The 121896-nt window shown below is 38.2% G+C and overlaps 4 protein-coding genes and 1 long non-coding RNA gene across 18 annotated transcripts; all 5 read right to left on the bottom strand.

Moving 5' to 3' along the window:
- Positions 1–13018: 13018 nt before the first annotated feature.
- Positions 13019–14428, bottom strand: LOC148869738 (chaperone protein dnaJ 8, chloroplastic-like). Its single transcript, XM_088968522.1, has 3 exons — positions 13915–14428; positions 13632–13700; positions 13019–13490 (listed from the first exon to the last, which is right to left on the bottom strand). The coding sequence occupies exons 1-3, from the start codon at positions 14116–14118 to the stop codon at positions 13302–13304; spliced, it is 462 nt and encodes a 153-aa protein (XP_088824648.1). The 5' UTR covers positions 14119–14428; the 3' UTR covers positions 13019–13301.
- A 10453-nt stretch (positions 14429–24881) lies between these two features.
- Positions 24882–38731, bottom strand: LOC148869739 (uncharacterized). Its single transcript, XM_088971262.1, has 4 exons — positions 38503–38731; positions 37739–38402; positions 37191–37639; positions 24882–25914 (listed from the first exon to the last, which is right to left on the bottom strand). The coding sequence occupies exons 2-4, from the start codon at positions 37830–37832 to the stop codon at positions 25075–25077; spliced, it is 1383 nt and encodes a 460-aa protein (XP_088827388.1). The 5' UTR covers positions 37833–38402; positions 38503–38731; the 3' UTR covers positions 24882–25074.
- Positions 38732–51254: 12523 nt separating this feature from the next.
- LOC148869740 (putative protein phosphatase 2C 60) lies at positions 51255–85791 on the bottom strand. Of its 7 annotated transcripts, none has more exons than XM_088967594.1 (12): positions 85413–85791; positions 84628–84813; positions 84414–84542; positions 75852–75915; positions 66378–66486; positions 65663–65816; positions 61009–61134; positions 60013–60136; positions 59820–59896; positions 59257–59309; positions 52839–52893; positions 51255–51830 (listed from the first exon to the last, which is right to left on the bottom strand). In XM_088967594.1, the coding sequence occupies exons 3-12, from the start codon at positions 84528–84530 to the stop codon at positions 51627–51629; spliced, it is 1083 nt and encodes a 360-aa protein (XP_088823720.1). In that variant the 5' UTR covers positions 84531–84542; positions 84628–84813; positions 85413–85791; the 3' UTR covers positions 51255–51626. The 7 variants fall into 7 exon arrangements, with proteins under 7 accessions (XP_088823720.1, XP_088823724.1, XP_088823726.1 ...); XM_088967598.1 differs by having other exon boundaries at positions 84414–84536; positions 85413–85618; XM_088967600.1 differs by having other exon boundaries at positions 84414–84536; positions 84920–85420.
- Positions 68837–70101, bottom strand: LOC148869741 (uncharacterized). Its single transcript, XR_016106569.1, has 3 exons — positions 69194–70101; positions 69054–69114; positions 68837–68971 (listed from the first exon to the last, which is right to left on the bottom strand). It is a non-coding gene; the product is annotated as an uncharacterized LOC148869741 (long non-coding RNA).
- A 12032-nt stretch (positions 85792–97823) lies between the features above and the next one.
- LOC148869742 (putative protein phosphatase 2C 60) lies at positions 97824–120918 on the bottom strand. 8 transcript variants are annotated; one of them, XM_088968969.1, is made up of 13 exons: positions 120737–120918; positions 120429–120555; positions 119997–120203; positions 119776–119904; positions 116288–116351; positions 109051–109159; positions 108623–108776; positions 106837–106962; positions 106170–106293; positions 105976–106052; positions 103769–103821; positions 98799–98853; positions 97824–98199 (listed from the first exon to the last, which is right to left on the bottom strand). In XM_088968969.1, the coding sequence occupies exons 4-13, from the start codon at positions 119890–119892 to the stop codon at positions 97996–97998; spliced, it is 1083 nt and encodes a 360-aa protein (XP_088825095.1). In that variant the 5' UTR covers positions 119893–119904; positions 119997–120203; positions 120429–120555; positions 120737–120918; the 3' UTR covers positions 97824–97995. The 8 variants fall into 8 exon arrangements, with proteins under 8 accessions (XP_088825095.1, XP_088825096.1, XP_088825100.1 ...); XM_088968970.1 differs by having other exon boundaries at positions 119997–120164; positions 120737–120886; XM_088968974.1 differs by having other exon boundaries at positions 119776–119898; positions 119997–120164; positions 120737–120874.
- Positions 120919–121896: the final 978 nt, after the last annotated feature.

Raw genomic sequence — 121896 nt, forward strand, 5'->3', positions numbered from 1 at the left:
AACTCGTCTTCACTCCTGCTTTGAAGCTTTAGAATACCTTGTGGTTTATCGCTATAATTTCTCAGAAGAACTAAGTGCTTGACCCCTTGGCAAAAATGAACCGTGAAGTTCCTCTAGCTATCAGACTACGCTTGGGTCTTTATGCTCACATCTAAATCAAATTTTCCCACATCTTGCAGGAATTTCAAGATCTTTTAGGAGAGAAAACCAGCACATTGATTAATCCCTTCTCAAATTTTGAACTCTCCATTGCAGAAATATGTTTCTGGCGATTTTGAAGCAGCTGAAGGATATAAATGGTATTCTTTCAATTTTTTTTTTTTCTCTTTTTTTCACTTTTTTGCCTCGTAAGATCAGAATCTTATTGACTGAATGAAAGAACACTCGGAAAATACAACCATGATACACGTTAAATTCCCAATAGGAGGTTAAGATAGAAAGCAAAGGGAAGCCTGATTAAATTAGAACTTAGTTTTATATGTGGAACTGATCAGATGGGAACATTTTATCAGATTGTAGGATAAGAAGTTGATGTGTATAATTAGTGAGAATTGTGAAACCTAATAAATTGTTTTGATTGCAGGAATCTGATTTTATATCCAAGAGAAAATGAGAGAAAAAATAGGAAAGGTCATATCTCTCTCTACTTGGCATTCTCTGAGAAAAATTCTCTCCCTCTTGGTTGTGAGGTTAATGTGATATTCAGGTTATTTATATTTGACAAGTTTCTGGATGAATTCTTGATGGTACAAGGTAATCTCTTCTAGACTGTGGCTATGTATAACAATGCTTGTTTTGATGTTTTCATGAAAGAGCTATGATATCATCATCTTCCTTGTTAATCTTGAAGCCATGCATCTAGAAGAAAAACTTGTATTTTGTCCATTTTGCTGAGTTTATCCTCAGCCCAACCTAATATTCTCATAATTAGACTACAACCCAATTTTCAACTTGGTTTTCCAACCCAAGCTCGATCAAGTAATTGAAAGACCGAGTAGATGCAGAGATGAACGGCTGAGATCTTGGCGTACCAAACCTGCATACAAGGAGAAAAAGATTGCACAATATAGGATCCAAGACACCTATCTCTCAAACAAAATGCAAGAGAGAACTGTCAAATCTGGATGGGGCCGAAATTTGGAGGTTGCTTGACCTTCCAAGTAATCTTGAATTGCACACACTTTGCTATCTTTGTGATAGCCATATATAGGTCTTTCCTTCAACGTTCCCTTCCTTGTTTTGAGGAGGAAACTTAATCAATTTGAACATTTGGAGGGAAGACCAAGTTAAGGTCTATCCAGATCGAGACAAATGTCTCATACTGACCAAGGATCTAGCCACATGGTCATCCAGTCTAGATTGGGTCAAATGGATATCCATTGACCCAATAAGAACTGGAATTTGGATCCAGAATAATCCAACAATATTGGTATCTCTGCATAAAACATTTTCAAGTAAACAATCAAATAAATAACTTTTTATAGAAAATAAATAAATAGATAATAATTTGAGAAAAACAAGCGAATGATTGTATGTGAAAGTGTTGCATAGAGATAACCATAAAATAATCATCTTCCATCAACATGTGGCTTGTCATATTGTGACGGTTCAGCCACCATCAGCGCCATCAGCATGCCATCCAAGTGATTTGGGTTGGGTCCTTGTACTCTTTTTGTAAGGGGGGTATGCCAATGGCAATTATGTAAATAGTAGTATGCATGTACAGTATTTTGATGTATTATTCTGTCACTCCCCCAAAAGCTTAACGTACTCTTTGAGGGGAGGTAGGTAGTCGAGTGAGCTCATAAGCGTGTAAAGGTTAAGCACGAGATCCCCTCGACACTATACTGTGTGCTTGTGCTTACCACTGATTAATGCAATACAAGTGGCTTTTGTCTAATTTGTGTGCACTCTTGTTTCCTTTTGTGTGTTGTTGCTTGCTTTTGTAGGCTTTCTCGACCCCAATCGAGCGCCACACGGGGCCCCGTCGACTAGCTCCGTGACAATATGGCCATTGGATATTCCAACATGTTGAGGATTGAACAAGGGCCTATGGCCACTCTACCAACATCTCCCACTTGACCAGTTAGGCTCGAGATGAAGAAGTGCCAACCAATCCCATTGCTTTGATGTGCCTTTAGTCATTGGGTCGGCAATCATTTCTTTTGTAGGCACGTATTCTACCATGATCTATTCCATTGGTATACATGATATAAGTACCGGTACCGGATATCAATATGTTTCACTTCAAGGCATGCCATGGTGGCATAACTGAGTATCTTCATAGTTCTCATCAGTACATCAAGAACTTTCGTTGCTTTTGAACCCACAAATCTACAAGTAATGAACTCAGTATGCATGACAAATTTAGATACATAGCTTTCTTGCTCATCGATGAAACAATTGATCCTCCTGAGAGGAATGAGGGGAATCAGCACCTAATGGTGAATTTGCTATCATTTGGGTCACCTGCAAAAATAGCATGACACTAGTCCAACACTTCCAAGTAATATTAGTTCTAAGTGTTTTACTAGCTTTAAAAATCCAAGCACTCTTTTAATAGCTTTCCAATTGGCTCCTTAAATATCTACTTACAAGGCCAACAACACATTATATATTGGGTCTTATAATATATTGCATACATCAAGCCACCTATAGATTTAAGCACAAGATCTGCTTTTCATCTTTAGTTCTTCATTAATGGGAGCCATATCTAAATCTGATTATCTAGCAGATTCGAATCTCAACCCCATAGCATTCTTTGACATAAACTATCTCAAAATATTTCGGGAGTAATGCTCTTGTGAAAGAGCTAAATTTATGGCATTCTTATCCATTTTTCAAGCATCTTACATTATCAAATTGATTTTCAACGAATCATTCATTTCATTGATTGTGGACACATCATTACTAGCAATTAGGATGTGCTCTACACACAAGAGAAGAATAACAAATATACTCCCACTATTCAAAGAATAAGCACAAGGAATTATGAATAAACCATTTTTTTAATTGCATCACAAAATGTATGCTATCAAATCTTGGAGGATTATTTTAATCCATATGTAGTAAATCAAATAAGCTGAGTCGTATATGTTTCTTCATGAAGAAATACAGTTCTCACACAGAGAAAAAAATGAAGATATACAACCAATAACATCATGAAGTAAGCTTAGTAAATGATGAGGTAAATCTCTTCATAATCAATGCTTCTATTAGAGTATATCTTTCTTGATATGCAAAACTTGATTTGTAATTCTTTATATATAGATCCTTCAATATTCATTTATACCCTATAGGTTTTTGTTTTGATAAAATCAATTAATTCCCAAACATAAGGGATTGCTTATTTAGATGTAATAGTCCAATATTCCTAATGAAGGAAACATTTTTCTTTGAAGAGGTAAAGTATTGTATTAGACTCAAAAGTGTAAGGTCAAGTACTATGGGAATTTGTACAAGAACGACCAGAACTAGAACTTCCAATAAGGTTCGCCCTCCCTGAAATTTGCTTTCCAAGGATACAATTTCTTTTACTCTCCATTAATACAATAGCCCCATCAAAATTTGTAATTAACAAATATGTAACCTTTGATTTTTTCACTATATGAATAGTATATAAAGGTACACTCAATTCTATTGTAATCTAACTTACTTCTTTGTTGGGAAAAAAAAATTAAACAGGTTAGAGATATATTCTTCACTATTTCTCTTCAAGAGATTTTGTTTTTCTCCTTGGCTTTTATTTTATATTTTATCTAATCAGATTTTTCTTTAACCAAGTACACATATCCAAATCTAGAATAACCATTGATAAACACCATAGTATGTACCCTTTCCCTATGTGTTTTCACATTCAAATGGCCACATTTATCTGAAAAGATAAAGGCTAATGATTCTTTGATATCTTTCCTCCCAAAAAAAAAGGAGTTTAATTAATTTTCGCTAAGACATGGTTCACAAAATTAATAATGCATCCCCATTTTGGGCATTTAATTATTAGAACTCATTCTTTCTATTTTATCTTTACATGCAAGAGCGCCAATAGGTATTCTCAATTATATCACAAATACAATGAACATCTATTTTATTAATAGACAAAAAAGTTTACTCCCACTATCCTTGTCCATCCTAAACTAATATGGATAGTAATTTCCCTTTTAGTTTTGCTTTGTTTTTTAAGCTTTAGGAGCTTTACTTTTACTCCTGATTTTGCAATTCTAGGGAGTAAGAAAAAAGCTTCCATACGATCTAGGAATCGAAGAGTGATTTCAGGAAAAGAAAAAAAAAAAAAGTGAATATGTTTGACCAATTCAGGGATTATCTTCCAATTAGAATTGAATATCACTCAACAATAGTTCACAATATTATATAGTAATCAGATTTTTTTTATCAAGACGTGACTATTCAATGATTTAATTGACAAAGATGCCATTGTATATTTTTCACAAAAAACCAAGAAAGTGGATCATACATATTATGATTGAATGAGAAACCTTTTATTTCAACAACTAGTGAGAGAGACCAAAAAAATGTTGGGTCTCATCTGCCTAGTGGCTAATAAAATTTAATTGATTCAAAAAGTCCAAATATTAGTGTTTTTATGAAAACACAATAGTAAGTAGGTAGAATATCAATTAACTTCTTAAGAATCAAATGTTCAGATATAGTGGATTATCAATTGACTTCCCAACAATCAAATGTTCAAACAGCTATTGATCAACTTATTTTAAACCATTGTTGATCATCACCAGAAAATAGCAATATTATGAGGAAAGATCAGTAGTCAAAACAGCTCAACTCTGCATCTTCATGGTTCTTCAGTAATAAAATTTGTTTGGTCAGGTTGATTTGAACACTTAGACTACAGCCCAATTTTTTTTTTTTTTTTTTTTTTGTCACAAACATCTGCAAATGCAAAATCCCATTAATACATGCAAACATATACATAGAAAGCTTGAAATAGAGCAGAGATATATGCAAACATCCTGTTGAGGCCACTCAGTTGCCTTATTATAGTTGAATTCAGGAGGTTCTATTCTACCTGGATTTTTTTTTTTTTTTTTTTTTTGCAAAAAGAGCAACTAGCTATTCTTCCATTCCCTGAATTACATTATATATACACATGCCCTTCAAATCTTTACATCATTGCTTCTCCATATTTAATTTACATGGGCTTTCACCTTAGATGATCTGTTTAAGTAGTCAATACACTATGAAAATAGTCCAGAAGGTGAAGGTACATCTAATAGTGGAAGAAGTGACCATGATATGCTTGTCTATTTCTTAAAGTTAGTTCAGACTTTTCATGTCCAGGTATAGATTCAGTTCTTGAGCTCCTCAATCCATGGTGAGCTGAAGACCTCTGATGATTCCCCAAAGTTCACCATTTTGACTGCATGTTGCTGCATGATCCATTAGATGCTGCAATAAGGCCATACCTTTACCTGCATTGCATGATCCATTTAGTACATATTATTGTTATGTTCATTGCAAGTTGTTACATTTGCTTGGATCTTTAAATTAGTAGAAGAACCCACTTCCAAAAATTCTGCATGCTAGTTTGTCCACCACCTTTCTTGGATCTTGGGCTCCTGTTGAAAATTCTGTCTTTCTTGGCACAAGCAAAGAATTTGCTGGAATTTTCCCCACTAGTTTTTTGGATCGTTCTTTCAGAATATTCTATTTAATTTTATTCGCCATTCCTTTATAAATTCTGCATAGACATGTATTGAATGTGTTCTGAAGCAATACCAACTTGGGCTTGAAACCAGATGGCTCGAGCAAAGTCACATTTAGAAAATAGATATTTGGGTGTCTCTTTATCTTTGTTACATAGCACACAAATATTTTCATAATTTTCTCATGTCTCAACACTCTATCTTTTGTTTTGACACCACCTCCAAGTAGCTTCTCTGTAAATACATGGAATCCTAATGGAACCTTAGTTTGCCACATCCACCCTCAATCCTTGTAGGAACTAGAGTTACTAGATTTAGCTAATATAAATAAATGATTTATAAGATGATTTCACTGTGTAGCACCCAGAATAATTCCTCTTCCATAACACTATAGTTTGTCTTTCTGATCATTTTGAGTCAACAGGATCTGGGTAATATGGTTGAGAGGTTGTGACTGGAATATTTCTCTTAGCCTCTCTATTCTCCATCCATTTTTGTCATTGGGTAAATCTTTCACTTTCACCCCCATCAAACGAAGATAGATGTCTTGTCTGATCTGAGGAGTATTTCCCATGTGAGAACCCAAGGATCATGAAAACCATGTGTCTTAACAATTCCCATACCCCACTGTCTATCACATATCTTTCATCAATGTTTTTAAAATATCAACTGTACTTTCCTACTACATTGATTGATTCCCTATCATCTTTTCTTGAAAGATGCTACAATTTGTATAATATTTCTTCTTAATCATTTGAGGCCATAAAGATTCAGGATCTGCTATTAGACTCCGGACTTGTTTTCAAAATAATGTCTATCGAATTGCTGATTCTTTCAAAATCCTAAACCCCCTTTGTTTCTTGCTCACAACTTGTCACTTGTTTAACTTAATGCCAAATTGTTTTAGTGGAAAAAAATGTAGTTGACAAAGAGCCAGATGCTTTTGCCTATTCCTTTGGGTTTGAAATCTGAACTGAGGCTGATTTATGCCACATTTTATATGTATAATATAATAATGAATGTTGTGGTAGACATTAATAAAGATCACTACCCGATGTCCGTCAGCTATCTAGGGTCTTGGGAAAGGTAGATTGGAATCGGATATGGTCCTAACCTTTGGCCTTTTTTTGCCCCATGTACTTGTTCCCAGACTGAACCTGCACTCTCAGGCTTGCCAGCGTAAGAGACATTGTGGTAGACATTAATCTATAAGAAAAAAGAAATTATTGTACCAATGGAATTTGGCAAGATACTCGGCTTCCTAAGCTTTGTATGCTTCTCCTTTTTGTGTTTTTTGCCAGTCAAATAGTTTTTTAGGGGAAACTATAGAAGGGTATACTTGAATTTCAATTCCCTATGCCAACAAAGGAAAGTGCAAGAAACTCTTTGTATTAATTTTCCTTATTTCTTAAGTTAATGCCCACCAAGTCCGATGCCAACAAACTGTTTGGCATCGTTATCGTTTCCTGGAGCAACGGTGCCACATCAGTGCCACATCGAAAAAATGGTGTTCCAGGAAATGGTCATTTGTTTGGAATCATTTTTCCATAAAAAACAGTGCTCCAAGCCACGTTTCAGAAATCGGGAAGCCATGACTTGGAGCAATGCCAAATTTGGAGTTTCCTGGAGCTGCAGCTCGTTGCTCCCAACAGGGCAGTGATGTGGCACTGGATAATGGGTACTGGTGCTTAAAACATTTCCTGGAGCATTGGTACCAAACAAAAAAATTTGCTGCTGCTCCAGGAAACGTCCTATCTGGCAGCAACGATTCCAAGCAAAAATAAATGCTCCATTTTCTGAGAAAACGGTGCTTCCAACCACACATCAGAAAATGATGCTGCAGTCGATGCCAAACATATACATTGTGATTGAAACTTGACTGTCTAGAATCATGTTTTAAAGGGTAAATGATTAAATTAATAAAACAAAAGAAACAAGTACAACAATGAAGAAAAAACATTTCACCCTTTTTCCTCAACAAATATTTACAAGAAGTTGAATACAAGGAGGACCTAGCTTAGTAGGCACAAGTTTACATTGGAGGAATCTTTTTTGCTTATATTATTATTCACATTCCCTAATTGTAATTTGTAAGTGAAAATTCCAAAGTATCCAAATAAGTCATTTTCCACTTTTTTTACTTATAAGTTAAGTGTCATTGTGCCTAGATTCAAATTGCAAGCCAAGACGCTTTCATTCAATGACGACAGAATGGGGTTTCTCCCAATTCATTCCTCTAAATACATTCAACGACTCCTCTTGTGGATACCTAGTTGAGGACACTTGTTATTTTGGAACTGAAGTCTTCCTTTGCAAGGAAGATGATGCAATTTAAAGGGGAATGCCCTCCTGTGATTAGTGAACCATTGACTTATTCCCACACTTGGAAGGTGGAGAAATTTTCTGGGTTGAATCTTCAATATTATTTCTCTGAAGTGTTCACAGTTGGAAACCATAAATGGTAAGCCCTCCCTAGTTTTTAGCTAGTTAATTTTGTCTCTAATATTTCAAGTTTTTTTCATATCAATTATCAATAAATATTCTTTTTTTTTTGTGTGTGTGTGATATCAGGAAGGTGTTACTCTATCCAAATGGTAGTGCATCAATGCAACAGAGTCTTTCTTTATTCTTGACACATGCTGACAGAGCCATCCTTCACCCAGAACAGAAAGTTCAAATAGAGTTCATCTTACTAGTAAGGGACCAACTTGGTGGCAAACACGTTGAACGTAAAGGTGCTCTCTCTCTCTCTAGATCTCTTCTTTTGTGAAGGTGGTTTCATTATAGAAATGGTAATAAAAGCTGATAAGCCAGACAATGCAGCATGCAATTTAGCTGTTTTGCTAGTTTTTGCCAGAGAAAACATATTGTGTGATCCAAACACCTCGAAGATTTTGTTCAACTTCTGAAGCTTGTGCTGGCATTCCTTTTGTAGATACTCATGGGTTCAATATAAAGGAAGCAAGTTGGGGATGGTCTGGCTTTATGCCACTCAGTGTTCTCAAGGACCAATCAAGGGGCTTCTTGGTGAATGACGCATGCATCATTGAAGCACAAATAAATTTTCTTGGAGTTGTCAATGATTCATCCAAAGATCAAGTAATATAAATTAGGTTTTCTTATCTGACATTTGACATTTTTTTTCCATTTCCCTACTTGGACAAAGTTGGATTGAGAGACCTATTCAATAAGATCCTTTGTTTTCTTTTGACGTTTCGTTTATTCTTGTGCTTTTAGGCAGTTTTATGTTACTTCGATTAATTTGTGTGAAGCTATGATCTTTCTTTCACTGAAGAAATTTCCTATTTACCATAACAATATATAACAAATTAAACAATCTTTTAGCATGTAAAGTTTGGCTCCAAAATCAGCTGCTCTACTACAGAAAAGATCCATCGAAGTAGTGAGGCAAATTCTGGACAGGCTCACAGCCCTACTATTCCTTTTTTATTTGTTTGTGTGTGAATTTCGACTAGGTGGTTTAGTTGAGATCAATCCAGATTTGTTGGTTACTACCTATCAACTAATGCCCCGATTCTATTGCTGAAATTACCACTAGACATGTTCATGGGTTGGGCTTGGATTTGGCTTTTGTCAAACTTTGAATGAATCCAGTCTGAAATCCGAGCCCGACTCCCACATAGTGTAAGTCAGGCCTGAAGCCCGAAGACCATTACCTCAAAGTCATTTCCTTTCTTTTTCACTCTTTTCATCTCTTGGGTCATTTAAGGGTTGTCAGTGGGTCGGATTTGCCCGAAATAACCGGACTGACCAACTGATCATGTCACTTCTGGTTTTATGGTTTTGTCCTAATTAATAATTGGTTGGGTTGGGACCAGTTACGATCTTGCAGTTTCAAACCAATTCAGACCTGAAACATTTATATAGTCAAGATCTCTTTTCCTTTTATTTTTTTATATTTTGTTTTAAAGAGGAAATTTCATAATAGTATATTATGATTGAAAACATAAATTAGTGTTTAATTTCAATTTTATTACAGTTATATTATCAAAATGAACTTCTAAATTACAATTGGGTCCGGATTTTCCTAATTAATAATTGGTCTGGTTTTGGGTCCATTTTATTCTCCCCATTAATAATGAGAATGGGACTGCTGGTACACCTTGTACAAAATTAGACTCAAATTTAATCCTTGGTTTTGAATTAGATTTATACTCAAATTTAATTATTAAGATATTAAATTCGATTTAATTTTTAACTTTACCAACACGTTAATTGGCACCTTTAAATCTAATTTTAGGTAGTCAATAACCAGTTGAACTTCAAAGGTAGAATTTCGTTTCAATTGATTATTACTTTTATGAACCCCAGTAAGACCCAATTATCAATTGGAGTTCGACCTTATTTATGTTGAATGACTGTACGATTTGGTAACAAATCTTGTTGTTGCTGTGAAGGAGGCTGGTGTACCTTGATGAAGGTGAATAATTTAATTTGTGTTGAGGCTTGAAGTATTAAGTGCCCATTTGAGAGGGCTGAAGTACAGCAGCTTCTGGCTTTCCAAGGTAGGCTTTACACAAACGGCTTTTAACCTATATTTCATGAAAAATCCAGAGATCAAATGGACTGTCAACGGGTGCAATTTGAGCGTGCCCAGTCCGAGCTCGAATCGGGCCAACCTGGAATTTTACATGGGCTGGCCTTAGGCCTAAGAAGTCGGGTTTTTTTTTTTTTTTTTTTTTTTTTTCAGGTTTGGCTTGGGTCTAGTTCTTACTGAGCTTGGTTCAATTATATATATATAATTTTAGAATGGGTTCATTAACCAACCTGAACCTAACCCGAGTGCATCAAATTACAGGGTGAGCTAAATTTGGGTTGAAAAAATCGGACTCGAACCTTAAGTCCAAACTTTAAGACTAGGCATGGATCGACCATAAACCCAACCTAACCCACTCGACTTGCACCATTTTCTAGGCTGTATGCTTCAGTCTCTTTAGATAACTTATCCCGAACACCTCAAAACAGCTGAACCAGCTGAGTTGAACATTTAACTCAGCCCTCCCAAACGGGCTTAATGACTAGAGAAGTCAGATGCTATAATATACTTAAAATCAACCGAATACAGGGGCGTTATTGGTATATTATAAAAATTATAGGATAAAATCATCACCCTAAAGCCTATGCTTCATCATTCCACAAACAAATAGGCTGTGACTTGTGAGTTACTAAAACGCACATGGGGCATTTTTAAATTTGAAGTCTTTTCTCCAATCTACTTTCGGTGTCTATTTTGATTTCATTTTACCAGTGGTGTTTCTTTTCTGACAGATTCAAAAAATGCTCATCATTTTAGAGAGAGAAAAAACAATATCTTCGCCTTGCATCTAAAAAAAAAAATTCTTTGGCATAAAAGGGAGGAAATTATAGTTGAATATATCAGTGAGGAATTGTTCTATACCTTTCTCAATCAAATCAAATGTATTTACATGGGGATTCGATTATGAAACCAGCAAGACATCATATTCGAAAAATTTATGACCAAACAACCAGTATCCTAAATATGTTAACCAATTAGATATTGTTTATTAAAAGTCACAAATAGGCTTTGATTGATCAAAACTATTCTGGTATCATGTCTTTCTAGCATTAAAAATTTTCCCCTTTGCCAACTGAACGACAAAAACCCAGCAATTTCTTTTCTTAGTATATGTGAATATGTGATGGGGACCCATCGTGTGGGTGTTATTCATTAGATCTATTTAGTGAGTTAGTGATGGCAGGGTACACGTGCAGTACACTGATATTCATTATACAGAGAGCTTGATCTTAGCTCTTTGGTAGTTTTGGATTTCAGATTAACACCCCACAAAGTGTATCCTACTAACGCCCCACATGTACATCTCAACGTGCATTAAAAATATATTTGAAGAGATGTGAATTCCGTTTGAATCCATGCCTCTTCGAAGGGAGGGATGCCTAGTGACCAACTGATACTGTACTACTGGGTCCTGAGCAGACAAAAACCCAGAATGAATGGGACACAGTATGCCCTAAATTCCAAATACAAGGCAGTGTTGTACTGAAATGCTCACTGGGTCATGGTTTAAACTGTCGAAACCGTTGTTTAATCAGAACCCAGAAAGGTCACCGGGTCATTGGTTCAACTGTTCGGTTCAGTCCAGAATATTACAACACTGGTAAAAGGTGATTGGAAGAGGTGAGACCTGTATGGAAGGAATATGAACACAAACCAACCAACCTGCCATTAAATTAGATTCCCTATAGATAAACATTCTCATTGAACAAATGTTATATAATTGACATTTTCAGATGGGCACAAATCACAGACCTTAGGCCTTTAACCTTTTTATCTTTGAACCCTGTAGTGTACAAGCATTCTCACATCTCATCACCTACCCAATTCCACATCCTCTGTCTGTTTGGGAGAGATTTTGGCTTTATGAGGTGGGATCCACCTAAAAAAGCCTATAATCAACGTGTGGTAAAAAAATCTAGAGAACCAAATTTAATTGTCATACAGAGGGGGGGGTGTTTTGTACTGTGGACTGCTTGATTCTAAAATACATCACACTCATTAGGTGTTCTTTTTAGAGTATGGTATGTTTTAAAACCATCTGTGGTTGGTCTTGAAACACAAAATATCGAAATTTCTCATTTATACCAAAATCTCATGGATTGGTCCATTGATCACCTTATGGAGTGTGGTGTGATTCAAATCATGTGGTTTCAACTACATCATAATGAGGCGTAGTAGATCAAAACGCACCACACCTTATAGAGACCATACTACCAAATACTCCCTTGGATGGCTATTCATATACGCCTCATCTAATAGCTTTTTCGAAATTGTTCAAAATATTTTTTTTAACATCTGCCGTGTATCAAGAACATCTCCATATAAATAAAAAGTGATATTCTTAATGCGCAACTGTAATGTCGTAAGACATATGGGAACAATTTATGAGTAGCAGATCTGAACCCATTGGGCTTTTGCTCGCAATGGCCACCCTAGACACCACATGGCGCCTGGCCATGATGAGATTAGACCCTTGGAGGTCACACTAAAGGATGTTTTATTCATTATTGGGCAGCCTGGTGTGGTATGGCCTTGACAAAAGCCATGAGTGACCACTGACCACGGCCCACATGAGGGTCTGGGATGGCTGGCTCCATCTTTATCAAAATAAAGTGACAAGAGGTAGCCCGGGACTCTGGGTGCAAACCTACATGTCCCTCTGACGAAGGAATTGCTGCTGCTGCTGGGACTTCTGAAATCTCTCAACGATTCCTTATATCCTTTATCAACCAAAAGCAAAAGCAGGATTTCCCTTTATCAATGTCTCACTCGGCCACACTTTTGAAGCACTGAAATAGGCCTGGGCCTGGGCCACAGAAGAGTTGTTACTCTCCAATGAAATTTTATTATTGGTATGATTTTTACAAGCAAAGCCTCCTGGCGCTGGTGGGCTTCTCTTAGGAAATTCAGAAAACACAGCTTCCATCTGAACTATGTACATTTTACAAAGGAGAATAATTTCCTTGTTTGAGAAATTTATTATGTACAAATTGTAAACGTCTCCGATTCGCCTTGATATGCCGAATGGACGCTCAAGATGTTGTCAATATGGGAGGGGTCAGCTAGATGTAGGGATTGATGTGGGAGGAGTAGTCACGAATCCCTGCACCCTCCCATCCCATCCACTCCTCCCACTGGTCCCAATCAGAATCGCACATTCCCCTCATCGGCTCCTCCACGTTGTCATATTCGTATGATGACACATAGCCGTCCGCCGAATCAGCTTCTCCCCTCAAATTGCTCATCACAATCTAAACACACAAGCATACAACTACATCAATCAATGGCCACTTCATTCTAAGCCGCATTATCCGAATAGGTGAGGATCACCAACGGTTCATATCTGTTAATCTAAAATCGGATCAGAGAGAGAAAGGGAGATGATTACGTACATCATAGGCTTCGTTAATCCGGTGAAACTGGACCCCACAGTTGCTTCCTCTGCACACGTCTGGATGATACTGAAGAAAGTTGCAAAAGTAATACAAAATCAAGAAAATTTCAAAATGAAAAAACGATCTTCATTAAAATTCCCAGAAGCAGCAGAATCAATCAAAAATTCAAAATCACTCCCCAGACTCAACCCAGAAAAAAAGAAAACTTTCTCAGGAACCCAGAAATTCATTCGATCAAGTCTCCGAAGAACCTTCTCAAAATCAATGAAGAAGGGCGAACCTGCAAAGCAAGCTTTCTGAAAGCTTTCTTGACCTCCGACTCAGAAGCCCCAGGCTGGATTCTGAGAGTTCTGTACTGCTCCGTCAAGCTTGCCGACACAACAGAGGAAGAACGACAGACCCTCCTCTTTGTCTTCCCGACGCAACCGCTCTGAATCCACGACGAGGACCCACAACCCACCAACCCAGCACCAGCAATAGCCATAGCCAACAAGAAACGAAATCGAATCAGATCACCAAACCCACCCACCAAACAAACACTCTGAAATCTCAATCCCTCCTCTCCAACTCGCTCTCTCAGATAAGAAAAGCAACCGCAGAAGGAAGAAGCTCCGAATAAATAATGAGTCGATCAAACGATACGCAAAGGCAAATGGGTCCCTCCACGGATTCCTTCGCTTTGATTTGGATTGATTGAGTCGCGTGGTCGCGCGCTTTGTTTGATTTCAATGCTTCAGATAAGAAGATTGCTTGCTTTCACAGGTCATCTATATCTCTCTCTGGGTCTGACGGCCTCTGCTATTTCTAACGGGGAAAGCGAAAGCTAGGGTTGGGAGTTGCTTTTTCCAAACGGCTCCGTCTCGAGAGTGGTGGACCCAGAGTGGTCGTATATATCGGTAGACGATACCGGTTTTCCGGTATTCTTTTATTTTCTTTCATGTTTTTCGGGTTAAAATATGGATAAGGTCGTTAACTGGATAATTGGATTGGGTTAAAATATGGATAAGGTCGTTTGGAAAATAAATTCTAAATAAGTGTTTATTTTAAAAATAAGAGTATTTTTTAAGCTCAAATTTTCAGTTTTTTTAAGTGTTTATATAATAAGTACTTATTTAATTTTTTTTCTTCCAAAATTATTCTTAATTGAATTCTAAAATACTGCTTATAAAATTATCCCTGATTGAATTTTATAAAAAGTGCTTTTAGTGCTCTCATAAAGGTGTTTTTATAAAAGTATTTTATAAGGATACATTTTGAAATTTTGAAAAAAAAATAAAGGACAAAGTAGTCACAAATACTTATTTTAGTGATTATTGAAGGAAAAGGCTATCAAATGCCCAATATGAAATTAGTACTTATTTATTAAAATAAACACTTGAAAAAATTGAATACCAAATACAAATAAATGTTTATTCGAATAAGCACTTATTCAATAAACTTTTATTTTTAACTTAAACATTCTCAAACATTATCAGTGTGTGCGATAATTTAAGTTGTAATTTCTCCTTTGTTAAAAGGGAAAAGAGGAAGGGAACATGGCGGGTCATAGATTAGCTAGGAAAGGTTTGTTTACAGAAGGCATGCCCCGTTGGATGGCTAATTGGTTGGACTCTCAGCCTTCGATCTAAATGTACTTCTTTTCTATCTCAGTTCAGTTCAATGAAGCTTAATCCTATGCTACCAAAAAAATAAAATAAATGTTGCCCAACACACACTCAGCCATTTTGTCTAAAAATCAAGAATATATAGGTAAAGAATTGAAAGCGATATTTGAATATTGCCAAACTCCTAAAACACCTACCATGTAACGCAATGGATGCAATCAAATTCGCCCAACTATTAAGGAAGATGACATTGAAGTGAACATGGTGGAGGTGGTTACCTCTATTGGAAATAATATAAAATTCAAGTGTGTCGAAGAAAGTGGAATGGGTTAAGGAAGAAAATTTGGCACAAGTCAATAAGGGCATTCAATTATGTACAACCTTATTTTTCCTTGTATATACTTGATTTATTCTTTCATTTCTTTTTGTTTCTAAAGATCTTCAAGACATGCATCTCCTTGTAATATATATATTAGTAGAGGGGGCTACTTTTAATTGTAGGTCTCTTAAGCAATCGAGGTGTCGAGTCGAGGTCTCCCTCAATAGTTGAGGTGCCAAATCGATGTCTCCTTCAACTGCTAAAGTGTCAAGTTACGGTTTCCCTAGCAGGCAAGGTGTCAAGCTAAGGTCTCCCTTAGTTGACAAGGTGCCAAGTTGAAGTCTTCCTTAGTTGTTGAGGTGCTGAGCCAAGATCTCCCTCAGTGACCAAGGTGCCAAGCCAAGGTCTCCTTTAGCTATTGAAGTGTTGAGTTGAGGTTTCCCTATCAGGCAAGGTGTCGATCTAAGGTCTCCCTTAGTTGACAAGGTGTCGAGCTAAGGTCTCCCTTAGTTGTCAGGGTGTCGAGTTGAGCTCAAAAGTTTGAGCTTGACTCAGCTTGAACTCAACTACCTTTGATTGCAGGTCCCCTATTTGTCGGGATGTCGAGCTGAGGTCTCCTTTAATTGGAGAGAGTGTCATTCTTGTAATTTATAAGGAGAGAGAGAGAGAGAGAGAGAGAGAGAGAGAAAACTGATAGGAGAGAGAGTGACATTCTTATAATTTGATAGAAAAAAAAAGAGAGAGAGAGAGGGAGAGAGTTTAGCATATAATTCCAACCTTTAACCCCCATATAAAACCCCATACAAAACAACAAACAAAGAAGATATTCTTTCTCATGCACATCAATAATATCTACTACTTTATAAAAATCTAATAAAAATATGTTGAATTACAGAACACATAGGGATGCGAAAACCAACAAATGCCATAATAAAGTCATGAATAAAGAAGATAAAATATGAGGAATTGAAAGGCTAAATTATTCTATGCAAGAAAATCAAATTGTTATTATGAAGAGATTTTTTTTTTTTTTGGTAAAGAGAAGAAAAGAAAATTAAACCATAAATTTGATAACTGAAAAGAACTAAATACTTCTACCAAGACAGAAAAAAGTGAAAGGATCGAAAAGAACTAAATTAAATACCGGACATCCTATTCAGATGAAACAAAGATATTTAATATTAACTCTCAAACTTTAAAAAGATAAAAATTAGGTGGCATACCCATAATAGAATGTGGTGAGAGATGGGAAGGGGAACACACAGATGTAGGAACTCAGAAAGAAAACTACGGAGAAAGGAGAAATTTGGGTATATGGCGGATGAGCTTGGTAGAAAGGATAAGCAACAAATAAAAAAAAAAATCATGAGGGAAGTAGCTTTCAATAGTATGGAGGGCATATTTTGAAGTGGACTGAGATAAGCATCAGATAGCTCATGTTGATTATTAGTAAAGAAAAGTACAAAATAAGAATATAATAAGACAAAGAAGTACTTACATGCAAGCATCAGCAAGCACTGTTTTCGAAACCGGACTGGATCAGAAAAATCAGGAATCGGTTCTGTTTTCCTCCAAAATCATTTTTTTTTTTAAATAGTTGATTTTGGTCAGCAGACTGTTGAACTGGTGGATTAATCGTTCAAACGATTTTGATTGCTTTTTAATTTTTTATTTTTTTTAAACTTTTTTTATTTTTTTTGTCAGAATGATCTGGTCATTCGGATCAAACAGTCAAACCATTTAACCGATAATCGGACCTCTGACCGATTCGGTTACCAGTTGATTTTTAAAAACCATGTTAGCAAGTGAGAAATTTTTCTTTGGAAAAATCCAAAAGAAAAATGGAGGGAAACGCCACGTAATTAGCTTAGCTAAGTAGCTAACAGCTCCAAGGAACCGTCTCTTTTATTATCTCTTTCTCCATATCCAAATCCGACTTATATAGGAATTTGGATTGGATGGAGCAACATCCGATTCATGGACCACCTTATGCATGGTGGGTTTAGCACAATTATTGAGAATTTCCATGAAAGTTGTAAGGATCAAAGCTGAATGTTTAATTTGCTTATGTTTATACTTTATAGAGAGGCTAACATGATGGAGAACTGATTAACCAATTAGGGTCACTCTATTCATATTACCCCTGGTTTGTTTAACCTATTTATTCTCTTTTACCCCACCCACACCCCTAAAAAAAAATCCAAAGCTAAACTTTAGCAAATAGAACAGAATGATAAAACGAAATTCAAATAACCAATCTCATAAAATTGGAATAAGGCTTGGATGATGATAATGGTGATAAAGTTTTGTGACAACCCCTGTATTTTATTTTTTTGAATTTAATCAATTTATGCCAAAAGTAATGAAACTGCAGAGGGACGACTGTACGGAGCTCTAAATTTCCCAAAACAAAACATGTATCGATAGAGTTAGCATCCGTTTGGTTTTGGCTGCATAAATTTGTTCCAACTTAGAATGGTGAAAACTTAAAAACAAAGCAAGAATTACTAAAATTCTCTTGAACCAAAAATTTTCCACCCCTTTTTATGTATAGAATCAAAATGGAGTTAAGATGTAACTCTATGAATAATGCCACCATCAGATAGTGAGAAAAATCATTTCATCTTTTTTGAGTTTTGAAATATGGACAGGTGGCAAATTATGGAACCCTATAAAGTATAAACAGTTCTCTGTCCTCCACCCAACAACCCTCATATTGTGGGATAGACCATATGATCCACGTATTATATTCCCTTAACCACCAAGCGGGGCCCATTGAATTATTTTGCCCTAATCTTCAAGGCGGGGCCCATGCAAGGATAAAGCCCTAGTATGTGTATCTCCACTAATGCGCTTATAACCCACTCGGCTACTCTTTTAATTGGACTTTAGCGAGGTACATATGTCATACGTGTCGGTTGTTGTTGTATTATTTAATTTCATTGCGTTCAGATTGAACTGACCACGACCATATTTTCAACAGATTTTTTTTTCTTCTAAAATATTTAAAATCAATAAATAAAAAGATAACCCAAGAAAATATAAGAGAAGAAGTCACACGTAGGAACTAAAGAATCTTCCACGTGGCAAATTGTATGGCGGGACAGAATGACTGAGTAGTGAATGAGTTGAGCGGGCAAATTGGAACGACTCGGTCCAGTTTGGACTCTGGACCCAAACCTATCCATTCAAAAGCAAGGGGTGCGTTGGACTTGAGCACGGTTTTGGACCAGGCCGAGTTGATTTTGACCAACCGGGGTTCTAAGTCAGCTGGGGAAATTTCAGATCCATCGTTAGGTTGGAGTTTGAAAATAGTTCCATTCGGCTCCTTTAAAGAAATTTCAAGGTCGCACTTTCAAATTAGAAGTCTCATAGAAATGTAGGATAAGAATCTAAAGAGAGAAAGAGAGAAATCAAGACCAGTAGATGATATGGGACCCAATGAACTCACCACCTGCAATATGTTTGAAAGATCAGGACTCAGCATTAGGTGGGCCCAATAGGGTAGATTAGCTGGGCCAAGCATGGACTAAAAGTTGTAAAAACCTCATCTTAACAGTAATGGAAAAGCCTTATTTGACAATAAGCACCTCACAAGTTATACCCAAATCAGATTGGGACCCATTCAATGGTGGGTCTGATCCTTGAAAAATGGGGCCTCCACCTCCAAAGTCCAAACCCAAGTGGATTCAAATTGATTCAGTCACGGAAAAGGTAAAAAGTGGATTGAAAAGTGATAAAGGTCACGAGTGTCAGATCAATATGGAGAGAGGGTTTACCACTAACCAGGCCAATAGTAGATAAGAGCAATTGGGCCATCAGTCCATGGTCCAGATAGTGACTGATGGACTGCTTATCCACATCTCTATGTTTATTGGCAATGTCACTAGTTTCTCCCTCGAGCCAGTATTTTCAAACGGGAAAAGTACGCTCGCAGAATTCTGAATTACAACCTCTCATATTCTACTATTAACCCCTTTTATAAACCACATCCTGCCTATAGATTTGGTATCAAGCCACAATCAGGATTTCTCTCTCCTGTAAAGAATTTTGAGTTAGGCTGATCAATCATTCTCCCTTTTAAACGTTATTGATGATATGGAGGGTTGAATCCAATGAACCGATGATTTGGACAGTTGAGTCTTAGGGAACTTAGATAGGAATTTGTATGGACAGTTGGAAACCACACAGAGTGTGCCTACAAATGCCCCCACAGCACATTTCAACTGTGTATTGAGAATATCTCCTCATGACAATTACGAGAAGATGTTCCTAATGTATACTGAGATGTGCATGTAGGGTATATACTATGTAGGGTGCCAATTTGAAGATTCTGAACAACCCAGATAGGTCCTGTGTGTACTTGCCCCTGATTAGTCTTGTAATCTGCAATACAAAGCGGTGCAAACAACGAATCCCAAGTGGGTCTTACGTCTTTGATGGATTGTGTCTTCACAATAAGTGAAGGTAGAAAGTCGGGATGATAAATCATCCCCATTTGATGATAAATCAAAATTAGGGTAGGTCAGATTAGAACAGTAAGGTAGAAAGTCGGGATCATTGATATAAAGCCTTGTAAATATTTTTCTAATCTGATTAGAGCATTATTTATCTCGATCTGTCTCAAATCCTTGTCCATTATTGTGGTGTTTGAAAACATCATTTAGATGATAACAGTGTCTTCAAATGTTAAGCAAAAGCAAATAATATTTAAAGAAAAACTCAAAGTGTTGTAACTTGTAAGAGTTTTTTTTTTTTTGAAGCCCGTAGGCAAAACTGTTGTAAGCGTTTGGTGAGTTTTAAAAATATAGTTAACCTGAAGTCAAAACACTTTTAAGCCCCAAAACAAAAAGATTAAAATATAATTGGAGTTTTAAAAGCATAAATCCTCAAATTTATCCAAACACAAGCCAAAATAGTGATGTCATCGAAGCCAGCTTTCAAACATTAGAATTACTTCATTTGTAAGGTAGGGTTTCTCTTCCTTGGGTTCCATTTGTTTCAATGATTGAGCAATGTTTTAAAAACTGACTTGAAACCGGAACCATTCTAGCCAATAGTTTCTAGCTCAATAATTCGACCACTTAGATCAATGGATTGTTGATCAATTCAACGATTTTTTGCCATGGACCAAGTCTGAGGTAAAACAAAACAGGTTGACCAGACGGCAACATGAAAATCATGTAGGAGGTACTATAATATAACCATTGAACTTCACAAATGCATTAGCCATGGAATAGTATTTTCCTTTAAAAAAAGAGTGGGAAATAATTGTTTGTTTCTTGGATCTCCCTAGTAGATGTCTATAGTGGGAAGGACCTTCAAGGAGGGAACCAATAGTATCACTCGAACAAAGATCTATTTTGTTCCATTTGAAAGGAAGAGAGTTGAGAGTCAAGTAAGTCCATGTCAGCAAGGATATCCATGGCACATAGACTTGTTCATGGGCCGGGTAGCCCAATGGCCTGGCCTGGCCCGGCCCACACCCCGGTCAGGTTTGGTCATGTATTAGGCCTGCGGGCCTGACCTCGGTCCTAACACAGTAAGCCCGACTGTGTTCGGGCCGGGCTCGGGATTTGTCAAAAAAGCCCACCCGGCCTGACTCAACATTATATATTTTATAAAATATATAATATGTATTTTATATATTATATAAAATATATATTTATAAATTAATATATATATTTTTTATTATTTTCTTTATAATATCTCTCTCTCTCTCTCTCTCTCTCTCTCTCTATTCAGCTGCTAACAGTATGGGCTAAATTTCGGGCTCGAGCCCAAGTTGTAGGTCCGATGGTCAGGCCGGGCTCGGGCTTGGACCTTAGAAAATTCTGTTAATACAGAGTGAAGCCTGGCCCGAACCAACACATGAACAGGTCTAATGGCACATACTTTCTTTGAGGAAGAAAATTCCCCTTTACAAAACAAGCAACTTCAATGACCAGAAGATATTTTAAGCAGCTCAGATCCTTGATTTCAAAATGAGAATGAAGAGAAAAATTAAGTGCTTGAATAAAATGTGTATCAATGCCATCAATGATTATGTCATCTATATAAACAAGAAGAACCATCCCTCTAGTAAAAGAGGAATATAGTCAGCAGTAGACTAGCAAAAAGCAATTTATTACTAGCAAAAAGCAGCAATAAATGGGAAATCATAGAAAATCAATTACCAGAAGCAAGGCCATAGATGAACTTGTGAATTTAATGCACCCCTTGTTTCACAAATCCTTAAGAGATTTTCATATAAATTTCTTCCTGCAAGTCACCATGTAAAAAGGTGTTGTTGATTGTTGGCATTGAGTTCAAAAAGATGCCAATCTTTAGCTACATTTGATTGCAGTGCAATTTTATTTGCACTAATACAAAATGTATAAGAGTGCAAATGAAAATATGCAAATTCTATTTTAATTTAATTTTGGATTTTACCTTATTTTGTTTCAGATCTTGATTTATTTCATTTGTACATCAATCAAATAAAATATGCTAAAATTTAAAATAAAAAAAAATACACTCAAATCAATTACATTACCATATTTTTGCATCAGTGCAAATTTATTTGCATTGCAACCAAACAATGGCCTTAATTGCAAACAAACATCTAGCAATAGTGAGTTTGGCAACAAGAGAGAAAGTATTGGTGTAACCCAAGCGTTCCAGTTGGGTACACACGTACCCTGACCTTGGCAATGAGGCGCACCTTGTAGCATTAATGAGACCTATCAAAATAGTACTTAAAGCTTAGTTTGGAAGCATTACAAATGCAAATATCTACAGTAAAAATACATATAAAATAATACAAAATATAAGGTTTTACACTCCACATATTTGCATTTATACTCCTTCCAAACTGAGCCTAAGTTTATAGACCCACTCGCACCCAATGGCTCTCTTCCTAGAGGGAGATCAACAATGGACCAGGTACCACTTTCCTCGGGTGCTTTAATTTGTATGCTATGCCAATAAGGATCTTTAGTAGCGGGGGTGGCCATAAGCCGAACTTTTCACGATTTTTTTAACAGTGGCTTAGTACAAGGCCCACTGAGGAGTACCGTTTGTTTGGGTCGGGCGTGTGCTCCATTTCGAAAGTTGAAATCAAGGTTTTTTAAACCTGATTCCAAAATGGAACCGCTTTTCACCCATTTAGGTAAATAGGCCAAACCCGTGATGTCATAAATTTAATAGAAATACAAAAAAAAATATGACAAAAAAAGCAAAAGAAACCCCGAATTATCACCAGTTGCTGGGTCAAGTGGTCTGACTCGCTGATTCTACCTTGGGTTGAAAAAGTGATTGGAAGTTGAAACAAACGCAGTCCTAAGGGTAGAAAAGAGTCTATATTTTGCTATATGCATGCTTGACATGTAATTGGACCTTCCCCTACTACTCACCACCTAATAAGTGGCCTGCTGCAAGATTAGAGTGTCATTGTTAGCTTGTGCTCATACAAGTTGCAATATCGCCTTCATCTTTAGGTGAAAGACCTTTCTTCCAGATCAATCATATAGCATGTCTGTATCTTTTTGTATCAAGAATTTAAGAGACCATGATGACTAGAACTTCAAACAATTTAAATTTGCTCTGGCTTCGTAGAGTCTGGACGAAATAAATAGATAACCAATTATGAACAAGGTGATATAAAATGAAGGGATATAAGATCAGGAATGAAATCATCTGTAGGAACCCATAAATAACCCTAATATGTGATAAAATGAGAGAAAGTAAACTTTTGTCACTTGTAGAGAAGACCATCAAAAGAACCAATTAGAAAAGTGATTTTTTGCAAGTCCAAAGGACTAAAAGGGCTAGTGATAGATTAAAAGGGACATGGGCAGATATAGTAGGAAATGATAGGGTTCAAACAGTTTTGGGTTTTGGGCCGAATATAACAGGGCATTTCTAGAACACTGTAGTATGCAAGTTATAGATATTAATAAAGGGTAATGGCAATCTAATAACATTGATCACAGAGAGGGTACAGAAGACTTTCAGAAACTTGATTGAAGGTTGCAGTGGAGATCCTCCTCATCAAGGAGCTAGGCTGCCGTAGGTTGGAAACAGTGGAGATCTTCCTCATCAAGGAGTAAGGCTGCAGTAGGTTAGAAAGATTCTGTTCTTGTTTGTTTGAGAGAGTTGTTTCTCCATTCTCCATACAAAAAGTTATTACTGTCATTTCTTCAAAATATAACAGTACATGGTGTGGCATATGATCAAATTGTGACAGAACACAGGGGAGTAATTAGTCAATTGTCAGAAAACTCGATGATACTTTAAGACAATAGTTATACAATAAGAATATAGTTCATCAATTAGCTAAATGGTAGGGATAATTCAAAAATTTTGCCCTTACATTACATTATTTACTTCTCTATGTTTGAAAAAGAATCAATTAAATAAATTTTCTTCTTGTGGTATTGGCTAGCCATACAATCTAACAGCATAGAGGAAGGAATACATCCAGACCAAGAAGTTGCCATTCAGCCCGATTAAAAAAAATATATATATAAAAGGAAACACACACACACTTATCTTTAATATCCTGAAATTGCCTTTATAGAATTTGCATAACCAACTTCAACTCTCAACTTTTTTAGGTGAAGCTTACCAGCTATCTTAAACTCAAAATGACTGCATATAAATCAGAGAACAAGGGAAAAACCGGGAAATATCTTCTGAGCAAAAGCAGCAATCAGCTGACCCATTTGGATTTGGCTAATAGTTGACTCAACAAATTTCCATTTTGTTGACTTTGCCTTCTATTTTTTTCTTTACAACAAAGACACACAACTTGAGGTTATTCATTGATAAATACTTTACACCATTTACTAGAATCCCGCCCTCTTTCAGAATTTGAAAGCTTAATTGTTAACTTGGCATTTTTGTAGATTTCAAATTATTTCAGTTGGGCTTGTCATTTTCAGTAAATAAATTATGAAATTGAAGTAAAAGAGGCTTGAATTTCAATTCTACATACTATCAAAATGCATATTCAATTTCTGTCATCACTCCATACTAACATCATTTTGAAGAACTTGAAATTAAGCAAAACGAGACAATTATATGTTTGATACGGCTAGAAATGAATCGAACCTTGTTCTAATTGCAACTCAATATTGAATAGTATAAACAAATTAAATATATGATCAAAATATTATATATTATTATTAAAATAAACTAGAAATGACTTTGATATTGTATTTCATGAACAATGGGGCTTGGGGTGAAACGACCCTGTAATTAAGACCAGAACGGGTAAAGTGGTCCAACCGTCCAGTTCGACCATGAGTTGAAAACAAAGATTCAAGCAAACATAGCCCCAAATAGCAGAAATAGAATAAACTATGGTTGAATTAAAATAAAAGAAAAGAAAAACTGAAGTTCAAATAAACTATAAAGTAATGAACAAGGTCAGAAGTCACCACAAGGTCCACAACAAAGTCCCCATTTCTTCTCTCCTCTAACATTTGTTTTCAAAACTAGAAACAAATTATTTGGTAATTTTCCTGCACCATCATTACTCATCCAGAAGATGGCCTGCCTCAGCTGATTCTGCCCCTAATTGCCTGTCAGTCACTTCAGCTTCTGCTGAATTTTCTCCTAGTTCCTCTGTTGCTTCAGCTTCCACCAACTCACTCAGTGCATTTTCAGTAACATCTTCAGCATCTTCCACTCCACCTACCTCCTCGACAACATTCTCCATTTCCTCTGTTATTTTGGCTGCCAATTCCCCATTTTCCGATTCTCCTTGAGTAGTATCTGGCATCGTGGTGGCATCTGGGTCAGCCCCACCATTTTGCTTCACTTGCTTCAGCCGAGCCATGTGCTTTTTCCCACTCTTGTGAGCAGCCATCACTCTTTCGCTATTTGCTCCTACATGACACATGTCGCACCACAGTTTGAATTTATTCTTCAAATCTTCTCTCTTTTGCTTTTTAGAAAGTGGTGCTTCTGCAGTTTTTTTCTTGGATTCTTTCTTTTGTTTCTTCTGCACCAACGTCACAACATTTTGCTTAGCATGCTGCTGCTTCCCTTCCTGTTGCTTACCTTGCTTCGGTTCCTCACTGAGAGCTGATAGCTTGGTGGGCTTGTCCATTTTCTTTGGCAATGGAGTAGAGCTACCAGTGTTCTTTACCGTCATTTTACTAGCTTTCATCTGTTCTTCCTTGGCCTTGTGTTTTTTCCCTCGGAGGTGATCTTCCAGGACTTGTTCACTTGTTGCACTAACTTGACACAAAGCACAGCTCCACTCCTGGGGTTTCTTCTTTGCACCTGTTATAGAAAGCTCACCAGTACCTGTTGCTACTGCTGTTTCTTTCCTCTTTGTTCCTGCAAGACTAGTGTTTCCGGGCTTAGCCTGCAATGGAAAATCAGAACATGTCCATCACTGAACTGAATGAATAATCATTATTCTGCTGGATGTTAAGGCCACACTGATGTTCAACATGTAACTGCATCCTTGATGAAGCAACACATTTTCACCTAGTCCAAGTTCGAGCAAGTGACAACTACAAGCAAAAAATATTTAGATGTTCCTTGAGATTTTCTCTCTAGAAAGTCCAGCCAACTTTTGTCACCTCAAAAGACCATATGGCTGATCTGAGGGATTTACCGCGTTACAAATCCTCTATTCCAGAAAAAAGGTGCCACCATCTTCTTTAGTCATAGACAACATATTTGGTTAGAATGAAATGCATGAAAACTTTAACAAAGAAATAGGAAAAATATTTCTTCCATGTCTAAAATAAGTAAAATAAAACCCCGGGGCAAATAGTCATCGAGTAAGTAGCACTCCAAGATGCTGTTTTCATCAAGTTGTGTACCATCTACCAATTGTGCTTTTTCCCTTATATGTCTTAAACACAATATACAACATACTGCAGCATCTACTGTACCATCTACCAATTGTGCTTTCTCCTTTGAATGTTACAAATACAATATAAAGCTTACTGCAGCCTTATACTTAAAATGGAACTTAAAGGCTGATAATCATTGAATAAAATAGATGTTTTCCACAGATAATATGCCATCTAATACAAAGTCATTGGTATATAAGCAGACTATTTAACTTTAAAAGAGGCATTGCTGTTGCAGAAATCTGCAAACAAAATAATAGTACATTATGAAGGCAAACACTAAAATTAGGTCTTGCACATGCAAATCCAAGAAACCTCAAGAATACAAACAACAATACACCCATCCCAACAACAAACTAGAGACTCGATGTTAAAATTTAAGCAGAAGATGCCATAATAACTGGTTGAGGGTAGAAATTTTCCACTGAGCAGGTAACTTCTCAAAAAATACATTCCTTCCTCAAAGAAATACTATTCTCAAGGAATATCAAAAAATGAGGCTACTATCTACTAATGGAAGGTATAAATACATGCTATGGCTTTTTCAGACGTAGTAAGGTAGAGCTGACTGACTACACATAATGCAATTTAGTAGTTCTAGAGTTGATTATCTTGCCTTTCACAAATTGGGTAGGGGATCATATCCATAACCATATAAAATATAAATCAGTAAGTTCCTATGTGATGACACAATGCCAGGCCTTGGTTACTAAACATCTTGTCTTACCATTCAAATACACCATTAGAAACATCATGGAATCCATTTGAGTGATTTGCATTTCCTTTCTGATCCAGGTTAGACTCCGGATAATGAACCCCTATGTCTGGTGCAGTGTTTTAAAAGGCATGGAAGGCGTATGCCTGGAGGCGTGCCTCCAGGTGAGGTGCTCCCAAAACGCCCTGAGGCGTATGCCAGAGGTCCTGAGTCGCTGACACCTCTGAGGCATACGCGTCAGGTGTATGCCTCTTGCGCTTTTTTCACAAGGCATGCTAGAGGCGTACGCCTCATGCGCCTCATGCACATCTGATATAAAAAGACAAAAAAAAAGAAAAATAGGAAAGGAAAAGAAAGGGAAGGGAAAGAAAAAGAAAGAGAAGAAAAAAAGAGAAAAGGAAAGAGAAAAAAGATGAGGGGAAAAAAAGTGGCTTGCCCCCTGTCCCCCCTTTCAACTAATGCTATGCATCTTTATTCTTCTTAATATAGAAGATTTTTATTAAAAATAAAAAAACAGATCCCCCTTCCTTTTCATCCTCCTCCTAACCCCCCTCCTCTTAAGGAGGCTTACGCTTCCTTGTGTTCGGGAGGCTTACGCCTCTTGCGTTTTGAACTACACCTCACGCCTCTAGGTAGTGGAACGCCTCGCATCACGCCTCCGCGTTTTAAAACATTGGTCTGGTGATCATAGTCTTCCCAGGACAGATCCGTCCTTACAACTCAGATATATGCTGACTTTTTTCAGTAAGCCTCTTATTAGGTTAAAGGGCAAAAGTAGTAAGCCTCCTGAAAGAATTGGAAGTATGAGAAATCCAGACACTGTAAATACAAACAACAGCCGTAACTAAGAATAATTTTAAGGAACAAGAAAATATATTGCAACAACAAACTTCTGAACATAAGTGCAGATTCTACAGCATTTTCCTTTCAACAAACCAGACAGAACTTTAATCTGAAATCTTGGAGATAACTTTGCAACCCCCTTCAGCGTTTTTGACAATCACAACATGGCCAAGTAAATGGGTGAGAAAAGTAGTCTTGCAAAAACAAATTGCCCATCATGTAAACCAAGCTATTTTCCAAAAATAAAAACTGAAGTCAGTCACAGAAATTCTGAAAGCATTTTTTTAACATAAAGGGATCATTTCATTAGATTCAGAAACTGCAGCGCATTAAGCCCCTATGCCAGTATATACAGCTTTACATCTTCAGCCCTTTTACATGCTACATAAGCTATGGCAAGCTTCAGTTGATTCAAAAAGCTCAAATCCACGAATCTTATCTCTTAGTATTATTCTGAAAGTTGTAATGATGTTGTAAATTGAAGAGAAAGTTGAATCAAATCACATTCTGAATAGATTATTTCTGACTTTCAAAAATCCTTCAGAAAATAATATATATTATAAAAAAAAAGAAACGATACACCATTTTTTAATTCATATCTACCATTTGTGTACTTAATACAATAGAATTTACCACCTGTACACTAGAAACTTAATATGATATAATTAAGTTTGACATAAAAGTCAATTAACCCATATTCACCTACATTGAACAGCCTTCTAGTAAGGGATTTAAAATGAATGTCCCTTGAGAAAATAAGTAAAAGAGACAAAGGAATGAAGTACAAAGTAGAGATCTATGCCTCAATTGAACTGATTTGAAAAACATGCATGAATCATATAAAATATAAGATTCAGGCAGTAATAGTAAGATCTTTTCTAACAAAATGATCCTAAAATAAGATTCAAATTGAAACCTTTTGATATTCATGATTCAAATTGTCAATTGCATCATAAATCATGAGATTTTGACAACCATGCCAGGAAAAAGCTATGGCTGCAACTTGGGCTGAGCCAACCCAAACCTAGCACCTTAAAAAAAAAAATTGGGTTGGGTTCAATGTCAGTCATTCAAATATGAGAAAAATCTGGGAAATGTCAGAAATGTGTAAAACAATAGACATGTGAAAACATTGTAAAATATAAGGAAATACACTGATACTGTATGGTGATAAGAAAAGAACACACTTTTTAAACTATCATATTGTTCAGTACAATCAAAAAGAGCCAAGAAACAAAGGTTTAAAGTCAAAAACATGTGATAAAGTTGCTGGATAGACAGTTAAAACTACATAATAGAGTAAGTTTAAATGAAACTTAAGACTCTCTGAATGTGCAAACGATTCTAATAGATTAACCAAATAATCTTTTTTTCTGGTAAATGTTCAGATTTCATTTTATTGTTGTGATTATTATTCTTTTAAAACTGATGGGGAATCTAGCTACTACATCATGGTCTCTTGTAAGGCTGCTAAAACTGTTTGGGAGTGGGTTTTCTCCCGTTTTGGGTGTTCTTGGTATCCTTCGGAGACTGTCCAAGGTTTGTTTTCTCCTTCTTTTTCAGTTGGCCTAAGAAGCGAGGGAAGACTATGTGGAGGTGTATTAGGGCAGCGGTATGCTGGTCTTTGTGGGAAGAAACTCACGCATTTTTTCTGACAAGAACATTGGAAGAATTGTTAGATCGAATCCTTTTAAGAGTTGTCCACTGGCTAAAATCTTTGGAGTTGTTTTCAGATTTTCCTGTGGATGACTTGCTAAGAAACTGGAAAGAAATTGCTTTCATTGCTAGATGCAAGAGGACTCTTTGTCCGTTTTGTTCCCTTCCCCCCTCGGGCTTTATAAAGCTGAATTTTTTATGGCAGCAGTGTAAGGAATCCAGGGCCCTCTGGAATTGGAGGAGTCTTCAGGAATGAGGAAGGAATTGTTACTACCTTATTCTCTGGCCCTATTGGAGAAGGTGACTCTCTTAGGGCTAAGATCCTTGCAACGCTTGAAGGAATTCGAAGAGAAAAGGAATTAAATATCAGTTGTTTGATTTTGGAAGGTGATTCGAAGGTGGTGGTTAGTTGGTTGAAGACCAATGGTTTGTGGAACTTTAACAATGAAAAAAAACAGTTCTTATGGCTGGGCAAGGACATTGAGATTCAGTACAGCTGGGTGAAGAGGAGTGCCAACTCATTTGCAGATGGGTTGGCCAAGCAAGGAGTGAATAGGGAGTCTGTTTTTGGGGCTAGTTTTTAATCTTTTTCTTTGCATTCCCTTTGTTTTCTGTTTTTGGGGAGCTAAGTTATTTTATCTCCCCCTTTGTATCCTTATTTCCTCTCTTCTTTTAATTTAATGAAGATGGTGTTATTGATTAAAAAAAAAATATTATTCTTTTAAAACTGCAATTGCACTGCTTTATATCTTTTTATTTTTATGCTAGTGCTTTTCTTTATACATGAGAAGCTAGGGATATTTTTGGCATTGTACATATGGAGAGGGTGGTAGAAAAACTTTTTATTTGTCCATTCTTTTCTTCCTTCCCTCTCTTCTCTTCCATCTTTTTTCTTCTTTTTTTTTTTTTTGTTGATCAATAACCACAGAATTCATTAATAATGGAAAAAAGTTACAGGGAAGAGGAGCTAAAAATTCTTAACTCCCCAGAAAAGAAATACATCTGACTTAAACACACAGAAACTTACAACTGAGCCCAGAACCCAGAATAACTAAAAACTCCTTGGCTAGCCAATCCATCAGCAAAAGAATTAGCATTTCTTTTAACCCAAGTACATTGGACTTCCATATCCTTAATCATCCATTTGAATTTTCTTTTCACATTGCTGTAGCTCCATATCTTGGAAGTGTCTTCTTTTAACCAATCCACAACAACTGCAGAATCTCCTTCTATAATCAGTTTCTTAGCATTAATTTCTTTAGCCCTTTGCACCCCTTCCAACACTGCTAACACCTCAGCCCTCAAGGAGTTTCCCACTCCAATTGGGCTAGAGAACAAAGCTATTACATGACCTCTCTCATCTCTAAGAACCCCCCCAATACCCGAAGGCCCTGGACTCCCCACACTACTGCCATCAAAATTTAGTTTGATAAAACTAGGAGGAGGAGGGTTCCAATTGAAATTCAAAGCCTTCTTCCTTGAGACTGGGCTAGCAACTTCTTTCCACTTAGCAAATCATTTGTTGAAAAATCTGTGAACTCATTCATTGTCTTCAGCCAATGTATTACCCTTATATGAATCAACTCTACCATATTTTCCAGGCCTCTCTCCTTTTCCGAAAGGATCCTTGCATTTCTTTCCTCCCACAATGTCCAACAAACAGCAGCTCTCACGCATCTCCACATAATTCTTGATCTTTTTGCTAAGCATTCAATAGAGGAAGAGGAAAACAAGCTTTGCAGACTAGTTGGAGATGTCCACCTGCACCCGAATAAAGAAGCAAACCAATCCCAAATATTTTTTGCCAAAACACAAGATATTAGTAAGTGGTACCCAGACTCACCAGCAGCTTTGCATAAAACACACCACCAATGTGGAGATAAACAGCTATTGGGTCTTTTTCTTTGAAGTAGATCACCTGTGTTGATTCTTTCAAGGAAAACTTCCCAATAGAAACTCCCAACCCTCGGTGGTATAGGCTTACACTACACTTCCTTGACAGGGAATGACAATCCAATAGGGATTTCTAGTTGTATCAAGGCTTTAAAGGAGGCATAAGTAAAGGATCCGAAGGGAGACAAAGTCCAAATCCTACTATCTGTCTTTGTAGGGATTTCTGGTTGTATCAAGGCTTTAAAGGAGGCATAAGTAAGGGATCCGAAGGGAGACAAAGTCCAAATCCTACTATCTGTCTTTGTAGGCTCTAGAAAAATCCCATCAAGAATGGACAAAAGAATTGAAATATTATCCAATTCTGTGTCCCTGAGTGCTCTTCTCAAACCCAAGTTCCATGCAAACCCGGAATTTGAATTTGAGGAAACAAGGAAATTGGTAATTGGTTCATTTTTTAGGGTGGAAATTGCAAATAAAGCCGGAAATTGGTCTTTCAAAGGGGTCTCCCCAACCCAAACATGTTCCCAGAACTTTATGAGATTACCCGAGTGCAAATCATACCTGATCCAAGGAGAGAAAAGAGGAAAAAATCTCGGATCGATTTCCATGGTGATGCTCTTGTAGCCATAGCCAGAATCCTCTCTGCAAGCCCGTGAATACTACAAATTATCTAAGTAGACATTTTCTCCCTCTCCAATGAAAACCTCCACAGACATTTCCCTAGCAAAGCCAAATTCCTCTTTCTTATATTCCCAATGCCTAGCCCTCCATCATGCTTACTCCTGCACACCATCTCCCATCTAACCCTATGATCCGTTTTTTCATCCCCTGACTCCCACAGGAAGTCCCTCATTAATTTTTCCAACTTACTAGCCACCCCTACAAGCACCTTAAAGACTGAAATGTAATAAATGAGCAGATAAGCTAGGGTAGACCTGATTAAGGTGATTCTTCCTCCAAGAGATAAGTAGTTTTTCTTCTAAGAAGCAAGTCTCTTTTCAAACCTCTCCACTATTGGAATCCAAAAGCTTCCTTTTTGAGAACTATCTCCTAGAGGAAGATCAAGATAACTCGAAGGCCAACTCGATACTCCACAAACCAAAATATTTGCACACTCAAGGATCTCACTTTCCCCCATATTCACACCTACAACACAACTTTTATCAAAATTTACTTTCAAGTTCGACATTTGCTCAAATAGTTGTACTGTAAGTTTCACATTCCTAATCCAATTCATGTCCCCCCCTCACAAAATAAAATCGTATCATCTGCAAACTGCAAGTGTGTGAGTGGTATACTCTCCCTACCAACTCTCCATCCCTTGATTAGCCCTCTAGAATCTACCTCAGAGATTAGGGGAAGAAATCTCTAGCTGTTTACTTCTCTAAAGTCATTGTGGTAAGAGATAGATCATCATTATCTAGAAGGTTGTTCAATGGGAAAGTCTCAAAGATGTTGCTACTACCAGAAATTGATAGATTGAAAGTGTTTGAGCTCCTAGCTAGATACCACTCAAAATATGGTATAATGAGACAAAGTAGGTTTACTCTCTCACAAGCTTATTCCTTGGGTCATGGAGAAGAAAGCATGAGACATACAATGATTAAGTCTCCTAGAATTGATGCTTCAGCCATTGTGAATACCAAAGCTCAAATGGTAGGAGACGAGGAGTAGTAATGATAGTAAGAAGGATCATCACCACCGTATGAGGTCAGCTACATGAATCCTGTTTCACCAATCCATTCTATTTAAGGCCATATCCACTATTAAACTACTAGTGCTTAAATTTGGTGTGCCTAATAGCAAGGACACTTGTTGATAACTTCATCCTATTTGAATATCGTCTTGTCTTAGAAATAAGAAGGGGATGCTAATGTTTCTATTACTGAAGATTTTATTATCTCTACCTTTAACCCCTGATTTACCATTCCTCAAGAAACTTGCAACCAGGGGTGAATTCGAGCCGAGCCGAGCCGAATACTACCAGGCTCAAGCTCGGCTCGAGTCAAAAATTCATAAGCTCAATCTCGACTCGGCTCGAGCTTGATTTTGAGAAAAAATATTTTATAAATATAAAAAATTATATATATATATATATTTTTTTTTTATTTGATATTTAAAGATTAAGAATTATAATAATTAATAATTATAATATGTTTATTATATATATATATATATATTAAATATCAAATATATATATTCAAGCTGACTCACGAGTCAAGCTCTAGTAGGCTCGAGCTCAGCTCGTTTAATAATCGAGCTAGTGAATCGAGCTCGAGCTTAGTTGAGTCGAGCCGATCTTTTCATGAGTCGATCTCGAGCAGCTCGTGAAAAGCTCAGCTCATTGCAACCCCTACTTGCAATCAAGGTTTAAAGCATCAATGTAATACTCCCAATAAAGTGTATCGTATAGAGTGTATCGTATCCATATCCATGAACATGGATATGGGATACGTCACAATTGGGTATATATCCCTCGAGTCGTGTGCATCGGCACAATACACCTCTATATCGAGTCGCATCACACCGTATTGATGGATACAATCTGATATGCATAGAACTATGTATTGACCACTTTTGGATTGTTTTTGAACTTTAATAAAAATTGAAAATTATAATTATAAAAAATGAAATAGAATTATAATTATAAAACTGAAATAAATAATTTAAGATTTAATTTTCTCAAAAATTTAGTAAGAACTAAACGTTATAAAAATAATTTATTTTATCAATCTTAAATGATTTATATGTTTTATTTTACAGATAAATTATATGTTAAAAATGGAAGCATATTTATTATTTGAAAAAATAGTTATTGTTTATATAAAAATACTAAATAAATAGATTTTTCCAAAATTTAATAAAATTTGAAAATTATAAGTCATAATTATTGTATGATGTGTACATGTTTTGGAGTTCCAATATTGTTGATTGCAATGTTCCTCTTCACATAACCTATTAAATTGTGCATTTCTCATGTGTTTATACCTTATTCACAAACAATTCAGCTTTAGATTTAGTGCCACTAATGTATTGATGTGATTTGTATGCATTTCCTAGCATATTCAAGTGTTTCAATATCTTTCGTCCATAGGAATGGCAACGGGGCGGGGCGGAGTGGGGCGGGGCGGGGCGGGGCGGGGTCTTGCATGCCCTATCACTTGATCCCAAATTAAAATACCCCACCCATATGAGAAAAGGTGCCTGTTCCCTTGTACTAGATGATTCAAAAGGCTAGGATGCTATAGAGGAACTTCCAACACTATCGTCTAGCTGACTAAGGTATTGACTATGCATTTCCACCTTTGCCATTGGCTATTGCACGAAAGGATCTAAGTATCGGTATCGAGTATCATATCGGACAGCTTAGAAACAGATACACGTTGGAAACACATGGATATGGATGAAAAAAGAAGGCAATTTGACCCATCCCCTGGGGCTCCATACCACCTTGCCTTGGTTGGGGTGGGTTTTTTTATCACTAATCGGGATTCGGGGAAACCCAAAACTTGGGGGGCTAGGGACTAGGTGGGGATGGTATTTGTTCACCCCACCTAGCCTTGACCCTAAATCTACCCTTCCATAGTGTTATTATTAATATTATATTATATAATATAGTTCTAGGTAGGTTTCAAAAAAAAAACTTGCAAGTAGGAATGATTGGGGCAGAGCAAGTTGAAATTTGAGAACCCCCGTTTCCCCATTCCCCATGGGGTTGAGGATGGGGTTAGGAAATTTAGAGTTCTATTGTTGATGGTTCTCTTGCCCCTTTATTTGACAAAGGAAATTTAGAGTTCTATTGCATTGTCTTCTGTTCTTCATGTTCTCAAGTACTAACTTTAGAGTTTTGATTTCTATTAGTTGTGATGGGTGCAGAAAGGCATTCATAGTCTGAAAACCTTTTTTACATTAACCAAGTTTTATTGCAAAAGTTTGCATCCATTTTTTGAATGCAGACTTTACACTCATTTTGAATGCAAATATGTCTTATTCAAGATTGTTGTCACTTTCAATACACAAGTGCATTATTACACACCTGCAAAACAGAACCAGGGTGCATAAATGCATTTGATCTGGCATTTGCACTCTACCCAAACAGAGCCAAGGTGCAAATGGGCTGAGTAGAGATTCTGGTTACTTTTGCTTCAGGTTTGATTTTGTTTTGTTTGTTTGCAAGGCTCAGTTGGGAAAGAGTACAAATACAAATATGTATGGTACAAATACATACAAAATAATACAGAATACAAGGTTTTACACTCTAAATAATTGTATTTGTACTCCTCCCACACTGAGCCTAAAGCTCAGTTTAGAAGGAGTACAAATACAAATATGTACAGTACAAATACATACAAAATACAAGGTTTTGCACTCTACATATTTGTATTTGTACTCCTTCCAAACTGAGCCTAAGGAGTAATAGCAGAAGTAAAAAGATGTGGTCCCCACTTTACATAAAAGAGGACAAAAGCAGAAGGTTTTTAATTGGGATTATAGCTGATAAAGGCAACTTTTGGGCCCTAATATCAATAAAAATAAACTTTTTAATATGATTTCTAAAATAAGATAACTTTTTATAAAGTATATCAAGAAAGGGCAAAAAAACTGTTCATTTTCTTCCTCCAAACCACTTCCGCCTTCAGTGCTGTGTGGGAGGGAGAGAGAGAAAAAGAAGAAGATGAAACAATTTTTGTACACTTATATTCCCTTCAGTACTTCCTCCAAACCACTTCCGCCTTCAGTACTTGTCTAGTTTGTTCTAGTGGTTGGCTGTTAGTTATATTCTTTAAAGGCTGACATGGCCTTTTCTTGTACACTTATATTCCCTTTATTTGTGTCTAAACAATTTTTGCCCTTTCTTGATATATTTAATAAAAAGTTTATCTTATTTTATAAATTATATTAAAAAGTTAATTTTTATTGATATTAGGGCCCAAAAGTTGCCCTTATCAGTTACAATCCCTTTTTTATTTGAAGGTGTAGAAGTAGAAGTGAAGTGATGCGGTCCCCACTTTATATGAAAGTGAAGGAAAGCAGAAGAAAGGCTGTTTGTTTGAAGGAGTTAAATGATGCAGTCCCCACTTTATATGAAATTGAAGGAAAACAGAAGAAAGGCTGTTTGTTTGAAGGTGTAAAATGATGCAGTCCCAACCTTATATAAGAGGAAATTAAGGTAGAAGAAGGTTATGTAACTCTGCATCAGGTGAGAATGCAAATAATAGTTACAAACCAACATATGCAAATATGAATCGGCTCAGATTTGCACCGCAAAGTGCAAACAAATAGAGCTAGCATTGCTAATGAGCATATATTCAAGGTGTTTTGCATGCAAATAAGCAAATTTTTAACAAATTTTCTAAAATCTCTTTTGGGTAGGGAAGAACGCCTTGCATAACATCCAATACAGAAACCAAAGCACATAAGTATTCGAGGAAACAGTAGAAGCAGAAAAGAGCTTCAATACGTACTCAGCTACTGTGCATGGACTCGTGCTATACCCCGAAACTAAACACTACAATCCAACATTTTCAGAGAAAAAGAACAATACTCTGTGTCCAGCCATAAACTTAGAAATAAATCAACAGAAGTACATAATTCAATGAATTCTTGAGCATAAAACCAAAACTAATAGTACCCACATAAACTGTCGAGAATAAACAAAAAGGCACTCACCAAGAACACAACTTTCCCCTTGCTAATTTCAGTCGCTTCGGGATGGCGCTGAAATGGCAATGGCTCGACGACCCCAGTTTCTTGCTTACCCGAACAAGACAATCTATCCTCACGCCTACTACCCTCTGGAGTCATCACCCCAATTTCCCGGCTACCTGGAAAAGACAACCTCTCCTCAAACCTACTGCCTCTCAGATGATGTATGAATGAAACCCTTGGCTCGGACAGCACAGAAAAAAACCCTTCCGCCCTACTTAGCGCCGCCAACTCCCTCTCCATTTGCAATTCCCTCCTGACCTCTGCTTCAAGAACCCGCCTCTGCTCCAATTCTGCGGAGAGAATCTCCTCTCTAATCCTATCCTTCTCAATCTCTCGCTGAATCGATTCTTGTACGTCAACCGAATTCCTCACGAAACCATTACCTCTGATATCGCCGCTTATGTACCCGGCTGAAGAGAGAGGAAGAGAGAGGATCAAGAGGAGTAAAGCTTCGAAACAAGAACCAAAATCATCATGAAGAAAGAGGGAGAGGGTTTGCTTGAACGTACCACGCAATGCTTGTTCGGTGAAGTAGCTACTAGTAGTTGCAGAAGAAAAGAACGTCGAAGGCGCGCCGTTGTATCGTCGAAACCGGAAATCCATGGGGAATGCGGAGCACTGGAGGTACTGACTTGTGAACTGATTAGGGTTTAAGGAATGGAGATTTGGGCTTTCGGGGAGAGAAGGAAACCCTGACGCTCAGAGGTTGGGAGTTGAAAGAAAAGAAAACGGCCGATCGGTTGAAACTTGAAAGGGGAAGAAGGTGTACGACAATCTCCGCATGGTCGTCCACTCGTCGACTCGTCGACTCGTCGTTGAAAGGCAATAGGGTTCGCATATGCCCCCCCACCCCACCTACTTGCCCCCCAAAAACGTCCAACAAAACTGGAACGCGACGCGTGCGAAATTCATTTCACGCCGTGAAATGTTCCTCCGTGACCCGCTCCCTTCGTGACCCCTTCATGACCCGCTCACCAGATATTAATCCGGTCGAGTTCTGCCGGCCGATGCCAACGGTCATACCGGCAGGAGGTAAATACTCTGTAAGTTTTTCTCCTTTCTTATAAATTGTTTTTTCTCATTCGTTTTCTAACATTCACAAATCTGAACCCGCTGGAATGGGAGCCCCCTGATGACGTTTCAAATCCTTGACACCCCTGAAATTCCAAAACCCTGCAAAATTCCAAACTCTCTAGTGATAAGCAATTAAAATTCATAATGGTAAACAATTAAAATTCCTAATGGTAAATAGTAGTTTGGAAGGAAACATAACTGCCATGCTTGGAACTATTGGTGTGTTTCAACACTTTGACTCTAAGAGGATATGGCTGACAATTTGTGTTGATGCATCATGGAGCAATCTGCGTCAGATTACGTTCGGGAGCAGGACTATAAAGAGAGAAGCCAAAGGTCTGAGTTCTTTCAGCAGTCGGTCCTATCAACCATTTTCTAAAATCCTCTCCAACTTGAGTGGGTTATCATAAAAAGTACGAAAGAAATGTAGTGATATCTTCCTTGTTTATTGCTCATGTATGCATTTAGGTAGCAGCTATGTCTGGAAGAGGGATTTTGGTAATAACCAAAGACCAGCAGTATTTCTACTGTTGTAGCAAGGCAATGTATATTTATCTGTATATCTGTAGTAGCAGGAGTCATAGTGTTGTGTAGCAAGTACTCAGTAGATATATGCTCTCATCAGCATTGATACTCCTTTAAATATTTGCTTTCCATTGTTGTTACACGATCTCTGCAGATATAGCTTCTAGGTCTAAGGCTGCATTTGGCATTTCTTGTTTTAAGGACTCCTTTTTTACAAAGAACCTTTAATATTTCATGAGAGAATGCATGACAATCATTACAAAGGGAATTATGATCAAATTCATTTGTCGCAACTGATCTCTCAGCTTCAGCAGCGTCCTCTTCTTTTGCTCCCTCCGCTGCCTCTGCTCCACCACTGGATCAGAAGCTGGTACTGGTGGTGCAGCAGCAACAATATAATCTTGTCTTCTTTTCTTTCTCTTGTAGACGAAGCCGTCGTCATTGCACAGCTCCCACTCCTCCTCCTCCCAGGCTGTTCCAGCCATAGCCAAGTCCCTCAAGTCAAAACTCAAATTCCGGGGGTGTCAAGGGTTTGAAACGGCGTCAAGGGGCTCCCACTCCGGCGGCTCAAATCTGTGAATGTTAGAAAACGAATGAGAAAAAACATATATATATATATATATATATATATATATATATATATAAAAGAAATGAGAAAAACTTATAGAGTACTTACCTCCTATTGGTATGGCCGTCAGCGTTGGCCAACGAAACTCGACCGAGTTAATCTCCGGTGAGTGGATTACGAAAGGGGGCCTGATGAAGTAAGATTTGGCCCGACCTCGTAACCGCTTAACATGTGGCAAAAGCAACAGCTTGGCACGACAGTATGCCCAAGGCGCGAGCTCCAAAAGGAGGAACCAACATTCCGAACTCCCCACAAGGAGCCCAAACTCTCCCTTTGACCCCGGGCCTTACGAGCACAAAGGGCAACAACCTGAACTGGCCCGCCCTAGGGCAGTTCGGGCCACACCCCTATCCGAACTCAAGACTTCACCTCGCACACCACTCCAGCACTTCGTCTCTAGGCCGCCGAAATGAACAACCGTACCTAACACTAAAAGAGTCCGTACCCTGAGGCGGCGCACTTGACTGACTTAGGATCTGACGCTTGATAGCCGCACTTCAACGGCAACCTCCAGTCACAGAGACGGCTCCGACAAAGAGAGCAATGGCGGTTGCCTGCCCCAACAAAGGTGATGACACCCGAATTGGCAAAAGTGCAGAGGTAATGATACCCGACCTGACAGGAGCTTGGGAGTGAGTGCGCGAAGTGGTTATAAAAGGCTCTCTTCCCCCCAAGAATGAGATACGTGATAACTTTGCGCTATTTGGTTTTGATCTTGCCTTTGAGAGAATACTAACTTGAGCTTCGGAGCAATCTCACCGAGTTCCTCCCCGGAGATTCCTCACCTTCTTCTCCGTTTTAGGCACCTGTTGCACCAGTCAGAGGCAAGGTCGTTGACAGCTAGGACCGACCGGATTGCGCTCCATCAATTGGCATTGTCTGTGGGAAACGCTTCTAAAAGCCTCCCTCTAAAACTCTTATACACCCTTTTTTCCAAGAAACCCCAACACTCATGGCTTCTTCCAGCATTGCCGGACGTAGCATGGAGATGAACACCCTCGGGGAACAACGTCAAGTCCCCGTGGTGTGCATCAGACAGTTCACCATCCCCCTTCTGATGGATGGGATCCCTAGCCTAAATGCGCCACGAACAGTGGCTCTAGTGAACCTTCCCGTTGTGAATGCCCCCCTTCCTCTACCTATCGAGACAACCTTTACCGAACCAACTGTTGTCCCCCTGGCAACTAACCAGAGCCAGTTTGATGACCTATTGCAGTGCATGCGGGCAATGCAAGTCCAAATGCAGCAGTTCCAGCAACACCAAGTACTGCACCACCTCTCTCAGTATCATTATCAGTATCATTGCCTCCTCTGAACCAACCACATCTTCCACCTCGGCACCCTGCTCCAAAGCCGATTAAGCCCTCCCCTCAGGGTGGACGCCATCACCGAGGAGAAGCCTCCCAACTTCAGAACCCCCCAAGAGCCAGGCCTCATCCCCGAGCCGAAGGGAAAGAAAAACCACCCCCGCCTCGTAGCTCGCCGGCGGGTCAGAAACCTCGCCCGCCAAGTCAGTACCTCGGCACTCCAAGTCTGAGCTCCTGCCCATAGAGAACCGATTCAGCATCCTAGCGGCGGACTACCAACATTCCGAGCCCATCGAGCTCGGCAACACAAAGGCCAGTAGCGCCAGTACCAGGCCCACTCATCAACGAAGACGCTGGCGAAGTCGCTGAACTGCCACCCGTGTCCTGCCCGAGCTTAGAGGTAAAGAAGAGACAAGCTCGGACGAGGTAAAAGCTGCCCCTATTCTCTTAGTTCATTCCCCCCTCTCATCAAAACTCCTTGTAGTCCCCATGCCCAGAGACTTCAAACTCCCCCTTTAGACAAGTATGATGGGTCCTTCGACCCCAACGACCACGCCGATGCCTTCCAGTCCCAAATGCACTGGTAAGGGCCAGTGAATCATGCATGTGCGTGGCCTTCACCACCATCTTCAGAGGAGTGGACCGCACCTGGTACAGGAACCTGGCCCCAAGGTCAATAAGAAGCTGGACCCAGTTCGTGCAGGTCTTCACCGCACACTTCGTTACCAGCAAGCGGTGCCCCAGAACCGAGGAAAGCATCTTCAGAGTAGTCCAGAGGGAAGGAGAGTCCATCCAGGGCTACATCAAGCGGTTCATTGACGCGTGCTTGCAGATACCGCAACTAGACCCCGCGGTGCAGCTCACGGCGACCAAGAGAGGAGTAACACACAAGGAGTTCAAATAACACATGGTAGCTAGCCAACCCGCGACCATAGCCGAATTCCTCAAGCTTGCAGATAAGTTCATAAGATCAGAGGAAGAGATCAACCAAAGGATCGAAAGCGGGATTGAGAAAAGGAAGAGGGAAAGCGAGCCCTCCAACCCAGATGATAGAAGAAAAAACCTGGCCCAGGAGACGAAGCCGAGCCAGCCGTTCCGAGCTCCCTTAGTAGCTCGGATGGACTACACACCCTTAAACATGAGGTGGGTTGAGATCTTGATGACAATCAAAGATGCCCCATACGTAAAATGGCCACCTAGCCTAAAAGGGAACCCAAACGAGAGAAACAAAAACTTATACTACAATTTCCATAGAGATCACAATCATAGTACCGAACAGTGTAATAATCTCTGGGATGAGATAGAGGGACTCATTCATCGCGAGTACTTGAGAAATTTTGTACATAATAATAATAATAATAATAATAATAATAATAATAATAATAATAATAATAAGACAGGTCGGCAAGGGGAGCATGGTAGGGACGCCCCCGAATCTAGCAGCAGGCCGGTCGAACCGTCGCAAAGACAGCCTCCTGTAGAGAGGCCAGTTCGGGGAACCATCCACGTGATAATGGGAGGTTCGGTGGTAGCAGGTTGCACTTCGGCAGCGGCCCGGAAGTCAGTTCACGAAGCTGCCTGAGAAGAACAGAACCCTCCGAAGAGGCTGAAGACGGAGAAGCTGATTTTCTTCACGGAAGACGATGCGTGAGGGGTCCACTACCCACACGATGATGCACTTGTCATAAAACTAAGGATCAGTGACTTCGAAGTCAGGCGCGTACTTGTCAATTCGGGCAGCTCGGCGGACATTCTCTTCAAGTCGGCATTTGACCATCTTAAGTTGCAAAGAAGCGAGTTGAAGCCCGTGAACACTTCTCTGGTGGGCTTTAGAAGAGAAGAAGTCAGGCCCCTCGGGAAAATAACAGTACCTGTGGAAGTCGACACATGGCCTTGTGCGGTCAGACTCAACCACAATTTCCTGGTGGTCGCGACCCCCTCCCCATACAATGCCATAATAGGGCGGCCAATCACGCATGTCCTACGGGCAGTGGTCTCCACCTACTACTTGGCAATGAAGTTCCCTACAAACTTCGGTGTGGGGGTAGCACGGGGCAACCAGCTTGAGTCCCGCAAGTGTTATATTGTCGCCCTGAAGGGAAAAACCAAGGTGGCCGACGACCTCGAACTGGAGCGGCCTACGGAGCAAGGCGAAGAATGAGCTGTGCCCACAGAAGAAACGGTCGCAATCCCAACTTCAACTACGGACCCAGCACGGACGCTACAGATCAGTGCTTCCGTCCAGGAACCTCTACGATCCGAATTGGTAAGTTTCTTACTTCAAATTTTAGATATTTTTGCATGGTCTGCGCCCAATATGCCCGACATTGACCCCAACCTTATAACTCACAAACTTAATACCGACCATGTAGTTAGACCCATTAGACAGAAGAAACACAACTTAGCCCCAGAGCGCTCGAGGGCGGTCGATGAGGAGGTCAAAAAGCTCTTCGCAACAAACTTCATAAGGGAAGTTCATTACCCGAGCTGGGTAGCCAACCCATTACTGGTAAAAAAGGCAAACGGCAAGTGGTGCATGTGCGTCGACTACACCGACCTGAACCGATCTTGCTCGAAAGATTGCTTCCCCCTCCCTAAAATTGACCGCCTAGTGGATGCGACCTCGGGACATGAGTTGCTAAGCTTCTTGGACGCCTACTCAGGCTACAACCAAATCAAGATGGACAAGTCCGATGAGGAAAAAACCACCTTCATAACCGAGTCCGGCCTGTACTGCTACAAGGTCATGCCCTTCGGATTGAAGAATGTTGGGGTGACCTTCCAAAGACTTGTGAATAAGTTGTTTTAGCTCTTAATTGTCACGAAAATAAAATGTTATGTAGACGACATGGTCTTCAAGACACAATTTTCACAGGAATTAATACAAGAATTAGATTCTGTCTTCCAAATTCTGCGTCAATTTAGCATGAAACTGAACCCAAACAAGTGTGTCTTCGGTGTCACCTTCGGTAAGTTCCTAGGGTACATCGTCAACCGACGCAGTATTGAGGCCAACCCGGATAATATAAAGGCCATCCTAGATATGAGACCGCCACGAAAAGTAAAAGAGGTTCAGAGGCTAAATGACCGCATAGCCACTTTGAGCCGTTTCATGTCCAAGTCGGCAGACCGCTGCCTACCTTTCTTTAAAGCAATCAAAGGCAAAGGGTTCAAATGGACCCGAGACTGCCAACTCGCGTTCGACGAGCTAAAAAACTACCTTGCTAGTTTGCCAATCTTAACCAGGCCCGAGGAGGGCGAGGACTTAGAAATGTACCTCTCGGCAAGTGACGAGGTGGTCAGTTCGGTACTAATAAAAGAAGTAGATCGGGTCCAAAGACTCATCTATTATGTTAGTAAAATTCTGTAGGGAGCAGAGTTTCCGAGCTGCAATTATCAGTGCGTATGACAGTCTGAAATGGCATACGCACTGATAATTGCAGCTCGGAAACTCCGCCCATATTTCCAAGCTTAGACTGTCATCGTCTTGACTTACAAACCTCTGAGGCAAGTCTTACTCAAGCCCGAGGTTTCCGGTCGGCTAACGAAGTGGGCCATCGAGCTCAGCGAGTACGACCTCCAATATAAGCCACGAACTGCTATTAAAGCCCAAGCCTTAGCAGATTTCATCGTCGAGTGCACATTCAGCCTCGAAGTCCCTAGGCCGATTGAGTCCGAGATCCCTAGTTCGGGTGAGCCCGGAGCTCGCAAGCCAATAGAGTCTGAACCCGTGAAGTAGCAGCCAGGGTGGCATCTCTCCTAGTTAGGCCAAACGCGAATTGGGATGAGGAGCCCTGGATCCTTCATGTAGATGGCTCCTCAAACCAACAGGGCAGCGGGGTTGGAATAGTCTTGCGCGGCCCGGGTGGCACGAAATTGGAATACGCACTACGCTTCGAGTTCGCAGCATCCAACAACGAGGCGGAGTATGAGGCATTGATAGCCGGGCAGAACCTAGCGCAAAAGGTAAGAGCAAAACACATAGTTATCTGCATCGATTCCCAGCTTGTAGTCAACCAGGTTACGGGCGAATATGAAGCACGCGAGCTAACTATGATCGCCTACTTGGAAAAGTAAAGGAGGCTCTGCTCAACTTCTAGTCACACTTCATCAGGCAAATCTCGAGGTCAGAGAACACTGAGGCTGACGCCCTGTCCCGGTTAGCCAGCATCAGTCACAACGCCATGAGAACCGTGTACATAGAGGACTTACCTCGGCCTAGCATTCTCGGTGAGGCAGAGGAGGTCGCTCCCGTCCTTGAAGTAGAGCCGAGCTGGATCGACCCATTCACGAGCTTCCGGCTAGATGGAACCCTCCCTGCGGACCGCAATGCAGCCAGGAGGGTGCAGCGCCAAGCAGCCAAATATGTCATAATAGACTAACGGCTGTACCGACGGTCCTACACGCTCTCCTACCTGTGTTGCTTGCAACCTGCCGAAGCCGAGCTCGTACTCCACGACACTCATGAAGGGCTGTGCGGCGGACACTTGGGGGGCTGCGGCGGACACTTGGGGGGTAGAGCCCTCGCCCAAAAGGCACTTCAACAAGGGTACTACTAGCCAACGATGAAGGCACATGCCATTGAACTCGTCAAAAAATGCGACAAATGACAGAAGCATGCCAATATCCACCATCAGCCTGTTGCCAACTTCAAGTATCTCACCAGCCCATGGCCCTTTGCGCAATGGGGCATCGACCTCCTGGGGCCATTCCCGCCAGCAACAAGTGGGAGGAAGTTCCTAGTGGTGGCGGTAGATTACTTCACAAAGTGGATAGAAGCTGAACCTCTTGCAACAGTTACAACTTGAAACGTACATAATTTCTTTTGGAAGAACATAGTATGTCGCTTCGGGTTACCTCGGGTACTGATCTCCGACAATGGCAAGCAGTTTGAGGATATCAAGTTTTAGGAATGGTGCCAAGATATGGGGATACGGCATAACTTCACATCGGTCGCGCACCCGCAGACAAACGGTCAAACAGAAGTAATGAACAGAGCTATCCTCTGTGGAATGAAAGCACAACTAGACCGAGCTAAAGGGTTGTGGGCGGACGAGCTACCAAGTGTTCTATGGGCTCACTGAACTACGAAAAAAATCGTCATGGGAGAGACACCCTTTAACCTCACCTACGGCACTGAAGTGGTAATCCCGGCGGAGATCGAAATACCTACACTACGACTAGAAGTATACGACGATCAGACAAACGGAGATGAGTTACATACCAACCTCGACCTACCGGACGAGGTAAGAGACCTCATGTACATCCGGACCGTAGCTTACCAGCAAAGAGTAACTCAGTACTACAACGCCAGAGTAAAAAAGCGGAAATTCCGCGTCGACGACCTGGTCCTCCCTAAGATCATGGCACCCGAGTCCGACGTGGGCAAACTTGGACCAAATTGGGAAGGGCCCTACCGAGTAAAGAGAGCACTCGGAGGAGCATACGAGCTCGAAACTTTAGAGGGCAAACAAGTACCCCGAGCGTGAACGTCGTTAACTTGAGACGATACTACCTATAGATCACCAAGCGAAGTGGACTAAGATGCTACCAGAGCCTAAGGACTAGGATGCCGAGCTAACAAGGACCTCGGCATGGGCAAGCAAAGGCAAAAAATGCCAACCAAAAGCTCAGGCAAAGTGCTAACAACGAACTAATAGGGGCATCGACATATGGTCAGTTCGGCAATACGACCAGTTCGGAAGAAAGAGTGACCAACACTTAACCAAAAGAAAATCATTCCATTGCAAAATACTGTGTACATTTCCAAAAAAACAATAGAAGCGAGCTCACAAGCCCAGAGGTACTTCTTCACCATCAGAAAGCACTTCAACGATACCCGAAGGTCCTGTCTCATCCTTAGAATCTAGCTCACCATCAACAGCGTTGGCCATCTCCTGAGTAATGTGTGAATGGTTATGGTGCTAATATCGAGCTCAGGGTACATATTCCAGATCATCCATCAGCTTAATTTAAAGCCCCTTCTATACGAGCCCACCATCAGGTCATCAAAGCATGACGAGGCGATATATTCATCGACGGCCTTCTTCTTGGCATCCTCGATGCCATGAGAAAAGATCTATGTCCTCTCCCTAATATCCTCTTGAAGGTATTCAACCTGATGCTACAAGTCCAGCCTCAGGTCCGCCATATGCTTCACCACCACTCCCATGGCCTCGGTATCTCTCTGAGACCTCGCCAGCTTGGCCTGTGCAGCGCAAGAAGCCGCCTCAGCAGCTCGAGAAGCCACCTCGGCAGCCCATGCCTGCCTCGAGCTCCTTTATGCTTGGGCCGCCAAGGCATGGATAAAAGAATTCACCTACCAAAAAGAAAAATAACAAATGTCCAAAAGAGCAATAGCAAGAAAGATGATGACAAAGAGCCCAACAAGAAATCACTGACTTACAACCATGGCATGAGTGGCAACACGACAAGCTACCTGGTTCAAAGGAAGTTTGGTCCATGCCGCGACCTCCTTAGGGTAAACAGCCCCCCTACTTTTTTGAAGAGCGTGGTTCGGCGACAACACGCTCCTGAACTCGCCTTGGCCTCCCGAGCCTGAAGGCCCAACTCGCATATAAGAAGACTCAGTGTAAGGAGCCCCCGTATAAGCAGACTCAGTGTAAGGAGCCCCCGTATAAGTAGCCTCGACGTAAGGGGCCCCTGCTGCTTCTTGTACTGGAGGGGCCATCTTGGGCTCCCTGGGAGGATCCATCAGCGGATAGCCTGATACCTCGGGCTCTGCATCTCGGGGAAGCTTGGCACGAGTTCGTTTGGTGACTCGCTTGCTCCTCTTCATGACGTAAAACAGGTTCCCGCCACGAGTCTTCTCTGCGTCCATTGCACCTACAAATAGAGCTCGGCATCAGGAAAACAAAAGAACAGAGCAAAACAAAAGGCAAGTCTCTAAGGAACCTACCCGAACTCAAACCGGACTCGATGAGCTTGGCCTCCATTAGATAATGGTGGCATTTTAGCCCAAGCTGTGCCCATTCCCGGAGGCCCTTCGCCGTCTCCTTATCAAGCGTAACACCAGCATCATGGGCAACCATCCCCCACCAGGTTTGGAACAGCCACCCCAATGCACTTCGCACCCCGAAGTAGTCCCATTTCCACGCCAGAACCTTGTTGGGAAGATCGTGTAAAAGCTTAAACCCCGAGCAAGGAGACACGCATTGCATTCCAATTTTGTTGGACGTTTTTGGGGGGCAAATATGTGGAGGCAAATGCAAACCCGTCACAAGACACCAAGGAGTTTTATAGTGCGTGCAAATGTGTTTGTGGGACCGATAAAAGGGCTTTGATTTAACCATTGGATTGGAATCTTTATTTGATGTCTAAAATTAATGGTTGGTGATGAAGGGTTTTTTGGGTAGCACCCTATTTTTCGGACTACTTCCAGGTGGCCGATGACTCAGAGGCTGAAGTGGAGGATTTTTGTTGGATGAGGACTTGGATGCCAAGCTGGATAGGCCAAACTGGGGGTAGATTGGTTGCCGAGCTAGGTTGATTGCTGAGCTAGGTAGCTCTTTAGAGAAACTTGCAAGGAATCAATGTTAGAGGACCCAGGGTGGCTAACTCGGCGAGGTCGCTCCGATGATTAAGTTGGTACTCTCGTAGTAGATTACGAGCTAAAAAAGCATAAAGTATGAGAGCTAGAATGTGCTTACTCACCTCTCTCTTGTATCATTGGGGTTGGTGCCTTTATATAGGCATTGTTTGGTATGGGCCTCACGCACCGCATCTGAGATTTCTGAGATGTCGTGCCTAATCGGTTTGAGATCCTCGGAGGTAACCGTCATGCACGTTGACCATCCTCTGGAACATTCGATACGTGGGCCAACTTATGAGAAACATGGGAGTGTCGGGATATGCATGCCGAATTTGTCGGTGAGCACATATCGTAAGTCGCCGCCTAGTCCCTAGTCAAGTCGGCAAGCCCTCGAGGGATGTCGCTCCTCGTGTTGAGGTCACTTTGGTCAGTGATGAGGTGCTATAGGCTAACCCTGGACGAGATGCTGCAAGCCGACCTAAGTTGTGGTCGAGTTCACTAGGTCGGCGTAAAGGTAGGTTGCCAGGTTGATGGTGAAGGCAGGTTGCCAGGTTGGCGATAAAGGTAGATCGCCAGGTCGAGATAAAGATGAGCCCAATCTGGGACTCCAAATCATCACTTTGATGGTGTCTAGATATCATCTAGTTATTCTGAGATGCCAGGACCAAATCTACCCTCATCAGTCATGATAAACGTATTAATACCGATTGAGCGTGGCTCACCCGAAAATCACACCAACCTCTTCGAGACTTGATTCATGGGAACATATTTGATTAGATGTGCTGTAAGGATCAAATCCGATTTCCTGCACTGCAATGTCATGTTTACCTCATCCACCATGTAAGCAACTTAGCAAATTCAGGGGCGGTTGAATTATTTAAGCTAGATTACTTATTTGATTTCAGATATTAAATCAGTTTTTATTTGTAAATATTTATATTTTCATATTTTTTTGTTTGTTTTGATAAAAACTAAAAAGTGAATTAGAAAGGCTGATCATTATTAATACGGGTTTGATGTGAATACATTTTGAGAGTGAAGGGTACTACTACACCTCCAAAATCACTCTACAACTTGTTTTTCTTCAAAAATGGGTAAACAGTACAGGTAATCATTCTTGGCCTAGCCTAGATCTAGCCCAACCCAAAATATATATTCTATATATTGTAAAATATTATGTTATGTATTATGTATAATAAATTACATATATTTAATATTTTATATACGTACATATATATTTTTTACTTTATTTTATATAAAATTTTATATATACTATACATACTAGTGACGACCCGTGCTATGCATGGGATGCTGTGTTCTACTTTTTTATGCATAAAATAGTAGAAAATTTTATTTTCTTTTTAAGTTATTTGTTTTCAAATTTTCCTTTTATAATTATGAAAAGCACATAAACCAACTAATGGTGGCTCAGTTAATACCTTATCTAGTTAGTTGTATCAAAGGCCTGGGTTGGGAGAATTTGATAAATTCCCATTGTGTAGCTCTATAAAGCAAAAAAAAAAAAAAGTGTTTAGCATGAAATTAACAACTAAGTTAAAAAAACAATTTCAAAATTGAACTAATGAAGATAACCAAAAACTCGCATTAAGTTCCTTATTACTACATTTTATTATTGAATTAGAACGATCCGTTAAACAAATCTAAATTAAATTAAATTGATAAAAACAAAGGGAAAATGTGAACCTAAAGAAATAAGCAAAAAAGAGGGAACAAAATGTGGATTTTATGAGAGACAATAAAGACCCATGAAGTTTTTAATAATTTAATATAAAAATAAATATGTGCACATGTGTGAGAAAGGAGAGGAGGAGGAGGTACATGTTAATTCTATGGTGAGATGACCCTCACCTCCTTTCCTCTTTCTATTATATATAAAGATATATAGATTCATTAGTTTACACATGAGTCAACTCACGGAGCGAATAACTTGCTCTCTAGAATTATCCATCCTTATATAGATGAAGAGAAGACTTTTAATTCAGTAGTGTTATATTTCAAGTCATATATTGCTTAGGAATTTGAATCAAGACAATCATCATTATAAGGATGAATAATCATATATCAATGTTCATGCCTGAACTTTTGTGAGAATTAAATGATTAAAACTGAAAATTCTGGTTTTTTTTTTATCTTGTTATTTAAGTTTTAGGAAATTTCAGTTTAGCTAATTCAGTTTTTAGGTATTTTGGTTTATTGGTTTTGGGTTTGAGTATAAAAAATTCAATTAACCAAAAAAATAAAAAAAAACTTCACTGAATTCAATTAGCCAAAAAAAAAAAAAAAAAACCAAAACAAAACAAAAAAGTGAACCAAAAACTTTGGTTTTTCCTTAATTTGGTCTTGATTCGGTTCTTCCTCTTAAAATTTTGGCTTATTCAATTTGATTTTCAAATACCGTTGACACCCTTAATCTTGTGGGTAGGCATGTAGAAACAGTTTATGGGTAAGAGATCCGGAGTGCTCAAAGAAGGGCTTTGTCCCTTCATGTGGTTTTGAAAATATCACCACCATCCAAGCTTTATCTCAACAAGGGCTGAAGGGCATCAATCAGCCATGCTGGATTAGTTGTTGATTAAGGAACCGGATATTTAGGGACAAACCTTAGGAAAATGGGAGGAAATTTACGGATTGGAAGCAAGCTGGAGTGATGGGGTTGCAAGTTGGACAACTCATACATGATCTACATGTGTAGTGGGTAGGTTTATCATCTAGAAATTGTTGTACTCACACGTACAAACAGACAACAGACAAAAATTAATTGGTGTTTGAAATGACATTTCGATTTGGCTAATAGTTGTTGGCTCAACGAATTCTAAAGTTCAGTTACACATACTTCCCATCATTTACTAGAACCTATGATATGGTGGAAATATGGAATCATAATCAAACCCTACAAACAAACAAAACTAAACCGTGTATGAAGCAAAAGTAAACCAAGATTTTCACTCGGCCCGTTTGCACTCCTAATCGTTTACACCAGTGTAAAGCAGATGAATACTCCTTACAGTCCACACTCTTATTGTCCGTCATCATACTAAACATCTGTACACTTTATTCGAACAAACTAACGGTAGTTAGCCAGGTCAAATCCACAGATATCCACCAGACCAAATCTACATCTTCAAGGAAAGCTAATCTATGGGTTTCATGCTAAATCATTACATTTACGATACTATATGAGAATGCAAGTTGTTTCAAGTATGAAATCTGAAATGAGAATCGCCATATCCACAAGATCACCAGTGTACAGATAATATAGTCCACCCACTTCATGCATGGAATGACCATAACTACTGCTTTGATTCAGTCTCTGATTTTGGATCAACACCTGCTAGCTCAGATGGTGATGAACTCTCCGTAGACGCTTTGGATTCACCAGGTTTGTTGAACTGCACCAATATCATGGTCATGTTGTCACATCCCTCGCCACCAGCAGTTGATGGCGCCAAACATCTGTCAAGTACTCTTTCGCATACGGTTGAAAGCTTGCTTTCCTGCATTATTTATTATGGTTAATGTAAAAAATGATAAGCATATTAGACCACCCCTTGAATGTACCTCTACTACAAATTAAGTCAGGTTGTTGAATAATACCGTTGAAAGCTTGCTTTCTTGCATTATTTATTATGGTTAATGTCAAGAATGATAAGCATCATGGTTTTCAAAACCGGACCAGACCGGACAGTTGGACCGGAAAAACTGAGAACCAGTCAGGTGACCGGTTCCATTTTTCCCCAAAACTGGATTTTCTCCAAAAACCATTGATTTTGGTCAGCAACCGCTGACTCTGGCGGTTAACCGTTCAAACCATTCGAACGGTTTTGACCATTTTTTATTTTTTTGTCAAAACGGGCTGTTCGAACAGTCAGACCGTTCGACCCAGGAACCGGACCCCTGACCGGTTCATTCTCCAGGTCGGTTTTAGAAACCTTGATAAGCATATTAGACCACCCCTTGCATGTACCTCTACTACAAATCAAGTCAGGTTGTTGAATAAGAAGATCATCTAGATCAATGGTCCTCGCTATGCAAATTCATGGTCTTTTATGTGAAACAATGACCCCAGCACGTCAACATCCAAAACTAATACTAGTTGGCTGACTACAACATCAGGAAATTCAAGATACAGAAAAAACCATATAGTTTACACATACTATAAGATAGTTCCTAACAAAGTTTAGTTCATAATAAAAAGCAAACAGGAAGAGCTTGATTTGCATGAAAAATTCTAGAAATCAAATGTAAGTAAAACATTAAAACTAGAGATGGTAATTTTAAAGTTTCTCTAAACTAGAAGTCCCAGCATGCAAGAAACACCCAAATTCAACAAGATGTCCAATAAAACCAGTTTTAAGAAAATGGAATGTTCTTTGCCACATATAGGGTGTTTATTCTCAGAAGTAAACTTCTTTTTACAACAATGATCAATGCAAAGGAAGGAGTTTGTATAGATAGCATAATTATTAGCTTAGTTGTCAACTTTGAAGGGCTAGTCAACTTACAGAGTTTAACTGTTCATGAACAAAATCTACGAGTTGCTGGCTTGACATGCAATCCCTGGAAATAGGAACACCAACAATAATCAGATATTTGAAAAACAAGATCCACGTACCAAGGTGTTTAACCGAATTATTAAGTGCATAATTAAGTAGTTCTTAATAATAATAAAAAAAACAGGTGAACACCAAAAGAAGAAAACAAGAGACAATCAATTTTGTTCTTCTAGTGCTTGTGCTCTATGAACTGTAACTTCTGCATTCTGATTCTTAAGGATGTGCTGTAGAGATAGAAAGCCTTTCAAGTGGATAAAGATCGAACCCCATGATTTGTGAAAGTGTAAAGCCCCTCCAGTGAAAGAGGTCTTCTGTGTTGAAAGAGAACAGAACCTTGGAACTCAGAAGCCTTCCTTTTTCTTACATGAATGTTCTTCTATTCTCAATTCTGTTGCTTGTCAAAGAATAGAGTCAATCTACAAAAGAGGAGACATTTCCTTTTCATCTCACCCAACTGATGCATCCTTTGCAGGTCCCATGGTGAAGACTGTTTCCATTACTAATTTCCAGTTCTGTTACTTCAGAGTTGTGGGATTGGCTCTTTTTGTTGTTTGGGTGCAGGTGTAACATGCCAACAGAAGTAAGCTTGCTTTTCGATCCTTCTACCTTTGCATGGCATCAAAGAAGAGGGAGGTTGATGTGGAGATGTGCAAGAGCAGCATTGATCTGGACAGTTTGGGAAGAAAGTAATGCCAGTGTGTTTCAAGAAGAGAGAAATCTACAAGAGCTAAAGGGTTGTATCTTGAATAGGGCTGTCCAGTGGTTGAAATCTCTTCAGAGCTATTCCACCTTTTCTTCTTTAGTGATCTTTGGAGGAATTGCACTTCAGTCACAAGCTGTACCTCCCTAAAGCCTAGAGTAAGTGTAAGCTGGGTACCCCCCCCCCCTTTCCTACAGGTGTCTTGAAGCCGAATTTTGACGAAGTAGTCAAGGTAATCCAGGTCCTTCTGGGTTGGGAGGGGTTCTCAGGAACATGGCTGGAAATGTGATATTATACTTGGGTCCCTTGGGAGCTGGGGATTCCATTAGGACAGAGTTGTTGGCTGCAATTCAAGGTGTACAGTTTGCAAACCAGATAGGTCTGGCAAAGTTGTTAATTGAGGGAGACTCCAAGGAGGTAGTGGGTTGGCTACAGGATCCAGAATCTGTAGTGTGGTGTTATAAGTACGTTAAAGAGGTTGAAACGGCTAACAGGGGTTTTGCTTGTAAGAATACAATGGGCTGGGAGATCAGCCAATGCTTTGGCAGATTATTTACCAAGGGTCTGTCCATTAATTGTCTACTTTAGGCAGTTCTACTTTAGCATTTCAGTAGGTTGTTTAAGGTTTCCTAACCCGAGCTACTATTGCATTTGTCAATTGCCTCAAACAAAGCTAAGATGTTGTTTATGATCCACAAAGGAGACTCCTAAGTATTTTCTAACGTCTAAAATGTTGTTATGAACCCACTCCGAAATGCTTCTTACCTTTGCCTAATTCTTCCTCTCCTAGGCTTCAACCTCATTACCCCACAACAAGGGGGTTGCTAATGATGTAATTGTCTCTGTTCACCAAAATGACCTGAATCACCATTTCATCTTCTATGGGGCCTTCCACCACCCCAAGAGGCAATACAGAGATGGCTTCTTCGGCCCTCTATAACTCTAGACTCTCCCTAAATGAACCACCCACCTTCCTTTGCCTAGGTGTAACATACCCAAGTTGAGCTGGTTGGAGAGAGGACAAAGGTCTTGCCAAGATTAGGGATCCCATAAGATGGAGTCTGAGTTGGATCTACCCTCCCCAAATTTGATCGCCTTTCACCTCCCTTTGGCAAGCCTTCAACCTAGATCTATTTGGAAGCTTGGTCTTATTGGTCATTTGCACTCCCTTAGACAAAGCCATTGATGAATTACCTTTGATGATCTTCAATCCTCAATGATGCAAGAATATACCCTACTCAAGTTTGGGCCGAATGGATATTCTTTTGATCCGCTTCGGTTTTCAGTTGAACTTGGCTCACCCATCAATCTACATCCCAACCTAGACTTGTCTATGGTGGTTGTTACATTTTTCCAAGAATGACTACAATAAGTCCTTCCTTACTGTTCTTAGGGGTATAAGACAGGGTGACCCCCTATCCCCCTTTCTGTTCTTGTTGCTGATGTGCTGGGGAGATTGATTCACAGAGTAGACTCTAGGGGCCTCATTAGAGGATGGAGGGTTGGTAGGGAGGACATCCCACTTACTCACTTACAGTTTACTGATGATACGATCTTGTTCTGTGAAGGAGGTAATGTGAGGTTCATAAGGAATTTGAAGTTAGTGATTCAACTTTTTGAACAAATGTCAAACTTGAAAGTGAATTTTGGGAAAAGTTGTGCAGTGGGTATGAATATGGAGGAGGGAGAGATCAGGGAGAGTGCAGAAGTGCTTGGGTGTGAAGTTTTAGCTTGACAGTTGAGTTACTTAGGCTTGCCACTAGGTGATAATCCCAAGAGTGAGAGTTTTTGGAACCTGGTGGTGGAAAGGTTTTAAAAAAGACTTGTTTCTTGGCAAAAGAATTACCTCTCCTTAGGTGAGAGGACTACCCTAATCAAGGCCACGTTTGCAAACTTACCCATTTATTTCCTTTCAGTGTTCAAAATTCCAGTGAAGGTTTCCAGCAGGTTGGAGAGATTAATGAGAGATTTCCTTTGGGAGCCGGGAGAGGAGAAGAGGGACCATAGAGTGAGCTGGAAGGTGGTGACCAGGAGTAGAGCTTGTGGAGGTTTGAGGCTGGGGAACATTGGGAAGAAGAACTCTGCCCTTTTGGGAAAGTGGTTGTGGAGGTTTCCTTTGGAGCAGGAAAAGCTATGGGCTAGAATAGTGGCAAGCATACATGGGATGGAGCAGAATGGATGGGATGCTAGAACCAGAGCAAGGACCACAAGTAATTCACCCTGGAAAGTCATTCATGATTTGCTTCCGGCCTTCTCCTCACTTGTCAGGTATGATTTGAATTCTAGTAATTGTATAAAATTTTGGGAACAAACTTGGGTGGGGAATGTTCCACTTAAGGACCAGTTTCCCTCTTTGTATGCTCTCTCTAACTTAAAGAATAATCCAATTTCTTTCTTCATCACCCCTTCCTCCTCCAGTCCTGGGTTTGGATGGAATCTGGGTCTAAGGAGGGCTGTGAGGGACTCTGACTTCCACAATATTTTGAGCCTCCTTGACCTTCTTGATAATGTTTTCATTGACCCCTCTAAAGTGGACCCCACGATTTGGACCCCGACCCCCACAGTCTCCTTTTCTTGTGCTTCCTTCTTCAAAATCTTATGTCAGTCCACCAGTTCTGCAACCTCCCATTTCCTGATTTCTAAGGTTTGGTGCAAACCAATTCTGCCTAGGGTTGGTAGTTTTTGTTGGAATGCCTATCTGGAAAGATTCAATACTGGTGATTTGCTTCAAAAGAAGAGACCCAACACATGCTTGTCACCTCACTGGTGTGTTCTCTACAAAGCGGATGGGGAGACTGGTTTTCACTTACTGGTGTCGTGCCAATTTGCAAGGTCAATTTGGGAATGGGTTTTTTCTCTTTTTGGGCACAAGTGGAACCCTCCGCTAGACTTGTAGAGCCTTTTTTCCCCTTCTTTTTTCAGGTGGTGCATGAAAAGGGGAAGGACTATGTGGAGAGGACTGAGGGCTGTAATATGCTGGTCCTTATGGGAAAAAAGAAACCTCAGAATCTTCTCGGAAGAAAAAAGGGGCTGAAGAATTAAGGGCAGTGATCCATATCAAGGCTGTACAGTGGCTGAAATCTTTAGAGCTATTCACAGACTACACAGGCTCCTTTTCTTGTGCTTCCTTCTTCAAAATCTTATGTCAGTCCATCAGTTCTGCAACCTCCCATTTCCTGATTTCTAAGGTTTGGTGCAAACCAATTCTGCCTAGGGTTGGTAGTTTTTGTTGGAATGCCTATCTGGAAGGATTCAATACTGGTGATTTGCTTCAAAAGAAGAGACCCAACACATGCTTGTCACCTCACTGGTGTGTTCTCTACAAAGCGGATGGGGAGACTGGTTTTCACTTACTGGTGTCGTGCCAATTTGCAAGGTCAATTTGGGAATGGGCTTTTTCTCTTTTTGGGCACAAGTGGAACCCTCCGCTAGACTTGTAGAGCCTTTTTTCCCCTTCTTTTTTCAGGTGGCGCATGAAAAGGGAAAGGACTATGTGGAGAGGACTGAGGGCTGTAATATGCTGGTCCTTATGGGAAAAAAGAAACCTCAGAATCTTCTCGGAAGAAAAAAGGGGCTGAAGAATTAAGGGCAGTGATCCATATCAAGGCTGTACAGTGGCTGAAATCTTTAGAGTTATTCACAGACTACACAGTGGATGACATGTTGAGGAAGTGGGGAGAGATTGCAAATTGCATGAAGCCTAAACCAGTTGTGAAGGTATCTTGGATCCCCCCACCGGCTGGATTCCTAAAATTGAACTTTGATGGGAGCTGTAGGGGGGGATCCTGGAAAATCAGGGATTGGGGGTGTTTTCAGGGATGAGAATGGGGTCATTTCGGCCATGTTCTCAGGTCCAATTGGAGTGGGGGATTCTCTTAGAGCTGAGATCCTAGCAGTTATGGAAGGAGTTCAGAAAGCTAAGGAAATGGATGTCAGAAAACTCATAATTGATGGGGACTCGGAGGTGGTGATAGGGTAGCTGAGGAAAGACAACTGTGGATTATGGAAATACAACAATGAGAGGAGAAAATTAAAGTGGCTGGTGCAGGATATGGAAATCAGGATGAGTTGGGTCAAAAGAACAGCTAACTCTATAGCTGATGAGCTAGCTAAACAGGGGATAGAAAGGGATGTAATGTTTTGGGCTAAGTTGTAACAAATTGCTTTCCTCTTCTTTCTTTGAGGACTTAAGTTGTTCAGGAAGATAAGAGTGTTTGTCTTCCTTGCTGTAACTATTCTTGTATTCTTGTGCTATTTTAATAAAATTGCTGAAATTGTTATTGATAAAAAAAAGTCCGTCCTTGCTAATTACTTTAGGCTGTGTTTGGTTTGATGGAAAAGGTAGGGAAAGGAAGGGAAACATAGGGAAACGGATACAAGGTTTGTAAAAGTTTTCCCTACATTCCCCTTCCTTTCTCTACTTTTTCCTTCAAACCAAACACAGCCTTAGGGAATTTTGAGAAAGACCAGAAATGAGGCTTTGAATTTCAAACTTTGTTTCTTTGTGATGTTGATCGGCAGTCCTGGCAAGCCTACCACCTAGACAGTCAAGCCACCCGGCCCAAATTTAATGACTCATTCGAGTCAAAGTCTTCCTCCTCCACAACCACCAGGCCCTTCCCCAAGTGACACAAATTGTTCGTAATGCCACTCAATTTCAACCCCATATCTGATTGCTTGGTTTTTTCCTAGTTAATCCCCTTTTAGACTTGTGAGATTTGCTACTACCTTCCCATTCAGGTTGAGGGCCTTTATTATGGTTTTTCTTAATATCCAGCCAATGCAATGGGTTTTAAGAAGAGAGTTTCAAGCACAGACCATCAACTCATCCATCCATGTCCCTTATGATTCTAGCCACCACCTAAGAGCTAATCATTTCCTTTTCATCAAGATTGTCTAGGATGGGAAAGAGATCAGGAAGAAACTCCAGCCATATTGTCATTGCATGCATGATTCCCCCTCCATAACAATGTTAGTCAACGCAAGGAGTGACCCTTTCCAGCTCACTCCCATTCTAATCCACTCACAATTTTCTTTGACCATGTTGGAATTGTTTGCTCAGATGAAGCCTCAACATAAGTTTCCAATAGTTTTGAGGATTTTTCCACTCTAGAAATGTACTGGGAGGCCAAAGGCTCTAAACCGGCAGGTGTTCACGTTCCATTATTCCATCACCCTTTGACTCCTGGGTACCTCTATTCCAACCAGAGTTTACCTTCATTGACCATCAAACCTTGAGGCCAACCCTTTAACACCCTATCCACCTCTTTCTCTAATGGCAATAGGATTAATAACATTCCCTATGGAAGCTTGAGGAATTCCAGGCATAGAAGTAAACCCCATTTTTTCTTCAAGATGGAGCTCAAGCTTGATTATGGGAGAGACGGGTCCCTTTGAACTTGCCCACTATGCATCTCCTCAATTAGGTTATCCTGCCCCCGTTCTTTGAAGCCTTTGATAGTATGTAGAGATAAGGAAAAGGACATAAATCCTTTGATAGTATGCAGAGGCTCTGAAGCCTTCAAAGCCTCAAGTGGGTTATCCTACCTGTCTCCAATATATTCTAAGTAGATTGATATCAAATTTTGATGTACAATGAAGACAGTTTTTCTCTGTACAATAATCATATAAGATTAGAAATAAGCAAAAAGGACATAAAAGACTCACCAGATGCCATCACATGCTAGTACAATGAAATCATCATCATCGCAAAGCTCAACCTAATTGCAAAATGCAAATGGTCAAAACCAAATGGGAATGGTTTTATTTAACTGAAAGAGATGCATTCCAAATTAATTACAGGAAAATGGAGCAATTTCTTGCAGGAAAGAGATTTCATATTACACATTGGTCACCCTCACACCAATAAGAGGCCAATATGGCTAGGTGCACATGTCAATATGCATGGGGTCTTACAAATACACCAATAAATGGATTATAGCAATATCTCTTATATCAAAAAATTAATCATCTATTGCATTTTAAGGTCAGAATAGAAGAAAGAAGAAAAGAAAGAAAAATGGAAGAAGGAAACGAAGAAAAGTTGGGTCAAAGCTACTCAGGACATGATCCATAAATTGGAGGATTAGAATCACTATTGACCTAGATGCATTTCAAATTATAACAGGAAAATGGGTTGATTCTTGGATGAAAAAGATTTCTTAAGAAATAATCCCATGGAGAGATCCTTGCAAACAGTTAAATGACCACCAAGAGTGAAAGGCACATACAATGTTTATGTCAGGACTAGCAGTTACAATTTGCTTTTCAGCAGGGAGAAATTTGTTCTGTTTGAATTCCATATCTCCTGCACTCAATGCACAAGTAGGTTAGGTTCAAAAAGTGCAACCAACAAGGAATTCATCCTGATAATAATTGATTTTATTTGGGAGCTATAAAATCCACAACGAAGACATAAAGTACCAATAGCTCTAGCTAAGTTTAAACTTCCATTAACTCGCCCTGCATGAATGAAGCCACCAGCTTTTAAAATCCTCTCTCTCTCAGCCTCAAGCTCAGGCTTGTGATCTCTTGATAAATTGTATGCCTGCATAAAAGAAGCCACATTTTTCTGTTTTTTTTTTTTTTTTTTGATAAATGTACAAAAGAAGCCACATTACCCCACTACAAAGTAATAAACATATATATAACACATACATATGTCTTGCATATATACATTTATCATTGGGATGAAACGGAGCCATTCTTAGAAGGGACATCCTTTGTTGATGATTAATACAAGAAAAAGTTATATTTTTTATGATTAATAAATATAGAAAAAAGTTTAAATTACAAGAATCAGTTATACTCTTGAAGGATTGTCTGAATTGTGAATAGGTGAATCACATCGCATCCCCAGTGCACCATGAACCAAAACTCATAATTCATTATCATAAAAGTCCACTTAAAAGGGACAAAACTTTGAACCAAGGGAAATTAAGTATGGTTCAACAATATGATAAAATGATAATAGAATGGACATCTTAGAATCATAGAATTTTTTATTTAACTCCCAATCCCATCAAAAAGGTGGTCCAGTGATTGAACAATCTTGAATAACTGTGGGTTACATGTGTTGCATCCAGGGCATAAAAGTTTCCCTTTATAGAATTTCCAAATGTAACATATGGAAAGACCATCATGTAATGTGTATGCTGCATCCAGGGCATAAAATTCCACTTAAGAGAGACAAAAATACACTTTGAACCAATTGAAGTGAAGCATGGCTCAACAATATGATAAAATACTAATAGAATGGACAGCTTAGAATCATAGAGTTTCTTTTCTGACTCAATCCCAACCAAAAGCTGGGCCAGTAATTGAACAACCTGGAATAACTGACGTGGGTTGTGTATGTTGCATCCAGGGTATAAAAGTTTCTTGTATAGAAAGACCATCATGTAAAAGGAGAAAATATACCTGACCCTTCCTAGATATTACACAGCGAGAATCACCGGCATTTGCAACAACAAGTTGATTATTCCGAATAATTGCAACACATGCGGTGCTTCCAGAAGTTGGTCCAGAGAAATCAGAGTGGGGCCCCTAATTGCAATGTTCACAGTAGATGAGCATCTTAATAGCATAATGCTGAAAGTGCTAAAAAGAAGACTTACAAACATTAAACATAATAAAGTACCCCATTTGAAAGGTATGTGCTACTTTACATGAGAAGAGAATCTATATTGCATGGATACTAGTAAGAATGTAAAAAATCTGATATAGTTACATGGTTCAGAGTTCAAACTCGAACTCGGCAAGCCAGAAAAAACAAGTTACAAGGACTCGACTACTATACTTCAGTTTCTAGTTACATTTTTTATAATATATTTTTTCTATGTTATGTGAATAATGGGATAATTATTAAATAAGGAAAATTACACTTAGATGCATACATCAATGCAAACAACATAAGCAAAATACCAAGTATTACAAATTTACTATGCATGTCCAAAAGTTACCACAAGAATCTGAGATTATTTAGCCACAACATATAAGTGTGACAAAGAGTCACTTCAAGTGTATTGGTGTCAGTCACAGTGCCCTCACATGTCACACAGGTTTGGTATCCATATGTTGTAGTGTCTGTGTATAAAATTGGCTTGAGTAGAGGATGTTCTTTTTTTTTATTAGCAAAAAAACTTTCATTAATAACAGAGAAATTAAGTTACAATAGATAAAGATCGCAGAGGGACAAACTGCAATCTCCAGCAATTAGTTACAATTCTGCCCAGTACAATGAAGATCTATTTGCCCCTTGTTTTGCTAGGGTATCCGCCATCCCATTTGCATCCCGTTTGACCCAACTGTAGAGAAGATGGGCCGAATGGCCCATAGGTTGTTTATCCTTTTTTATCTTTTATGTTCTTTGCTGTAATGGGCCTTAATCTGAGCTTATTCTTACTTACGTTATGTCTTTTTAATTTTATGCCCAACTAGGGGCTTCTCTGTAAATTACCAAAGTTTAACTTAATAAAGTAGAATTAAGGGTGTAAGAGAAGAGATTGTGTTCGAAAATCTCACACTCTGAACCCAAGTTGCCGCCACCTTCTTCTTCTTCTCTCCTCTTGAACTCTGATTTCTGCTACTTTCTTTTGAACTTTTGCATCTTTCTAAACAGTCCTTTCTTCTCAAAAGGCTATTTTTCTTCTCCAACCAAACTAATAGTTGAACTTCCTTGCAAGTGTGTCAATTTCTCTGAAGATGAATTTGAGCTTCCAAGGTACTGATGTGATGTTTTTAGCCCAAGAGATGACCAATAGTGAGTCTCCTTCTATTTCTAAGTCTGTTGTTCCTATCTGCTCAGCCATCTTTAGACCTTGAAGTAGGGCTAGAGATTCAGCCTGTATTGAGTCACCAAAACCTATTGGTCCTGAGTAGAGTGCCACCACCACACCCAGATGATTTCTAAACACACTCCCTATGCCTGCCCTTCCTGGGTTGCCAAGAGAGCTCTCATCAAAGTTCAGTTTTAGTTTGTTCAGTGGTGGTGGCTTCCATTCCATACTTACAAGTACTTTGGGTACATCTGTTTGTGCTACTTCAGCCCAATTTCTTAGGATCCCATTCGTGGAGTAGTTTCTGAATATCTCCATGGTCTTCACCCAATGTGCAGTTCTGATTTTTATGGCTTCAACAACTTCCTCCATTTAAAAGTGGTATTACTGTTTTACTTCAGTAGAGAATATTGTTCTTTAGGCTCCATTTTCTTACCTAAAAGGAGTAGAAAACCTTTTAGTCCGTAAAATTTCAGATATATGTTTGGCCCTTTTACAGCCAAAAACTATTGTTTCCCACCTCTTTTAAATAGAAGCAAATGCAGCCTTCTACCACATGAACCAAGTTTTGTTTCGGAACCTATATTAAACTCCAATGTGGAGAAGAAAGCAACAATAAATATGATTAATGAAGAATAGAAATTGGAAAGAGGTGGAGGAGTGTGCAGGCATTTTAGGGTGTGTGGTATCCAATTGGCCATTGAAGTACTTGGGGTTGCCTCTTGGGGATAATTCAATGAGACAAAATTTCCGGGATCTGATGGTAGAGAGATTTGAGAAGTGGCTAACTTCATGGAATCTTTGGGGGGGAGAGCCACTTTGATAAAATCTAACCTTGCCAACCTTCCAATATATTTTATGTCAATTTTTAAAATGTCAGGGAGGATTTCTAGAAGGCTGGAAAAATTAATGAGGGATTTTTTATGGGTCCCAAGTGAAGAAGAAAAGGATCATAGGGTTAGGTGGGATCTAGTAAGCAGAATTAAAGAGTGTGGAGGCCTAAGTTTAGGGAATATTCAGAAGAGGAATGTGGCATTGTTGGGTAAGTGGTTATGGAGGTTTCCCCTAGAGAAAAAGAAGTTGTGGGCAAAGATTGTGGTGAGTATTCATGGGCTCGTAAACAATGGATGGGATGCTAGAATCTCGGCTAGGACTAAAAGAGCTTCTCCAAGGAAAGCCATCCAAGCTTCTTTGCCTCTCTTCATCCCATGGACAAGGTATGATCTGCACTCCAATAATCTCATTAAATTTTGGGAAGAAGTCTGGATTGGGGATTCTCCCTTGAAGGATCAATTCCCTTATCTGTTTGCCTTGTCCAATTTGAAAATTATGCTTATTTCCAAACTCTTAGTACCCAAACAAGCTTCCTCGGGCTTTGGGTGGAACTTGAGTTTTAGAAGAGCAGTTAGGAAGTCAGAACTGAATAACACCTTGTCTCTTCTTAATATTTTTTTTTGATGACTAATAGTAAATTTTATTAGATCAAAAACTGATTTAGAGTTGTGAATTCATGCAACATCCCAGGGAGAGGCGCAAGCTGCAGCCCCTCCTTGAATCTTACAAGTAAAACTAGGAAAGAAAAACAGGAATCACAGCCGAGCCCAAAACAATTCTTCCCGATTTACCCCTTGCTTAGCTAAAACATCGGACAAAGTATTTGCTGATCTCCCCAACCACTATAAAGAGACCATCATATTCCTTGTCAACCAACTGAATTTCTCCATTTCATTCTTGTAGCACCATATAGCATCTTCAGGATTTTTCAACCAGCCCACCACCACTTTGGAATCTCCTTCAATTACTAGATGCTGTACCCCCAGCTGGTTTGCAAGTTGCACCCTTGTATAGCAGCTAATAGCTCTGCCCGGATGGAGTCCCCAACTCCTAGGGGACCTGAGTAGAGCAACAGAATCTCTCCCTTCTCATTTCTCAAAACACCCCCATTCCAGATAAGCCTGGATTACCCATGCTACTTCCATCAAAGTTCAGCTTCATTGAGCCTTCAGATGGAGGAGACCAGCTTGTAATTGTCTCTTCTTAATATCCTTTAAGGATTTTTTTTAGATCCCTCTAAATCAGATAAAAGGGTCTAGACTTTATCAGCCTATGGGATTTTTTTCTTGTGCCTCTTACTTCAAAGCTATAGTTCATCCATCGGGTCAGTTAGGGCAGCCTTTTCCGGTAAAGGAAGTCTAGTGCAAACTGATTCCTCCGAGGGTTGGGAGTTTCTGTTGGGAAGCAATCCTGGAAAGAGCCAACACTTGTGATCTTCTTCAGAGAAAAAGGCCTTAGAGTTGTTTATCTCCTCACTGGTGTATTCATTGCAAAACTGAAGGTGAAACTGGTTACCATTTACCGATTTCCTACTCTGTTACTAATCACATTTGGAAGTGGTGTTTATCTTTGTTTGGATGCATATGGTCACCTCCACCAGATGCATAGAGCCTATTTGCTCCATCCATGTTTAGCTGGTAAAAAAAAAGAGGAAGAGTCATGTGGAGAACTGGAGATGTCTCAGAGCTGCTGCTTGTTGGACTATTTGGGAAGAAAGAAACAGAAGAATTTTCTCAGATAGGGAAAGAAGTCTGCCAGAAATTCTGGAGTTGATTCAAATTAGGGTGGTGCATTGACTGAAGTCTTTGGTTCTGTTTAAAGACTTTTCAGCGGATGATTTGTTCAGAAATTGGAAGGAAATTGCAAGATCAGTTCCAGTTAAAGACACATCCCTACCTTCTTGGACTCCTAGTGGTTTTATCAAACTTAATTTCGGTGGAAGTAGCATGGGTAATCCGGGTCCATCAGGTATTGGGGGTGTCTTTAAGAAATGAAGGAGTGATAATTGCTCTCTTTTTGGGGCCAATTGGAATGGGTGATTCTCTTAGAGCTGAGATAGCTGTTATTGAAGGAACTCGGTGCGCAATTGAACTGAACATCACCAAACTAGTCATAGAGGGTGATTCTAAACTGGTAATGGATTGGCTGAAAAGTGATACTGCTAATTTTTGGAACTACAGCAATGAGAAGAGGAAATTCAATTGGTTAACCAAGAATATTGAGGTGAAGATGAGTTGGGTTAAAAGAAGTGCTAAACTCCTTTGCTGATGGGTTAGCTAAACAAGGGGCAACTAGGGACTCTTTATTCTGGGCTATCTTGTAATTTTTTCCCATCTTGTTGTTTTGGATAGGTGAGATAAGAGTGTTTATCTCCCTTTTCTTGTACCATTTTATCTTTTCTCTCTAATTTTAATGAAATATATCAGTTATTGATAAAAAAAAAAAAAGATATTGGAGAATACCTCTTCAAAGGCCCAATTGTCAACATGGTCATTAGCGTCACCACTCCTAGGAGACCATATCAACCCTTCTATCATCCCAGTAAATTTGTTTATTTTATCTCCCAATATGGCCAACTCTCTCCACCCCCTTTGTCCACGCATCATCTCATCCATCCTGCATCAATACAAATATTGCTATAACTTTTTGTTATCAGTAATGAATATTTCATTGAGAGAAAGCCAATCAGCTCCAAAAAAAAAAAAAAAAACAGAAGGCCAAAACTGGTACAATATAGAACATCAGAACACCTAACCAGGTGTCTCACAGCCAAGAAAAGAAATACAAGAAAAAACAACTTTACAAAGAGCAGCTTAACAAGAAAAGGCAACTTTACAAGAAACAGTGCTATAACTTGAACAACAAAATGCAGCTACATAAGCAAATATCTGCACTCACTGGAGCATTTAATTCACGTGTCCCCTCTTTACAACTAGAAATGCACTCAGAGTTAGTACACTTCTGCCTGGTTCAATACTTGTAAAGTGATGGGTATTAAATTCGCATGTATCTCCTTTTGATAACTTATATATGATCTAAACTTACAACTTCTGCCTGGTTTAAAACTCTCTGATATGACTTACAAGTTGGGAAAGAAAAGATATCCCCTCCTAGATGGTAAAAATAGACCATTTCAACTAATTAAAACTAAATTTCAAATACAATGAATCAAGATACCTAAAAAATGCTTTCTGAACAGAAGTGCTTATATCTCCAGATGCATATGCTTCATGCTTCAACACTTGTTGGTGAAGGTACTTTGCACAGAACTTAGCAACCACTTTACCTGACAATAACAGAAAACAAATCAATCATGGCACACCCTGGTGTTAGATATTTCTACCTTTTTTTTCTCAGCAGTCAGATATTATTACTTCACATAATAAAATTTGTACCAACTTGCATAGTTGTCAAGGCATCACCTAAGTGACTAGGCAGCCTTGGCTGAATGCCCTACCTAAATGCCTTGACTTGTAGAAACAGCACACTTGCCTAGGCAACAAAAATGACAAGGCAGGCACCATATTATAATATCATTCATATTGTTTTTTCTTACCAACATTTGTGTTAAAACATTCTATTATTTGCTAAACATACCATTTATACTTTGTTTTGAATTTTTACTATTAAAATTTAAAAGTTCAAAGTGTTTTGAGAAGAGAACAAGAAAGAAAGAATAGAAATAAAGGTTTCTCTCTCTCTCTCTCTCTCTCTTTAAATAAAACAGTAAAACCATCATTGTTTTCTTTTGATTCTCTTTTACTTTCTATCACAAATTTTTATCATATAAAATTATAGCCTTCTTTAACAGATAATTTATATGAAATTACTCTACTAAATGCTTATTATGTTAGTAATTATTTTAGAAAATATTGAAATTTATATATTTAAAATATTTTTATCTTTTAGATATGATGATTTGCCACGTTTTGAAAGGGAAATATAATGTTCTTAATAAAGAGGATTGTTATTTTTTCAGTTAACATGCATGCTGAATGGTACATAAAACTAGGGAACTAGCCAAAAGTTGGTTCCTTATTTTATATAACTAGTCAAGACCATGTGATGCACAGGCTTTGTTAAGTGAAATTGAAGTGGAAGGAGCCTATGAAATTAAAGTAGAAGCATAGATGAGCCTGGGTCATGCTAATCCCAAGCCACCCAACAAATGGGTGTCTGAATTGGTACTGACACTAGCTCGTTCTAGCAAAGACTTGGGATCAAATCCCACTACCACCAAGGGTTTTGGGGTTATGAGTATGGGTCATAGGTTACCCCCCATTTTGTAGGCCATTGAACCCAATAAAAAATAAAAATAAAAAATCCCAGGCCGGATTTTGATAGCGTATTAACAGCCTTTAAGGCTGCAAGTGCCTAACCCAGCCCACACCCTCGAGCTTGATAATATTTGTTTGAGCTTAGAACAGGGACATGTCTGCTTTTGTTAATTATAAAACTATGTTTTTTTACAAATTAATGTTGCTATATTAATTCTAGTCAATTATAGAAATTATATATGTATATGTATATATATATATATACAATTTTTTATCTAAATATTATATATAAAATTTACCATATATGTACATAACTTCCAGGTTGAGCTTGGGGGTCACTCAGCCTGGGCTCAACAACATCATGTGTGGGCTTGATGTAGATCCAAGCTAGGCTAGCCTAAAAGAAAATAGTTGCTTGACTAGGTCATAAATGATCATCCCTAAGTAGGAACCTTATGACATTTCCAATTGTTTTTATTATTTTTAATAGTTTTATTTAATTTTTATATTAATATTAGATATTTTTAAATGGAATTAAAATGTATTTGAATATTTAATTTATGAACTACTACCTTTTATTAATTTCTTAATTTTTAATAATTGTTTAATAAAAACTTGCTAAAGTTTAACATTTTTTATTTATTTTAGTTAATGGATTTTAAATTTTTTTTATCGTCAAAGGAGAATTTTATTTGAAATTAAAGTTAAAAAATTTTACAACTTTGTGTATGGGACTAGAAGTCCCACACTATTACATATTTCTGTCCCTTTTTACATTGCAATGCCTCAAAGCCCCTTGTTTAGCAAGATAATCAGCTAGTCCATTTGCACTCCTTCTAACCCATTTGAATTCAGCCTCTACCTCCCTTGCAACCTTTTCCACTTCCCTTATCACTTGTTTAAAAGTCCATGGAGTACTTCTATTGTTTTTAGGGAGATGATCACCTTGGAATCCCCTTCAACCTCAATATGCCTCATTCCTAGTTGCTTGGCTATCTTCAATCCTTGTAGCAATGTCATTAGCTCAACTTTTAGAGAGTTGGCCATGCCAATAGGTCCAGAGAATAATGCTAATATTCTCCTTCCAGAATTTCTGATTACTCCCCCGATACCTGACAATCTCGGATTTTCAAATGAGCTTCCATCAAAATTCATTTACTTTTGTTACCATTTAGAGGTTTCCATTCCATCCTTACTCTCTCTTTAACTCTTGAAGATTGTGCTACTTCTGTCTTGGATCTTATAATGTCTGTGACTGTGAAATCTTGGAAAATATGCAAAGATCTTACCCAATGAGCTACTTTAACTTTGATTGTGTCAATTACCTCCTCCATTGTTCTACTCTTATCCAAGAATATTCTGTTATTCCTTTCTTCCCATATCACCCAACAAATAGTTGCCTTTGTAGCTTTCCACATAACCTTCCCTCTTTTCTTTGATTGCCTCAAAAGGTCTCGATTGAAAAGTCCTGCCACATCTTGAGGGGAAACCCACCTGCAACCAAAGAGAAGACAAAAAGATTCCCAAATATGATGCACAAAGGAACAAGATAATAATAGATGTGTCAAGGTCTCACCACTTTCCTTACAAAGGGAGCACATGTGAGGAGAAAGGCAAGTAGCAAAAGGCCCTCTTTTCTGCAATATATCACACATGTTAACCTTGCCAAGGAAAATTTCCCAACATAAGGCTTAAATTTTTGGGGGATAGGCTTACTCCAAATTTCTTTTGCAGGGAAGTCCCCAACCGGGTTGCTAGGTGTGGCAAGAACATTAAAGAAAGAGGAACAAGAGAAGAGGCCATCTGAGGAGCCTTTCCAAATTCTAGAATCTTCCAAGGACGGGTCCAAATGAACTTGTCCTATTAGATCCAGCAATTGAATTAAAGAGGCGCATTCATTTTCCCTAAGGCGCCTCCTGAAACCCAGATTCCATTGACCCCACTTGGACCAAGATTACCCAAAATGCTTATTGTTTCCCCTTTGAAGTTTGGCAATGTGTATAGGTCAGGGAAGAGGTCCTTGAGTGGACTATCTCCCACCCGAAGGTCATCCCAAAAACAAACTTTATTACCCTAGCCCACATCAAACCGAATGGAATTAAGGAATGTTGGGTAAATTTCATAAATTGCTTTCCAAGGAGAAGATGAGGAAACCTGAGGGGCAACTTTTGCATCCCAAGCATTTCCATCCAAACCATGAATACTCACAATGACTTTGTGCCATAGCCTATCTCTCTCAAATGGGAATCTTCACAACCATTTTCCTAACAGAGCTGAGTTCCTAAGTGAAATATTTCCTATTCCCAAACCCCCTTTATCCTTGGGCTTTCTAACTTGATCCCAATTAATCAGGTGATCATTCCTCTCCTCACCTGGGTCCCAAAGGAAATCTCTCGTGTATTTTTCTAACCTCCTTGCTACTCTACAGGGTATTCTAAAGGTTGAGAGGAAGTAAATAGGGAGGTTTGCCAACATGGCTCTAATGAATGTTATCCTTCCACCAAGAGAGATGCAATTCCTCCTCCATAGAGCTAGCTTCCTAGCAAATCTTTCAATGACTGGCTTCCAAAAAGCTTCTAACCTAGGGTTACCACCTAAAGGTAACCCCAAGTAGCTAATTAGCCAACTTCTAATCTCACACCCCAAAATCTTTACAAATCTATTAAGTTCCCCTTCCTCCAGATTGATCCCTACAATGCCTGTTTTGGTCCAGTTTATCCTTAAACCTGTCATCCCCGCAAAGTTATCCAATAGCAACTTTAGATTATCCACACCTCCCTCACAAAAGAAGATTGTATCATCTGCAAATTGAAGGTGGGTAACAACCTCTTGATTTCTACCTATCCTCCACCCTCTAAACAAACCTTGGAAGTCGGCTTTCGCCACCATTCTGCTTAACACCTCAGCCACTAAAGTATAGAGAAAAGGGATAAGGGATCTCCTTGCCTAATACATCTCTCAGCCGAAAAGAAATCCTTCGCTACTCCATTAATAAGAATTGACTAATGGGCAGAACTTAGTCCAAAGCCCAACCTTTTTCTAGCATTTGAAGTAGAACCCCCTATTTGCTAATATTGTTCATTCATTCATTGAAATAAAATATCTTCTTAAAAGGCAATGAAAGTTATTAAATCATTATTTTTTATGTGAGAAATAAGAATTTCAGACCCTAACATAGACTTGTTCGGGCTTGCCTCGAGGGGCGTGGAACAAAGGCGACTCAAAATTGCAATATGTTTCATATCACATTAGCTACTTGAAGCAATGCAATTAAGGAAAAAAAGAGATTGTGGGTTTTACATGCTTGAAAATGCTTTATATGTTTGCTTTTATTTTTAAATTTTCATTTGAGTACGCTTTACATGTTATGTTTATGTATTTTAATTTTAGATAATAGGTTTTTTACAACATTTATTTTAAAATTTAAGTTTATATTTTTTATTAACATTATGTTTAATACCTTTTGATTTTTTTGCATTTTTTAGCATTTTTTTGAATTTTCTGACTTTTTTAGTTTTTTTTATTTTTTGCCTTTCTTAAAAAGGCACACACCTCACCTTGCGCCTCAAGCAAAAATTGGCCCTTGCGCTTTTAAAACACTACCTGGGGCAATGATCTGAGGTAACCCTAGGTAGCCCTTTCACTACTATTGAGCCCCACAATTCTTCCCAATCAGGAGTAATTAGAAATTTATCCAGCTTGGAGCAGGTTGGAGGAGATTGGAAGTTTGACCATGTATAGTCCACCCTTAACATTGGAGGTTCACTCAATTAAAGGGAGTCGATTAAGTTATTAAACTTCCTCATGCTGGTAGTGATTCCTTGGTTCGGCTTGTTTGTTTCTCCCGAAAATCTGATAACATTGAAATCACCTCCCACACACCATGGTCCCTCCCATAACTCCTCCCAAAAGGCCTCCCTGTCTCTATAGGAATTGGGACCATATATATTTGTTACCACCCATTCACTCCCGTTAGAGGGTCTTCTAATTTTTATGGAAACTGAGTATCTACCAATCAATTCCTCCCACAACTCCTCCCAAAATCCCTCTTGAGGCTCCCCATGATGAGGAAATCGACCAGCTTAGACCCCTAGCTCCCCATATGCTTCTTATCCACCTTCTATATAACTCTAATAATTTGGTTTCTTGAATCAAAATCAGATCTGGACTTTCTTTTCTGAGAGTATTCCTGATTATTCTCCTCTTTTTGGCACTTCCAAGGCCTCTTACATTCCAGCTGACTATCTTCATTTCAACCTGCTTAAAACCCCTAATCAATGACTGCCTATTGTACCCCTCTTTTTCTTTTCAGGCTCCTCTCTTCCTTCCTCTCATAGTTAATTCCGCACTTAAGCTTCTCTAGCTCGCTTTGCTTTCTTCTTCTTTGCTTTCCTTTCTTCCTTAAATATACCTTTCTTCCTTCACTCTTTCTTCCCACTCTTCGGTTTTCCTCTGACTCTTCTTTCTCCTCCTGACTCAGCCTCCTATCCTCCTCCTGGGTTAAAGTCCGGGGAACTATAACTTTGGTTGGGTGAAGGGGTGGTTTACTCTATTATCAATATTCTCCGCTCCTAGGGTCGGGTCCAATAGGTTTTCCAGAATTAGGAACCAAATTCTAGCTCTCTCCTGTTCTAAGCTATCTTCCGAAATGTTCTCAAACTCTTGAGCTGTGGCACAATCCATTAGAATATTCAAGGGAGGAATGGCATTGGTTGTACCTGCGTAGTTCGAAACACAAAGCTTAGAGGGGTGTAAACAAGGATTCACAGACTAAAAAGGTAAACACAAAGAAACGGGGTTAGGGACTCCCTGTGTCAGCAATTCTGAACCCTTCCCTTTATCAATACCCTCTGATTCGGAATCCCTGACAGGCAACACTGATATAACATCAATTTTCTGATCCTCCTGTGCTTCTTGGCTTGGGTCAGTGTCGAGATCCAACACTCCTTTATTAGTATCTTGACGATGTGTCTCCTCTGGGATTTCTTCGTCTTCCCTCCTGACTGGCACTGAGTTCGCCACTAAGACTGGAGCAGGACCATCATCCGATTCTTCTCTTGGAACCAAGCTACAACAGTTAGAGGGGTCTTCGAACAGCAACTCTGTTCCCATCGTTTCATCTTTCCACAAGATGCGTGTTTTAGCAGTGTTGACACTTCTGATGCTATCTTCTAGCTCCGAATGATATGCCTTCTCTTGCATCAGATCTTCCCAGTCACTTTCCTCTTCCGGTTTGTCACTCTCATGCCTATTAAATTTCGGATTTGGCTTATCAGGGGATGTAGAGTTGTTCGTCGTCACCGGTTTCCATACCCAAGTGTCGCCGCTTCCTTTTCCAGCGTCCCCTGAACCTTTAGTGGTGGCCCTACTTCTCTGTGTCAAACCCGCGGCGGGGGGACGAACAACAGGGGTCGAGAAAGACGATGATAGACCCCTGCTATTGTCCGCCATCTTTTGGGTTGAACTGCTCATTGCTTCGCCGGTTCACCCATCGGACTGACTAAGGCTGCGTGCTTAGCATTAAAGGAGCATTTATTGCTTGTTCCAGCTGTCAAATCTACAAATGACTGATTGGATGCCACGCGTGTGTTAATAGACGGCTCAGATTTAAAGTTTTCCTTAATGCCCTGATTTCCAATTTTCAAACTGGGCGATTGTTCATTTAACCTTGTTTTGCAAAAACAGTCAACTTTCTTTATTTCTTTGATCCTTGCCACGTCATCATCTTCTACCTCCCACAAGTTTCTCCAGAGTCTCTCCTCCACCGATGATAGCAGCCAAACCACAGTCTGAGATTCTCCTACTTCCAACTTCACTGTTCTTGGGACTTCTTCCACCTTAATCCCTCTCAAACCCAGTACAGCCGCACTGAGATTTGAAGTGTCCAGCTCTTCCAAGGCACCTCCGCACTGGGATGCAATTTGCTTGAAAGTTTCAGGGGACCATAAGTTGAACAGAAGTCCTAAAACTTTCAGCCGGAATACTTCTGTTTGGTCTACGCGATTTGCACTCGGTGTCCACTGGTTAACTACCATTATACCTTCCTAAGTCTGAATAGGGAAAGCGTGAATCTCCCCAACCATCCTACCCACTTCTAACAGGGCCTTATCTGCTTGAAAAGGTTGCAGATTGAAGGAACCTTCGAATTCCAATTTCTGTTTCAGTTCCTCTGCTATCAAACCCCATTTGGACACCTTTTTTGCAGAGACTACATATTTTTTATTCCAGTCCTTACCCTTCCCGTCTTCTTCCTTTCCTGAACCTGTTTTTGATTGGAAAACTTCACTGTTGTTGGCCTGGGTTTGCCTTGATTGTTCCAGTTTCTCCACAAGAAATCCTGTAGTTCTTTCGCAACCGTAGTCCAACCGTCACTCTGGTTTCCACATGGGATGCATATCATCTGTTTTCTTGCCCAGCCCAAACCACTCTGTGGCTGTGATGAACCACCCCTTCCTATTGAACCGTTGGTCTGCTTCAAACATCTTACCATTTAATTTCATACTATTCTTCCAATTCTGAGATCTTCTTGAAACTATGGCTATGTCCAGAAAACCTTTTAACCATACGACCACATTCTTCGGAAGGTACACTGAAGCTCTTTTCTCTTCTCTGATCTTCATCGACACTAGATTCCTTGACTTCACTTCCTCGAACTTAAAAAGTTCTGCTTCAACGGGCGCTTCCTTTCTCCATCTTCCCACTAATTCGAACCTCCCCATCCTTCTTTAACCTGACAGCTTTTTACCTGAGATTTGTCGCCGGTCGCCGGTGTTAACAGTCTCTGGTGATGCTCTTCACCGTCGCCGGTGATGCCCTTCGTCAGAATATCATAGAATTGTTTGTGAATGAAACATTTGCCATTTCAATTTCGTAAGTCTAATGGGTTATTCCACTTTCCACTTCTCGCATTCCCACTTCATTACATCTTGCTCTTCCGAATAAGACAAGAGAGAGTTAATGACAAGTTAAATGAGAGATGAAAGTCTTGAAGATGACTGGCTGATTGATTTGTTTTGTTGAATTTTAAAAATCAAGAAAAAAAAAAAAAAAAACGAGATAGATGAAGGGTGGGGGAGAATGGATAGGGATGCTGACATGGACAACCTTGTTTTAGTATATAAATAGATTCTTTATCGTGTAGGTGACTAGGTGACCCACCATTGCCTAAAATCGCCTAGATACCCTGACAAATTGTAAAATAAAATGATTATGTAGGTTGTTTTCTGCATCATGAGTCATGATATCCCATTATCATCATCATAACATAACCTATTGGCATATTAAATATAAAGATATATGTCATGTCAGGTGATAGTTGGGCACATAGACAAGCATAGTTAAGCTTTAGGCATAATGATAAATGCATGCATAGTTGAAAACACATCAATGTTATGCGTCCATTAAAGATGGATCTCTACATGACTTCAATCTATATTGGCTAAAACAATGTGAAAGAGTGGAGAGATGCAAGGTTCCAAAGAAGAGTAAAAATTGTTTGATAAATGGGTACCGATTAAAATTGCATAACCCCTAAGCAAGTAATCACTGAAAATTATATTTAATGCAATGTAATTACTTGGAATAACAATATTTTTGCAAGGAAGGCATGGATATTTCAATATGACAATATTTGCAAAATTGAACTGTCTTTGCCACATGTTTCATATATGAGTTCAGTAAATGAAAACCATAGTTTTTTTTTTGGATAATCTTTCAACATCCTTTAAATGCATGTCATAAAATATTATACAACAAAATACATGCACAAAGCACAGCATGACTAACTGGTATCCAGTGGAATCAGTGGTGCTTCAAGTTCGAGTGTTTGAATCAAGCTTAAAAGGAAAAAAAAATGAACCAGTGGGTACGAACAGCTCTTGCCAAATATTTACATACATATTTAAAATACAAACAACTGAAAATCTTGGTTGTAAAAAAAATACATATAAATACGAATATTATGGGAAATGGGAAACAGGGAATTGTTTTTAATAAAAAAATGTTAAATACATTTATATCTATAAACATAATATTACATGAATATATCAAATATATAATGTCTATATTTCCACATAAATATACCAATAACTTTATCCTGATTTTTTAAAATAAATGTCTTAAAAACAAAGGCATCTCTAAAGGATCTTTGCCATATTGTTTTTGTTGGACTGAATTTTTTTGTAGTACAACTCTAGGAGAAATGAACTTTTTCTGCAACAAATTTTTGCAATATGTCAAAATTGCCATTCATTGAAGGCTTGAAGCACCATAGCTATCAAAAATTGATGCTTTCAGATATATCCATATAGGATAACAAACAGCAACGAAATCATCTGGGTAGAAAATTAATCGAATACCAGAATCCAATTCTTACCTCCATGCCCATCATAAACACCAAAGAATGATGTTGTACCGTCCAGATCTGGATATGCTGCATGCTATAGAAAACAACGCATAAGCAAGAATAATAGCATAACATAATACAATATGGAAGTAAAGTAAACAGATATCATGATAGTACAGGTTCAAATTAGCAGTGCAGTTCATCTTCCTCATAGGTACAGACCCAACATAATTTCTATATGATGGTACTTCACCCTGCGTGGAGGAAGCTGTTATGGAAGCCAAGTTGATACTTCCATTAACCTCTGAAGATGATGAAAGAAGTGGTATTGAGCTCTACTGAAGGAACTTTCGAGCGACTAAAGCTCTTAAACAAATGCTTGGTTGGTTGTTTCGTCAACTCTAAACCAGATGTTGAAGTAGTTTGGAACTGGGCAATGACTGAATGGATGCCAAGTAGTCACTTCCAGGTGAAAAGACTAGGCGCAGGGTTCTTTCTTTTCTCCTTCGGTAGTGAAAATGAAGCTTCGGATATTCTTGAGCCCGAACAGGATCAAGTTCGGTGTCCAGAGTTAAGACTGGGGAAGTGGAATCCTCTCGGTGGTGCGTTGAGAAACGCGGGGCCTTCAAGCTTCGTTTGGATTAATGTGTTCGGCATTCCTCTTCATGCTTGGAGTTTCCATACCTTCAGGGAGATTGGGGATGTTTGTGGGATTTTTAAGTTCATTGACTCAAGAACTCTAGATTGGAAGAACTTAGTGAGTGTGTGTATATTAATTAAGGTGGAGGAAATTCATCCGGTTCCAACATCCCTTTTGCTTCGCTTTGGCGGACAACTTAACTTTTCGATTTAAAAGTGGTAATAGAAGGAACTTACTCAGGCGGCTGGCTTAATCACCCAGTCTCGCGTAAGGTGGAAGGAGGTGCTTCTCAAGATCCCTCTGGTTCGAGAAGGCGGAATTCGAAAATACTTTTCATGGAGAGTTCCAAAGGTTGAAGATGAGGGTAGTTTGGGTACCAAAAAAGATTTTGTTTCTAGTGGGGTTGTCACATCAGCTTTGGTATACTTTCGAGACTTTGGAAAAGGAAGGAGTAATGATTTGGGGGTGAGCTTGAATAAGGATGAGGGGAGTGGGACCCACTCAATGGTAATTGTTCAGGAAGATGGAAAGTCCCCATCTCCACATCTTCAATGGGTGTCTTGCATCGGGATGGAGATTCCACTAGGGCCCACTCTCCAAATCCTTTATCAATCAATGCGAGGAGGCCTAATGTCCCACCCAAGGTAGGGGTTATTAAGAGGAGTAAGAATCTCTTCAAACATGCTACCAAAGGTAGGCAAGAAAATAGTCTCATTTTGAATTTGGCTCATAATCAAAGAAATGTCAGACTGCACAAGGCGTCAAAGCTGAAGGTTGTTAAGAGACCTGCTGTCAGGAGAACTTCTAACGTGACCGGGAGTCCTGGCTACAGCGAAGGTGCTTCTGGAAACAACGATCAAAACAAGGAAAAATCAGTGGTTAGATGTTGTAAGTCCAGTGGGGGACTACGGTGCATCTTGATGTTTTGGGATCAGCATGGGCGACTCTGGTTGTTGTGATCAAAGTACGGTGGCAATTTTCCCCGTCCCCGACAGGTACCCGGGCTCCCCGACCCGACGAGTCAGGGATGGGGGTACCTTGGCGGGGTCGGGGTTGGGGTTGGGGATGGGGCTACCCTTGAATCTCCGATCGGGGACAAGGAATGCAATCCTCGCCCCGACCCGTCCCCGATTAATATATATATTATATTTTTTTTCAGTAACAGTGAAATTTTATTAATGATAAAAATCAAGATTACAAAGGGATGGAGCTAAAAAGTCCTAACTCCAGCTACCCAAGAAACTTTCTGATCATGCAGTAATTACAAAACAGCCCAAAATAATATCTCTATTTACCCCTTGCCCAGCTAGACCGTCAGCCAATGCATCTGCACTTCTCTTTATCCAATTACATTGAATTTCCATGTCCTTGGTTAACCACTTATACTTCCTCTTTTCGTTGTTGTATTTCCACATCATAGCACTATCCTCTTTTAGCCATTTCAGAATCACCTTCTATAACCACCTTTTTGATATTCATTTCCTTGACCCTTTGTATCCCTTCAATAGCTCCAAAAATCTCAGCCCTCAAAGAGTTTCCCACCCCAATCAGCCCAGAGTACATGGCTAACAAGTTCCCTGTTTCATCCCTTATCACACCCCCAATTCCAGAAGGCCTTGGGTTGCCAATGCTGCTGCCATCAAAGCTCAATTTGGTGAACCCAATAGGTGGAGTCCAGCAATCTTTTGATATCTTTCTACATAAGCCTGAATCTGCAATCTCCTTCCAATTCCTTAACAGCTCATCAACTCATAACACTTTGAACAGCTCCAATGTTCTCAACCATTGTACCATCCTAATGTGGATGATCTCCATGATTTCTTCCACACACCTCTTTTTATTTGAGAAGATCCTTGAGTTCCTCTCCTCCCACACTGTCCAGTAGACTGCAGCTCTACCACACCTCCACATGATTTTAGCCCTTTTAGTTGGCCAATTAGGCATGGAAGAAAACAAGCTTGGAACATTTAAAGGGGGAGTTCCACCTGCATCCAAACAGAGAAGTAAACCATACCCAAATAGCTTTAACAAACTGACAAGGTATATAATATATAATATTATATTATATATTATATAAGTATAATAATTATTATTCATTTTTTTAAAAGATTAAAACTTAAAAAATAGAAAAATATTAAAACCCTTGATAGTAAAACACAAAACACTTCGACAAAGAGAAGAGAGAACTCTGTCTCTAAACCTTCGTCTTCCACTCTTCCTTCGTCTTTGTCTTCGTCGCCGATTCGCCGACCATTGTCTTGTCGCTGTCGCCACTCGCCCGTCGAACAGAGGATAGAGATACTCGAGTGACAAAGAAAAGCTACTCAAAGAAGAGTCATTGTCGCCACTCACCGACTGTTGTCGCTTCAACCTTCGTCTATCGCCGTCGCCCGTCGCCTCTCTCTCTCTCTCTCTCTCTCTATGTGTGTGCGTGTGTGTGTGTGTGCATACATATCTCGTCGGGGACGAGGATGGGGGGTGATTTGGGGGTTGGGGTCAAGGATGGGGGATGTAATCCCTGCCCCGTTGCGATTCCTAAATGGATTGGATGTTTCTAGAGCAGACAGGAAGATCCACGAAGAAGCAGAGATTGGCCTGATGGAGGAGGAATTTACTAATAATGGGTCTATTGTTGCCACCCTCGCAGGAAATGCTATTGTTGGTGGTGGAGGAAGCGAATTTGTTGGTGAGGAATTTTGTTCACCATCCCAGATCAAAGACAACGTTGCTTATCTTTGTGTCTTCGAGGAGGTGGTGATCGAGAAGTTAGGCATGGATTTGGGAAGGAGGGGGGAGGATAAGAAAGATTTGATTGGGGCTGAATCTGTGACACCCAAAAAGTGTCAAGGAGCCTCTAGAGTGAGATCCTCTCATATTGTGCATGTCACCAAGATCTTTTCCCATCTAAAGCTTGGTTTGGTTGGGTCTGGCCCTACAAAGAACTACAAAAGGGTGTACAAAGAAGAAACAGTAAGATCTCTAAAACTTCAAAGCAAAATCTGAATATTGAGAACTCTCATATTACCTCTAACCTGGGTAAGCAGCTGGGGAATGGTCATCTTGTTGGCACCCCTAAAAAGAATTCCAATTCTGTTGTTAGAGAACTTGATTAATGTCTCGAAAAGGAGGTGGAGAAAACCGGTTTTGTCTCGTTCAAGGAAGCGGCTAGAAAGGATGTAGAAACTGGTAAAAGCTTGGGTTTGTTTTTATGAGGAGGTGAAGATTTCGTCTTAAAAGCTTTAGAAGAGTTTGAGAGGAAGAAGAAGGAAGAAAGCTCGATAAAAGGGTTAATTGGAAGAGGGAGATAGGGTGAAGATGGCAACAACCAAGAGGAGGCTTTTGATGGAGAAGATTAGTTTATCTCTTCTGTTTGTACCTTTCTTCCTGTTTCCTGTTGTCCTTTTATTCTTGGTCTAGGTTTTGGTGTCGGAGGGTTTTGTTTTGCTGTTCTGTTTGGAGTCTTTGTCTGTTGTTTTCTGGTGTGAGAAGTGTCTAAGTCTGTCTTTCTTCTCTCAGGTGATTTCTTATCACCTACCTATGTATTTCTTTTTATTTTAATGATTTTTCTCTTTACCTTTGAAAAAAATAACCACTTGAAGGTAAGGATACGAATTCGGCACCCAATTTGAAGAATTTCAACTAAATCAATCCTGGGACCTTAAACTGGCTCAACCCAGGCCTACCCAAGTTACACCCCTACTTGAACAAGATGTGTGGTTATAAAATCATCCAGAGAGTCTTTGTCCTAGACACCATAGATTAAGCAATATGCTGGTACATGCAGAGGTAATACAATGCTTAATGGCACTAAAATCATTTCACCAGACAGGTTTAGGATCTACAACCATAATGAAGATCTAGAAAGAAAGGTTAATGTAGTAAACCCACTAAAACTTCAAGCCTTTGTAAAACTTGCCAACACAAAAATAAATAAGAAGGAAAAGAAAAAAAATCATGGAATTAACTTGAAATACTTAATGGCATCATTTTGACATATTTTGAAGTTTTTGACATTACAACTTTCATCTAAATAAGATAAATTTTTGCCTTAAGAGTTGTACAAAAAGCATTTGGTTAACTTCCTAGTATAAACCCAGGTCAATAGATCCCCAAAAGGTCATACATGCATCCACTTCATATAAGGTGATCCTGATGGTGGATCGTGTCCTTGTGGTATGAGGCAAAGAAAAGGAAATAGATGCATAACGTCACCCTTTTAGCCTTTAGGTAATCCAATGAGACACAACTATGTCATCACAACCACAAGGAACAAAAATGAAGTATAGAGATGAAAACTAATAGTGAACATCCTTCTCAAAAAAAAGTAAATAGTGAAAATACAAAAATGAAGAATAGAAATTTGAGATGGGAGTGACAATCTAGAAAACAGCAACTAATGCATTACAAAGACTAAATACTTAACACTCAAGCCAACTGTTTACCACAAGGGCTTATCTGTTCCATCAACAATTTACAAGACTAGCTCTCGGATAAATAAAATAAATCAGAATGGCTTAGTATATTGACAAGGTTCACAAATCAGAAACTCATAAACAGACAACAACAGGCAGAAAGGAAGAATAAGAAGAAGATCAGAAACTGATTTTTTGATAATTAAGAAGATCAGAAACTGTTATGAAGTTGCAAGCCTCCAGGCACTGAATATGGATCTAATTCCAAGGAAACATTGCAAGATTTTTTTGTAAGAAAAGCATTGCAAGATAGAAGATCTATGAAACGTAATGTAGACTGACAATATTGGTTTACGCAAGTTTCTGGAAACCAACACTACCCTGTATGTTGATGTAGTTTCTGTTCTGAAGGGAGAATTTTGTTTCCAAAGACATCAATGATTAACTCCCTCTATTATTTAACCACTGAATAATGTTTTTTAATCAATTAACAATGAATACTGTGACTCCAAATATTTGATGAGTCAATTCCTTGCTTCTATGGGGTTCTTGGTGGTGGTAAGAAGGTCAGGAGGCATAACATTAGGACCCAACAATCCTGACATAGGAGAATTCTAGGTTGAAGAAAATTAATCTCAGTAGTCTATAAGAAACTAAGAAAGCACTTTGGAAATTCCAAACATGCAAGTGTGGTAGGAAATCATAGAGATCACTGAAAACCTAATACTTTTCACTTGCTAATTTTGATCTTGTCAGTATATATAAATCAACAAGGCCAAAAGACCAGTCAACTAGGAAGGTATCCCTGTCAAGGACATTCCAAGAACAAGGAATTATCATAGCCCTTAACTTATAGGGTATGGCAGTGTTCCTTCATACATCCAATGTTTCAAAGCCAACAATTGGACTCAATTGATGTTTAAATCAGAATGTTCTACAAGTTTAGAACCATTGGCAACTGAATTATTAAAGCATAGGAATTGAGAATAATCCGCACTAAGTTATAATTTCCTCAACTAACCAAAGTGCATTTCTAGTAACCAAAGTGCATTTGTTCCGGGAAGACAGATGGTTGATTCAATACTCATTGCAAATGAGTTGTTAGACTCTAGAAGAAAGGGTACCCCGGGTGTAATTTGTAAACTTGATATTGAGAAAGCATATGATCATTTTAACTGGAATTGCCTGGATCTGTGCTGGAGAAAATGAATTTTGGGCAGAAATGGAGAAACCGGATCAGAGAATGTGTTAAGACCCCAAAATTTTCTATCCTAATTAATGGCCAAGCAATGGGGTTTTTCGGTAGTTCTAGAGGTTTGAGGCAAGGAGACCCTCTTTCCCCCTTGTTGTTTATTTGTATCATGGAAATTCTAACTCTTTTCAATAAGAAGGCTGCAGATAATGGGTATTGGGATGGATTTGCAATCTCTCCAGGAAAGGAAAAAGTTAATATCCTCCAGTTTGCAGATGATACCTTATGTTTTGTTGATGCATCCCCGATTCAGTTGGAATTAGTGCTAGGGATTCTGAGTTGGTTTGAAGTAGTGTCTGGTCTAAAAGTTAACTTGAGTAAGAGTCACATCATCCCAGTGGAGAAGTGATGGCTTGGCAAACTGCTTTTCTCTCGGTCAAGTATTTGGAGCTGCCTCTTGGGGCCAAATATTCTTCTTTTGCGACTTGGATTTCAAATATTGAGAGAATGGAGAGAAAATTGGCTTTTTGGAAGGCAAAACATCTTTCATTTGGGAGCAGAGTGACACTGATTAAGAGTACTCTTGCTATTCTTCCTACTTACTTCCTCTGTCTATTCCCCATCCCAATCAAAATAGCAAAGGGTTGGAGCAAATCCAGAGGAATTTTTTATGGAGGGGATGGGAAGAGGAAAAGAAGATCCATATTGTAAAATGGGAGCAAGTGTGTCTCCCAAAGGAAGTTGGTGGGCGGGAATAAGGAATTTGAAGAAATTTAATTCTGCCCTTCTTAGTAAATGGTTATGGAAGTTTGCCACTGAAAGAAATGCATGGTGGATAAAACTTATTGCGGCAAAGCATGCGGTGGAGTGGGGTGATTGGAGATCCAAGTGTCCTCATTCAAGAGGGGCAAGTTCCCTATGGGCAGGTATTTTGAAGAACCTTCCTATCTTCTTGGAAGGGATCAGATTTAAGGTGGGAAATGGGGAAAGAATTAAATTTTGGAAGGATCTCTGGTGTTCAGAAGTGTCTTTGGAAGAAGCTTTCCCTCTTCTGTTACAAATCTCTGTAAATCAGGATTCTTCTATCGCTGAGAATTTTAATGCATCAGGTGACTCCATTATTTGGAATCCGCTTTGCAGGAGAAGCCTGTTTGATTGGGAGGTGGAAGAGTATGCGGCACTGTTGGGTTTGCTTCAAAACCAGATGATTGATTTAAGTCTGAAGGATCAATGGAGCTGGAAATGGAATGCAGATGGTAGTTGTTCTGTTAAATCTATGGTGCTCAAGCTGTTTAGTTCAGGTCAGGAGAATTTCCCCGCCAAGCAGATTTGGAATTCAACTAGCCCCTCTAAGATTAATTTTCCGGTTTGGACAATGGTTCTTGATTAATGTCTGACTAGAGTTAATCTGGAGAGACGTGGTATTCAGATTCTGGATCTTTTGTGTGGCTTGCGTGGTACTCTTGCAGAAACTACTGAGCACTTGTGTATCCATTGCCCAATTTCTTCTTATGTCTGGGATCACTTTCTTAAGGCCTTGGAGATTAGTTGAGTAATGCCAAATTCAGTGAAGGAGCTGCTGAACTGTTGGGAGTATTGAGGGCCTCAGCAAGAAAGGAAAGCTGTTTTGGAACACTATTCCGGCAGCTGTGCTTTGGTCCATTTGGACTGAGAGAAATAACAGAATTTTCTGTTGTAAAGCTAAAAGCCCAGATGAAATAGTGAGAGACTAGAGAGCTGTGGGCAAGTTATTTCCTTGGGCATCGGTGACGGAGGAATTTAAACATCAGAATTTGCATCTTTTGTTTTGTTCTCAGCCTTGGATGAGAATGTAGTCTGATGTGGGCCCAGGCAGCCTTTATAGCCTGGGCTTTGTTGTAATGTTTCTTTGATGAATAAATTACCTTACCTTTTCCAAAAAAAAATTATAATTTCCTCAACTAACTGATCTGAGAAATCCCATTTTATTTTAAAGGGAGTTCATCACTCCTTAGGAATTTGATTAATCACAGAAGATTTACTTATCACTTCTTCATATAGTTGGATATGTTATGTACAAACTATATACATCTAATGGGTTTAGAGAATCTAATGCAGAATTCCATGTTTTCAGTTTAGCATCCAAATTGATTTTACCCACAAGCACAACAATTGGACAATCCACTCGAAGAAATTTAAACCAAATTTGTTAAGACCAGGCCTTAAACCCTCAAAACACATTTCAAAAATCCTAAGTAATGTTCACTAATTTACTTAAAAATTGAGCAAGAAGCACAAAAATATCTATGGTCAAACTAGAAAGTAGGAAAGAAGGAACTAGAAAGGTAAGTTTCACAGAGTATACTCACTGCGTCTTCCATGGTTGCACGCCACCCTTGCATGGAAGACAAGCCATATCTAAGTCTGCCATTCTCACCGTCTTCAGAAAACTTTTCAGTTTTGGGAGTACTGAGATATATACCCATTCCTTCCTGGATCTAAGTAAAAGCATTAACTATCAGATTAATAGAGCGATGCAATTAAAAAGAAAAGCAACCACTGCAAAATGAACAACATGATTACCCTCTGCAAGGTTATCTTCTGTGACCAGTGGATTAATTCATGAATATCAACTGTGCATCTTGTCAAATTAAAGCCAGTGTTATCCTATCAAATTCCACTAATATGGAACCTCCAGACTACAAATTCTCGGCAGGAATGACCAAATAGCTAGAACCAAAGCCCAAAATTGAAATCCAAATTCAATTCCTGAAAGCAAACCCACATAGAAAAATTCAATATATATATATATATATATATATATATATATATAGAGAGAGAGAGAGAGAGAGAGAGAGAGAGAGAGAGAAAGTGCCTTGCAGAACCCATCTAAGTTCTAAGCGTCTCCCAAAATCAACTACCCCAAAACTAAATTTCCACTCATCAGATCGACTAAAATACTGGAAACCCGGAACACAGTTCTTGATAATATTAATAAAATAAAACGAATGTTATTTAAATAAGAAAAAAAAAAAGAAGAACAAAAGTTCTAGGGTTCCTGATGCACTCGCGTGCCAGTTTATGCGACCGTACACCGTTCTAATCAGACACAACTGACAGAAACACCAAGTGGGTATAATTGAGATGGTTCCTGTAAATGCAACGAAAATCCAGACGGTTCTTGCCCGTTCTTAACTGGAGTAAAAACCAGTTGTATCTGATTGAAACAAGAACTCAGACTGATCAAAGACGCAGAAAGGCAAAAAAGATTCCGGAGCAAAGAGAGCGACAGAGAGACCGCCAATCGATGAAATCACAGCAGACGCCAGTCAGAGGGAAAAAATAAATAAAGTTTCGAAGTATTGGACCTTTTAACGACTGCTGATCAATAGACGCCCAGAGAATTTTCTTGCTTCCTCACTTGCTCGCTCGTTCTTCTTGTGCTTGGTTTGAATAAAAATTCGAAGTCATCATTACACATTACATCAATACAATTTCTTGAGTTTTTTTTTTTTTTTTTTTCCTTCGAGAATACAATTTCATGAGTTGTTATCTGAATTTGGGATTTATCGATACGTGTCTTCTTTATTGTTTTCTGTTTTAAAGAAAATATCTTGGGAATTCCGTCTGTAAGGATTAAAAGCAACAAAAATGGCCAACTTTCTGAACCCAGAACACCCATTATCCATCCTAACTCCCTATCTGCGTATACGTGGCAAATATGTAAACCCGTCATCAATCAATCAGGTCCTCATCCATATAGATGATGCAGGAGAGTAGTAGGGGTGATGATGCCAAAAATTTATTTACCCTTGAACTTTAAAACAAAAAATCATCCACAGAATTAAAAAGTCAAAATTTTTCCCTTTAAACTATGAAAAGTCCATTTTTTCCTTCAAACTATGTTGAATTGATTTAAATAAGTAAAATAAGCCAATTAAGCAAGATTTTATAAATCGGCTTGAAAATGGAATCACTTTGGCCATAAGATTTTGTGTCAATGATTTGATCGTTCGGTTCGAACTAATCGACCTACAACATTTTGAAAATGAAACAATAATTAAAATAAAAAGACCCAAAAACCATTCATCGAATTAAACAGCTTAGCCATTTGCTAACCAAGTCAACATTTTTTTGGAAATTCTGAGTTAAGTATAAAATGAAATCAGACAATTGGATGGTTCCTAGATTGAACAAATTGATCGCCCAAGCTAACGATGATTTTAAAACTATGCAATTAAGTTAATTAACTAAATGAATAAATTAATTAATTTAAGTAAATAGAGCAACTAAAGAAATTAATCTAACTAAACTAGATAAGTAAATTAATTATTTGATTAAATCAATTAAGTCAATTAAGTAAATTAAGCTAAGTAAATAGAATAATTAAATTAAATAAATTAAACTAATTAAGATAATTAAGCCAACTATGTAAATCAAGCAATTAAGTATGTCAATTAAGTAAGTTAAGCTAAGTAAATATAGTAATTAAATAATCAAACCTAATTAAGGTAACTAAGTAAATTAAATTACTGTTAATTAAGTAAATAAAGTAATTAAAGAAATTAAGTATATTAATGTAATTACGCAAATTGAGTTACTAAGCTAACAAAGTTGATCAAGTAAATCAAGTGATTGTCAATTTACTATTAGTTAAGCTAATTAAGTTAGTATTTAAGTAATAATTTACTCTTAGTTATTATTAATTTAATATTCTAATTTGATGATATCCTTGAAGTAATTTACGCTAAGGTTAATAAAATTCATTTTTTAACGATAGATGTTTCTAAAGTGGTTTTTGCATTGAAGTGTCCTTTCCATCATAGTTTGAAGGCAAAAATGGCCATGTAAATTCTTTAGGGTATAAAGTGGTTTTTTTGGCAAAGTTCAAGGATCGTCAGAACCAATCCTTGAACTATTCAAACCTAGCCCGCCCCATAAGTAAGAGTGGTGACCAGGCTTTTGAGTTCAAGCCCAGCCCAACCTACAAGCATGAAGCCTACAAATTTCTGGATGGATTTGGGCCCAACACTTTAAACCCAGGTTGGCCCACAACCGAGGATAACCAATACCCCATCTCCTAAACTCTCCCCAACCCTGGTGGCAATGGGATTTGATCCTAGGACTATTACAACAAAGTCAAGATCCTACCAATTGGACACTAGCCAATTGGTATATATAACATGTATATATATGCCCCTTGAGTTATGTTATATTATTTAATATTTTTATTAAGATTTTTACATCCTCTTAAAATAAGTTAAAGTGGAGGTAAAGGGGAGAGAGACAGTTGCAATTCCAATGCCACCACCATGGGTGGTTGTATGCACAATCATGACAAAACGGGATTTGTCCCCATCAGCTCTACCATACAAGAGGACCCTACCTTCTTGGCAATAGATCTCCACTTTGGATACTAAGGAGAATATCTACAAGTTCACAAGCAAGGGTTTGATTCCTTAAGTTGGTGTCATTCTGCATGGTTTTACCTCACGATATTTCTTAGGCCAAGAGTGTAACTGAGCAAAACTTGTGCATCCTAAAGGCCCATGAGCTTGTCATTGAGGATCTATACCACCCTATCAAGAAGGATATTGCTGTTCGGGAGCATCTTGAGAGGAGCAAAAGGGATTCAATGGGGGAGGAGATTGGCTCTTGAGCCAATCTATACCACCTGCTAGATTAAAGCTAATTGTTGCATTTGGTAAAATTATTCAAGATGAAAATGGTTCTCTTTGGGTGCAAAATCGGGTAGGTACAAACACCCTCTCTCCTCAAATTGAAGATGTTGCAATAAAGGAATGAATGTTTTCATTAGGCTTTGGATTTGGTCTGAATCATGGTGAAAACTGAAAAGCAATTGCTATAATTATTTGAAGCCCTTGATCAGTTCAAGGACAAATGACCAAGTGACTATTTTCTTTTATTTTTTGACCTGTGTATCTTTTTAACAATAAAACTATTGCTTTTCTTTGGCTAGTATGCAAATGGTGTTGCTCATCTAGGAACAGACAAAAGCCATTTAGTTATCTATTTTCTATTCTAATGAAAGTTTCAATTTACCAAAAAAAAAAAGAGTTTTAGACTATAATCATTGTTTTTTATTCATTAGAAGATAATATGTTGTTGAAGTTGAGAAGATAAAAGTTTGGTATCTACCAAAAATAAAGGATTAGAAAGTTGGTTTTGAATTATAGTAAAAAATCCTGATTTATTATCCAATAAAATAAGGGATATTAAGATGATTAATCTCATTGGCCCAAAATCCGGCCTAACCTAGCCCAAGCCAAAACCTTTAATAGGTGTTGAGTATCACAGTTTGCCTAGATAGTGCTATGAAAGGAGACTAGAGGATGGAGGTTTCATGGCTTTCTAGAGATTTCTAGTAAAGCCCAATAGATTCTAGAGTCTTCCAAAGCCATCTTGAAAAGTATGAAGTTCTATGTGTATAAAATTCTCTAGAGTCATCTTGAGTCTTCTTATATGCTAGGTTTATCAATGTAAATATCTAGAGAGGGTATATTTTAGGAAGATGCCTAAAAGGTTCCCACTTGAGGAGGTGGAACATGTGATTGATACAAAGAGGTGAAAGTGGTGGCTAGGATGCAGAGGTGTAATCCAATGAATAAGGTAAGGAGGTAGAAAACAAATGGTTAGGATTGCATTCAGAAGGTGGGAGTGCCTATAAATAGGACCCCTCCCCCATTTTGCAAAACCATTTAAGCGAGAGCATCCAAAGAATCCCTCTAAGAAAGTAAAATGTCCAAGAGTGAGTCTTGTACCCTTGTCATTGAGCTAATAAAAAGTGCTTTTGAGTTAATGCCTTATAAGTTTTTTGTCTCTAAAGCTTGAATGCTTTGCCTTAGTGTATGAGTTGGAAGTGAACCCAGTTGGTCCAAGAACCATAGAGTGTGTTAGAGAATTAGGCTAACTTGTGGAAACAATGAATAAAACCACAACTTTATACATGGATAAGGAGATTAGGCGCATGACAAGTAGTATTAGAGAATCTACTACCTCTACTAGCAAGGCAGATGGTTGGAGATGGGAAGGACATAACCTCTAAGGTATTGGACATTCCAAAGGTAGAGAAAATAAAGAGTATGAGTAAGGGCAAGTCTAGGGAAGCATCCATCGATCGAGCTACTAGCTGGGAAGAGTGCCTAGATAAAGTTAAGCCTTGAATAAATAACAAAATGAAGGCTTCAAATCATAATGACACGGCATAAAAGAGAAATTGAGCCAACTTGGCCTCATAAAGTCATAAGTAAGTTCATGATGTTACCTCGTGAACTACCTTGTGGAGCCACATTAGTTGAACCTCGCAAATCAATTGACAAGGTCATGCCAATTTAGCTCTACAAGTCACCTTACTATATCATCAATATGGATCACCTTGCAAAGCTCACTCACATCACCACAATATTCCAACCTCGTGGATCAACTCATGAGTTCGTAACAATCCCACCTTGCAAGAATAAATCATTTTTCCTTGCGAAGTCATGTTTGTCCTACCATTCTCATGAAATGTTTAAAATAAATTACATGTGTATATCTTTTGAGATAAGCAAAATACTAACGAGTCAGTACTCGAGTATGGTGAGAGTCATGTTGAAGGTGTTAGATTTGTGATCAATACCTTAGGGAAACCATGATTAGATGTACTTAGGCGTTATATTGATGTACGTCGTTCTAGGAGACCCAAAATCGTGCTCTAACAACCTTGTGGTTATGGGAGACACGTGTCTCAAGGGAAGAAATCAATTAGATCTATTTCTAGTCATTATTCGAGTTAAGAAATGTTTTGGAATGGTTGCTTTGTACACGTAGCCTTGCTCCCTTACTTCTATGAATAAAGAGATCATCTTTTTGTAAAGGGGAACTGATTCTCATTCCACTCAAAGCTAAGTTTTATGTTCTAGTGACATTTTCCTCTCAACTTCCAAAACTCTAAGTCCACCTTTTCCCTATTGGTTTACATCAAGAATCTCTAGTTATTGATGTAACGAGTACAACAAATTGATAAAGACAAGGGAATTCAAAGAAGGGGACATGGTACTAAAAGTAACAGCAGATGTGAAACAATGAAAGTCTACAAAGAAATTTACACCCAGTTGGCAAGGTCTTTTTGTACTACTTAAAGCCAACCCAAAAAAAGTAATGTATACATTATATGACCCTATAGAAAAACAATAAGATGAAATATTGAATGTCAAATGGTTAAAATTGTATTGTGCCTAAGTTGTTTGTATGTTCTTTATTGCCTTGCATGCATGAAATAGTCATTTCTATTATGTACTAATTCTTATCAAAATCAGTGTGCTCAAAATTATATTTCATTAGAAGTCATTAGTAAAATGAATGTTCTATCTCTTACAACATTTGTGTGTCATAATTGAGCAATCCCCACCCCAAAAAATTCTTGGTTTTGCACAATGAGGCTAAGCATTGCACAAAGGTCTAACACCTTGTAGAAGCTGCTTGCTCAAAGCTCAATATCAAAAATATTATAATGCCAAACTAGTAATTTTGGGGAGCTTCCATTTGATGGTCAATCTAGAAAACTGGTAGCTCTAAAGGCTACAAAAGAAATTTACGGTCTAGAGGCTTGACAAAAAATGGCTTTAATCCTAAACAAGTAACTCTAGAGGCTTTATCTCAATGATAAATCCAAAATAAATACACACCCTAGTCGATCGACTCAATATCAAAAGAAAAGGTCTTGTGCCTCGCAAATACAAAGGCTTCAAGCCTTGCAAAAGAAAGGGCCTTATGCCTCATAAGAACAAAAGCTTTAGTCCTTGTAAAAGAAAAGGACTAGTACCTCATAGATACAAAGGCTCTAAGCCTCGCAAAAGAAAAAGCCTTGTGCCTCGCAACTACAAAGGCTTTAAACCTCATAAAAGAAATGGGCCCCTATCTTTGCAAATACAAAGACTCTAATCCTACAAAAAAGAAAAAGGCCATGTGTCTCATAAGCACAAAGGATCTAAGCTTCATAAAAGAAAAATGCTTATGCCTCACAAATGCAAAGACTCCAAACCTTACAAAAGAAAAGGCCCAACCTCGTAAGCATAAAGGCAACAAGCCTCGTAAAATAAAAGGCCTTGTGCCTCACAAATACAAAGGCTCCATGCTTTGTAAAAGAAAAAACCCATTGTTGCACAAGCAAAAGACTATTCAAAGGTCAAGTGTCTTATAAGAAGAAAGGCTCTAAACCTCGCAAATAGAAGCATCCAATGCCTTGCAAACACTAAAACTCTATGTCTCACAAATGAAAAGAGCTCCAAACCTCACAAACACTAAGACTCATAAGCTCAAAATTCTTCATACCTTCACAAAAGGAAGATGATTATACAATACAAATGAAAATAAATTGTAGAGAAAGTACATGCAATAAAACATAGATTCAACTCACAAAGAAAAAAAGGTAAAAAATTTACAAGATTTGTACAAATATGAATCATTACAAGGTACATGATGTATGAAGTACAACAAATACAAAAGCAAAAAGATGAAATATCCAATTATTTTAAATTTTGATAATGCTTCTCTATAATCTCCCTACTGGTAATTCTATGACTAGCGACAAGGAAAACATCTATTTCTACTTAAACTTTAGTCTTCCTCTTGGATAACCCCTCGAACTCTTTTTTAATTCCATAAAATGGGTAGTAAGACCAATATGCTTAGCTTCCAATGTGTTATTAGACTCAAGGACATCAGAATGCTCTCCATTAATGGTATATAGAACAAACAGATAACTTGTCCTTTCAATCAAGTCTTAAATAGGGAAACTTGTTTCAAACAAGCTATCACAACTCACAAGCCACTTCATATAGTCCTCTTTTGATGTTGGATACCTTAGACAAGAGTAAAAAGCTTTGTATACCAAATAAAGCATGCTAAGCATGCTATTCATGGTTGCTCTATCATATCTCCTCGAGGGGCGCACCTTTAATTCCAATAACTATTTCACCTTGAAAATTAGGTCACAAGGAATAGAATAATTGCCTCGAAGTTCTTTGTGATGCATGTCCACACAATCTTCCAAAGGCACCTTAATAACATCCATCTCTTCAACACCAAATGTTCAACATCACTTTGCATCAAAACTTGATTGGTGGCTTTAGACACATTAGAAACAGAAGCAAACATCATACCAATACACCCTCTTGAGAACCACTACCTCATTATGTTCCTAAACAACCTCGTTATTAACCCCCTTAGTACTTACACTCTCAATAACCACATTCTTAGCTTTATTAATGGGAGCAACCTCACACCCTTATTCATCTTCAATCTCATTATCACAATGGGAACTGTCTCGTCCTTTATTACACCATAGGTAATGATATCCTCAACAGACCTAGAGATTCCTAATTCAGTATTTACAATACTTATAATTATAATTGCATCCCTTATTATAATGTTCATAGAAAATTTACTATCTATAATATCAACAATACACATTTCCTTTGCAACACTTGTGAAAAACTCCTTATTTACAATCGTTGGCATATTCTTGTCATTTGATGGACAAACTCCTACCCTTCAACTACAAACTTGGATTAGTCTTCGATAGCCTTGTCTACACCTACACGCACAAAATATTCATTCAGTCTCATTGAGTAGTTGAGAGCTTAAGAGGGCAAAAATAGAAGATTATACTTGATTGTTCACGTAATCATGTTCTTATATGCATATTTTATTTTGAAGACGTTTCCTTGATGTCTACACAACAAAGGGATAGCATGCCCCTTATACCGATATCCCCCCACTTGGATGAAAGTAAGAATTAATCTCAAGTCTCAATTGCAAATGGGCAAAAACCTTACCTATTGAACTAATTGACACCTTCATTGAGACAAACAACATGTTAGAAAAAACAACTATTTCTTTTTTAAATTTTATTACATGGGACTACACAAACAATGGGTTTTATATCCCCATACTAATATCCCCCAACCCAGGTAAAAGTGAGAAGTCCTTACTACAACTAGCCAAAGACCTTAACTATTGAACTAGTTGGCATGTTCATTGGAGGAAACAACTTGTAGGGAAAATTTTTTTTTTTTTTTTTTTTGCTTCATGGGGCTACATAACAAGGGTTAGCATTTTTGGCTAAAATCCAAATGTATTTGCTGATAGCAAACTCACCAAGTTGGATATTGACAGTTAAATTTTGTAGCCTTTAATATGCTTAAATAAGTTCAAGTTTTAAAATATCTTAAAAACTAAGCATATGAAGTCAAGAAGAAAGTCATGTTGTTCATGTGTTGAACTCTTCAAATTGAAAAGCAAAATAACTAAATTTAAGTTGGGCCAAAGCATCATATTTGATTGCTTTAGTATCTATCAAGGTTTAAAGTATTAGAAACCTAATGTGTATTGGAGAGACAATTTTAAAAGACGTATCGAGATACGCTTAAGATATACATGGATACACTAAGAAACTCATATAAATCCTAAAAACGTATGTTAATTACAATAAATATGAGTTTTATATCACTATTAATAAAATTTACGGTGACAACCCCTCCATTGGGGATATTTGGGGCAAAAAATGTTAGTTCTTAGATAAAAATGCCATAAACAAAGAATTGAAGAAAGTATAACTGAGACAAACATAGGGGAGAAAATTACAAGTTTGAGATATATGTCTCATTTATAACATTGATGAGACGACTCATAAGGCATGAGTCATCCCCTCTTGCTACCACCTAAGAGTTATTTTGCCTTTTCATCCTAATTATCATTAAGCTATTATTTGAAAAGAGAGGTAGAATGATAAACAGTGTGCTTATTTAGAAAACATGATTTATATGGTAGAAATTTTGTCAAAAGACAAAAATACAATGCATATTTTTAAGGACTTGAGAAGCTATTCTCTTATTCATCAATAAGAAAAATAACTTTAATACAATGCGTTAAATAATTTTTGATTTTATATGACCAATTATGTAATTGTAACTTGTATTGTAAATGATCATTTACATACTAAGGGGTGACTTAGTTGTATGTTAGTTGGTTCCCTCCATCAAGGACTTGGATTCAATTCTTACAACCACCTTGGAGAAGGGGGGGTCATTAGTGGTGTGTATCACCAAATATCAAAAAAGAATGATCGATTACATATGATGGTTTAAATATGCATGCATATAAGTGCTCTATAAATGATTAAATGATTAACTATCAAAGATTATTTCTAAGAATATGTGTGCTTAAAAACATTTGGCATTAGATCATATTCTGAGGTAGAGATTTGTTTACTAGGTTTAATTTCCCTAATGACTATGACTTCTTCAATTAAGTTAGTTTGAGTTATAAGATTTTACTATAATCTTGATCAGGAGAAAATTAAATGATTATTATTAAAGTTTGTAAAAAGAAAAATTATATCTGATAATTTTCCTTTAACTTAGGGATCATTTGGCAAGTCATTTAGGGAAAATCTTTTGGTAGTTTTGACAGTCAAAAGTCGCACTAAGATTTTGCATGAAGATCTGAGCAGTCTGAAACTAGTTTGGCTACCATGCATCTTTCCGTTCGAGAATAAAGCGAAAAAGACACGAAAAGCTACATTTGGGGTTTCTCGAAATCAATTCAAAATGGGACTTTCGTGTCTTTTTAGCACACCAATTTTTGGTGGTTAAATCTGTTACAAACCAATAAGAAAAAGATCGCAATATATTTGCTCGGCTTGTAAACAACCGAAAGACGCATGAAAAAACACACCATATGGGGCCTTAATTTTATTAACCTACATATAGATAGATAGCATACATACATACATAAACATGCACATACATTTTTGCATGTAAAGATTGTCGGTTGCATATGCATGCATACACACTTTCATATTGCATATGTGCATATATACCTAAATTTTATATTGTATTTATTAGTAAATTTTATTTGAACATTGTGCTTATATTAATTTTTTAAGAAAAAAGTTTCAATTGTTTATATTCATAAAGTAAAATGTAAAATGACTTAGAATGACATAATGTAAGGCTATGTTTGGATAGGCTTCTATTTTTGTACTTTTAGTAGTATGAAAGTATAAAGTACAAATACAACTTTTACTTTGGTATTTTGGTTTTAAAAACCGTTTGGGTAAAAAATTTTGGAAAGAATGCTTTCTAAAATAAAATACCATTTTCTATTTGGCAAAGCACCCTATCATTCATGTGATTCATCTAATCTTATACGTGACAAAGGCCCCATTACCCATGATTAGCCACTTGTATACATTGAAGATACACACACATGCCACATGTACACATCATGTACACATGGCAACCACTTAGATATGGCACTTGGTTTAGGAAAGAAGTGGTTTTGTACAGGTATAATGCTATATATAACATTATAAAAAACAAGCTATAAAAACATCCCATTAAGCTTCAAGAATAGTTTAGGAAACGAAGAAATCAACACCAGTGATTTCAAATAAACATAATATTAAGCTTGCCAATATTGCATGAAATGGAGAAAAACACTAAGAGAAATGGGGAAATATGAAACTGGGATCCATACCTGTGATTCTGATGAGGATTATGCTTTTGGCAGCAATTTCCGGTGGCAATGGTGGTCAAAGATGGGTGATGGAGAGCAAGAAGCCGTGATGGCAAAGAGGTTAGGGCTTGAAGACAACAGGCGAATGGGGGAATCACAACTGAGGGGTTTTACTTGAAGGGTTGTCACTGACGAAATGAAAGCAAAATTTTCCCAAAAGCACAAAGTAATAAAAGTCAACTTCGTTCTTTTAAAAAGTATGAAAGCCAAAGTAGGAAGTATGTCATCCAAACACGATGTGGTCTTTTTCATATTTTCATACTTTTGAAAAGTCTATCCAAACATGGCATAAAATGCCCCCATTTTGTGCAACCACCTAAACAAAAAAAAAAAAAGGTAATAGGTTAAGGGCATGCATTACATAATGTTTTGGTTGCCTTTAGTTCTTACTTATTAATGCCACTCATTATCTGATTGCATTCTGAATTCAATTAGAATTTATTTTAGTCCCATGGTTATGATTTAAGTTAAATTCAAATGTAAAATGAATTAAATATATATACCCACATCCGGTTCTGTTCGACTTTCTTGTATAACAAAATTAAGTTGGGTTAATACCAAATACATGAAGAGTTATAGTTTCATTTTTAAGAAGATAAACTTATAACAAAGTTGAAACCTCATACAACAACGGTTATAGCCGCTATTTCTGGTTACCTAGTATAAACATTGGACTATGTTTTGTTACGTTTTCATGTATAGCAATGGATAACATAACTATAGCCTTTTGTGCCTTTTAGCTATGGTTTTGTTTGTAGCTATGAACATATATACTTGTGTCTTAACTTTAGCTATAGACATTGACTATATGTTTAGAATACTTTTACCTAAGAGCACCATTATCCATAGCCATTGCTTTAAGATCTATCAAGTATTTGATAATCATATGACCCATCAAGTTGTATTAAGCTTACCAACTACCTAGTATATAAGTTTAATATGCTTGCATTTAATTAATTACAAATAAAAATTGAAAATCCATATAAATAACTATACTTTATAATGTAATGAAGGAAAAAAATAATTCAATGATACACAACTAACATCTTTAATGTTGTTAAAGTCTTGATAGCATACCTTGTGAATCATGAAAATACACTTTGTTAAACACGAACAAATAAAAATTAAGTGAACCATTTTTTGCCACGAAAAATAAAGTAGACCATGTAAAGTCTTTAGGCGACTGGTTGAAATACTGATTTAAAATATAAAAAAATAATAATAAATGCACTATAGTCTTTAATTGATTTAATTGACTCATAGATCAATTATTTTCAAAATTGGAAATAGGTTATTCAGTCAATAATCTAATATTTAGTATTAGATTTTCTATGAATAATGATTAAATTTAATTTAATTTTTATCATATAGCATAAAGCATAATTAAAATTAGATTGCCTTAGCTAATTTAATTGAATCTATGTATATACTTAAAATGCAATTCTCCACGTTAGATTCCTCGATTTACTGGTATTAATGATGAGCGATTGTCGGAGGAGTTAATGTAGACTATGTAGTGTTGTTGGTGGTGAATTAATGTTCACCAGTGGTTTCTGCATTAGTTTGGAATTATGATTTGCAATATTACCTGATCCAAAATTTGTATTTTTTATCTCATTTGTACTCGTTAACAGTGCTTTCCTCCTACCTCAATTCTCTCGCACATAAAGTGGGCATCACATCATCACATCAATTTGTTTGCTTCCTCCCAAACAAATAACCTTCCTCCAGCCTCCATTCTATCTTATGTAAGTGGAGACCATAACATTTGCCGGAAAGACATGATGCTGGAGGAGCTCTGACCAATCACCGCACCCCCCCTCCCGGTTAAATTTGGATGAATACATTGGCTACCACTTTTATAGTCGAACCCTACAAACAAACAAAACAAAGCCAAAGTCTGAAGCAAGAGTAGACCAGGATTTTCAAACTGCCAATTTGCACACCTATTCATTTACACCAGTGCAAACAAACGGATTCTCCTTGGAGTGCACACCACACAAACAGATGCTTCGCAAGGAATTTCTCTCTCATTTTCTGTCAAGCCAAGCGTAGCCTTGGGGAAGATCTTTGGGTAGGAAACCTTTCTCACTGATTCTTATGAACTGGACAGTTAGAAACATCTGTACACTTTATTCCAACAAACGGTAGTTAAGCAGGTCAAATCGGCATATATCCACAAGACACAGGCCTACACCTTCAAGAAAAGCTAATCTATTGATTTCATACTGAATCATTAATATACAGATACTATATGAGAATCCAAGTTGTTTCAGGTGTGAAATCTGAAAATGACAACTGCCATATCCACAAGATTCAGTGTACAGATAATATGATCCACCCACTTCATCTATGGAGTGACCATAACTACTACTTTGATTCATTATCTGCTGATTTTGAATCAACATCTGCTAGCTCGGATGATGATGACCTCTCCATAGATGCTTTAGATTCACTAGGTTTCTTGAACTGCACCAATATCATGGTCATGTTGTCACATCCCTCGCCACCAGCAGTTGATGGCGCCAAACATCTGTCAAGAACTCTTTCACATACAGTTGAAAGCTTGCTTTCCTGCACCATTTGTTATGGTTAATGTCAAGACTGATGCATATAAGACCACCCCTTGCATGTAAATCAGGTTACAAATGAAGTCCAACTGTGGAATGACAAGATCATTTAGATCAATGAATCTCACTATCCAAAATCATGGTCTTTTATATGCAGCGTACCCTGGCACATCAGCATCCAAAACCAATACCAGTTGACTGACCACAACATCAGGAAATCCAAGATATAGACAAACCCATATAGTTTATTCACATACCATAAGATATGTTCCTATAGAAGTTAGGTTCATAATAAAAATCAACAGGAAGAGATTGATTTGCATGAAAATTTATAGAAATCAAATGCAAATAAAACATTGAAGCAAGAGATGGTAATTTTAAGGTGTCTCTTAACTAAAAGTCCAGCATGCATCAAACGTCCAAGTTCAACAAGATGTCCAATAAAGCAACTTTTCAGAAGATGAAATATTCTTTCCACATAGAGTGTTTCGTCTCAGAAGCAAACTGCTGCTTTTTACAACATTGATCAATGCATAGGTACGTATTTGTATTATAGCATAGTTATTAGCTTATTTTTCAACTTTGAAGGGCTAGTCAACTTACAGAGTTTAACTGTTCATGAACAAAATCTACAAGTTGTTGGCTTGACATGCAATCCCTGGAAACAGGAATAACAACAACAATAATCACAATTTTGAAAAACAAGATCCACGTACTAAGTTGTTTAACTGATCTTTACCAAAAAAAAGTTGTTTAACTGAATTATTGAAATTCCTAATCAAGTAGTTCTTAATAATAATATAAAACAGGCAAATGCCAAAAGAAGAAAACAAGAGACATAATTAAGGTGCTCCCCTCCCTCTGGCCTCCACCCGGAGTAAATTTTGGGGTTTAAAAAAAAAAAAAAAAAGAGACATAATCAATCTTGTTCTTCCAGTGCTTGTGCTCTATCCACTGTAGCTTTCTGCATTCTGATTCTTAAGGATAGGCTGGAGAGTATAGAGCCTTTGAAGTGGCTAAAGATGGAACCCCATGATTTGTATTAACAAAAAACCACTCCAGTGACAGGTATTCTGTATTGGAAGGGAACAGAACCTTGGAGCTCAGAATCTTCCCTTTTTCTTATGATCTATTAAACATAAATGTTCTATTCTGAATTCTGTTGCTTGTCGAACAATAGATTAATATTCATGAAAATATACTATTCTTTTTATTGCTAGTTAAAAAATATAACAGCACTTCACAGTATGTTTGAAGCCATGTGTTAGGGGCACTTGATTGGTTTTAATTAAGGGGACTATTAGTGGATACTGTAGGCAACAGTGGTCCAAGTATGTTGGAGTGATCTAAGTTCAGTGGCATCAAGGCTTGAATATGCTTTAAGGCATCCCATCCTCCTCAATAATAATGTCATAATTTGCAAAAAGAAAAAGCATTTGGACATCCCAAGACACATCTAACCAAAGCAAAGAAGACACCATCAAACAAGTTCCTACCCACTTGAATATATCCTCTCTCAAGTGAAGAATATGTTGGAAAATGATTTCCTTGTGCTCATTTAAAGCCATTTTATGTCTTTGTACTGTGTTTCTTTATTTAATAAAAGTGAGACCTTTTTGGGCATTCCTTTATTTAGTCCAGAGGTTAAATTATAGGGCATTCAGGTGATGGGTGAGATTTATCACAAGAGACCTGAAGGGCTTGGTTCCTTGTGAACCTAGAATATCCCAACTATGGGTGATTCACTTTATGATTGGCATGTGGATAGTCAACAGTGATATCTCAGCGACTGGAGTGAAAACTCCAGGTGTGTATCATATGCATACTGATACTGATCCAACTGAGCTTGATCTATCACAAGATTTATCAGTCACTATTAGTGATTGTGACCACTCAGATGCAAAGATGTTTACTCTTGGAACTAAGAAATTCTCAAAGTCGTGATATCATGATCTAGACACTTTGATATACTATGTGTGAGGTTACTATTGGATTGTAACTAACATACTCTGTATGTTGGGAGGCTGAAAGTGATATTGCAGTACTGGGGATTGTCAATAAAGAATCTACACCCTCAGACAAGAGGAGAGTGTTACAGTCAAGAAGCTGATCTGCATTAGGACTTTGTCTAGGAGCCTAGGACTCTAGCAGTAGAATCCCAGTAAGAGGACTCATACAAATCTCTAGGTAATATCAGGATGAGTATGTGAGGAATCCTAGTCAAACTGAGACTCTTGGGAAGGAATCCAGGTTGCACTAGGACTCTTGTATTCTATCCCCAAATCACCCTAGGATGAATATGGAAAGTGTCCTAGTGGCACTAGGAGCCACAGGATAGTTTTTAGGGCTTATCTTGCAGTGTCTTGATTGATTAAGTAATCCCTGATATACCTGAGTTATCATATGCTAGCAGTTACCCTGGAAAGAGTTTTTAGTAGATCTGACATCTTTAGGGGGTTTCCCGGTCTGAGAAAAACTCATTGGATAAATCTCATTTCATTGGTGATTAGTCAAAATGGTGACACAAGTGTGGTTTTCCCAACTAGGATAAAACACTGATGTGTGGAGGGACAGAACTGAAATCATCTTTGCATAAGAGAGCCCAGAGACTTAACAGCAATTGTAGAGGAATTATTGGACCTAACAGCAATTTAAAAAGATATTTCAATTTTGACCACACATATTAAAAGAATAGTATTCCTATCTCAAGGTGGAGAGGGATTTCTACTCCTGTTCTAATTAAACTTTTATGTTATGGAAACCATAAAAGAATCTCATACACCCCAATTCACCTACCTCTTTATATAAGATATAGACAGCTTTAGAATTGATGTTGTTCCAAATCCTAGAGTGAGCCAATCAAACCCTAGAGAAAGGAGGACAAACTACAACTTCTAGTTCCCAATAGATCCAAGCTACAGAGCTGTGAAAGTTGCAGAGAATGGAAGTAGTGTGATTTCTATTAATGAACAACTTGGGTTGATTGAATCATGGGATTCAGGAAAAACTTTCAGATTTCTATTCAGCCTAAAACATGGGGATTAGTGAAAGAGAAAGGAAGTAGTGTGATTTCTATTGGTGAACAACCTTGGGTTGATTGAATTGTGAGATTCAGGGAAAACTTTCATATCTAGTTCCCAATAGATCCAATGGAGATCTTGGGTAAACTATGAAATTGATTCATCTTGATTGTTGTTTTTTCACTTTCAGAATAAGCCATCATGTCTTACTTTGGGTGGAATGGGACTACACCAAAACCCTTTAAAGGGAAAGGAAGAAGCTGAGGTTTCACAAAAGGTCTTGAACAAAGAAGCACAAGAAAACAAACCCTTAAGCTGTGTTTGGTTGCAGTGCAATTTTATTTGCATTAGTACAAATGCATGGGAGTGCAAATGAAAAAAAAAATGAAAATTCTAATTTAATTTTGTTTTGGGTTTTATTTTATTCTGCTTCATGTCTTAATTTACTTCATTTGTACTGCAAACAAATAAAATAAGCTAAAATTTGATAAAAAATAGGTAAGAATTTACACTAGAATCATTTGCACTGTCATCCAAATTTATTTGCATTGCAACTAAACCCAGCATTAGGGTGGGGTGGGGGGATGGGGGGGCAAATATACTTATTGGGTTTACTGGGATCCAACCAAACATTTTGAAGGATTTATAGGAGAATCACACAAGCCAAAAGTTCATTGTCCCTGAGACCTTTGCAGAAAACAAAGTCCCAACTAAGACCAACAGGATGTGAAGGATGAACAATAAATCTTTTTCTTTTGATCAGTCGAGGAACCATAAATCTTGACACACACTCATTTTTTTGTACAATGAAACTGAGTATAAGGAAAGAGCTGTTTTGCAGGGACAAGACTGTAACTCAAGAACATTCCAGAAGTTCTCCCCCAATTCTGATTTCCTAATCTGATCAATTCTGATAGTAATCATCTTTGTTCATTGAAACAACCTGAATCACCATTTCATTTTCTATGAAGGACTCCACCACTACAAGTGGAAATACAAAGATAACTTGTTTTTCCACTCACTAAAACTCTAGACACTCCCTAGGTGAACTGCCCTCTTTCCTTCGCTAGGTGTGGAACTTGATTTCAGTGGAGAGGGAGTTGGTTGGAACTTGATGATTGGCATAACGAACCCAAGCACCTAGTCTATATTTTTGTTGCCATCAATAATCTTCTTGACCTAGAGTTGAGCTAATTGGAGCAAAGACGAAGGTCTTGCCAAAACCACGGGCTTTGTAGGTGGAGTTTGAGTTGGGTCTACCCTCCCCAAATTCAATAGCTTTTCACCTCCCTTTGGCAAGTTTTCAACCTGGATTTGCTTGGATGCTTGGCCTTATTGGTTACTTTACACTGCCTTTGCTGAAGCCATTGGCAAATTACCTTTGATGATCTTTGATCTTTGATGGTGCAAGAATGTACCCTACTTAGGTTGGGGTCAACTAGATGTTCTTTTTATCCACCCGGGTTTTGGTCGAACTAAGTTCATCCGTCAGTCTACATCCCAACCTAGACTTGCTTGTCTATGCCTCCTTAGGGTGGGCCCAGAAGTTGTTACCCCTTTCCAAGAATGACTTTGATAATACTTCCCTTATTAGTTCCTTTAGGGAGTTCCCAGTGGCCAGAAATGGGGTTCTACATTTCAAACTCTATTTCTCTCACATGTCGATCAATGGTCTCTGCAAGCCTACCGCCTAGACAATTCGGACTGCTTCATGGGAGAGATGCACTCACCGGTTTCCTAGCACAAGTTTGATGCCTGGTTCAAGTCAGAGTCTTCCTCCATCACTAGCTCCTTTCCTAGGCATTGTGAATTGTGAATTGTTCAACTTGTTTTGACCTGCTACCTGATTGCTTGGTGTTTTCTAATCCCCTTTTTTAAACTTATGACATTTTTTGGGTGCATTCATTACTAGATCCCTTAAATAAAGCCAACATGATCTCCAATCAAGGCGCCAAGGCAAGTCTATGTGGCAGGGGAGCGCCTTGTTGCCTAGTCACCCGCCTAGGCGATTGATTTTTTTTTAAGTAAAAAAACAGATATCCTAGGGTAGTTCCCTAGGTTCCATTCCTTAATAATAATCCATCATTTTCACAAGAAAAGTATAAACATCATGTTAAAGTATAGAAAATCAACATATTCATAAGAAAAAAAAAAAGAAAGAAAGAAAATTCAAAAAAATGTGGGCTGAACCCCCATTTTGTTATAGGAAAAGAAGAAAATACAGCATTTAGCAATGTTTGTGTTGATTAAACCCTAACAAATAAGAAAATAATAAAAAAGAAATTAGTATATAAACAAACAATATGAATACTTTAGTTTAATAATGTTTATTTTATAATTACAATCCAAAAAATTAAGATTAAAAAAGTATTTTATATCACAATGTACAAAACTGCTTGGAAATTAGGCGAGGCAAAACTTCAAGGGCGCCTTGTCTCCTAGGTATTGTCTTTGATTGAAATCAAACTCAACTTATAAAATCAATTTTTCTCTACACAGTAATCATATAAGATTAGAGATAACAGATATGGGAAAAGGACAGAAAAGACTCACCAGATGCCATCACATGCTAGTACAATGAAATCATCATCATCACAAAGCTCAACCTAATTGCAAATGGTCAAAAGTCAAAACCAAATGAGAATGGTTTCAGTAAACTCAAAAGAGAAGCATTCCAAAGTAATAACAAGAAAATGGTGTGATTTCCTGCAGGAAAGAGATTTCACATTACACATTGTTCATCCCCACATCATAGTTGTCAAGGCATCACTTAGGCAACTAGGCGCCCTTGGCTGGTTGCCTCACCCAAATGCCTTGACTTATGGCAACTAGGTACCCGTCTAAGCGACTAGGCACCTGACAAGGCAACAAAAATGATAAGGCGGGGGTACCTTATTATAGTAACATTTATATTGATGCATCTTATTAATAGGTGTGTGAACCATTCTATAATATACTATATATCACTTATACTTTGTTTTAATTTTTTACTATTGAAATTTAAAAGACCAAAAGGTTTTGAGAAGAGAAAAAGAAAGAAAGAAAGAAAGAAATAATAGAAGTATAGAGGCTTCGTTTCTTTATTCTCGCCCCCCCCCCATCTCTTCAATTAAATAAAACAGAAACTGCATACTTTTTTTTTCCTATTTTACTTTCCACCTTGAATTTTTATCATGTAAAGTTAAAACCTTTGCCACTTCATATGAAATTGCTCTGTTAAATGCTTATTATAGTAGTATGATTTTTGAAAATAATGAAATTAATATATTTAAAGGTCTTTTTACCTTTTAGGTATGATGATTTGCCACATTTTAGAGGAAATTTAATAAAGAGAAATGTTATTTTTTCAATCAATATGCATGCTGAATATATAAAACTTGGGAACTAATGAAAGTTACTTTCTTTATATTATAAAATTTTTGTCGCCTAGGTGCCCCAGAATCACCAAGACGCCTTGACAACTTGGTTCACATGTCTATATGCATGGGGCTTACAAATACACCAGTAAATGGACTACAATAATATCTCCAATATCAAAACTAAGGGAAGGAAAAAATCAACTTAATCATTCATCTATTGCATTGACAGTCAGAATAGAAGGAAGAAAGAAGGAAAGAAAGAAAAATGCAATGTTTAGAGAACCGGACCGGGCATAGAACAGGAGAGGTTCATGGCCAAGGGTCAGAGGTTCAATCGGGGTCAAACCGTGATGACATGGCATATACATATATATACTACGGGTCACATAAATACTATATATAATATATTTTACAACTTTTAATGTACTTAAATATGGTGGATGGATGGTAAGCTTCTTAAATTTTAAAACAAATGACTAGGGTTCAAGCCTTTTAACTTGCATTTTCTTTAAAGTACGTGCATAATAATGTAATATGTACAATAAATAGTCATTAATTAACACAAGTAAAGAGGTTGATTAGTGGTAATTAAGTAATCTGTGCAAATAAGAGATCTTTGGTTCAAATCTTGTTAACAACATTTGAAAATTTTACTTATATATGGACCTGGGCGGTTTCATGAAACCGGGACTGGTTTACCGGTTTTCTGATTAAACCGGCCGGTCAGCCGGTTTTGAGCAAGTCCAGTTATTGGAGTGTGACCAAACCGGTCAGGACCCTGGGCCAGGGTTCAACCAGTTCGATTGGCTGGTCCGGTCCGGTTTTCTAAACACTGGAAAAATGAAAGTTAGAAGGAAACAAGCAAAAAAGATAGGGTCAAAGGTACTCAGGGCGTGGTCCTTAAATTGGAGGATTAGAAACATTATTTTTTACAGTAAATGAAAATGAAAATTTATTAAGAAGAAAGAAAAGAGGACTACAGAAAGGGCGATAAGATATCATCCACACAGAAACAAAAACCCAATACCATTTTCTTTCTCAAGACTTCAACTAAGATGAACCCAATGTTCCATATTCTGGAAGAACAAACCAACAGTTCCTAAACACGACTAATCTTTCCATCTATTATTAACCCCCCTAAAAACACTGTCCCACAAAACTCAATAAAATTAAACCCCCCTTAAAACAAGACCCAACAAAGAAAACCTACAGAACATTAAAGTCCTGCAAGATCTCAACCCATAGAATCATCTAGATGCATTTCAAATCAATAATAGGAAAATGAAGTGATTTCTTGGAGGAAAGAGATTTCGTATTGAACTAGGGGGATCTCCCAGAAACAATCCCATGAGTGATCCTTGCAAACAGTAAAAAGACCAGAAAGGATGAAAGGAAACATACAATGTTAATGTCAGGATTAGCAGTTACAATTTGCTTTTCAGCAGGCAGAAACTTGTTCTGTTTAAATTCCATATCTCCTGCATTCAGTACTAAGTAGGTTAGGTTCAAAAAAAATGCAACCAATAATGAGTTCCTCTTGATATTGATTTATTTTATTTGAGAATTACAAAGCCCACAAGGAAGACATGAAGTACCTATTGCTCTTGCTAAGTTTAAGCTTCCATTAACCCGTCCTGCATGAATGAAACCACCAGCTTTTAAAATCCTTTCTCTCTCAGCCTCAAGCTCAGGCTTGTGATCTCTTGATAAATTGTATGCCTGCATAAAAGAAGCCACATTACCCACTTACAAAGTATTAAACACATATATTAATGAATACACATTTACATGTACGTGTACCTTGCATACATGCATGTATAACTGGGATGAGACAGAATCTTAGAAGGGCAAGCTTCCGCTGATGATTAGTATAAAAAAAAAAAAAGTTTTCTTCTTGGAGAAGTGTCTGAATTGTGTAAAGGTGAATCATATCCTCAGTGCACCATGAGCCAAAACTCATAATCCATTATCATAAAAGTCCACTTAAGAGAGACAAAAATACACTTTGAACCAAGGGAAGTAAAGTATGGCTAACAATATGATAAAAATGCAAATCGAATGGCCAGCTTAGAATCATAGAATTTTTTTTATTGAAATGATTCTTTGTCCCAGTCCCATCCAAAAGGTGGTCTAATGATTGAACTATCTGGAATAACAGATGTGGGTTATGTGTATGTCACATTGAGAGCATAAAAGTTTCTCTTCATAAAATTTCCAAATATAATGTACAGAAAGACCATCATGTTAAAGGAGAAGGTATACCTGGCCCTTCCTAGATATTACACAGCGAGAATCACCGGCATTTGCAACTACAAGTTGATTATTCCGAATAATAGCAACGCATGCTGTGCATCCAGAAGTTGGTCCAGAGAAATCAGAGTGAGGCCCCTAATTGCAATTTTTACAGTAGATGAGAATCTTAAATTATGTTGAAAGTGCCAAAAAGAATACTTACAAAAATAATAAAGGTTGTGCTATTTTACATGAGAAGAGATTCTATGTTACATGGATACTAACTAGTATGAGTATCAAAATCTGACAATGGGTACAAATTTCAGACTTGGAAAGCCAGAAAAATAAGTTACAACAAATCAACTACTGTACTTTAGTTTCTAGTTTAAAATATTTTTTATGTTAAATGAATAATGGGATAACTATTAAAAAAAAGTATATTTAGATGCATAAATCAATACAAAGAACATAAGCAAACATATCAAGTCTTACAAATCTACTATCCATGTCCAGAAGTTACAACAGGAGTTTGAGGTTCTTTAGTCACAAAGTATGAGTGTGACAGGAAGAGTCCCTTCAAGTGTTGTATCGGTGTCTGTCTTACATGTCTAACACAGGTATGATACCCATTTTTTTAGTGTCCATGTATAAAAAAAGGTTTAAGTAGAGAATGCTGTTGTTTAGGCCCATTCAGAAAACTTTTCAGTTTGTAGAACTTTAGATATTTTGGCCCTTTTACAGCCAAAAACTTTGTTTCCCACCTCTTTTACATAAAAACAAATGCAGCCTTTAGTTTAGATAACAGATTGATACAGCAGTTACATATGAAATACAACTATGGTTCCTTCTATCACATGAACCAACTTTTGTTTCAGAATCTATATTAAACTCCAATGCACAGAAGATAGTAATGTCACTGTAAACCTACACTTTGCTCTTTCCCTTCCTATTTCAATTTCTCAATCATTATATGGATTTTTTTGACATAATAAAGACAGAAATGGACACAATATCATAAATATTCACCTCTCCATAAGCTTTCCAATCCAAATAGACAAGGAACTTTGATAACTTTGGACCATTTATTAATTACTGACAAGGCATACTTGGAATTTATGCAGATATTATGTAGGATAGGAGGACAGCGTCCTAAAGATATAGAAACAGTAAGTCAAAAAGAATGGACAAAGAAAATTCAAATCTGAGGTATATTTCATGTCTGAAAAGATGAGAGAAAAGGAAGTAATTTCAAATCTGAGTTTTAAATCTATGACTCTTTAGGATAAAGGCAATATGTTTCTTAGGTATCATGTCAGACAGTCAAACTTATAATACGCACAACTATGGCTACATATATTTTCTGGCATGAACTTCCTGATTAGCTGAGAACAGGGACATGTGTTCATTGAAGGACAAGTAACTCTCTTTTTCCTGCCCCCCCCAAGAAAAAAAAAAGATATTTTACATACTGCTACAGCATGAAACTCAATAGAACATGTCTATAAAGTTTCTACTATGATATCTAGATGCTTCAACATGCTCAACATAGTTTATCACTGATATGATATCAATGCAGGTCAGAAAGCACAGAATCTCCCATATGCAAATTTTTCATTTGTATATCCCAACTGTTTGACAATGTTCTCAAGTATTTTAGTTAACATAAATATTTATATAAGTCAATGTTGATTGTATGATCACAAACTTTCAAGTGGATCCCAATCAAAAGAACAAATAAGGATAAACATATACATGAACAGCATACAAATAGCTAGATACCACAATAAATATGATTAATGAAGATATTGGAGAATACTTCTTCAAAGGCCCAATCATCAAAGTGATTATTAGCTTCACCACCTCTAGGAGACCATATCAACCCTTCTATCATTCCAGTAAACTTGTTTATTTTATCTCCCAATATGGCCAACTCTCTCCATCCTCTTTGTCCACGCATCATCTCATCCATCCTGCATCAATAGAAATAGTGCCATAAATTAAACAAACGAAAAAAAAAATGCAGCTACATAAGCAAATATTTGCATTCACTGGAGGGTATTGAATTCATATTTATCTCTTCTTGACAACTGATACATGATCTCAAAGTTATAACTTCTGCCTGGTTTAAAACTCTTTGATGTAATTTATGAGTTGTTAAAGAAAAGATCTCCCCCCTAGAAGTTAAAAGTAGACCATTTCATCTAATTAGAAACTGAAATTTTCAAATACATTGAATCAAGATACCTAAAAAACGCTTTCTGAACAGAAGTGCCTATATCTCCAGCTGCATATGCTTCATGCTTCAACAACTGTTGGTGAAGGTATTTTGCACAGAACTTAGCAACCACTTTACCTGCCAATAGCATAAAACAAATCAATCATGGCAAACCCTGGTGTTAGATATTTCTACAATTTTTTCAGCAGTCAGATATTACTAATTTACAAAATAAAATTTCTATCAACTTCCAAAGTTGTCAAGGTGTCACCTATGCGACTAGGTGCTCTGCCAGCCTAAACACCTTGACTTCTAGCAAAAAGGCACCCACCCAAGCAAAACAAAATGGCAAGGCAGGTACTATATTACAATATCATTCATATTGCTTTTTCTTACTAATATTTGTGTTAAACAATTCTATTATATACTAAATATATCATTTATACTTTATTTTAAGGTTTTACTACTGAAGTTTAAAAGATCCAAAAGGGTTTTGAGAAGACAAAAAAAAAGGAAGCATAGAAATATAAAGAGGTTTCTCTCTATATATATATAAAACAGCAGCACCATCCTTGTTTTTTTTTCACTTTTACTTTCTATCTTAAATTTTTATCATATAAAATTATAGCCATCTTTAGAAGCTAATTTATAAGGAATTGCTCCATTAAATACTTATTATATTAGTAATTATTTTTGAAAATATTGAAATTAATATATTTAAGATGTTTTTCTTTTACATAGGATGATTTGCCATGTTTTAAGAGGCAATTTAATGTTCTTTGTAGAGAACACTGATGTGGGCCCCACAGCTATGGTCCCATTGCGTTCGTAGGGTAGAAGGTGTTCTAGTCATCCTAGGGTTAGCTGGTGGTCAGTTGGTTATTTCAGTAGTTATTTATTTCAGTTTTATTTTGTTCTATTTGTTATGTAAATACTAAGGGCAGATCTGTCCTTTCCATGTAATGAGCATAACCTATAAATACTAAAAAAAGTGGTGGCGGCAGAACATTAAGATTTTGCTCCTCCTTTCAACTCTTGTGTTCTACTGCTCTCTCTTCTCTTTCTCCTCTCTTCTCTATACCTTTTCTTCTTATTCCGAACCTGAAATCCATTAGGGTTCAAGACTATAAGCAGTCCTGAACGTCTACTTGGTATCAGAGCCAGGTTTCTCATGTGAGTTTAGTCCAGCCGACCACATGAGAACCATCTAAGGCTGGAAGCTGAGAAAATAGAGTTCGTTGACTGATTCTTGGAGATCGCCAGAGGGTTTAGCAGTTGTTTGAAGATTTGCCACGGTTGCAGAGTGTTGGTGATCAGGAAGAATCAAAGAGGGCTAGGGTTCGGGTAACCTTGGAAGGCAGCAAACAGCATTCTCTTGTAAGTTTTTTTATTTTTTGAGAGAAGTACTATCAGAGAAGATAGGTTGGACCTATCTAGAAAGGGCGGTCGAACCACTCTAGGGTTTTCTTCCTTCTATTCTCTAGGGTTTTGTCTTAACCCTACAGCAAACCCTAATGCTGGGCCGAACCTTGTGATCTACCTGTGAAGCTTTTATTAATTTCTCTCCTCAACATTGATCGGTTTTAGGGTTTCATATTAACCCTACTACAAGTCTTATCCGTACGGTACTACTGATGACCGGGATCAACTTGCCTGCATCGCCTATGATAGACTCTCAACTCCTGATCCCTCTAACCACCCTCACTACTGCAGCCCTCATCACCCAATGGAATAGGTAAAGGAACAACAACCACCAATCTTCATCCTTCATTGTTTACCACTTATCATTTATCTTCTGGTAGGGATAAAGAATCTATTGTCGATGGCTCTCTTGTCCCCATTTTTGGAAAGGGTGACATCAAACTGTCGGATACTATCTCCTTCTCTTCTGTCTTGCATGTCCCTAAACTTGATACTAACCTTCTTTCAGTTAGTAGTATTACCAAACATATGAATTGCTCAATAACTTTCTTCCCTGACCGATGTGTTTTGCAAGACTTGGAGACGAAGAAGGTGATTGGGACTGGCCGTAAGACGAATGGGATCTATCTGCTCGGGGAGAGTTCTCGTCGGGAAGAGTCAGTGGATAAGAAGTCACTTGTTTCTCAGATTGTGAGTCCAGTTATGCTTTGGCATAACCGATTGGGTCATTTGTATTTTCGGTCCTTAAAGAGTCAGTTCCCTACTTTGTTTGAGTCTATTGAGTTGTCCCAGTTGAAATGTGAAAGTTGTGAGTTTGTTAAACATTGTAGAAACTCTTATTCACTGAGTAATAAAAGGAGTAATAGTTCTTTTGATATTGTGCATACTGATGTTTGGGGGCCATATCACATCCTTTCTATGGGTGGATATAGATATTTTTTGTTATTTGTTGATGACCATACTCGATTTTCTTGGGTTTATCTTATGCGTTCACGAGATGAGGTTCCCGCCCTGACCCAAAACTTCCACCAAATGATCCTAACCCAGTTTGATGCCAAGATCAAAGTTCTTAAATCTAATAATGCAAAAGAATACTTTGCTAAGCCATTGGCATCTTACTTTCTTAATCATGGGGTTATCCACCAGAGCACTTGCCCTCATACACCTTAGCAGAATGGGGTTGCAGAAAGGAAGAATAGGCACATCTTGGAGGTGGCTAGAAGTATTATAATGTCCCTATTCGCTTCTGGGGTGATGCTATCCTCACGGCGGTATATCTTATTAATTGGGTTCCTTCCTGGGTTTTTGATATGAAACCTCCTTTTTCCCTTCTATACCCAAATGAGGAGTTGTTTACTGTTCCTCTTAAAACATTTGGTTGTACCTGTTTTGTTCAGCTTCTCAAACCCCATCACTCCAAGTTCAAACCAAAGGCCTCCAAATGTCACTTTCTTTGAGGAGACACCCTATTATTCTCGGGTTTCTCCTCATAGGGAGAGCAGTGAGAGTGGGGATTTGGGTCCTTTTCTTCAAGGGGAGCGCAGTGAGGGTACGGTTAAGAATTTTGGAGCTGTTACTTTACCTATTCCATTGGGTGATGAGAGTTGCAGTAGTGAGGGTGGTCAGAGGGATCTAGAATTGAGAGTCTATCACAGGCGATGCAGGCAGGTTGATCCCGGTCATCAGCAGTCCAAGCCAGCTCCAACCTCTTCTGCGGCTCCAAGTCCAGGTATTACAGTCCCAGGGCCCACAGAAACTCCTTCCATTGTTGCCACTTCACCTCCTGGTGACAACCTTGACCTTCCCATTGTCATCCGTAAAGGAAAACGGCATTGCACCACATCTACAGCCCAATGCATTTCCCAATTTTTATCCTATGATCGCCTATCTCCCTACTATAAGTCCTACCTTACTTCCGTTGCTAATGTCCATATTCCAAGAACAATGCAAGAAGCCCTATTAGTCCCAGAGTGGAGAGGTGCAATGCAAGTTGAAATGGATGCCCTGTTGAAAAATAATACCTGGGAGCTAGTTGATCTGCCCAAAGGAAAGGAACTAGTTGGATGCATATGGGTATTTACTGTGAAGCACAATGTGGATGGCTCCATTGAGAGGTACAAAGCTCGGCTAGTTGCAAAAGGGTTCACTCAGACTTATGGTATGTATTACTTGGAGACATTTGCCTTGGTAGCCAAGATGACCATCATTCGAGTTCTATTATCTCTCGGAGCAAGCCACACTTGGCCTTTGTACTAAATGGATGTTAAAAATGCTTTTCTGAATGGAGACCTGCAGGAAGAAGTTTACATGCAGTTGCCTCCTGGATTCTATGATACAGAGACAAGTAAGAAGGTCTGCCGGCTCAATAAGGCATTGTATGGTTTGAAACAGTCACCTAGAGCTTGGTTCGATAGATTCAGACTAGCCCTTGGGAAGCTCGATTATGTACAGGCCCAGTCAGATCATACACTGTTCATCAAGAGGGTGGAGTCCTCTCTGACACTACTTGCAGTATATGTTGATGATATTGTGGTGACAGAAAATGACAGCCATGAGATTGAGTCCCTCAAACAGCTCCTTCATCAAGAGTTTGAGGTGAAAAATCTTGGTGCACTACGGTATTTTTTGGGCATTGAGGTTGCTAGATCTAAATAGGGGATCTTCGTCTCTCAGAGGAAATGTGTTCTAGATCTGTTGGCGAAAACTAGAAAGTTAGGTGTCAAGCCTACGGATACACCCATTGAACAGAACCACAGGATTAGTGCAGAGAGTGGGGAGCCTCTTGAAGACAAAGTTATGTTCCAGCGATTAGTGGGAAAGCTCCTATATCTTTGCCTCACTCGGCCAGATATCAGTTATGTAGTTAGTGTTGTCAGTCAGTACATGCATTCTCCTAGAACCACACACCTTCTTGCAGCAGAAACAATATTAGCATACTTGAAGAGATGTCCGAGTAGAGGTATACTGTTCAAGAACAATGACCACATGAAGGTGGAGGTCTATACGGATGCCGATTGGGCTGGGAGTGTTGATGACAGAAGGTCTACCTCTGGATAATGTGCCATTGTGGAAGGTAACATTATCTCTTGGAGGAGTAAAAAACAGAGTGTTGTCTCCCGATCTAGTGCTGAAGCTGAATACAGGTCAATGGCTAATGGAGTGGCTGAAATTCTATGGCTGAGATCACTACTTGAAGAGTTGGGTATTGAGTATGAGAAGCCCCTGATGTTGTATTATGATAATCAAGCAGCTATTAATATAGCACACAATCCGGTGCAGCATGACAGAACTAAACATATTGAAGTTGATCGACATTTTGTACAAGAGAGAGTCTCATCACAAGAAGTGTGTCTCCCGTACATCACATCCAACATGCAGCTAGCAGATATCCTCATCAAAGTTGTACCAAGGAAGAAGCTAGAGGCGGATCTCTCCAAGTTGGGAATAATAAGCATTTATTCCCAACTTGAGGGGGAGTGTAGAGAACACTGATGTGGGCCCCACAGCTATGGTCCCACTGTGTTCATAGGGTAGAAGGTGTTCTAGTCATCCTAGGGTTAGCTGGTGGTCAGTTGGTTATTTCAGTTGTTATTTATTTCAGTTTTATTTTATTCTATTTGTTATGTAAATACTAAGGGCAGATCTGTCCTTTCCATGTAATGAGCACAACCTATAAATACTAAATAAAGTGGCAGCGGCAAAACATTAAGATTCTGCTCCTCCTTTCAACTCTTGTGTTCTACTGCTCTCTCTTCTCTTTCTCCTCTCTTCTCTATACCTTTTCTTTTATTTCCGAACCTGAAATCCATTAGGGTTCAAGACTGATAGCAGTCCTGAATGTCTACTTTCTTAATAAAAAGGATTGCTATTTTTAAAATCAGTATGCATGTTTGATGGCATATAAAACTAGAGAATTAGCCAAAAGTTAGTTCTTTATTTTATAAAATTCTTATTGCCTAGGGTGTTTTGGCGACTAAGCGCCCCACTATTGCTCATAATCACCTAGAAACCTTGACAACTATGGTACAGTACCAATAGGAGTAGAAGGCATTATTACACTAAACTGTGGGAAAATTGCTTAGTGTAGCACAGAATAAATCTATAGACAAACCCATATTGAGGGATATGAAAGTGATAAAAATGCCGTCTGAAGAAAAATTACAAATATATCAGAAATGACCAACTCAGCCTGTCCTGAAATTGTAAAATGGTTATGTAGGTAGTTTATTGTATCATGAATCATTATATTCCATTATCATAATCATAGCATAACCTATTCACATATTAAATATACAGGTATATGTCATGTCAGGTGATAGTGGAGCACATAGACATTGCATATTAAAGCTTTAGGCACATAGACATTGCCCTTTACTCAGGTCCAATTGGTGTACGTGACTCCACAAGGGCTGAGATTAGGGCTGCAATGGAAGGGGTGAAAAGGGCTAAGGAGATGAGCATTAGAAAGAAGAGATTTACATGAGTGGTTACAAAAGGAGGAAGCTGGTTTGTGGATATCAATAAAAATGAAATGAAGAGATTTAAATGGCTCACACAAGATAATGGAAGTAAGACTACAATGGGTTACAAGAAGTGCTAATTCCTTTACTGGCATACTGGTCAAACAAGGGGTGGGTACAGATTAAATGTTTTGGGCTCAAATGTAACTTGTTTGAGAGTTTAAATGGGGAGAGCAAAGAGAACAATCTCTCCCATTCATATGCCCCTTTGTACTTAATTCTTTTAATTTAATAAATTTTCACAGCTATTGATAAAAAATAAATAAATAAATAAATGCATAGTTGAAAACATATCAGTGTTATGTGTCCATAAAGATGGATCTCTACACAACTTCAATCTATATGGATAAAAAAGGTGCAGAATGGAGAGGCAAATAAGGTTCCAAATAAGAGTAAGAATTGTTTGATACATTGGTATCAATTAAAATTACAGAACCCCTAAGCAAGTAATGAGTGAAAAATACAATTGATGCACTATGATTACTTGGAATAACAGTACTTTTTGCATGAAATGCATTGATCTTTCAACATGACAATATTTGCAAAAAGCAAAGTGTCTTAGCCACATGTTCTACATACGAGTCCAGTAAACAAAAACCATAGTTCCTTTGGATAGTCTTTCAATATCCTTTAAATTCATGTCATAAAAGATTGTACAAAAAATACATGGACAAAGCAGCGCATGACTAGTTATCCAGTGGAAGCAGTGGTGCTTGGAGCGTTTGAATCAGGCTAAAAAGGAAAAATTGAACCGGTGGCTAGGAACTGCCCTTGTCAAATATATACGTAAATACATGTTTAAAACATAAACTATTGAAAAGATTAGACTCTCTGCTAGTAGTAAATAAGCAAATATTGATTAAAATACATATAATGATGAATGTTATGGGAAATGGGAAAGAGGGAAAGAGGGAATTATTTTTAACAAATAAGGTTATATACATTTATCTATAAACATAATGTTAATTTTTTTTGGTAGAATGTTAAATTTGAATATATCAAATATATAATGCCCATGTTTCCACATAAATATACTAATAATTTCGTCATGATTTTTTAAAATAAAAGTATCTTAAAAACAAAGGTATCTCTAAAAGAATCTTTTCCATATTGTTTTTGTTTGACTGGATTTTTGTTGTACTACAGCTCTAGGAGGCATGAACCTTGTTTCTGCACCAAACCGTTGCTATATATCAAAACTGCTATCTATTGAATCACCAGAGCTATCAAAAATGGATACTATCAGAAATATCCATATAGGATAACAAACAGCAATGAAATCATCTGGGAAGAAATAACTCAAATACAAGAATCTAATTCTTACCCCCATGCCCATCATAAACACCAAAGAATGATGTGGTACTGTCCAGATCTGGATATGTTGCATGCTATAGAAAAAAACACATAAGCAAGGATAATAACAGAATATAAAACAAAATAAAGCTAAACATATATCAAGATAATGCAAGTTCAAATTAAAAGTCTGGTTAAAACAATAACTACTTGAACATAAGGATACAAATTGGGTACCCAATTTGAAGGATTTCAACTGCATCAATCCTGGGACCTTAAACTGGCTTCCTCAAAAACTAATACATGCTCAACCAAGGCCTACCCAAGTTACAACCCAACTTGAACAACATGTATGGTTGTAAAAGCATCCAGAGATAGTCCTAATCCTAACACCATAGAGTAAGCAATATGCTGATACGTACAGAAGTATAGAATGCTTAATGGCACTAATATCATTTTGCCAGACGAAGTTAGGAACTAGAACTAAAATGAAGATCTAGAGAAAAAGCTTAATGTAGAAAATCCACTGATAATTCAAACCTTTCTAAAACTTGCCATTGCATAAATATATATAAATAAAGGAAAGAAAAAATAATGGAATTAAATTCAAATGCTTAATGACAAATTTTGAAGTTTCTGACAGTACAGCTTTCATCTAAAGAAAATAAAGTTTTGCCTTAAGAGTTTTACAAAAAGCATTTGGTTAACTTCCTATTGTAAACCCAGGTCAATCGATCCCCAAAAGGCCATAAACGTATTCACTTCATATAAGGTGATCCTGATGGTGGATCATGTCCCTGTGGTACGAGGCAAAGAAAAGGAAATAGATGCATAATGTCCCCCTTTTAGCCTTTAGAGAATCCAATATTATAAGGGAAAACTGCCATGATCACAAGGAACAAATTTTATGGTCTGTTGTTCCATCACAATGACAATATTAAAGTTTGGTTTCTTTTTTAGAATATGGCAAGAAAAAATGGTATGAGTAGTAAACAGTGATGCTTTTACTTCAAAACATAATGACTTACAGCCACATTAACTATAGATATGAAAGTTAATATTGAAAACACAAAAATGAAGAATGACATTTTGAGATGAGAGTGACTATCTAGAAAACATCAATTAATGCGTTACAAAGACTAAACACTTTAAACTAAAACCAACTAAATGGTGATTTACCACAAAGGTTTATCTGTTCCATCAACAAATTACACGACTGCAACTCAAATAAAATAAAATAAAATAAATCAGAACTGCTTAGTATATTGACAAGGTTCATAAATCAGGAACAAGACAGCAACAGACAGAAAGGAAGAATAAGAAGAAGATCAGAAATGAAGTTGCAAGCCTCCACAGGCACTGAGGGTGGCTCAGTAGGTACGTTAGTTGGTTTTCTCCAGCAGAGGTGCGGATTCGAATCCCGCTAGCCACCACTGATTTTGGAAGAGAGTTATTATTAGTGTGATGCTGTGCTATTCCCAAAAAAAAAGAGGAAAAAAGAATTATGGCCCCTATGAGGGATTCAGGAACAAATACCAAAAAAAAAAAAAAAAGAAAAATCACAAGATAGAAGATCTATGAAATGTAATGTAGACTGATAATATGAGACTACACAACTTTCTGGAAACCCACACTACCTGGTATACTGATGTAGCTAATCTATTCTGAAGGGAGATTATTTGTGTAGGGCTGTCAAAGGGTCGGTTCTGGGTCGGAACCAGGTAGAACTGGTCACGGAACCGATAGGAGAATTCATGGACCTGGAACCAACCCAGACCCTATAGGATCTGTAATTCTGGAGCCAGAACCAAACCGATTTGATATGTATGCTAATGATACCCCTGCTAAAAATGCAATAAAAATCCTGCAAAATCCTAAGATGCAACAAAAACCCTGCTAAAAACCTGCTAAAAAGGAAACTGATAAAAAATAGTAATAACTGTATTGATTGTGTGGGGGTGTGGTGGGTCGGGTCCAAATCGGTTCGGGACAAGGTGGACCCGGTTTCGACCCGGTAATGCTCGGAAAATTTTAAGAACCGGAACCGACCCATCAGAACAAGTTCTGGAACCAGAACCGCCCTAATCGGTCCGGTTCCATCGGGTCTATCAGGTCTGACCCGACCCATTGACAGCCCTAGATTTGTGTTCCCAGTAACACCAGTGGTTTACTCCCTACATTAACTAACCACTGAAAAATGTTTTATTTTATCAATTAAAAAATAAATACTTTGATGAGTCAATTCCTTACTTCTATGGGGTTCTTGGTTCTGGTAAGTTCAGCGGTTGTCAATTGGACCGGATTTGGTCCAATATGAGCCCATTACAGATTGATCAGATCCAATCCAATTCGGTGAATACTTTGGACCATTTTGGACTGGTCCAATTCAATGTCTAGACTGTCCAATATGTTCAAATTGGTTTTAATTTAGACTGGTTCCAACCCAAACCTGGTTCATTGACAACTGTATTCTTATCTTCTATCAATGGACCAAATATTGGTTCAATCCAATCCAATCCATTACAGATGGACTGGGTCCAATCCAATCCAATAAATGCTTTGGACCATTAAGTCTGGACTGGTCCAATTCAATGTCTTATTGGCCTGTCCAGTCTGTCCAAATTGATTTTGATTTGGATGGGATCTAACCCAAAACCAGTCCATTGACATCCCTAGTCAGAGGCATAACATCAGGACCCAGCCATCTTAACATAGGAGAATTCTAGGTTGAAGAAATAAGTCTCAGTAGTCTACAAGAAAACACTGGTAATTCCACACATGGAAATATGGTAGGAAATTATAGAAATCAATGAAAATCTAACATTTTCACTCGCTTATTTTGATCTTATCAGTAGCTATAAATCAATAAGGCCTAAAGACCAGTCAATTAGGAAGGCATTCCTGGAAAGGACATTCCAAAAACAAGGAATCATCATAGCCCTTAAATTATGGGCTATGGCAGTGTTCCTTCTTATATCCGATGTTTCAAAGCCAACAATTGGACTCCCTTGACTAATGTTTACACACAAATGGGGGAGATCGTTGCTAACATTTTTAATATAAGCATTACTTAAATCAAAATATTCAGCAAGTATAGCATAATGGGAATATGAATTATTAAAACATAGGAATTGTCAATAATTTGCAGTAAGTTATAATTTCCCTAACTAACCGATGGGAGAAAACCCAATATTTTAAACAGTAGTTCAGCACTCCTTAACCGTTTAATTAATCAAACAAGATTTACTCCTCCCTTGACTAATGTTTTCAATTTTGCATCCAAATTGATTTTACCCACAACAATTGAACCAATTTACTCAAACAAATTGAAACCAAACTTTTTTTATTTGATTTTTTTTGATAGATATGAAACCAAAGGATTTCACCCTCTAAACACATTAGACAAATCCAAGTTACGTTCACTTACAAAAATCAGCAAGAACAACAAAAATATCTATTGCCGAACTAGAAAGTAGGAAAGAAAGAACTAGAAAGGTAGGTTTCATTGAGTATACTCACTGCGTCTTCCATGGTTGCGCGCCACCCTTGCATGGAAGACAAGCCATATCTAAGTTTGCTATTCTCACCGTCTTCAGAAAATTTTTCAGTTTTGGGACTACTGAGATATATCCCCATTCCTTCCTGGATCTAAGAAAAAGTGTTAAGTATTAACTATCAGATTAATAGAACGATGCAATTAAAAAGAAAAGTAACCAATGCAACAAGAACAAGATGATTACCCTCTGCAAGGCTATCTTATGTGACCAGTGGATTAATTCAAGAGTACTCAACTGTGCATCTTGTCAAATTAAAACGAGTGTTATCCTATCAAATTCCACTAATATGGAACCTCCAGACTACAGATTCTCAGCAGGAATGACCAAAGACTAGAAACTGCTTCAAACTAGCTATAACCAAAGCCCAAAAATGAAACCCAAATTCAGTCCCTGAAACCAAACCCAAATAGGAAATTTCAACTTAGAGGGAGAAAGAGGCTTGCAGAACCGATCTAAGTTCTAAATGTCTCCCAAAACTAAATTTCCAAACATCAGATTGACTAAAATACTGGAAACCCGGAAGACAGTTCTTGATAATATTAATAAAATAATAGGAATTTTTATCTTAAAAATTAAAAACAAAAGCGGAAGTTCTAGGGTTCCTGATGCACTCACGTGCCAGGGCGTGCGACCGTACACTGTTCTAATCAGACCCAACTGAGAGAAACACCAAGTGGGTAAAATAGAGATGGTTGTTCCTGCGACTGCAACAAAAACCCAGACGGTTCTTGCCCGTTCTTGACTGGAGAAAAGAACAAGTTGTAACTAATTGAGACAAGAATTCAGACTGATCAAAGACGCAGAAAGATAAAAAGATTGCAGAGCAAAGAGAGATAGAGAGATCGCCAGTCAGTGAAATCACAGCAGACGCCAGCGGCCAGTCAGAGGGAGAAAGAGAGAACTTCGGAGTATTGGAATTGGACCTTTCAATTGACGCCTAGAGAACTATTATCTTGCTTTCTCACTTGCTCGCTCATTCTTCTTGTGCTTGGTTTGAATAGCAAATTAGTAATTCACATTCTTCGTTACATATTACATGAAAATGCAATTTGTTTGATTTATTCTCTTAATTTGAAAATTCTACCGATGTGTTTTCTATGTATACGAAAAGATCTTAGATTTACAGTTACAATACGCATTAAATAAAGGGCAGACTTTCTGAATTCAGAATACGCATTATTCATCTCATTTCATATCCGCCGTACACGTGGCAAATATGTAGACCCGTCACCAATCAAGTCCTTATCCATGTTGGTCATGTAGGGCACAACTCAAAACCAATGTTGTTTTTGAACCGTCGTTTACTCGGATGGTCAGACCGGAAACCGTTTCTATTTAGGCAACCGATTTCGTTTTACTCCAAACTCGATCTTTGATAAAAAAACTATTGAATTAGTCAATGATTCGTTAATCTGGATGGTTTGACCACTGAACCATTTGATCCAAAGAATGGTTCACGGTTTATTACTTCTAATAAATCAGAACAATAAAAAAGAGACTTAGATATGAGATCTACTAGAGAGAGAGAGAGATTAGTTGATAGATGTCTAAGACAATGAGAGAGATTTAAGAGATCTCACGTTTAGAGATCTGGGAGAGAGAGAGAAAGATCTAAGATTGAGAGAAATATCAAATCTACTTCGTTGTCAACATTCTTGTCATTGTAGTTTGCCATTGCCGTTGCAACCTGCAAGTGACCTCCTCCTCTTCCTTCCTTCCTTCCTTCCTTCCTTCCTTCCTTCTTCTTCTTCTTCTTCTTCTTCTTCTTCTTCTTCTCTCTCTCTCTCTCTCTCTCTCTTCTTTCTCTTCTAAACTCTCTCAGCCACCGACAACTTATCAAATCTCTCTCATTCTCAAACGGTCAAACCTTTCTTCACTTATATTTATATGCATCTTACCCTAATATTCCAAACTAATGAGTAAGATGATATATCACCTGCTAAAATATTTAAATTGTTTAACTTAGGCAGTCGAACCGCTGAATTGGAAACCAATGGCCAAAACAATTCCTTTTCCATGTTAGTTTTTAAAACCTTGCTCAAAACTCTAAACTGAACCAGTCTGATCAATCTTAATTCATCAG

This window comes from Nelumbo lutea, chromosome 2 (genome assembly GCF_056320005.1).
Source record: "Nelumbo lutea isolate HS-2025 chromosome 2, American lotus-T2T, whole genome shotgun sequence".
In the NCBI taxonomy this organism is placed as follows: Eukaryota; Viridiplantae; Streptophyta; class Magnoliopsida; order Proteales; family Nelumbonaceae; genus Nelumbo; species Nelumbo lutea.

Excerpts from the sequence above, each read along its gene's own strand:
- LOC148869742 (XM_088968969.1), bottom strand. The coding sequence starts at position 119,892 with ATGGGGATATATCTCAGTAGTCCCAAAACTGAAAAATTTTCTGAAGAC. Across the intron at positions 106,053-106,169 it reads AAACTTAGCAAGAGCAATAG|GAGATATGGAATTTAAACAG; the intron begins GTACTTCATGTC and ends TACTGAATGCAG. Across the intron at positions 98,854-103,768 it reads CTAGCATGTGATGGCATCTG|GGATTGCATGTCAAGCCAAC; the intron begins GTGAGTCTTTTC and ends TCCTGTTTCCAG.
- LOC148869738 (XM_088968522.1), bottom strand. The coding sequence starts at position 14,118 with ATGGCTATTGCTGGTGCTGGGTTGGTGGGTTGTGGGTCCTCGTCGTGG. Across the intron at positions 13,701-13,914 it reads TCAGAAAGCTTGCTTTGCAG|TATCATCCAGACGTGTGCAG; the intron begins GTTCGCCCTTCT and ends AACTTTCTTCAG. Across the intron at positions 13,491-13,631 it reads GGATTAACGAAGCCTATGAT|ATTGTGATGAGCAATTTGAG; the intron begins GTACGTAATCAT and ends TTGTGTGTTTAG.
- LOC148869739 (XM_088971262.1), bottom strand. The coding sequence starts at position 37,832 with ATGGATTTCCGGTTTCGACGATACAACGGCGCGCCTTCGACGTTCTTT. Across the intron at positions 37,640-37,738 it reads CACCGAACAAGCATTGCGTG|CCGGGTACATAAGCGGCGAT; the intron begins GTACGTTCAAGC and ends CTCTCTCTTCAG. Across the intron at positions 25,915-37,190 it reads AGGGGAAAGTTGTGTTCTTG|GCTAAGCCCGGAAACACTAG; the intron begins GTGAGTGCCTTT and ends TTTCCATTGCAG.
- LOC148869740 (XM_088967595.1), bottom strand. The coding sequence starts at position 84,530 with ATGGGTATATATCTCAGTACTCCCAAAACTGAAAAGTTTTCTGAAGAC. Across the intron at positions 59,310-59,819 it reads CTAGTCCTGACATAAACATT|GTTGAGCTTTGCGATGATGA; the intron begins GTATGTGCCTTT and ends TTTTGCAATTAG. Across the intron at positions 52,894-59,256 it reads CTAGCATGTGATGGCATCTG|GGATTGCATGTCAAGCCAGC; the intron begins GTGAGTCTTTTA and ends TCCTATTTCCAG.